Source organism: Pantherophis guttatus, chromosome 4, assembly GCF_059756535.1.
Source record: "Pantherophis guttatus breed Tessera chromosome 4, ASM5975653v1, whole genome shotgun sequence".
NCBI classification, from domain to species: Eukaryota; Metazoa; Chordata; class Lepidosauria; order Squamata; family Colubridae; genus Pantherophis; species Pantherophis guttatus.
In genome coordinates, this window is record NC_142066.1 from 15,512,311 (window position 1) to 15,634,206 (window position 121,896).

Genomic DNA, 121,896 nt, shown 5'->3' on the forward strand with positions numbered 1-121,896 from the left:
AGAAAAGTTAAAAAAAAAAACCAGTTACTGATGAGTAGCATTTAGCTTTTTAGGTGCTACTTCTGGAAATGAATCAGTTGTGATGCATATCACTTGATTTCTCTACTATGAGATCTCAATTGTTTAAGGAATGTTAAGATTACCATATAATGAGGAATAGAAAATGAACAGAGGAAAAAAGTCTACATTAATATACATAAGCATAATTCTATTTTGTTCCTCTAAACCCCAAACTCATGGAATTACACTTCTAACTTTCCTACATTTAGAATGGCAAAAGGATGGGAATTTCTAATCATATGTAAAAAAAAATTCTGGGTTTAGATAGGGCTGGGTTCTTTCCTATCTTCCTGTCTAACCAGGAAGATTATTCTGTATGAATTCTGATTGTTTTCCCCCAAGTAAGTTCTTTCAAACCACTCTACCAAAATAAGACTGCTGAAGTGTAGCAAATAAACACGGGATAACATGCTTAGTGCTTTCAATACTATACAGGTAGTCCTTAGGTCATAACTATTTGTTCAATGACTGTTCAAAAGTGTTTAATAGGGGGGGGGACTGATGACAGATCCTTGGAGTCCCAACCATTTCAGCATCTCTGTGATGACATTATCATGATGTGGCTTCTTGGTGCTCAGCTTGCGATCATAATGTTACAGTGAGTGTTCTGTCCCAGAGCACAGATCCCAAAGAACTTCGGATCCCAAAGAACACAGCACACACAAACTCTATACAAAGCTTATTTTACCCAAATAACTCAGTCTTCAACCAAAGGCTGTTAATAAACTGTCTTAACAGCCTACCAGAATTCTAAGATAAGGTAATCACTGTCTTACTAGAGTTGGCAAAAAGCCCAGAAGCAATTCTGCAGAGAATCCAGACGCGAAGGAGAGTGAACTAAAGTTGTTCCCTACAGTTTGCTGCAAGCGGTGTTCCTCCTTAAATAGGCTAAGGGAGTGGCCAATTAGCCCCAAGCCTTACTCTCGAGGAGACCTCCTCCTGAGGAACCACTCCTGCCTTTGGGCAGCTCGCGCGCCCGTGCATTGAGAAGAGGCTTCTCCTCTTCGTCCTCTTCACTTAAAGGAGCTTCTGGAGGTTCTGACTGAATCCCTGCCTCTGGTACCACATCTTCTCCAGCCTCCTCACTGTCCAACTCGAGCGCCAGCTGCACAGGCTGCTGACGCAGCACCACTCCAGCCTCGTCATTGTCAGAATCAGCTACAATCTGCACAGGCTGCTGACGGGCCACAACAGTGAGTTACAAGGGCATACAAAACCTTTGCCAGACCAATTCTCGAATACAGCTCATCTGCCTGGAATCCATACTGTATATCAGACATTAATACAATTGAGTGGGTCCAGAGGTATTTCATCAGAAAAGTACTCCACTCCTTTACTCACAATAGAATCCATTATGCTACCAGGCTTGAAATTTTGGGCTTGGATAATCTGGAACTGTGCCGCTTGCTGTCTGATCTAAGCATAGTACAGAAAATTGTCTGCTACAACATCTTACTTGTTAACAACTTCTTCAGCTTCAAGCTCAATAATACACAGGCAAACAATCGATACAAACTCAAGGTAAACCGTGCCAAACTCAATTGCAGAAAATACAACTTCAGCAACAGAGTGGTCAACGCCTGGAATGCTTTACCCGACTTGATTGTTACATCCTCAAAACCTCACAGCTTCAACCTTAAACTGTCTACCTTGGACCTCACCCCATTCCTAAGAGGTTTGTAAATAAGGCATGCATAAGCACACCAGCCTGCCTACCATCCTTCTCCTACTGTCCCCATTTATTTGTATTCATTTCTTTTGTTCATGTCCATGTTCATATGCATACCTGCAATCTTGTACATGTTTGACAAACTAAAAATAAATAAATAAATAAATAACATGTGATCATGATTTCTGTCATTCCCTACTGGTTTCCAAGCAAGCAGATCAATGGGGAAGCCAGCAGGAATTTAGAAGTTGCAATCATGCGAGGGCCTGGCTTTACAACATGCTTAGTCTTCATTTTAATGATGGCAACTAGAACTGCCAGAATTGCTGTCGTTGAGCAATAAAATCATGTGATATTTGGTTTATGACAATGTCCCATTGTGGCAAGGCCTTGGTTCATTTGTCAATATAACCTGACAAATAGCTGTAATCTTTGAACAAACTATTGTAATTAACTAAGAAGAGTTGCAATGAGAAATTTGATATTGTACTATTCTATTATATTGATGGAGAGAATTCCAGGCAAATTTCATAAACTTTACCTTCCAGGGGTATATATTCTGGAATGACTCCTTGGCTTCTTCCCGCCTAACTCTGTGCTTCAAACTAGATGTATGAGCAGCATGTAAAGAATGTGCCAAAGCATGAACCGCATTGTAAATGCTGTAGCTGTGGCCAGTTATGCTCATTTCAAAATAAAATGCAGAGAGATCTTCCAGCCTCTCATCCCCAGTGCATGCCTCATCGATGTTTCTCGCTTGGTCAGAATTAGGATCATAGCAGTCAAAAGCTTGCTCCCAGAAATGTTTGATAAAGCCGTTTCCCTTTGCATTAGCAAGCTTGATCTTTTGAAGAAATTTTTGGAAGCCCAAAATCTGTTTGGAGTGAATTGCAAAGGAAAGAGCCCCATGGAACATCTGGATATTAAGTCCTTTGTGCACAGTATGCAATGTGAAATCTATCTGCGCAGTTGTGATCCATAATTTTCCTGTAGAGATTTTCTCTTTATGTTCGGAATCGGTTGGAAAGAGACTTGTGGCTACTGCAATAGATGCTACCCATATAAAGGCTATAGTTTCCCCATATACAATGACTGCATTGGCTTTTTTCTCTGTAAATATGTGAATATGTCTCACTATTTGGTCCACCATTTGGAGAAAGTCACCAAAATGCATAATTTTGTCAAGTCTCTCGGCAAACTCTAAACAGATTTTATTCTGCAAAAGCTTTTGCTCCAGAGACCTTGAGAAATGTTCTCCAGCTTCATCGTCTATGGTGATGAGTCCTACCCATTTCCACCTGAAATGTAGAAGGAGCTGGATTAAACCCTCATACTGAAGGACTTCATTTGGCACCATACGATAGAAGGAAGGGAAATGTGATTCGGTAGTGACTTTAGATTCAAATGACCCATAAGAAATCTAGGGGAAGAAAAGAATGAAACATGAGAATGAGAAAGGAACACAATGGGAATAGTTAGATTTATTTTATATACTTTAAACTTTAAAGGAGAGAGAAGTGGAGGAGCCTCTTCTCAATGTTTGAGCACGCAGGGCTGCCAAAAGGTAGGAGTGGCTACTCAGGAGGAGGAGGTCTCCTCGAGAGTAAGGCTTGAGGATAATTGGCCACTCCCTTAGCCTATTTAAGTCACACGCCTTTAGTAAGTTTCTTGCTGGAAACAACTTGTAATTATCAGAGCATTTTTGGAAAAGTCTTATCGTATCTTGTTTTCTGGACTGGTTGTCAACCTTTGCCGGACTTTGGTTTATTCTTGCTACTTAATAAATTTGATAAGGACCGTTGGTGTGTGTCAATATCCTCGGGAATCTGGAGCTGGGGCAGAACATTAGGTTAGAAAATCAGGAGACTGTGAATTCTAGTTCTGCTTGAGATATAAAGCCAGTTGGGTGATCTCAGGCCCGTCACTCTCTCTCAGCCCTAGGAAGCAGGCAATGGCAAACCATTTTTGAAATCTTGTCAGGGAAACTGTAGGATCTTCTCAAGGAAGTCATCAGAGGTCAAGACTGACTTGAAGGCGCGCGCGCGCACACACACACACACAGCCAAGAACAAAAAAAACAAGAAATCCTTTATTGCAACTTTTTGTATTCCTCTTTATTAAGGAACCATTTTCATTTTATTTGCCCCACTGAAATCAAGTAAAAAAGCAGATCTTTTTCGAATTCTAATTTCCCCTCTTATTATTATATAAGACTGTGTATTCTATTAATTAGAATTTGCATGAAATAAATAATGAAAGATTATAATTCAATATGAATGTGTATGTTTGCTAAATATAATAAATATGATTAAAAATATTTTATTTGTATTAAAATGTATGACAGGTGGAATATGGTGATTGACATAAAAATAACATACTTGAAATAATGAAGGAGTATAAGTTGAACAAGCAAATAATGGAAGATTTTAATTTAACATAAATGTTTGTATTTTTATTAGAATTATATAAGCTTGCTAAATGTAATAAATCTGATTAATAATATTCTATTTGTATTAAAAGATATGACACTTGGAATAGGGTGATTGGCATAAAAATGACACATTGAAATATTGAATAACTAAATAATGAAAGATTATAATTTAATAAAAATATGTATATTATTAATAGAATTATATAAACTTGTTAAATGAAACAAACACAATTAATACTATTTTATTTGTATCAAAATGTATGACATTCAGGCGCCACACTGTTGAGGCATTGATATGTTTGTAAAAAATAAAAAATGAAAAACTTTTTTAAGAAAGCAGATCTTTTTCTTCTACATCTATGTAAAATTTTGATTTAAGAGCATAGACAATGTATTTTTCCCCTCACATATATCAAGAGTAAATTATTTTTTCTATTTAGTTGAAACCCAGATGATTTGTTACTGAAAGTAGTATTCAGATTTAATCATCTATGGATGATGTCCACTGGAACCAAGTTAATTATGACTTCTTACAAAAATAAAAAAGTCTATATTACAACCACATTTTCTGGATATAACTATATCCTTAATACAGTAGTGGCCAAAATTGTGGAAACCGTTTGGGGAAAGTGTATTTTCTAAAACTAGCTAATAACACCACTTTTTTTTGGAGTAGTACCATAAAATTATATATCAATGGAAAGATAATTTAATCAAGAATGTAATGCAATAACTTTTAGGAAGGATTTGCTATTAGAATAGCAGTTGCAGTATAAAGAAGAAAAGTGAAACACATAGAAAAAATTATCACCATAGAAAAAACGAGATAAACAAAAATGATCATCATGTCAGTTAATACTTAGTTGGGTAACCTTTAGCATGAATTATGGCCTTACAATGTCTTCCCATGGAGTGAACCAAGTCTTTTAGTTCTGCAGCTGTTCTAATGTGAAACCATGATGGAATGATTGCTTCTATTAACTGGGTTTTATTGCTGGGTCGCTTCTGACTAACAAGTTTCTTTAGTCGGCTCCATAGATTTTCAATTGGGTTAAAGTCTGGGCTATTCCCAGACCATTCCAGCAGTGGAATATGGTTTTCATGAAACTCCCCAAAAACCCTCAAAAATACACTTTTCCCCAAAGATTTCCACAATTTCCACAATAAGTGAAATAATACTGGAATTCCACATTTTATTCTGGCTTTTGTATTTTTTATTCATTTATGCATCTTATTTTAAATCATTGGGATGATTATAAGAAGCAGCAAACAGAGGGAATGATCTATGATTGATACTTCAACTGATACATTAGATCCTACCTGCGGAATTTTATAAAGGTGAAAAATATCTGCCATGCATGAAGATGTATCAGAACTCAATCCTCCAATGATCCCTACAACTTTTCTTTTAGTTTGACATATGTAATTGGGGACAATCGTATGGAATTTGAAGAGCAGATCCAGGCAACTTTGATAGGTCATCTTTGATTCAGAGTAGCTGTCATAGATGTGGAATCCAAGAGTAACATTTGGCAAGATCTGTTGATTCTCATTGATCTCATTAATGGCAAACACTAAGGCCAAGACGTGTTGGTAGAACTTTGTCACCACGCTGAAAATAAAGCAACCTGCCTTCATAAAATAGTTCTATCACATTTTATCTCTCTGAATGCGATGGGAAAAGCCCAGCCTAACAAAGAAAGTTTTGTGGCATTTTTATTGGACTAAGGGATTTCCCTTTAAGATTACATTTCCCGGAATCCATATAGACTTCTACATTTTAATGAAGTACTAGACATTTTATTCTCCTTTGGTGCTCTTTGAGGTTGGTGCCTTTTTGCAAATGTTTCATTACCCAAACTAAATAATATCATCAGTGCTGGTCCGGGATAAGGGCTACAACTAATGATGTTACTGTCAGGTTTCGATACTATCTCAAAACTATCTCTAGTTTGGGTAATGAAACATCTGTACGAAAACAACCAAGCTCAGAGAGCACCAAAGACCCCTCTTTCAATACTGAGCTGCAAATGTTCTCCTTTGTTGCTATTTTATTTTCCATTCGTCATATGAATTTAATTTTAGATGCTGTCGCTAAAGAAAAAATGTAATTAATTAGGAACAAATGGAGAGCAAGAGAATGAAACTGATCAACTGCATACATTCTATTTAAGAAGCCTGGATAAGCTGGAAAAGAGGAGATGACATCAATCTTTAAAGATGTAAATTTGTCTTGTTAGAAGAGAGCACTTGCCTTCATGCACATGCAAAAAAAGAGATTGCCTCTGTGTTAACATTTTCCCTTAAAAATTGAGATTTTCTGTTCAGTCTCTGGTTCAGTCGCTAAATGTTGTAAATCAATCAGTCAATCTGTCCGTCTACTCATCTATCCATCTATCCATCTCATCTATCCATCCATCCAGGGGTAGTATTCACTTACCTTCCCTACCGGTTTGCAAATGTGAACCAGTCCTAACTGGCTGAATACCAGCTCTGCATCCACCCACCCACCCACCCATCTATCTATCTATCTATCTATCTATCTATCTATCTATCTATCTCTAATCTATCTCTAAATAAAGATAAAATAGAACTGAGGTCTCCTTGGTGCTCTCTGAGTTTAGACTCCGAGATACAAATATTCTCCATTTAGTGGTATGATAGGACTATCTACAACAGGGCTGTCAAACTAATGGCCGGCGGGCCAGATACGCTATGTGTTGGCCACGCCCACACCCAGTTTAGCAAAGGGGGAAAATACATCATGTGACGATGCCATGAGTTTGACACCCTGATGTACAAGAGATACAAATATTCTCATTTAGTTTTATGATAGAACTATCTACACGATACTGTAACTAGAAATTTTAATTAAGAGGAACCATTTGATTAAAACCAAAACTAATAGTATATATTAGGGGAGGAAACAAATACTTACAGTGAAATTTGAATTGACTCCCGAGAAGGGTACTGGGTGAAAGAAAATTTAGGGAACAGATAATGAACATGTGACACCATTCCACCAATGAGGAGCTCCCCTGCCTGGTACCATTCATGCTGAATACGAAGGCCATCAGTTCTAGTGCATTTAATTGTTTGTGCTTTGATTGCTCTTTGGGACAGCAGCATGATTACAATCTTCATCAACCATTGGGCAAAAATTCTACCAAATCTTGTATCTTTCAAACTATGAGGAAGCACCATTTCTGGTATCTCTGGATCTTATATTAAGATAAGCTGGCTTTAAGCTTTAGCAAAGCATTTTCTTTGGCCAAAACGCTTCTTAAAAGACTCACTACATAAAGAGACTGAAAGGATCAAAGTCCCTGACAACTATTCTGCCCAACTGTAACCGTTCTTTATCTCCATTGAAAACTTCATTGCTGGATGTTTTGTTCAGTTAAAAGCCACTAGAGTTTTGATGTGGTAAACTAATTACAGTATTTTTGACAACTGAAGGGAAATTAAGGTGTGATGTCTTTCATGCTTAAGTAAACATGTTGATTGATAGAACATTCAAAGGAACTTATTTTGCTTACAGAATTATTGCAACCATGCCAACATTCCAGAATGAACTATAGTAATATCTTGGATGGGTAGAACGACAGGTTTTTTCTGGATCAGGGTGCCTAAGGGTTGGCTTCTTGGCAAACAAGGTCTTTAACTTATCGAATGCCCGTTGGCACTCTAAAGTCCAGTTTAGGGGTTGGCTAAGCCATGGTTATTGCAGACCCGCTCCCCCCCATCTTCAATAGTTCCATAATGGGCAGGCGATTTCAGTAAAGGGGGGGGGATGAACTGTCGATAGAAGTTTGCAAACCCAAAGAAATTATGATAGCCTGGGGTAGAAATTTTGGTTATCCAATTGAGCTTGAAAAATGGCAACAACTATGGGAAAGGAATTATAAATTAACAATGTCCACAGCATATAAGGAAAATCAATATAAAATGTTTTATAGATGGCATATGCCACCAGAGAAGTTAGCAAAAATGTTTAAAGATAAATCAGATAAGTGCTAGAAATGTCATCAAACACCAAGATCTTATTATCATATGTGGTGGACTTGTCCCGAAGCAAAAAATTACTGGTACAAGATAAAAATCTGGCTGGAAGAAATGATACAACAATGTATTAAATTTAAACCAGAGTTGTTCCTACTGGGTATCTTTCCAGAAAAAATTAGTAAGGAAAATGTATATTTGATTATACATGTAATAACAGCTGCAAATGTTTGTTTGTCTTAAAAAAAAATTACCAAAAAAAGAAGAAGAAGAAGAAGTTTGTGAACCCCAGGAAGCTCTGAAGCTCCTTTCTGGTGCGTGGGGTCTGCCAGTCTAGGACCACTTTGACTTTGGCTGGATCCACCTCCACCCCCTCATTTGACACTCAGTAGCCCAGGTAGTCCAGGCGGGTCTTATGGAATTCACATTTTGACAGCTTTGCATACAGTTAAGCCATGAGGAGTTTTTTCAGGACCTGGTGCACCAGTTTGATGTGATCTTCTAGGGCAGTGATGGTGAACTTTTTAGGCACCGAGTTCCAAAAAGGGAGTGCGCGCATCAGGGCTGCAACCCAGAAGAGGAGCTGCCCAGGGTGCATGCGTGCACCCAAAAATGAACTTCCAGTTTCAGCTACTGAACTTCTGGTTTCAGCCAGCTACTCTTCTAGGTTTCTGACACACATGCACACACGACGATCAGCTGGCCAGCACACATGCTCACACAGGAAAATGGAAGACCAGCTCTTCTAGTTCCCAGCACTGCCGCATGCAAAAAGATCAGCTGATTGTCATGTGCGCATGTCCGTCAGAAACCTGGAAGACACCATGTGTACCAGGCGATATGGCTCCGAGTGCCACTTCAGGAATGTGTGCCATAGGTTCGCCATAATGGTTCTAGGGTTTCGGTGAAGATCAAAATGTTAACCAAGTATATGAGGACTCCTTTGTATAGGTGCTCATGCAGCACCTCATTTATTAATTGCATGAAGACTGTGGGGGGTCCCCTGTAGTCTGAAAGGCATTACCTTGAATTGAAAGTTGCCTAAAGGGCAGTTAAAGGCAGTCTTCCATTCATCACCTTCTTTGATTCACACTCAATAGTATGCCTCCCACAGGTCTAGCTTGGTGAACATCTTTCCTTTTGTCAGGTGGGTGTTGTGGTTCACCAGAAGCCTGTGGAGCTGGCACTGGAGTCAGACAGAGATGCAGCTGAGGAAGTACATGGGCCAGTCCTGGAGGCTGGGGAAGGCCTGGATGAGGGCTCTGCGTCAGAGGCAGAGATGGGGCCAGGACCAACGGGGAGTGATATGTGGACTCTGGAGCCTCCAGAGGCTGACAATGGCAGGGGAATAGGAGGAGCCTGTTCCTAGTGCATGTATGAGAAGTGCTGCCAGAAAGCAAGAGCAGCTATAGCAAAGAGGATGATTCAGGAGTAGGGCCAAGAGATGATTGGCCCCTCCCATAAGGCTTAAAAGACCGCAATGGCTCTTGGGCTCTTTGTAGGAAAACAACGTTGATAGTCTTGCTACACTTATTTCTTGTCGGCATCTTCTGCTTTTGAACTTTTGCCAAGAGAAGCCTTGGGCAGTTTGCCCAATTATACCAAGATTGGTGATTAGACTGAAGAATTTGTGTTATGAAGAGTTTGTTTTAATTTAGTTTGGACTATGCTGAGAATGAGTTAATTCACAGCTGTTCTAATAAAGTCTGTTTGTTTTGGAACTGTTTGCATCGATTACTACTTACTTGGGCCTGGGTCACAATAGTGGGCTAGCATGTCCTTCATGAGGAGCAGGGGATAGCTGTTTTCCACACACACTGCATTAATTCCTCTATAGCAATATCTCAATTCCAAATGTTCCAGAAAAAGACTGAATTTTGTCAAATGGACAAATTACCAGAGGAAAATATGGTAGACTGCCCCAGAAATGAAGAAGTTTGGGAGATCAGGAAGATGTCATGGATACATGCCTATGGTTACCTTATAGGTAATAGCTACCAGACCTTCAGTGTCCCTTTCCAACTCTGTTGTTCTGTCATACTGTTATTAAAAAGTCCATGCAAGCTTTTGGAAACACTATGGAGGTATTTTGTGTTTCAGTACCTACCCTATAATTTTTGGATGTCCAATTAAAGCACCAACTGGATATGACCCCACTTAGCATCGAAGTACAGAAAAGGTCAGCAGGATCTTGTCAGGTTTTTAAAAAGGTTTTTATTGCCTTTTGTTATTCAAGTAATATTACCTGCCAAGGTTTTATATTCCTCCATGTTCCAATGGTCTGTGGTTGACTCTGGTTGAGTACATTGCATGTAAGGTATGAGCCAATGCATAGACAGCATTATAGATACTATGACTAAGCATGCTCATTTCAAAGTATGGTGCAGGAAGATCCTTTAAGGTTTTCTTTCTATTACATGGTAGAAAGGCGAGACTTAACACATTGATTTTGAAAAGGAAACAGTTGAATGCTTGTGACCAGAATTCATGGATAAAACCATCTTTTTCTTCCCAAAAGGGATTGACAGTCTCAAGAAATTGTTGAAAACCTTGAATTTGCATTGCGTGAATGTTGAAAGAAAGAGCTCCATGGAAGATTTGGGGTTTAACATCAATAATCTTTTGAAAGTGAAATAAAGTGAAATCAATTTGGGCTGTAGTAACCCATACCCTTTTTGGACTGTCCTTCTCCTTTTCCCATGGGAATATATATTGCATGGTCTGAGTTGTTTGTATAGCGACTGCCAACCAAATAATGGATGCAGTTTCTCCATGAACAAGGACAACTTTAGCTGTACTTAGCATAAAATTCTTCAAAATGTCCATTCTCTCAAAGATCATTGTACCTATTTCATCAAAAAAATAGATATGTTTTGTCAACCTTTCTGAGAAAGCTGGACAGATTCCTTTCTGTAGAAGCATTTGCTCAACTGTCCATAAGAAATATGTTCCACTCTCATCATCTGTAGCCATGAGTCCAAGCCATCTCCATTGGAAATACAGAAGCAATTGGACAAGTCCTTGGTACTGAAGTAATTCACTGGGAACCATACGGAGAAAAGGAGCAGAATGGATCCAATCATTGGATGCTGGTTGAAATGAGCCATATGAAATCTAAAAAGAAAAAAGAAAAAAAGTGAAAATTTCAGAGTTCAAACAGGGATTCTAGGTCCCCACCACCACCTCAGGTGTCATTGCTTTATTGGTTGATTTAAGCACATATTTTCTTATCCAGAAATGCCAGTACAAGCCTGTCAATGAAGACTCTCAGTTATCTGGACAAAAGTGTCTGAAGGTTGAATCATGACAACTGGACATTTTTATTGAGTAAGGGTAAAGGTAAAGGTTCCCCTCGCACATATGTGCTAGTCGTTCCCGACTCTAGGGTTCGGTGCTCATCTCCGTTTCAAAGCCGAAGAGCCAGCACTGTCCAAAGATGTCTCCATGGTCATGTGGCCGGAATGACTAAATACCAAAGGTGCACGGAATGCTGTTACCTTCCCACCAAAGGTGGTCCCTATTTTTCTACTTGCATTTTTTTACATGTTTTCAAACTGCTAGGTTGGCGGAAGCTGGGACAAGTAACGGGAGCTCACCCCGTTACGCAGCACTAGGGATTTTGAACCACTGAACTGCTGACCTTTCGATCGACAAGCTCAGTGTCTTAGCCACTGAGCCCTTTATTGATTAGCTAGAGTCATTTTGATACTCATCCAGTTGTTTGCCCTTGCTTTCTTTATCCAGAAAATAGATATATTTTGTCAATCTTTCTGAGAAAGTTCGACAGATTCCTTTCTGTTGAAGCATTTGCTCAACTGTCTGTAAAAAATAAGTTCCACTCTCATCATTCTCAACTTTCTTTTTTCAGCAAGCCGGGCTGGCTTAACATATTTTTAAAATATTTTTAATTGGTTTGTTATTTTAAATTAATATATATCCTTTTAATTGTTTTTAATGTTTTTAATGTTTAATTGTATGTTTTTATCTGGCTGTACACCGCCCTGAGTCCCTCGGGAGAAGGTGCGGTATATAAATTTGAAATAAAATAAAAAATAAAATAAAATCATCTATAGCCATGAGTCCTATCCACCTCCATTGGAAATACAGAAGTAATTGGGCAAGTCCTTGGTACTGAAGTAATTCTACTGATAACCATGTGTTGAAAAGGAGAAAAACTGACCTGATCATTGGTTGTTGTTAGTCGCGAAGTCATGTCCGACCCATTGCGTCCCCGTGGACAATGTTCCTCCAGGCCTTCCTGTCCTTTACCATCCCCCATAGTCCATTTAAGCTCACACCGACTGCTTCAATGACTCCATCCAGCCACTTCATTCTCTGTCGTCCCCTTCTTCTTTTGCCCTCAGTCGTTCCCAGCATTAGGCTCTTCTCCAGTGATCATTGGATGCTGGTTTAAATGAGCCATATGAAATCTTCTCAAAAGTTAAAAAAAAAATGAAAATATTGGAGTTCAAAGAAGGATTCTAGTTTGTTATTTCTCATGAATCATTGGTTCATTGATTGATTTAAGCATGTCTTTCCTTATCCAGAAATGTTAATGAAGTGGCATATACAGAAGAGTAAAATGTTATCAAAAAGGATTTAATAATAATAATAATAATAATAATAATAATAATAATAATAATAATAATAATAATAATAATAATAATAATTTTATTTCTATACCGCCCTTCTCCCGAAGGACTCAGGGCGGTGTACAGCCTATTTAAAAACACAGACAAAACAATAATATAAAATTTAAAATAATTAAATAAGTGGCTCAAATTTAAAACCCCAATAAATTTAAATACCCCAATTTAAAACTATTGTGTTGATTGTCCGGCCTGGCGGAACAACAGGGTCTTCAATGCGCAGCGAAACACCTGGAGGTCGGAGATCTTACGAATTTCCGGGGGCAGTTCGTTCCACAGGGCTGGGGCTCCCACAGAGAAGGCCCTCCCCCTGGGCGTCGCCAGCCGACATAACTTGGCTGATGGCACCCTGAGGAGACCCTCTCTGTGGGAACGAACTGGTCGGTGGGAGGCTATTGGTGGCAGAAGACGGTCTCGGAGGTACCCGGGTCCTATGCCATGGAGTGCTTTAAAGGTGGTAACCAACACCTTGAATCGCATCCGGAAGACCACCGGGAGCCAGTGCAGCTCGCGCAGGAGGGGTGTCACATGGGCATAACGGGTTGCGCCCATAACCACCCGCGCGGCCGCATTCTGGACCAGTTGGAGCCTCCGAGTGCTCTTCAAGGGGAGCCCCATGTAGAGAGCATTACAATAGTCCAACCGGGAAGTAACAAGGGCATGAGTGACCGTGCGCAGGGCGTCCCGATCCAGAAAGGGCTGCAACTGGTGAATCAGGCGAACTTGATAAAAGGCCCCCCTGGCCACGGCCGTCATATGCTCTTCTAAAGACAGTCGCGCGTCCAGGAGGACACCCAGATTGCGAGCCCTCTCCGTGGGGGGCAAAGATTCACCCCCAATAGTCAGCGATGGCACCTGCTGACTATATCGGGGCACCAGAAGCCACAGCCACTCGGTCTTGGAGGGGTTGGGTCTGAGCCTGTTCTTCCCCATCCAGACCCGCACGGCCTCCAGGCAGCGGGACATCACATCAAGGGCATCGTTGGGGTGGTCTGGGGTGGAGAAACAAAGAAGATGGGAAGGTGATCTGATTAACTGAACTAAACACTGAATAAACAGATATAGCTGTAATTGGTGACAACAATAACAGTAATTTATTGTAATTTTTATGTTTAATTTTTATCTGAAAAGTTTCCAAATACAAACGTTATTTAAAGAACAGTTCCTTGCCCCTTGGTGAATAATTCCAAAATATATTCACCAAGGGGCAAGGAACTGTTCTTTAAATAACGTTTGTATTTGGAAACTTTTCAGATAAAAATTAAACATAAAAATTAAATTAAACAACAGAAGAACAAAAAAGACATAAAAATGAAGTAGTATATTAAAAGTTTCATATTTTATGTTTTCACATGTAGCAGTTTTAGCAGTTAAAGCAGTAATTTGAAAAGAATAACTTTCTAAAATTGTACACGGATAGTATAAATTTTGACATATCTGCTACATCTGAAACTGAACTGAAGAAAAAACTGAAATGTCAGATTGGCATAAGTATTCAGACCCTTCTCTTAATATTTTGTTCAAGCACCTCTAGCACCAATTACAGCCTCGAGTAGTAATTATCTACAATTATCTATAGACTTTTAGCTATGCAATTTGGGATGAACACCCTTCGAATGGTGTGGGAGTATGAATGGATTTCCAGAAAAATTGCAGACTACAGGAACCATTAGCACTACTCAGGTGACCCTGAGGACACAGATAAACCTCCAAGTGCCTCAATTACTGTCTAAAAGGATGCAAATGATCAGCTGTCTGTAAGGAATATAAATCCTTCCATTCCCCACCATCCAGTCAGAGCTGAAGCAGTTTCTTGGATGAGAAGTGAAATGTCTTCAAAGAAAAAAAACAAGACAGTCCAACTGCCTCTTGAACAAGGATCTTTGGTACAGCCTCGATCTTTTTGTGTATGACACAACAAGCTTTGCACACCTGGATTGGGGCATTTTTCTGCCATTCTTCCTTGCAAATCTTCACAAGCTCAGTCAGGTTGGATGGTGACCATTGGTGGACAGTCATTTTCAGGTCCCTCCAGAAATGTTCAATAAAAGGAACTGAACTGAACACACTCAAAACCATAGAAGTGGTGGTGGATTTAGGAGAAACCCTCCCATACTACCACCTCTTACAATACTAGACAACACAGTATCAACAGTAGAGACCTTCAAATTTCTAGGTTCTGCCATATCTCAAGACTTAAAATGGACACCTAACATCAAAAACATCATCAAAAAAGCACAACAAAGAATGTTCTTCCTACGCCAACTCAGAAAGCTCAAACTGCCCATGGAGCTGCTGATACAGTTCTACAGAGGAATTATTGAGTCTGTCATCTGCACCTCTATAACTGTCTGCATTACTATTAATCTTCTCATCGTCCTATCTCCTCCCACTTATGACTATATGACTGTAACCTTGTTGCTGGTATCCTTACGATTTATATTGACTGTTTTCTAATATGATTTGATTGCTTATTTGTTCCCTATGACTTTCATTAAGTGTTGTACCTTATGATTCTTGATGAATGTATCTTTTCTTTTATGTACACTGAGAGCGTATGCACCAAGACAAATTTCTTGTGTGTCCAAGCACACCTGGCCAATAAAGAATTCTATTCTATTCTATTCTATTCTATTCTATTCTATTCTATTCTATTCTATTCTATTCTATTCTATTCTATTCTATTCTATTGTTCAAATCAAGGCTCTGGCTGGGCTACTCTAGGACAGCGGTGTCAAATTCAAGGCCTGCGGGCCAGATCTGGCTGCAGGGTGCTTAGATCTGACCAGCAGGGCCTCCCTGGTAACAGCAAAGGACTAGCCCATGGTGCCTCTGCCAGTGAAAACAGAGCTCAGGAGAACTGCATGCTCATTTCCTGAGCTCTGTTTTCAGCTGAAACAGCCCCCTGCAGCACTCTGCCAGCAAAAGTGGAGCTTGGGGGAGGGGCATGCACCCCTTGAGTTCCGTTTTTGCTGACAGAGTGCTAAGAAACTACTAGGAAAAGTAGCAGTTGATCACAAGGCAAGGAGGCACTGAGAAATGTTTCCCCGTTTGCATTTAAGCATCCAAGAAGAGACAAAAAAGGAGAAAGGGAAAGAGCAAAAAGAAAGAAAAAGAAGGAAAGATGGGAAGGAGGAAGAAAGAAGGGAGAATGAAGAGGGAGGGAAAAAGAAGACAAAGAAAGGAAGGAAGGGATGGATGGATGGAGGGAGGGAGGAAGGAGAATATAATGAGAGGGAGGGAGGGAGGGTCTGAGGGAAATCTGCATTAGCACTTGGCCATCAGCAGCCCTGCTGTTGTGGCCTGCCAATGGCCTGCACGGATTGTTGCTGATCCCGATGACGAGGAGGTTGGTGTGGTGCTGTGCCAGCAGCCTGTGCAGCCGGCGCTTGAGTCGGACAGCGAGGAGGCTGAAGAAAATGTGGTGCCAGAGGCAGGGATTCAGTCAGGGCCTTCAGAACCTCCAGAGGCTCCTTTAAGTGAAGAGGATGAAGAGGAGGAGCCTCTTCTCAATACACGGGCATGCAGAGCTGCCAAAAGGCAGGAGTGGTTCCTCAGGAGGAGGTCTTCTCGAGGTAAGGCTCTCGAGAAGACCAATTGGGGCTAATTGGCCACGCCCTTTAAGAAAGAACGCAGCTTGTAACAAGCTGCAGGAAACAACTTTAGTTCGCTAATCATTGTATTGGGATTTCTCTGCAACCTTGTTTCTGGGCTTTCTGCCAGCTCCAGTAAAACTCTGATTATCTTATCTGTGGAATTCTGGCAGGCTGTTAAGAACACTTATTAACAGCCGGCATTTGCTAAAACTGTGTTATTTGAGTAAACTAAGTTTTGTTCAGAGTTTGTGTGTGCTGTGTTCTTTGTGATCCATAGCTGGAGCAGAACACCTGCTGCCTTTTTGGCATTCCCTTGTCTCCTCCTCCTGACTTCTCCTGGTGGTCTCTCATCCTATCACTGATGATGCTTTGGTTACAAAGCTGGGTCTCCTTGCATGGAGAGGGAGTGGGCTACACACTTTGCCCTCCCACACACCCCATGTGCAACCTGGCCAAGGAGAGTGAGAATATCAGAAGCAGCCTTGAGGAGAAGGTAAGCACAGCCAGACACCACCTTGGCAAAGTGGGGCTATGCTGGGCTGGGCTATGGGGTGCCAGTGCCCTGGGAGATCAAGGGCTGGACCAGGAGTTTGCCTTTCATTGCCTAGGGTTCTGGACATGCTGCGCCACTATCTGGGAGTCCTCTGCATGGCCTGAGAGGGATGGCAAGGCTCCTCTGGAGGACAAGGGTTTGGCGCTGTGCCTGGTCTCACCTTCCCCTGCTGGAGACAATGGATCACCCCCAGCCCCGCCTGGGCCACCACAGGTGTCCTCGACACAAGTGACATTGAGCTGGCCACACACACCCTGGCCACACACCCCATGCCTTCCCAAGGGTCAAACACAACCCTGCTGTGGCCCTCAATGATATTGAGTTTGACACCCCTGCAATTATCCCTAAACTACTTCTGTGTTGTCTTGGCTTGATCATTATTTTGTTGAAAAGTGAACCTTTGGCCCAGTCTGAGGTCTTGAGTGATGTGGAACAGGTTTTCATTGAGGATATTCCTGAACTTTGCTTCATTCAAATTTCCCTCAATCCTGACCAGTCTCCCAGTCCTTGCTGCTGAAAAATACCCCCACCGCATGACGCTGCCACCACCATATTTCACTATTGGGATGATATTGGGCAGGCGATGAGTGGTGCCTGGTTTCCTCCAGATATAACAGTTAGAATTGAGTCCAAAGAGTTCAATCTTGGTTTCATCAGACCAGAGAATCTTGTTCCTAAACATCTGAGAGTTATTCAGGTGTTTTTTTAAAAACTCCAAGTGGCCTTTCATATGTTTCACGCTGAGGAGAGGCTTCTATCTAGCTACTCTGCCATAATGCCCAGATCAGTGGAGGACTGCAGTGATAGTTATTCTTCTGGAACTCTGTCCCATCTCCACACAGGATCTCTGGAGCTCAGTCAGAGAGACCATTGGATTCTTGATCACACCTCTCTTACTTTCCTGATTACTCAGTTTGACCAGGTAACCAGCTCTTGGAAGAGGCCTGGTTGTGCCAAACTTATTCCATTTGAGAATCATGGAGTCCATTGTACACTTAGGAATCTTCAGTGCAACAGAAATATCATTGTACTGGGCAGGAGGCAGCAGGTGCATGCATTGCTTTGGTCCAGCCCACACCATCCCGGCAGGCACACATGTGCACAGGAGGTCTGACTTTAACACCCCTGGACTAGAATATCTTTCCTTTGTGATAGTCAAAGTACTTTAAATGATTCATTTGGTGATCTTGTTAATTTATTACTACTTGACTTTTTAATTGTACAGTAGTAGATTTTTTCCTATATTTCCTTTTTTCTTGTATGCATGTTGGAATATTAATGCAGCTACCTGAGATTAAAAAAGGAGAAATAAATAGTTTCAGAGAAGAGAAGAGAAGAGAAGAGAAGGGAAGGGAAGGGAAGGGAAGGGAGGAGGGGAGGGGAGAGCAGAGGAGAGGAGAGGAGAGGAGAGGAGAAGAGAAGAGAAGAGAAGAGAAGAGAAGAGAAGAGAAGAGAAGAGAAGAGAAGAGAAGGAATTTGGTAATTTTTGAGGGCCTATCTACATCAGTCTTTACTGCAGCAGGAATAAATACACCATCAAGGAAAAATGTTCTTTAAAACTACTTCTCAAAATCACCCTTTATTCCTGAAGGCATGCCCTCATAATGCCCTCATAATCTAACATTTATGTCTTTTTTCGAATAAGCTGTTCTCGATTATTCAGTTCAGGTCTTACCACAATAATATAGCATTTAGGAAAAAAGATGCAACTGAATAACCCAGCGCTGGAGGCCAAGATGGAGAAGATCTCCACAGCCACCATGTATTTTCCTTTGGTGCATAAATAGGTTGGGATGAATGACAACCAAACACTGCAAAACACCAGCATGCTGAAGGTGATGAACTTGGCTTCATTAAAACTGTCTGGCAACTTTCTGGCTAGAAAGGCCACAGTGAAACAGATAATAGTCAGAAAACCCATGTAGCTCAAAATGCAATAAAACATAATAACTGAGCCTTCATTACATATAAGAATGACTTCCTTAGTCATTGAGTGCACATCCACATCAGGGAATGGGGGGGAAGTTGTCAGCCACAAAACACAGATTCCTGCTTGAAATATGGAGCATGTGAACACAATGGAATAGGCCAGTTTTTTCCCCACCCATTTCCTCATCCTGGATCCTGGTTTGGTAGCCATGAAAGCCAAGACCACTGAAATCGTTTTTGCTAATATGCTAGAAATGGAGACAGAAAAGACGAAACCAAAAGTGGTCTGGCGAAGAAAGCAAGTTGCTTGGTTAGGTCTTCCGATAAACAACAAGGGACAGAGGAAACACAAGAGGAGGGCAATGAGAAGAGTGTAGGTGAGACTCCGATTGTTGGCTTTCACAATGGCCGTATCATGGTGCTTCAGGAAGATGCCTAGTACCAGAAGTGAGATCAGAGATAGTAAAAGTGCTGAGACAGTTGCAGCGATAGCCAAAGGATCTTCAAAAGTGAGAAAGTTTGGAATTTTAGGAAGGCATTGATCCTGGAATTTGTTTGGATAATGATCCTCTGGACAAATGAGGCATATTTCTGCATCTGAAAGCAACAATGATAAATTTACTCAGAAATCTCTGGTGTAACATGCTCACAGAAACCCAGATGTATATTCACACAGAATGTAATGCAGCAAAGTATTCTTATCTTCAATGGCCCTGAATGTTGCCTTATTATATGTAGGTACAGTTTTTATTTACTTCCTGCCTGGAGTATATGGGCAAGATTGTGATTTGTCTTTCATGCCTTTGCTTTTGAACAAGTTACAGATCCATCTTTCTATATCGTGGTTTAGGAACAAATCCTTTAGATTAACCAGAAAGTTTCTTCAAATAGTTTTCTAATAGCTCTTGACAACTACTGCTTTTTAAATGTTCACGTAAAATGCCTTGAAATCAGTGGTGGGATTCAGCCAATTCGCACCATTTCGGGACAACCAGTTGTTAATTTTCTGAGCAGTTTGGCAAACTGGTTGTTGGAAGAAATCATTAGGGCAGAGAACCAGTTGTTAAATTACTTGAATCCCACCACTGCTTGAAATGGACAAATAGTTGACAAATACAATCAACCACATTCTTCCAGGACATATCTGCAACTTTACAGAATGAATCTTCTCTCAAGTCTTCTTTTAGCTGATAAGATTGCATTTATTACTCTCTCTCCTTATTTTTTCATTCTTGATCCTAAACTATTAAATTCAGTTTCTAGATTATTTTGTTCAATTCTTTTCCAGATTAGATGATTAGCTGTTATTAAATGAACTATTATGAAATATTATTTGTGAAGTTCATTTAACCTAAAAAGAGTGATTCTAACAGTCAAATGCCAATGGAGAAATGTTGGAAGATCAACAACTGAGTTCTCTAACTACCGTATTTTTCGAAGTATAAGACACGTTTCCCCCCCCAAAAAGGGTGAAAATTTGGGTGCATCTTATACACCAAATGTAGCCCTGCCCACCCGCTGGATCCCACCCTTTTAAATATTTAGTTACCATATTTTATGGAGTAATAGGCAATGGCAATCCCTGCAGCCTGAAACAGCTAATCAGGCTGTGCTGAAGCTGAAACAGGCTGTTTGCTGCTTGCTGCTAGGAGGTAAATTGCTGGGAGGCAGAGGCAGATTTTTTTCCTTGTTTTCCTCTCCCAAAAAGGTAGGTGCATCTTATAGTCTGGAGCATCTTATACTCCAAAAAATATGGTAACTAAATATTTATAAAGGAAAAGTTGCATTCCAGATCATTTAATTTTTTTAAAAAAATATTTTATATACATACTGAATCTGGAGAACAGTTTCTTACATTTTTTTCCCTGAACCACTTTCTATACCTTTGCATAGTGTATCCTACCCTCTTGGTTTGAGAACATCCCATCTGGACATGGAGCACAATCATAGCAGCAAAATTTCTCTCCCTCCTTCTTTTTCTTACTGTAGCCAGGATGGCACTTTTCATTGCACAGGGAAAGAGGTGGTACCTATCCAAAAATATAGAAATGGTTCTAGTATTAAGGAAATCCCTGGAGGATCCATCTCACATTTGATGCTTCATTCGATGTATTTGGAGGAACCATCTACTATGTGTTTCCAGAATAGGAAACTGTATCTCTTCCATGAAGATTTTCATTCCTACAATGATGGATGTTTCAAGTAAGATAGCACAAAATAAAATAACCCACTGATTTAATAATTTTTTCCAGATTGTTAAGACATACATAGACATCTAATTGTTTCCAGTTACTATTACTTACATATGTTTGATTGAAGCAACCCAGTGTGTTTATCCCAAGGGGTTTTTCCAAAAAGCAACTGGAATTTCCTGGTGTTTTCCTTGAAAATGTTTCTCTTCTCCTCCAAAGAAGTTTCCCCAGGATGGGAAGAGAAATGTTTTCAAGGCAAAAAGAAAGTCCAGCTGTCTTTTGGAAAAGCACCTTTGGGACAACCATGACCTGGGTGATTGAGAATCTCTATGGACATTCAGTGAGTTTACACAATATGATAAATAAAAATCAAAATAAAATTGGGGTTCTGCCTGTTTTAGAACACGGTCATCATATGAGTATTTTTCATGAAATAGGCTATTGCATTAAGTCATTCCATTGCTTCATCTGTTTGGGCATGATGTACCAATGCAGGAATTAAGTTTGTTAACCCCAGTTTGGAATTTACTATCTTCTGTGTAGTCAGAGAATGAATGTTTCCAATTCAACTGATTTTCTAGTTTCTTTGTAGGAGGAACTTTCTGTGTGATCAAAAAGGTCTTCTCTGGACCAGGAATCATTGTCCTGATCTACTAGCATCATTGGAAGTGAACATTGTTCTTTCAAAAACATTATTGTTATTTTCTCACCTGAGTGAAATCTCTCTCCCATTCAATTTTATCTTCATCAATAGTAAATCCTTTGTGAGGATCCAACCTTCCAATATGGACCTTGATATAGGAATTATTAGGAAAAGTGACCAAGTTTGTAATATCAAATCCGCCTGCCAATTCTCCATGTTCATTAAATGTGATTTCATCTCCAGCACTATTGTTGAATGAAATCCTCTGAAGAAATGAATGAAGCTGCATAAGAAAGAAAAATAAGGTAACAGGCTGTAAAGGATTGCAATGTCTTTTCTCCTGGGGGAGAAAAGATGCCCCCTGTTTGAAAGGCAAATCACACAACAAGGCAATGATTAAAATAGTAAATGTTAACTTGGATTCTTTTCTTTTCTTTAAAACACAAAACTGTATCTCACTTACTTTGGGTATGTCCTGAGGGGAAATTCATTGCAGAAAGCAATTGTGTTCAGAACAATTAGCAGTAAAAGTGACACCAGCCAGAGCATAGAAAAACCTCAAAGATGTAGTGCAAGATCAGAAAATGTGGCCCATAGAATCATGGAGAGTCGGACATGATCAGCGATGGTATTCAGCTGGTTCGGACCAGTTCACCCGCACCGGTAGCAGAAATCACAGGTGGGCCTGCCTACCCGCCCACCTGCCCTGGCTCTATGTCATCCTATTTAGGTACTTTTTATGGCCAGGCGCATGCATGGAAGGTGCACGCACCAGCAAAGCAGATGCATGGAAAGCCAGGAGCACGCGTGGATGGGGCACGTGCACTCACATTTGCAAACCGGTAGGGAAAGTAAGTAAATACCACCCGTGGACATGACTGAATGGATAACATCATCAACATCATCATTATTTTCTTTAAATGATTAAGTAATAAATTTTGGGAGTGATTTAGGACTTACTCTAATTAGGAAGGTTCAGATGGGAAGGTACTTGCATGAGATTTTTTCTTAAATTAAATATACATCCACACTCTCCCTTTATATGTGATCATACATTTCTACAAACAAGAGACTCATAGAAAGGAGATGAACCTTATCTAAATGCTGCACTGAGAGGAAGATTTATTCAGACATGGACTGCTGTGATGTAAGCATTCTAGAAATATTCCAATTCTAGGAGTTCCAGAAAGAGATTAAATTTTGTCAAATGGACAAATTACCTGGAGAAAATATGGTAGACTCCCCCAGAAATGAAGAAGAAAAGAGCCTTGGTGGTGCAGCAGACTAAAGTGCTGTTAAGTAGCATCAGTTGCCTGCAATTATTGCAAGTTCAAATCTCACCAGACTCAAGGTTGACTCAGCCTTCCATCCTTTCGAGGTAGGTAAAATAAGGACCCGGATTGTGGGGGCAATAAGCTGACTTTGTATAAAAAAGAACACTGCTTATGGGGGCCCGAAAGCCCTACTAAGCAGGTATATACAAAAGTATGAAGGCTATTGCTTAATGCATTGTAAGCCACCCTGAGTCTCCAGAGAAGGGCGGCATATAAATCGAACCAATAAATAAATAAAATAAATAAACATTGGGAGATCAGGAATATATCATAGATACATCCATATGATTGCCTTATTTGTATGACTTAAGCCCATGATGGTGAACCTATGGCACGTGTGCCACAGGTGGCATACGGAGCCATATTGGTGGGCACACGAGCGTTGCCTGAGCTCAGCTTCAGCACGTGCTGGCCAGCTGATTTTTGGGCCTTCTGGGTCCACCAGAACTTGGCAAACGGTCTGTTTCTGACCTCCGGAGTGGGGAAGGCTGTTTTTGCCCCCCCCAGGCTCCTGCCAAAAGTGGGGGTAGCATGGAGCATGGAGGGGTTGCACAATCATGTGTGGGGGGGGGGCAGGGTGTATAGAATTATGGGTGTGGGCACGTGTGCGAGTGACTACCCCGCACTACCCCAGCTTTTGGCACATGATGGCAAAAAGGTTAGCCATCACTGACTTAAGCCATGGAATGGCCATGGAATATATTCTTCCAATATCAAAGGGATTGTCACAAACAAAATGTGATCAACCTGTTTTCCAAAGCCCCTAAGAACAGGACAGGAAGCAATGGAAACTAATCCTAGAAGTAAGAATAATTTTTCTGATAATTAGAACAATTAATCACTGGCATGACTTGCCTCCAGCAGTTGTGGGTGCTCCAACACTGGAGGTATTTAAGAAGAGATTGGACAACCATTTGGCTCAACCAGAAGGTTTACTGCTTGAACATGAGGTTGGAGAAGACCTCTAAGGCAGTGGTGGGTTTCAATTTTTTTACTGTGTGGCTTGGTGGGTATGGCTTGGTGGACATGGCAAGGGAAGGATACTGTAAAATCTCCATTCTGACCCCAGTCCAGGGGAATGATATTGTAAAATCTCCATTCCCTCCCCACTCTAGGGGCAGGTTACTGCAAAATCCCTATTTCCTCCCAATCAGCTGGGACTCAGGAGGCAGAGAATAGATGGGGGCAGGGCCAGTCAGAGATGGTATTTACCGGTCCTCTGAACTACTCAAAATTTCCGCTACCCGTTCTCCAGAACTGGTCAGAACCTGCTGAAACCCACCTCTGCTCCAAGGTCCTTTCCAACTCTGATATTGTATGCTCAATGTCATTCTGTTATTCACAAATCCATGCAGGCTTCTGATAACACTGTGGAGGTCTTTCGTCTTTCAAAATTCACCTTATAATTTTTGGGACTTCTGGTGATCTCCCAATAAAAGCATGAACTGGATGTGATCCCGCCTAGCATTCAAGAACAAAAAAGGTCAGGTGGATCTTGTCAATATTTTTAAACATTGTGTTTTGCCATTCAAGTGATATTACCATATCTACAGACAAGAATCCTATAGAAAGGAGAGAAATCTTTTCTAAGCTTTGTACTGAGAGACCAATTTATTCACTCATGGACTAATGTGATATAAACATTCTAGAAACATCAATTCCAGATGTTCCAGAAAAAGACTGAATTTTGTCAGATGGACAAAATACCTGAGGAAAATATGGTAGACTGCCCCAGAAATGAAGAAGTTTGGGAGATCAGGAAGATTTTACAGATACATGTCTATGGTTACCTTAGAGGTAATCACTAGCAGACCTTCAATGTCCTTTTCCAACTCTGTTGTTCTGTCATCCTGTTATTAACAAGTCCATGCAAGCTTTTGGAAACACCATGGAGTTATTTCGTGTTTCAGAATCTACCCTATAACTTTTGAATGTCCAATTAAAGCACCAACTGGATATGACTCCACTTAGCATCGAAGAACAGAAAAGGTCAGCTGGATCTTGCCAGTTTTTAAAAAAGGTTTTTATTGCCTTTTGTCATTGAAGTAATATTACCTGCCATGGTTTTATATTCTGAGGTGACAGTCTGCCTCCGTGTTTCAACGGTCTGTGGTTGATTCTGGTTGAGTACATTGCATGTAAGGTATGAGCCAATGCATAGACAGAATTATATATACTATAACTATGACCGAGCATGCTCATTTCAAAGTATGGTGCAGGAAGATCCTTTAAGGTTTTCTTTCTATTACATGGTAGAAAGGCGAGACTTAACACATTGATTTTGAAAAGGAAACAGTTGAATGCTTGTGACCAGAATTCATGGATAAAACCATCTTTTTCTTCCCAAAAGGGATTGACAGTCTCAAGAAATTGTTGAAAACCTTGAATTTGCATTGCGTGAATGTTGAAAGAAAGAGCTCCATGGAAGATTTGGGGTTTAACATCAATAATCTTTTGAAAGTGAAATAAAGTGAAATCAATTTGGGCTGTAGTAACCCATACCCTTTTTGGACTGTACTTCTCCTTTTCCCATGGAAATATATATTGCATGGTCTGAGTTGTTTGTATAGCGACTGCCAACCAAATAATGGATGCAGTTTCTCCATGAACAAGGACAACTTTAGCTGTACTTAGCATAAAATTCTTCAAAATGTCCATTCTCTCAAAGATCATTGTACCTATTTCATCAAAAAAATAGATATGTTTTGTCAACCTTTCTGAGAAAGCTGGACAGATTCCTTTCTGTAGAAGCATTTGCTCAACTGTCCGTAAGAAATATGTTCCACTCTCATCATCTGTAGCCATGAGTCCAAGCCATCTCCATTGGAAATACAGAAGCAATTGGACAAGTCCTTGGTACTGAAGTAATTCACTGGGAACCATGCGGAGAAACCGAGTGGAATGGATCTGATCATTGGATGCTTGTTGAAATGAGCCATATGAAATCTCAAAAAAAAAAAAAAAGTGAAAATTTCAGAGTTCAAACAGGGATTCTAGGTCCCCACCACCACCCCAGGAGTCATTGCTTCATTAATTTATTTAAGCACATATTTTCTTATCCAGAAATGCCATTACAAGCCTGCCAATGAAGACTCTAAGTTATCTGGACAAAAGTGTCTGAAGATTGAATTATGGCAACTAGATAATTTTATTCATTAAAGGTAAAGGTAAAGATTTCCCTCGCACATATGTGCTAGTCGTTCCCGACTCTAGGGGTCGATGCTCATCTCTGTTTCAAAGCCAAAGAGCCAGCCAAAGATGTCTCCATGGTCATGTGGCAGGCATGACTAAATGCCAAAGGTGCACAGAATGTTGTTATCTTCCTACCAAAGGTGATCCCTATTTTCTACTTAATTTTTTTACATGCTTTCGAACTGCTAGGTTGGCAGAAGCTGGGACAAGTAACGGGAGCTCACCCCATTACACAACACTAGGAATTTTGAACCGCTGAACTGCTGACTTTTCGATCGACAAGCTCAGTGTCTTAGCCACTGCGCCCGTTATTGATTAGCTAGAGTCATTTTGGTGCTCATCCAGTTGTTTGCCCTTGCTTTCTTCCTAGGGTTGAGAGTGACTGGCCCAAGGTCATCCAGCTGACTTCATTTCAAGACAGGATCAGAAATCCTGTCACTAGGTTTCCAGCCTGGTGCCTTCACCGTTACAACAAACTGGCTCCTAATATTCAAATTAGTCATGCCTAATTTAAATCATGGTATCTGACTCTAGTGCATGCCTTTATGAATATGATACTGTAAATACTGAAATCAATTCAGCTCTTTCTGTTTATACCTTATCATGTCACTCTAACCCAAAGAACCATTAGACTGTCAGCATCAATGAAGGGGAAGAATTAATAAAAAATGGAGGCATTCTCATTTATTACCTGTGGAATCTTATAAAGATGTAAGATATCTGCCATGCGTGAGGTTGTATCAGAGCCAAATCCCCCAATAACTCCTATTACGTTTTTCTGACTGCCACATTTGTAGTTTGGAATGAACTCTTGTGAAGTGAAGAGCAGGTCCAAAATGGTGTGGTAAGTCATCTTTGAATCAGAGTAGCTGTCAAAGATGTGGAACCCAAGAGTAACATTGGGTAAAATCTTGGGATTGTTATTGATCTCATCAATAGCAAAGACCAAAGCTAGAATATGCTGGTAGAACTTGGTCACCACTCTGGAAATGGAGGACATTTTTGTTAGATGATAGTTTTAAACAGTGCACAAAATCAGTATGTTTAGGGTATACTGATGTAGTTTTGAATGGACAATTGCATGTACGTAGTTTTGAATGGAAAATTATATGTGCCTCAGTATACAAAAGGAGCACAATTTAAGTAAAGTTAATCAAATCAAATGAGCCTGGTGGCTCAGCAGACTGATAGCATTGTGATTAACACCAGCTGTCTGCAATTACTGTAAGTTCGAATCTCACCAGGCTCAAGGTTGACTTAGCCTTCCATCCTTTCTAAGGTAGGTAAATTGAGGACCCAGTTTGTGGGGGCAATAAGCTTTGTATAAATATACAAAAGTATGAAGGCTATTGCTTAACACATTGTAAGCTGCCCTGAGTCTCTGGAGAAGGGCGGCATATAAATCAAATTAAAAAAAAAAATTAGCATCCTCTTTGAAAATGTATTGTGATTATCCTGGAATGAATTCAGGCTTTCATGCCACAACATGAAACATGTTTTGATCAGTTTTTAACCAAAGAAATCTTTGATTTCTCAGAGCTGTTCTCAGTAGCATGGAGTTGTCAAAACAGAATGTTAATTCCACTTTTTTCTTTTTGAAAGCTTGAAAATGGAAAGCAATGGATGAATAAACTTTTAAAAAGTCAGACTACTGATTTTTGTATCTTAGTGTTGATACCCTGAACTGCAGTCATTCAGGGCTTAAACTGGGTTATCCCGATAATTTTGTCAATAATCTTCTCATCGTTCCTATCACCCATCTCCTCCCACTTATGACTGTATGACTGTAACCTTGTTGCTGGTATCCTTAAGATTTATATTGACTGTTTCCCTATGACTATCATTAAGTGTTGTACCTTTTGATTCTTGACGAATGTAACTTCTTTTATGTACTCCGAGAGCGTATGCATCAAGACAAATTCCTTGTGTGTCCAATCACACTTGGCCAATAAAGAATTCTATTCTATTCTATTCTATTCTATTCTATTCTATTCTATTCTATTCTATTCTATTCTATTCTATTCTATTCTATTCTATTCATAACTGGCAGAATGGCTAAATCCATTCCTAAGAAATCATCTACACAGGCTCAAATCCGTTCATGTGTATAGAAACCTAAAACAGTGTCTGTTATATGAATATAAGGACTAATAAAATACACATCGAAAGGATATGAATAGTCACTAATAAGAATCAGCATAGGAAAAAATAGAGCAAACGAAACTTGTATTATTGAGGACAACATTTGAACTTATCTCTGAACTTTAGCGAAAGGCCTAATATGAAGAAATTTAAACCCACAATAGGTGGTCCTGATCATTAAACATCTTATTTTATTATGGTTTTCCAATATACTTTATACCTCTTTTTTTTTCTATTTTCAGATCATGTATTCCTTACAAATTTCAAAATAAGGTGTGTTTTATATCCCTTTATAAATATAATTCTGGCATAATTATGTCTGTTCTTTCATTTTCCCCTTCTATAAATAAAAGACTCAAAATCTGTGCATTAGAACTGGAAGTCAGGAAGGAGACATTAGGGATCTCTGCAGATTTTGTCATTGTGTCCTTTTGGAATAATATTCTCCTATGTACTAAAGTAGACCACAGCTGGATTTCCAAGTATTCTGTTGATCATATGAGAAGATTCTCCTCACAGTGAAAGCTTGAACATTTCACTTTATTCTCACCAAATTACTGCTGTCTATTTAATACTGTCCATCCATCCATCCATCCATCCATCCATCCATCCATCCATCCATCCAAATTCTGTTAATAATATGAGAAGATTCTCCTCACAGTGAAGCTTGAACACTTCACTTTATTCTCAACAAATCACTGCTGTCTATTTGATACTGTCCATCCATCCAGTTTTTGTATTACTGGACTGATTTAACTGGCAAAGACTTGGATTGATTTAAAGACTATGAGATTGTTTTTCACTATAAAGTAAACTTCTGATAAACCAGTTTGCACATCTCTTATTCGTTGCTCTCAGCAACGTTTCTCTGTGCTCTACACTCTGCTGGTTGGTAACACAACAACAATATCCTTAACACATCCATCCATCCATCCATCCATCCATCCATCCATCCATCCATCCATCCTATTATCCATCCTTCCATCCATCCTTCCATCCACCAAAATTCTGTTGATAATATGAGAAGATTCTCTTCACAGAGAAGCTTGAACATTTCACTGTATTCTCAACAAACAACTGTTATCTATATCCACCCACCCACCCACCCACCCACCCATCCATCCATCCATCCATCCATCCAACCATCCATCCATCCATCCATCCATCCATCCATCCATCCATCCATCCATCCATCTATCCTTTTAGAATAAAATACTCTGCAAACAATCAAATAAACATGAAAATAATGTAATTTTTATAGGCTAGTGTTCACACTGGGGGTGATAAAAACCTCTTACATTGGTATGCTAGGTGACTCCTGAGAAGGGTGTTTGTTGAACAAAATATTGAAGAAAATGTAATGGATATGAGACACCATCCCACCAATGAAGAAATTGCCTGGTTCATACCATTCATGTGGGATATAGAGAGGATCTTGTCCACTGCATGAAAAGGCATGTGAGTTGTTCACCCCATTGAGGAGAAAGAAGAGAAAAAACAGAACCAGCATCACTCCCATTCTGAAGACAATGTTCCCTCTGCACATTAAACCTTCCATTTCTCTCTACTACATTATTGCAACTGTTGGCCAGATTTCAATTTGAGTGACTAGATGACTGACAGCTTTATTTCCCAGAGGACCTTGCATTCTCTCTATCAGAATATCTTGCCTTCAGAAGTTGTGGGTGCTCCATCACTGGAGGCTTTTAAGAAGAGACTGAACAGCCTCCTGTCTGAAATGGTATAGGATCTCCTGCTTGAGCAGAGGGTTAGGCCAAAAGACCTCCAAGGTCCCTTCCAACCCTGATGTTGTATGTTCAATGTTCTTCATGTCCCTCAAATTACAAAAGCAGGCTTTGAGAATCACCTGAGAATCAATATTTGAAATCCGATTTATTCATTATGAGAGAGAAGCTGGCCAAAGTAACAGAGCCCTCCTATTCTCTTGTCTATTGACAAAATGCCAGGGTGAATATAAAATATTTGATTTAGTTGATTCCTCTTCTAGAAAGCCTTTGGAGGTTTTAGCACTGAGGAATATTATAGTGATGTTGATAGTTAGAATTAGTTGCATAAATTCTGTTGGGACATGAAAACCTTACAGGCTGTTAAATACACTGATGAGTTCTGGAAGTCCAAAATAAACAACTGAAGTAATAAACAATTCAATTAAAGAATGATGGAAGTCAACTGCTTCCCTTTCGCCTTTCAGCTCCTTCCCATATTGGGGTAGACCAGGTGCTTCGATAGAAAAACACTTAATCTCTCCCCTGGCTCAAGGTGATAAAGGGAAGAGAACTTGTGGCTCAGAGGTTAACACAACTGCCTAATATGCAGGCAGCCCAAGTTCGAATCTGAGTAAGGGTATGGCTAGCTGATGACAGATAAATAGCTTGAAATAGATCTATACTAGTCTCCCTTTATCTCTTTACCAGCAAATATAAATTTGGTATAAATTGGTTTGTCGTGAATGCGATTACTTGAGGGCTCCTGGATTGGAGCTGAAAGGCGAAAGGGAAGCAGTATGCTCCCTCCCATATTGGGGTAGACCAGGTGCTTCGATAGAAAAACACTATATACAGTATGTTGCTCCTAGAAGCACGAAGCTGAAAACACCAGCCTGAAGATGACGAATGAGACTTCGTCGAAACATCGCCAAGACACTTCCAATTTTATGCAGGAGAAAACCCGAATAACCACACACACACACACACACATGCAAGTCTTGGCATATTCGGGTCTTTTCCCATGTAAGATTGAGAGTATCAGTCTCTCGCCATGAGGTCGCCAAGATACTCTCATTCTTACACGAGAAAAGACTCAAATACGCCAAGACTTGCATACCTCTATCCGTGAAAATCTACAAACAAACACACACACACACACACACACACACACACACACACACACGTGGCTTTTATAAAACTATAAACAAACCATAACATTCCTGAATCATCAACTGGTTATCCATTTTATTAAAAAAAAAACAACCCCTTTTGATACAACCTCTTCTTAAAACTAAAGCTATGATAAAGCAGCATTTTGTTGTTCTGTTGTTCCAATACCTGCTTAGCTGTTCCAGCTTAGATTCCAAAAGAAAGTGAAAGAAAGTGAGAGGAATGGCCTAACACACCAAGTACTTCAAAAAGAATGTTAGGGTCATATATCTGAGAGCAGTCTTGAGAATAAAATTGTAGTTTATTTGAAATAGTTACTGATCATTGATTGATTGATTAATATACATATGTGAGGAGAACAACTGATTATATGAATTGATGCCATAATCAGCTCATTGGGGTTTTCAGGAGGATCCATCTCTAGCCTAGTTCTTCAAGTCTTCCTATGGACCCCTGTCACTACTTTAATAGAGTCCATCCATCTTGCTGCTGGTCATCCTCTTCCTCTTTTACAGAACAGAACAGAACAGAACAGAACAGAACAGCTGAGTTGGAAGGGACCTTGGAGCTCTTCTAGTCCAAACTCCTGCTTAATCACATGAAGGCGAACCTATGGCATGCGAGCCACAGGTGGCACACGTAGCCATATCAGTGGGCACACGAGCTCAGCTCTGGCGCGCTTGCGCGCACCAGCCAGCTGATTTTCGGGTCTTCTGGGCCCACCAGAAGTAGGGAAAGAGGCTGTTTTCTGCCTCCAGAGTGCCTGGGGTGGGGGTGAGGGTGGGGAAGGGCCATTTTTTCTTTCTCACCTGGCCCCAGGGCCTCTCTAGGAGTCTGGGGAGGGTGAAAATAGCCTTCCCCACCCCCCTGGAGGTCCTCCAGAGGCCCAAAACAGCCCGTTTGACAACTTCCAGTCCAGAGAGGCCCTGGAGCCAGGTGAGAAAGAAAAATGGGCCTACCGGGCCATCACTTGCCAGGAGCAGGGGGAGGGGGGCATGCGTGCATGCGTGGCACACGATGGCAAAAAGGTTAGCCATCACTGCCCTATACCATTTCAGATAAGTGACTGACCAATCTCTTTTTAAAAACCTCCAGTGTTGGGGGAACTTCTGAAGGCAAGTTGTTCCACTGGTTGATTATTCTTACTGTTGGGAAGTTTCTCCTTAATTCCACGTTGCTCCCTCTCCTTGATTAGTTTCCATTCATTGTTATTTGTCCTGCTTTCTGGTGCTTTGGAAAATAGATGGATGCCCTCTTCTTTGTGGCAGCCCCTCAAATATTAGAACATCATTAGCATGTCATCCCTAAGTCACTTTTTCTCTTGGTTAGTTTCCATCTTCTTGTCTTTAATTTTGGTGCTTTGGAAAATAGTTTGACCACCTCATTAAGTGGTCCTCCTTAAATATTCAGTTTGGAGATTTGATTAGAAAGCTATTAATCTAACTAGGTTCATTAAAATATTTGCAATCAGTGACCCACAACACATAGACACACTTTGAGGATTCAATTCAACTACTCTTAACATTTTGAACGGAGAAATTATTTTAAGTTGGAGCAAAGCAATGCATCAAGTTTCATCAAGAGGTGATTTGCATAGAGGTAGTCCTTGATTGAGCCCAAAATTCCTGTTGCTAAGCGAGACAGAGGTTAAGTGAGTTTTGCCCCATTTTATGACTTTTCTTTCCACAGTTAAGTGAATCACTGTAATTGTTAAGTTAGTAACATGACAGTTAAATGAATCTGACTTCCCCATTGACTTTGCTTGTCAGAAGTTTGCACAAAGTGATCACATGACCCTAGGATAATGCAACTGTCTGGTTCCACTGAGCTGGTAGCAGTGACGATATGATGTCACCGAACCGGTTCTGGGGGCCCCGCCCCCCACCCTCCACCCACTCCCCGCATCATTCTTACCTTTTATTTGACCCCACCCCTAATCTATTGCTGCCTCCTGAGTCCCAGCTGATGGCTAGAGGGAAAAAAACTGTTTAAACTCTTGCTGCAGGGCTTCAAAGGGTTGCCCTACAGCTGATCAGTGTTAAAAGAAAACAAATGAGTAGACCGGTGCCTGCAAAAATACATGAGTAGATCAGTGCCTGCAAAAACAAATGGGTAGACCGGTACAGCTCTGCAAGCAGTTAAAAGCTTGGTAGACCAGTATCTCTGCTAAATCCTAAAGAATTGTCACATGACCATCAAGCCACGCCCACAAAATAAGCCATGCCCACAGAACCGGTAGTAAATAATTTTAGAACTGAACTGTCATAAATATGAACCAGTTGCCAAGTATTCAAATTTTGATCGTGTGACCACAGGGAAGCTGCAATGGTCATAAGTGTGAAAACCAGTTATAAGTCACTTTTTTCCCAGTGCTTTTGTTAATGAATGGTCATTAACAAATGATTGTAAGTTGAGGACTACCTGTATTTCTAGTCTCCCAGGGAATCGCAGACCAACAAACCAACAATCTATGAAAGACTACTTTCTTTCCACGCTACAAGATTTCATCTTCATGTCTGTCTTTTTTTATTTTTATTTTTAAACAAATATATAAAAAAAACAAATAAAAACCATCTTCAATACAAATACAAACAGTGTGTCGGTTGGTTACAAGTCTTTTGTGCATCTTCACTCTATTCATATATATCCATGTATTATTATCCTCATTAATCATATGTTTAACTATGGCTGTTTCTTCTCTCATTTCATACAGAATAGTCTAAGATTTGAGTTAATTTGTATTCATTCTCCTAAATCATTCCAATAACAGTACATCTTTATATTGTATTTTATATAATTCTACATTTCTTGCATTAGAAAAATCTCTACCATATTTCATTTCCGTGTCTTTTTATCTAACCATTGGTAAAATAAATCCCATATCTTATATTGTTTATCTTCTTGTTCTCTAATTTCAAATGTCAATTTACTCATTTCTGCACATTCCATTATTTTCTTAATAACTTCGTCTTGCGTTGACATTTTCTCATTTTTCCAATTTTTAGCAAACACAATTCTAGCTGCTGTTAATACATTCAGAATCAAATATCTCAATTCTCTATTGTATGTTTCTGGCACAATCCCTAATAAAAAAAATCTCTGGTTTAAAGTCTATGTGTTTTTGTGTCATTTTTTCCACCCATGTGTGGATTTTAGTCCAGTATCTTTTAGCTTCTGCACACGTCCACCACATATGGTAATATGAGCCCGGTATCTGATGACATTTCCAACATTTTTCTGATTTATTCTTGAACATTCTAGCAATTCTCGTCAGGGGTAAGTGCCACCTGTAAAACATCTTATACAAATTTTCTTTTTTGCAGTTGAAATTGTCATTTTATAATTTTGTGACCACAATTTTTGCCATTTCTCTAAGTCAATTCCATGTCCAGAATTTCCCCCCCAAACAATCATTGTTTCTTTAACTTGTTCATCCTCCAATTTAACCTCTAATAAATATCGATACAATTTTTAAATTATGTTTTCATCAGTGCCTGTTAAGATTTTATCTAAACTAGTCAAATTGTTATAAAATCCTTCTGTCTTGTAATCTTTATCATGTCTAGACTGTATTTGCAAATAAAACCAATTCATCTTTATACCTTGTACTTCTAATTCTTGCAAAGATTTAAGTTCACTCTTTTCATTCAGTAATTCACTATATATAACAATTTGTTCCTTTCTAAATGTTATTGAATGTGAGAATACTTCAATAGATGATAACCAGACCGGAATTTTTAAATCATGTTGTTTTTTTACCTTCTCCCAGTTTAATAGCAAAGCCTCTTGTATGAATGTCTTCTAAAATACCCCTGTATTTTTGTTTCCTTGTACCGTAAAAAGGCATGCCAACCCAATAACAAATCATGCCTTTCTAAGGTCAATAATCTGGCATTTCTTAGCATTATCCATTCCTTAATCCACATCAAACTTGTCGCTTGATAGTAGAGTTCCCAATTAGGCAAGCCAAAACCTCCTCATATTCTGGCATCTTGCAACAACTTTAATTTTATCCTCACTTTTTTACCCTGCCAAATGTATTTCAGTACTATTTTATTCAAATCTTCAAAATAATTTCCCCAATCTGATTGGAATTGTCTGAAACAATAGGATTCTAGGCAATATATTCATCTTAATCGTTGATATTCTTCCTATCAATGACAGTTGTAAATTTTCCCGCTTTGCCAAATCTATCACTATCTGTTGCTTACATTTATTATAGTTATTCTCTTTGAGTGCACTGCATCTTGCTGTCAGATATATCCCCAAGAATTTAACCTTATTTGTGACCTGCATCTTCGATATTTCCGCCAATTCTTCTTTTTGTTTTATTAACATATTTTTTTGTCAAGTTCTTCATTTTGTCTTTATTTATTTTCAAACCATATTCCATATTCTCCTATTTTGTCTATCAATTTAGTTGTTGATTCTAATGGATCTTCAAGAATAAAAACCAGATCATCAGCAAATGCTTGTAATTTGTATTCTTCCTTTTTTTTTTTGAATTTTTTTTTTGTTTAAAACAAAAAACATAAAATACATCTTTTTAGAGCAAGGATTTGATCCGGTATAAAGTAAATACAATTACTCACATTCCCTCAACCAATTTTGTTCCAAATTTCATCCATTTACATCTTAAAAAAAAAAAGAAAAAAGAAAAAGAAAAATCTTATTCTATACATTTATCATTCTACTATGCCACCCTAAATTCTAGACAATTATTTCCAAATAGACATCATTCCAAATCTTTGTCATTTTAACAATCAATATTTCATATATATTCCTCATTTCTAAGACCCATTACATTGAATCTATATCGTACCTCTCTTAAATGGCAGCTAGTATCCATAATCTTGACAAAGAATATTTTCCTCCTCTCTTAATCGTTTCTAAATCAATCAACATTTCCATCTAAAATTTGTCACTCCCAAAATACTTTATTTTGAAGTCTAATATTTAACTGGTTCATAATTTAAATAGCTATTTCCCAACAGTGTTTCCCGCCACTTCTATCTCTATTTATTTAACTGGTTCACAGTTTGGCTTAACTATTCTCCAGTATTATCTCCTCCACTTCCTCCTAGGTTTATTTTTTAGCTGGTTCACATCTTAATCAGTTGCTTTCCAGCGATGCTTTCCTCCACTTTTAACCTTACTTATTTAGGCTGGTTCACAGTATAATTTTAACTGCATACCAATGATATCTCCTTCACTCCTCCTAAATCTATTATGAAACTGATTCACAACTCAAATAGTTGCTTTCCAGCAGTGCTTCTCTCCACTCCAACCTCTATTTTTAACTAGTTCACAACTGTATTTCAGTTGCTCTCCAGGTATATTTTCCTCCACTCCTAACTTTTTAGTTTTTGGCTAGTTCACAGTTTTGCTTTAACTATTTAACCCAGCGTATGCTTTCCTCCACTCCTAACTCTATTGGCTGGTTCACAGCTTTACTTTAGCTGTTTTCCAGCATGTGCTTTCCTCCACTCCTAACTCTTATTTTTATTTTTAACTCGTTCCCAGTTTTGCTTTAACTGTTCTCCAGTATGATGCTTTCCTCCACTCCTACCTTATTTGTAAGACTAGATCACAGCTTTACTTTCACTGTTCTCCAGAATCATTTCTACATCTCTTATTCAATTATTTAGCTTTACATTAATTCACAATGTATTACTCATACTTATTTTTAAATCCATTCTCCTCCATATCTTTTTTTTTTATAATTTGATTTATATGCCGCCGTTCTCCGGAGACTCAGGGCAGCTTACAATGCGTTAAGCAATAGCCTTCATACTTTTGTATATTTATACAAAGCCATCTTATTGCCCCCACAAACTGGGTCCTCATTTAACCTACCTTAGAAAGGATGGAAGGCTGAGTCAACCTTGAGTCTGGTAAGATTCGAACCTGCAGTAATTGCAGGCAGCTGTGTTAATAACAGGGTGCATTAAACCACTGTACTACCAAGGCTCCTTAACTGATTTAAGATAAAAAAGTATATCAACAAATATCTTAATATTCTCTCCTGGGCTTTCTCCTGTGCCATGCTTATTTCCAATAAGTATCAACATTTTAAATCACTTTAAGATCAATTTTCTATAATTATTAAATCTGTAAATAATTCTTTTTAATATCCAACAACTTGAAAAACATTTTCTTCTAAATTATTAAGTGTGTAAATAGAGCTTAAAAATTCCAAGTTTAAAAGTATTAAAACATCCAAAAACTCGTATTTTTCAATCATTTATACTTTTTTTCTAGTCAAATTGTTTATATATTCATAAAATCAACTTTAATAAAAATAATAATGAAAAAAGAGAGAGAATAGTAACAATATTAATAATACTTAAAATAAAAAAAAGAAAAGAAAAGCAAAAATAAAAAAGGAAAAGTGAATAGAAATATAACAAAAGAAATTGAAAAGAGAATTGGAAAAAATAGAGCGGGGAAAAGAGACAAAAAGGAAAAAGGAAAAAGAAAAAAAATAGAGAAAGAGCAAAGAGAAGAAGGAAAGTATGTCCTAAGATTATTCAGACTTCAAACTCCCAGACACCATTACATCCATTTAATTCAAACTATGGTATTTTGTTATCTTGTTACATGATATATTTCATTTTTTCTTTCTTTCTCCAGTCTGTCTAAATATATTTGTTTTCCATTTCAATGTCCTCAAAGTTATAAGTTCTATAAAGTTAGTTCTGAATTGGCTATTCCATATAGAGTAGCATCATGTCCTTCTTTTGTTGTCACGCCCTTTCTCTCTTGTTGCCACGCTTATTAAATCTTGTGTTCCTCTAGACCAGGGGTCAGCAACCCACGGCTCTGGAGCAGCATGTGGCTCTTTCATCCCTCTGCTGCGGCTCCCTGTCACTGGTCGGTTCCACAATTTTGAGAGGAGCTTCCAGTTAGTGGGGTGGAAGCATGGCGTGCCAGGAGGAGACTCTATGGCAAGGGACGGGTTTTCCGGTCAGCTCCACAATTGATAGGGCTTTTGGTTAGGACAGGTAGAGGAAAAAGGACACTGCATTAGGAGGAGACTCTATGGTGGGGGAACCGGACTTCCGGTCGGCTCCAGAATTGAACGGGGGGCTTCCGGTAGGACCTTTGTGGCTCTTTGAGGTTTTAAGGTTGATGACCCCTGCCCTAGACACTGTACAGAATGCTTTGTGTGTTTTGTCATGAAGAATTATAAGATTATTGGAAGTAAATGGGTGACATTGCATTTTATTGCTTTCTCCTTACCAACTGTTCTCTTCTGTTCAGATCAGGCCTCAACACTATAATGTAGCATTTTGGGGAAAAGATGCAACCCAATAAGCCAACACTGGAAGATAAGATAGAGAAGATCTCTACAACTACCATGTATTTTCCCTTGGTGCTCAGATAGGTGGGTACAAAGGAGAGCCAAACACTGCAAAAAACCAACATGCTGAATGTGATGAACTTGGCTTCGTTAAAACTATCTGGTAATTTCTTGGCTAGGAAAGCTACTGTGAAACTAAGAATGGCCAGAAAACCCATGTAAGACAAGACGGAGTAAAACATGGCAACCGATCCTTCATTACATTCCACAATGATTTTGCCATGTAGTGAATGCATGTCCAAATCTGGGAACGGAGGGGAAGTTAAAATCCAAAGACCACAGATTATCATTTGAACAATGGAGCAGGAACAGACAATAGAATAGGCCAGTTTTTTTCCTACCCATTTTTGCAAAATATTTCCTGGCTTGGATGCCATGAAAACTATAACCACTGTCGTCGTTTTGGCCAAGACAGATGAAACAGCAATAGAGAAGATGATGCTAAAAGCTGTTTGCCGGAGGAGGCAGGTCTCCTTATTGGGCTGACCTATGAATAGCAAAGTACAGAGGAATGAAAGAAAGAGAGAAGTGAGAAGAAGGTAGGTGAGGCTCCGGTTGTTGGCTTTGACAATGGGAGTGTCCCTTTCTTTAATGAAGAGTCCAAGCACAAACAGTGTAATCAAAGAAAAGAAAAGTGCCAAGGAAGCTAATGTGATGCCCAAAGGTTCTTCAAAAGAAATGAAGCTGTGAATTTTTGGGATGCAGTGATCTCTCGCTTCACTTGGGTATTGATCTTCTGGGCAACTGAGGCAATAATCTGTATCTGAAACAGATTGTTAATAGTTATGTTTACTATTGACTTAAAGTATTTGTCAGTCACCTTCCAGAAGCTCTCAAGGCAACTTGCAGAAGAAAATATTGCAACAAATATAAGCCTTAATCAAGTACTTGCCCCAAATACAAAGAAATACACACTCTTACGACCAACTTGCCTTCCATTGAGGACCTGTATATTGCACGAGTCAAAAAGAGGGTTGTGAAAATATTTACAGACCCCTCGCATCCTGGACATAAACTGTTTCAACTCCTACCCTCAAAACGACGTTATAGAGCACTGCACATCAGAACAACTAGACACAAGAACAGTTTTTTTCTCAAACACCATCACTCTGCTAAACAAATAATTCCCTCAACACTGTCAAACTATTTACTAAGTCTGCACTACTATTAATCTTGTCATTGTTTTCCTATCACCCATTTCCTCCCACTTATGACTGTACTATTGTAACCTTGTTGCTGGTATCCTTATGATTTATATTGACTGTTTCCTAATATGATTTGATTGCTTATTTCTACCCTATGACTATCATTAAGTGTTGTACATTAGGATTCTTGACGAATGTAACTTTTCTTTTATGTACACTGAGAGCATATGCACCAAGACAAATTCTTTGTGTGTCCAATCAACTTGGCCAATAAAAAATTCTATTCTATTCTATTCTATTCTATTCTATTCTATTCTATTCTATTCTATTCTATTCTATTCTATTCTATTCTATTCTATTCTATTCTATTCTATTCTACTCTACTCTACTCTACTCTACTCTACTCTACTCTACTCTATTCTCACAAAAGTGCAACCGATGCTATTTCCATCCCTTACTTGTATCTCAACCCTGACCAAAAGGAATCCAGACAATACTTCCAAGATTGTTTGAAACTAGTTCACAACCACCAAAAAGGTGAGTTTAGATATTGGAGGAAAATTGTCCAGTATAGTGGGATCTAGCAATAGGTTCTTGAGGAGAGGCAAACCTTAGGTCTTTTAAGACCTAAAAAAACAATCACTCAAAAAAGAATTAACCACCACCAGAACCCACTCAAATGATTCAAACCTAGGCTGCTTTAATAAGTCAGGAGGGGCATGAATCTAAAGAGTAGTTACAGTTTTTTATACTTTCTTTATTAAAAGGAAAAGGTTTCCCTTGTTCAGTTGTATCTGACTCTAGGGGGTGGTGCTCATCTCCATTTCTTAGCTGTGGGAGTCAGTGTGGTCCAAAGACATTTCCATGGTCAAGTGGTCAGCCAGACTATATGATGAAGCACGTGGAATGCTGCAGTGGTGGGTTTCAAATATTTTTACTACTTCTGTGGTTCTGTGGGTGCGGCTTGGTGGGCATGGCTTGGGCTTGGCAAGATCTCCATTCCCACCCCACTCCAGGGGAATGATACTGCAAAATCCCCATTCCCTCCCAATCAGCTGGGACTTGGGAGGTAGAGAATAGATGGGGGTGGGGCCAGTCAGAATTTTTACTACCGGTTCTCTGAACTACTCAAAATTTCTGCTACCAGTTTTCCAGAACTGGTCAGAACCTGCTGAAACCCACCTCTGGAATGCTGTTACCTTCCCACCAAAGTGGTATGTATTGATCTACTTGCATTTGCATGGATTTGAACGGCTGCATTGGCAGCAGTTGGGTCAAAACTGGGAACTCATCCCATCATGCAGTGCTAGGGTCTTAAACTGAAAACCTCCTGGTTGACAAGACCAGCATTTTAACCACTAGGTATTGTTATACTTTATACCAGAGGTGTCAAACTCAATTTCATTGAGGACTGCATCAGGGTTGTATTTGACCTCGGGGAGGGGAGCAGAGGGGCTTGGTCAGACTGGGCATGGCCAGCTCAATGTCACTCATGTTGGGGGCACCTGTGGTGGCCTGAGTGCTCTGCCAGTGAAAACGGGCTCCCGTGCTCCATTTTTAAGCGCTTCAAGGTGTTGGTGACCACCTTTAAAGCGCTCCATGGCTTAGGGCCGGGGTATCTACGGGACCGCCTTCTGCCGCCAATAGCCTCCCACCGGCCAGTTCGCTTGCACAGAGAAGGCCTCCTCAGGGTGCCGTCGGCCAGACAATGTTGGCTGGCGACCCCCAGGGGGAGAGCCTTCTCTGTGGTGGCACCTGCCCTCTGGAATGACCTACCCCCAGAGATACGCACGATACCAGACCTCCGGACTTTTCGTCGGGCCCTGAAAACACATCTATTCCATCTAGCCGGGCTGGCTTGATCCCATCTTTGCGATTTTAATTTGAAATTGGTTTTAATCTGGGTTGTTTTAAATTGAGGGCCAAAATCATTAATCATCTTTTAAACTGCTTTTAAATTTTATATGTTGTGTTTTTACCGTGGCTGTTCACCGCCCTGAGTCCTGTTGGAGAAAGGCGGTATACAAATTAAATAAATAAATAAATAAATAAATAATAATAATAATAATAATAATAATAATAACAACAACAACAACAACAATATTATTATTATTATTATTATTATTATTATTATTATTATTATTATTATTATTATTTTCAGCTGCGACGGCTTCCTGCAACCCTCTGCCAGTGAAAATGAAGCTCAGGAGGGCTGCATTTTGCTGGCAGAAGCACCACAGGCCAGTACTTTGCTGTTTCCAGGGTGGCCCTGAGGTCCAGATCTAAACACCCTGTGGGCCGGATCTGTCCCCCAGACCTTGTTTGACACCCCTGCTTTATACTGTAGACTTTCTTAAGTAATTATATTAAAATATATAGATGTACTTCCCTACCATCTTTGTATGAGAACATTCCTTCTGAACATGGAGCACAATCATAGCAGCAAAATTTCTCCCCTTCCTTCTTCTCCATCCTATATCCAGGATGACAGTGATCATTACACAAAGAGAGGGGTGGTAACTATTGTTAAAGAAAGGAAGAAATTAGCACAATGATCATTAAAAAAATTATGGTTTACAAATAATCTTCCAGTAATCCTTAGAATAAAGCTAGGGTGCAGTTCCAATTCCACAGAAGAAAATGGCACCTTCAAAACTGAACAGAACAACAGATTAACAGAGTTTGAAAGGACCTTGGAGGCCTTCTGGTCCAACCCCCTGCTCAAACAGGGAACCCTATACCCTAACCCAATACCATTTCAGACAAATGGCTGTCCAATCTCTTCTTAAATACCTCCAGTGATGGAGTACCCACAACTTTTGGAGTCAAGTTGTTCCATTAATGTTTTCATTCATGGAGAGAGGGAGAACTTTGGAAGCTTTAAGAAATGGGGAATATAATCTAACACATTTTGAACTCCAGATAAGATTTCCCAAATGTCCTTGTGTGACAATGAAGATATCATGCTAGGCACACAATATCAATTTTTGCTAACACATCCTTTGCTATAGTTTCAATAATTTAAGATGACATTTAGCTCCTTATCAACAAAACTGGTAAACTCAGTTATTTCAAGGAGCCATTATTAGACGTATGTATCTCATTTCTGGCTTACTACAACTTTGAAAAGACATTTTGTACTTGCAGAGCTTTGAGCAAAGCACTAGTTCAAAGCAACCCTGTGAACTGCAGAATGGAAGAGTCTGCTTCTACTCCACAATGGAGAAACTTCACTTTGCTCAATGTGAAAACTCAAACTTGTGTTTAGGGGGAAAGCCACACCTCAAGGTACACGAGCCTTGAATGCTTAAACCAGATATACTAATTTCTATCCATGCAGCTGTATTATTTACAGGTGAAGGATTAGATGGTGAGGTTATATTCTCACATGAGTCAAATTTCTGTGCCACTCAATTCTCTTCTCATTAATGATGAGCATTGCTTCAGGAGGAACATGTTGGTCCAGTCTTCCAACTTGGACTCTGATATAGGAGTTGTTGGGAAAAGTGACCAAGCTTGTTATATCAAATCCAGCTTCTAGCTCTCCATATTTATTGAACACAATTTCATCCTTGGCGCTGTTGTTGAAGGCAATATTTCTAAGAAGTGAGTGGAGCTTGGAGGAAATAGAGAAATAAGTAAGATTACAACTCAAAGAACCAGACTCTCAACAGTTCCTGCTTTTCCAAACCCATTCATCTTGATCTTTACTGAAAAGTCTCTTTGATCTTTTCCCCATCTATACCTAAATAGAATGTTTAATTGCTTGAGTAACTGAATCCAGAATTGTTGAGAAGGAGGGTTGAGAAGACACCTGCAGACCATTCACATCCTGGACATAAACCATTTCAACTCCTTCCCTTGGGACTGTGTATACGGCTGGGGTCAGCAACCTTAAACACTCAAAGAGCCACAAAGGTCCTAACCAGAAGACCCCCATTCAATTCCAGAGCCGACCAGAAGTCCGGTTCCCCCAGCATAGAGTCTCCTCCTAGCATGGCATCCTTTTTCCTCTACCTGTCCTAACCGAAAGCCCTATCAATTGTGGAGCTGACTGGAAAACCCTTCCCTTGCCATAGTGTCTCCTCCTGGTCCCCCCCCCCAACTAGAAGCTCCTCTCAAAATTGTGGCACCGACTGGCAACAGGGAGCTGCAGCTGAGGGATAAAAGAGACACATGCAGCTCCAGAGTCACGGGTTGCCGATCCCTGATATAGGGCATTGTATGCCAAGACAATTAGACACACGTACAGTTTCTTCCCCCATGCCATCATTCTGTGAACACCTAATTCTTGCAGCTCACAAAATACAGTGTTTCAATGTTTTGTCTGATGTGTATGTATATCAACCTTAGGAGTGGGTTTGGCGTATTATTAATTATTTGTTTTATTATTTTTACTTCCCACTTTTATTGGCTGTACACTTTATGATTATTATTATATTCTATTGGTTTGCATATACCGGAGACAAATTCCTTGTGTATGTAACCACACTTGGCCAAATAAATAAATCACAAGTGTTTTGAAATAATTTTTAAAACCATCTTTCAGTTTAATGGTCTGATGCCTTGTTTTGTGTTTTTTGTGCTTTTGTGCTTTGTATTTTTCCAGTACACCTTAGTTCATGTTTTTGCTTCTGATCACGAAAGGACAAACAAGCTAAAGAGTTTGAGGAACTGCAATTTTTAACCATTTGGGGAGGGGGGTTATAACTATTTTAAAGTTAAAAAGATCTTCCAAGCAACAAGTTTAAAAATAAATTAATTCATGGCTAAAGCATCATCCCTGAATAGAAGAAAAATTACCATCTTAAAGAATGCAAAATAAATGGCAGAAAGCTAAATAAGAATTCAGTTCAGAAATATTGTACATAAGTTAAGGAAGCAGATAAATCATAGAAGGCACTAAATTCCAGATTTGGAGGGGAAGAACCAAAAGAGCAGTGAAATTTATCAAATGACAGACAAAGGTACCGTGTTTCCCTGAAAATAAGACCCTGTCTTATATTTTTTGAACCCTGAAATAAGCGCTTGGCCTTATTGCCATGCACTCAAAAGCCCGATTGGGCTTATTATCAGAGGATGTCTTATTTTGGGGGAAACAGAGCATGACATTTGAGACATTTCAAATTGATAGCAACCTGCAAATAGATTCTTTGAAGAAGACTCTAAAGAATAAAATAATTCTTTAGTGAAAGAGAAAAACATACAGTAGACAAGAACTAATATGGGGGGAAATAAAGAGGTGAAAGATTTGGGAAAAATTACTACACTCACCTTTAGTGAGATGGGTGACTACATAAATAAAATAAATTGTGGATTATAAAACAGAGGGGAGTAAAATTACAGTGTTTCCCCGAAAATAAGACTCTGTCATATATATATATATATGTGTGTGTGTGTGTGTGTGTGTGTGTGTGTGTGTTTTCTTCTAGCCAGGTTTTCCCTACGTAGCCAAGGTTTTTTTGTAGCTCCAGCTCAGTAGAATCACATCTACTCGGTTCTGGGCTTTTTTCCTTTCTAACACCTAGCAAGCTCTAACTGCTAGGTGGGAGACCTAAATAGATCCATTTCTAGCTCGTTAGCTGTCATCAGTAGGCCACACCCATATCCTCCCTGTAAAGGCACAGTATCAATTTTCTTACTTCTTTGTAGGGTTTATGTGTGTTTTTCTTCTAGCCAGGTTTTCCCTATGTAGCCAAGGTTTTTTTGTAGCTCCAGCTCAGTAGAATCACATCTACTCGGTTCTGGGCTTTTTTCCTTTCTAACACCTAGCAAGCTCTAACTGCTAGGTGGGAGACCTAAATAGATCCATTTCTAGCTCGTTAGCTGTCATCAGTAGGCCACACCCATATCCTCCCTGTAAAGGCACAGTATCCATTTTCTTACTTCTTCGTAGGGTTTATGTGTGTTTTTGTTCTAGCCAGGTTTTCCCTACGTTTTCCCTACGTAGCCAAGGTTAGGGAAAACCTGGCTAGAAGAAAAACACACATAAACCCTACGAAGAAGTAAGAAAATGGATACTGTGCCTTTACAGGGAGGATATGGGTGTGGCCTACTGATGACAGCTAACGAGCTAGAAATGGATCTATTTAGGTCTCCCACCTAGCAGTTAGAGCTTGCTAGGTGTTAGAAAGGAAAAAAGCCCAGAACCAAGTAGATGTGATTCTACTGAGCTGGAGCTACAAAAAAACCTTGGCTACATAGGGAAAACCTGGCTAGAAGAAAAACACACATAAACCCTACAAAGAAGTAAGAATATATATATATATATATATATATATATATATATATATATATATATATATATATATATATATATATGTGTGTGTGTGTGTGTGTGTGTGTGTGTGTGTGTGTGTGTGTGTGTGTGTGTGTGTAGTTAATATTTCGGGTTTCTTCCCATGTAATTGTGGATATATCCCTAAAAGGGTAGAAGCGACGTTTCGACAGAATCTCATATGCCATCATCAGGCTTATGTGAGGGGTCTTTGGCAGTAACTGCCGTTACTATTTCAAATCTGGTGCTGGTAGTCTGGGATGGCTCCACCTTTTCATTCTGATTGGCTGGGAGTCCCAGTATGTGTTTATTGGCTTGGCTTCGGGTGTATGGTCAGTTTTTCTCCACTAGGTGGCAGGGCTTCATCTTTGTGGCTGGTTTGAATATGATTTGGTTGGGATTTGTACATGTTTTTTGATTAATGTTTGATCTATGTTTTATATTTGGTGTTAAGATTCGTCTATCTATGAGAGCAGGTTTCCAAAGAGTAGGCAGACGTGAAATGTCATCCCGTTTATTCATGCAATATGGTCTTTTCTCTATTTCAATTGCTTCTCTGATTATTCTGCCATTGAGATGTTCTATTTTTGCAACTGTTTTTGTGTTATTAAAATTAATATTGTGTCCTGTTGTATTTATGTGTTGAACTAATGATGATGTGTGTTCTTGCTTTTGTATTGAGTTTTTGTGTTCCTTGATGCGCACACTCATTCTTCTGCTGGTCTGTCCAATGTATGTTGATGGGCATGAAGCACACGGGATTTCGTATATGCCTTGGTTTTCTAATTCTATTTTGTCCTTAGGGTTTCTCAGAATGGACGATATCTTTCTATCTGTGCAAAATATGGTTTTGATGTTGTGTCTATGTAGTACTTTGCTAATTTTATCTGTTGTTCCCCTTATATAGGGCAAGATGGCTTTCCCATTGTTTTGTTCCTCTTGTTGTTTTTTCTTCTGTCTAGGTGTTGCATGTTGGATCATATTGATGACTTTATTTCTACAGAACCCATTTGATGTCAGTACATTAGTTAGTGTATATAATTCTGTTTATATATAAAACCCTGAAATAAGTGCTTGGCCTTATTACCATGTGCTCAAAAGCCCGATTGGGCTTATTATCAGGGGATGTCTTATTTTGGAGAAAACAGGGTAGTTTGAATGGGGATTCAATCCTATGATAGCAATCAAATAAATTAAAGATTGTCAGAAGCTAAAGAAAGGAATGTAAAGTTGACTTTTAACAGTTATCCCACACACTCACTTTATAATAACACAAGGTAATTGTAAATCAATGTTTTCAACTTCTCATAATTTTGGCAACTTTTTGGTGTAGAGACTTCAGTTCTCAGAACTGTTTTGCAATAACTATATTAACCAGAGAATTCTGAAGTATACACATATCAAAGAAGCAAAGGATTGGGAAATAACGTTGTAGATACCCTGTTTCCCCCAAAATAAGACATCCCCTGATAATAAGCCCAATCGAGCTTTTGAGTTCATGGCAATAAGGCCAAGTGCTTATTTCAGGGTTAAAAAAATATAACAGAGGGTCTTATTTTCAGGGAAACACGGTAACAGTCATACTCAAATGTTCATCCTGCTGAAAGAACATATCTTAATGATGTTAAGGTTGAGAAACACTGACCTAGATAGAATGTTTAATTCTTTGAAAAGCAATGCAGAGTCCAGAATTGACTTTTATACTCTTTCTCAGAAATAATGAATGAAATCAGGGAGCATGATAGATTAGATAGACTGGAAGTCTTGAAAATTGATGGCTGTTTAGAAATATTACCTGCCAGGGCTGAAGACGTCTCCCCTCAGTTTCCAACACTCTATGATGAGGTCTCAATCTATGGAAAGCATTTACGGCATGTGCTAGAACATAGATAGCATTGTAAATACCGTAGCTGTGGCCGGTCATCTCCATTTCAAAAAAAGGTGCAGGGAGGTTTTCTATGGTCTCCATTCCATTACAGACTATGTCAACATTTTTTTGGGTTCCAGACTTTTGTATTAAACAGTCAAATGCCTGTTCCCAGAATTCCTTGAGAAAACCACCCTTTTTTATTCCAGAAAAGTTTATCTCATGGATAAATTCTGAGAAACCTAGAACTTTCTTTGAGTGAATTGTGAAGGAAAGAGCCCCATGGAGCATTTGTATATCCCAGGTCTTTTGAAGCACGGAAAAAATAATATCAATCTGGGCTGTAATAATCCATATTTTTCTGGCTAGATTCTTCTTATATTCTGATTGATTTTGAGCCCCCTTCATAATTATGGTCAACCACATAATAATGGCACTTTCACCGTGTATAATAATTGCATTGGCTTTGCTACTGAATAAGAATGAAATGCTGTCTACGACTTTCTTATTTATCTCTCCTAGTTTTTCCACATGGATATTATTTGGAGCTCTATTTGTAAAGGCTGAACAGATTCCATTCTCAGAAAACATTGGTTCCAAAGTTCTCAAGAAATGTTCTCCACTGTCATCATCAAAAGTCATTAGTCCAATCCATTTCCATCCAAAATGGAGAAGTAAGAGGACAATTCCCTGGTACTGAAGGGCTTCATTGGGGACCATTCGGTAAAAGATATCAGGATTGAGCTGATAATCTACTGCAGGTTCAAATGAACCATATGAAAACTGAGGGGGGGGAGGGAGGGAGGGAGGGATGGAGGGAGGGAGGGAGAGAGAGAGAGAGAGAGAGAGAGGGAGAGGGAGAGAGGAACATTTCAGAAAAATAACTTCAGCAACAGAGTGGTCAACGCCTGGAATGCTCTACCTGACTCCATTGTTACATCTTCAAACTCTCACAGCTTCAACCTTAAACTGTCTACCATGGTCCTCACCCCATTCCTAAGAGGTCCGTAAAGGGGGCATGCATAAGCGCACCAGCGTGCCTACCATCCCTGTCCTACTGTCCCCATTTATTTGTATTCATTTCCCTCATTCATGTCCATGTTCATATTCATACCTGCTATCTTGTACATGTTTGACAAACTAATAAATAACAATAAAATAGAACATTAAGGGCTGCATCAATTGCTGGACTATGTTGCACTGATTTGTTTGAGCTGTGTTGTTGGAGAAGGCATATTCCTTGGACAGCAAAGGTGACTAACAAGCACTGGAGCACATAACACCAGATATATCAGTGGAAGGAAAAATGGCAAAACTGCATCTCCCTTACTTTGGCCATGTCATGTAGTGTTGGATAGTGACGGGAGCAACATGGCGCTCCCATGTAACACTGCTCCTGTGCGAGCTGCACTGGCTCCCGATGGTCTTCCGGGTGTGCTTCAAGGTTTTGGTCATCACCTTTAAAGCGCTCAATGGCATAGGGCCTAGCTATCTTCGAGACCGCCTGCTGCTACCGATGACCTCCCATCGATCCGTGCGCTCCCACAGAGAGGGCCTCCTCAGGGTGCCATCAGCCAAACAATGTAGGCTGGTGACGCCCAGGGGGAGGGCCTTCTCTGTGGGGGCACCAACCCTCTGGATTCAGTTGCCCCCAGAGATAAGGAGAATCCAAGACCTCAGCGCCTTCCGCCGTGCCCTTAAAACCCATTTTTTCCAGCAAGCCGGGCTGGCTTAAGAAGAAATTTTAAATGTTTTAATTGGTTTGTGATTTTTAATTTCTGGGCCAAATTTATATATATTTTAATTGTTTTTTAATATTTGTATTTCATGTTCTTAATTCTGGCTGTACACCGCCCTGAGTCCTGATTGCTTTCTCCATTGAATTTCCTCACATTTTTATTTATTTATTTTGTTTTATTTTATTTCCAATTTATATACCGCCCTGAGTCCTCAGGGAGAAGGGCGGTATATAAATTGGAAATAAAATAAAATAAAATAAAATAAATAAAAATGTGAGGAAATTCAATGGAGAAAGCAATTGAGTTTGGAAGATTTAGCAGTAAAAGGAAACCAGGCTGCCAAAGAACATGGTGCCCGGATACCATCAAAGCTGACATTAGCTAGAGCAAACAACAACTCAAAGCAGCAGTGCAAGATTGGAAGATGTGGAGAATCACCAAGAGTCGGAAACAACTGAATGGATAACATCATCATCATCATCATCATCAATCATGTAGAGCACTAATTGGAGGTTTCTCTCTTGACTTGATTATTCAGTCCATGCATTTTAAAGCGTGCCAAATTTGAAAAAAAAACCCACTGAGTTAACCTACCCCTAGATAGCATTTATTTCTTAAGGTTATATTTTTTATGCTGCTGAAAAGAAAAAAAAAATTCTTCTTCCAGGTTTACTGTTGAACATAAATCTATAGTATGGAATTGCTTAATTAAAGTGTTGGATGGGGCTGCTTAGGCTATTGAATTCAAAATCTTGTTCAGTGCAGGGATCTTTTCCTGACTAATGGCAATCTAATGGTTATTTAATTGCATTATTTTTTCTAGGCCAACCTGTCGCATTTATTTACTCAGAAGATTAATTGGAAATTGGGTGGCGATGTAGACTAGTCTCCATATAGTGCACGATGTGAGTTGGTCATGGCTGAATAGTCTACACATTCCTGTTGCTGGACCTTACAAGAATCTCTCAGCAAGAAGAAACAGCATGAATACCAAAATTAAAAGAACCAACTGGCAAAGGATATAGGAGTTGTCCTGAAAATTGTACAACTTAATATGGGAAGTATGAGCAGGGCTAAAGCTAATTTGCAAATTTAGCAAGTTTAGCAAATTTGTTACCTTACTATATGAAGCAGACAGTGAACTGTAAATACAAAGGAGCATCTAACAAGCTAGAGTTGTTCTTACTGCTGTTCCAATACCAATTTGAATCACCTTTAAAATGTATGCAACGTTTTGAGCAGAATGTATTCTTCCTTCCCACTAGATGTGCTTAGAGATTTTAATGATGATAATCCAAAATCTGATTAATTCAGTTTCTGAATGTCTGTCTGATCATTGGTAAGCACAGGTACAATTTTGTATTCACACTTCATTTGATCTGAGGACCTCATATTTTTTTTTCCTTAATAGGTAGGATAATTAATGGACTCTAGAGTAGCTCCCTCGCTTACACATCATAAAGGTAAAGATAAAGGTTCCCCTCACATATATGTGCTAGTTGTTCCTGATTCTAGGGGGCGGTGCTCATCTCTGTTTCAAAGTCAAAGAGCCAGCACTATCTGAAGATGTCTCCGTGGTCATGTGGCCATCATGACTAAACACCAAAGGCGCATGGAATGCTGTTACTTTCCCACCAAAGGTGGTCCCTATTTTTCTACTTGCATTTTTTACATGCTTTTGAACTGCTAGGTTGGCAGAAGCTGGGACAAATAATGGGAATTCACCCCATTATGCGGCACTAGGGATTCGAACCGCTGAACTGCCGACCTTTCGATCAACAAGCTCAGCTTCTTACATATCATAAACCACCTCTTTTCCTCTCTCTTTAACATGAAATTGCTTTTGGAGCAGACATAGGGGAAATGAGTGGCGTAGTGGGCTAAGTGCTGTTAAAGTAGCACTTAAGTTGCCAGCTGCCTGCAATTATTGCAAGTTCAAATCTCACCAGGCTCAAGGTTGACTCAGCCTTCCATCCTTTCAAGGTAGGTAAAACGAGGACCCAGATTATGGTGGCAATAAATTGACTTTGTATAAAAAAGAACACCGCTTGGGGGAGGGGGGGCCAAAGCCCTACTAAGCAGGTATATACAAAAGTATGAAGGCTATTGCTTAATGCATTGTAAGCCGCCCTGAGCCTCCGAAGAAGGGCAGCATATAAATCTAACTAATAAATAAATAAATAAATGGATTTATTTCCCAGAAAAAGCATGCATGACGAGAATGAATTAGAATTCCAAACATTGAGCCTACCTGTGGAACCTTGTAAATATCCAAGATGTCACCCATTCTTGAGGAGATAGAGTAACTAAGTCCACCAATAACTCCAACTATATTTTCAGACAAGTGACATTTGTAATTGGGGACAAATCTCTGTGATTTGAAGAGCAGATCCAAAGTGTTTCGATAAGCCATCTGGGCTGTATGGTAGCTGTCATAGATGTGGAAACCAACAGTGGTATTGTTCAAGAAATAGGAATTCTTATTTATCTCATGGATAGCATAGACCATGGCTAGCACATGTTGATAAAATTTAGGCACCACACTGCAAAGAAAGAGATTAATAATTTCATGTAATAATTCATTGTTTGAAATATATAATGCCCGCATGAAGGAATGTAATCATAGTTTCTAAGGAGACATAAAGAGAATAAACAAAAAATTCAAGTATGATCTTTTACTTTTCTGAGGTACTGAATCAATGTTCAATATCTCACAGAGTCATATTTATTGTGCACCAAATTATATCTATTAAGGAAAAAAGGGATAAAAGTATCATTAATTCTCAGTTGTTATAATTCCAGTGTTAGCAGAAACTCAGTGTTTTCTCCTTTGAATTTATTTGAATGAATAAAAACAAAATAAGTTACTAAGTATCAAAAAAATATATGCCACATCAAATCATTAATGGCTTTATTTTGTAGAATTATCTTTGCTGTCATTTGCTTCAAAATCTATAGACTTAGAATAATTTAGAATTATACATATGTCATTTAACTCAACTTTCCTCCTGTATTTTAACATTTTTTTGTTTTAAACTGCCTTGACATTTTCCCTGTCTTGAGTACTTCAAAAACCCATCTCATTTCATGAGATCTTACATCTTTTACTAAAACTGAGGGTTTTGAAATTAATTTTGGACAATAAATGCATCCATATGATCATTCATTAAATAAACTTGACTTTGATTACCTATATTGAGAGATATTTTATTGTGACCGTTGATTCTGCAAATATATTGCTATTAGAGAAAGATGGTACAACACAAGAACATTAAAATCCATTAGACTTTTGCTATAGGAACATTAGCAGTTTTTAGAATGAGAGAGCAAATTACATTATTGTGAATAATATAGATCAATATTTCATATTATTATAGCCATTGGGGAAGAGTGAAGGAGACATACACACAAAGTAATTAAGCAATATAACAAAGAAAAACAACTACAGCTACTGGGAAAAAAGAAAACAAGTAATATCATCCTATTGCAATCTCTGGACATATATGGAGTAATCTAGAAAATAATTGATCATATTTGAAGGTATCTTCTTTGAAGAAAGAAAGGAAGGAAGGAAGGAAGAGGAAGGAAGGACATGTTTAAAGTTGGAATTCAGTACAATTAAGAGCTAGAGAAAGCATATATTATTTTCCTTAAAAATGTAAAGGATCATTGTAGTTCTACAAGATGCAGAGCATGAAATCATGCACCCTCAAAAGATTTTATTCACATCATTTAGATCAGCTTCCTAGGCTGGTCCTTTGCTAGTTCTGGAACACATAATACATTATATAAAATAGACCAAGTTTCCAACAGTCACCCATCCACTCTTTCTTAATTTGCATCAACACAATTGGAAGTAATAATTCACATAATATGGCTCACTTCCTTACAGGACGACATTAATCCTCTCTTGAGAAGGGGGTCTCTTAAAGAAAACATGAGGTATGAAAGAATAAATCTGTGACATAACTCCACCAATGAGAATTTCACCCGGTTGGTGCCATTCATGTGGGATATAGACAACTTCATGTTCAAGGCACATAGGATTACATATTTTGCATACTATATGAGGGAGCGCAAGCAGTGCCATCATTAACATTTCCATCTTTTAACAATAATTTTTTGCTTTGGATAAAAAAAAAACTACAGTGGTGAGTTTTCTTGTTGCTGGGAATTTATTTTGTGATGCACATCTACCCTATATTTCCATCTTGTAAGTTTTCCATGGTATGGAATCCTTTCAGCTCCCAGCAAGATATACTTTGGTGAAAAATTGGCTTAAGTATAAAATATGGAAACTATCAATGTTCCACCTGACAGACATCTACCTGTTTTAAGAGTACGGCAGGATTCATATAAATGTTTTTGATGACTTCTGTTTTTCTTTTCTTTCTCTGTTGGTGACTTCTGGAAAACCACAAGAGACTTTACTGTGCAAACAAATGACAACACTCTTGATAATTACAGACAAGATCATTATTACTGAGGGACTCTGCACAGCTGTGGATCCATGAGGCAAATATAATCATAATTTCTATGGGATAGTAGAATTGAAACAGCAGAATTACATATAGGATAGCCAGCCAAAATTATAGAAGTGTAACTGTCATGATAGAACTATGTTTTACTATTTCACATATTCATATACAGCTTCTTGCACCTTCTTGGATAGGTAGCCAAATACTTAACCCAGTTAAAATTAAATAAATGAATCCAAATATCTCCTAAGTAAGCCTGATCAGTTATTAAAAGGCTCTTATTGAAAATTCTAATTTCCAAACATTGTGGGAAAAGAGCTTTGTTAGTCTATGGTCTATAGTCACCATAGTCTATGGTGATGAAAAATCAGAAGAGTATGGTACTTTTATTATTAATTATTATAACTTTTTATTAAAAAGGAAAATTTGCTTCACCAGATGGACAGAGGGGCTATATTGACCTTAATTGGGATGAGACATTGGTAGGATGGGGAAAATAAAGAAGACATGATCTAGAAATGCATAAGAATAGGTAGAAAGTATTTATTTCTCAAATTGTATTGAGCTTTGCTGCACTATACAGGTACAGACTTCAAAAGTTATTTTCCTTTTTGTTGTTTCTTATTAATTGTCCTTTGCTATTAAGATCAGGCCTCAAAATGATGATATGACATTTTGGAGCAAAGATGCAACCCAGTAACCCAGTACTGGAAGCCAGGATGGAAAAGATCTCCACAGCCACCATGTATTTTCCTTTGGTACTTAGATAAGTTGGGACAAAAGACAACCAGACACTGCAAAAGACCAACATGCTGAAGGTGATAAATTTGGCTTCATTGAATGTATCTGGCAATTTCCGAGCAAAGAAAGCTACCATGAAGCTGATGAGAGCCAAAAATCCCATGTAACCCAGAATATAGTAAAACATGTTGCCTGATCCTTCATTGCATTCCACTACAATTTCTTCAGGGAGAGTTGTCATATCTAAATCTAGAAATGGAGGATCAGTACCCAGCCATATCACACAAATACCTGTTTGAATAAGTGAGCCGCATAAAACAATAGCAAATGCAAATCTTTTCCCCACCCATTTCCTTATTCCAGCTCCTGGTTTAGTAGCCATGAAAGCAAGAACCACTATAATTGTTTTGGCCAGAACAGAAGAAATAGCCACTGAGAAGATGATCCCAAATGTAGTTTGTCGGAAAAGGCAAGTCAGTGACTGGGGGCAGCCGATGAATAACAGAGAACAGAGAAAGCAGAGAAGGAGCGAAATAAGGAGGACGTAAGTGAGAGTTTGGTTGTTCGCTTTGACAATAGGAGTTTTCCGGTGCTTAATAAAGATTCCAAGCACCAAGATTGTGGTTGTAGAAAGAGTAAGAGCCATAAATGTCAAACTCGTGCCTAGAGGGTCAACATAACTCAGGTAATTTAGTTCCTTGTAAAGGCATTGATCTTTTCCTTTGTTAGGATATTGATCTTCAGGGCATTTGAAGCAGTCATTCATATCTTGGAGAAATAGAGAGAAACAGAAAAGACAGAAAATATATGAGAAGGGCCGAACAGCCTTGTAGATCTGATCTACAGTATACTGTCTCATATCACAATACAATGTTATTAGTTATAATACAATGCAATTAATAATTAGGGCATTTCTAAAATACTCCTTTAGTTTAGGACAGAACCTTGCAAGTGGAATCCTTCTGATGAACTTTTCCTGAAATTCCCAAACGGGTTTTTAATGGATCATTCGGTTGCACTTGGCAATTAGTTAGTTAGGTAACTAGTTGAAACACAACACAAAACACTAATCCTGTTTTCACTGAAAAACATTTTGAACCCTTTATGCCTTGTGCTATAATTTTAAATATCACCATGGCATAGGAAAAAAGGAATCCTACTAACCAGAATCTGAATTCTAGGGCAGTTGAGATAGGAGCTACTATTAATAAAATGTGAAAACAGTTAACATTTTAGCTACCAGTTTTTTTCATCCTTCCAGTGTTCTATTACAGGGCACACTAAACCACAAAATGAAAGTAGCCTGGTGCATTATGCCAACCCTGCTTAGAGGATGATTCAGTGTATTTGGATAAACTGATGATGTCACATACCAAAGAAGCAAATGATATAATTTGCAACCGTTACATCCGGTCATCATCAGAATAGAATAGAATAGAATAGAATAGAATAGAATAGAATAGAATAGAATAGAATAGAATAGAATAGAATAGAATAGAATAGAATAGAATAGAATTCTTTATTGGCCAACTGTGATTGGACACACAAGGAATTTGTCTTTGGTGCATATGCTCTCAGTGTACATAAAGAAATAATAAAATTATTTGACAGTGTTGAGGGAATTAGTTGTTTAGCAGAGTGATGGCATTCGGGAAAAAACTGTCCTTGTGTCTAGTTGTTCTGGTGTGCAGTGCCCTTTGTTTTGAGGGTAGAAGTTGAAGCAATTTATGTCCAGGATGTGAGGGATCTGTAGATACGTAGATAATGACAGTCAATATGAAATTTGCACCACAATGCAAATGGTTGGCTCCAATCCTACAGGTCTTTAGGAAGGTGGATAAGATGTGTCTTCCCCCCTCCCTCAAGTTTTGGGATCTAGTTGAGTGGAATCCCCAATGTGTGAGTTATAGAAGTTTTCATTTTTCTTTATCATTTTATTGCTTGATACGCTTTAATGTCTTAGGTTATTCTGTTCCAATTATTTCAGGGTTTTTGTCTTTTGTACATTGTTCAGAATTGAATAGTTTGGGTGAGTATGTTATATAGTTTGGGTAAGTGCATAAATAAATTTGGGAGGATGAGATGCAGAGTCATTTAAGTTAAGAACCAATGAAATTATATCATAAGTAAATCTGGAGCCAATATATATCTCTAACTTCTGTCCTTACAACTATTTCCTTAGTGACATATCCTTGGTTACTGCACCTGGGATTCAATCTTATGTTTTCATGAATATTAATCAGTATTCTGATCTAGGCTTCCTTAAAAAGCATGAAGCAGATTCTTGGTCCCAGCAAAACTCCTTTTATTTACTCAACTGTGAATTCCTTTCATTCACAGTCAGCAAGGCTTGGCAAACAGTCTTTCAGAGGAATATTTATCAACACACCTTATCTCGCTTGGAAAGGTGCCAGATAACTAGTTTCCAAATGCAGGACAAGGCAAAACTTGGCACAGGGTCTCTTATAGTCACAAACAGAACTTTCCACTCTTGAAATGACCGAACGAATGAATTGTTTCCTCCAAAAGCCCACTCCCCATTTGCTCCTCTTTTATTTCCTATGAGAGGGGCCATTCACCTCCAAGGTGTGGCTTTACTTCCAAGTCGACCCTGCTTTCTTAGTTGTTCTTGTCTTTTAGCAGCTCTGCACATGCGCACACTGGGAACAGGCTTCAGCTATTCCTCTTCCTCGCTGCTGTCTAACTCCCTCTCTGTCTCTGATGCAGCGCTCTCGTCTGAGCTTTCCCCAGCCCCCAGGGCTGGCCCAAATTCCTCGACAACCTCTTCACTGTCCGACTCTGCTGCCGGCTCTGCTGGCTACTGGCGGGCCAAAACAATGAGCAACAGAAACAAACTTTGTCATGAGCAACAGAAACAAAACTTAGTGTATTCAAACTTATACCACAGTTTAGATCTAAACATGGTGTTGAAAGCTGACCTAAAGTCAATAAATAAAAGGATTGCTCACCTTTTCAGTAGGTGTTGTAGCACTATAGCATGTTCTAACATTGATCTACCTACTCCAAACCCAGCCTGTTCATTCATCAAAATGTCCTCAGATTCAAGCCAGTCACTAAATTTATTTTGTAGATGTTTAGCCTACATTTTGTTTATCAGACTTCATGAACTAATTGGACAACGTTGTATGGATCATGTTTTTTGATCAAATCCCAGTTCTTTGGTATAATGGAACAGCAATCTATTGCTGTGAAAAGTGAAACCCACCATTCCAAATTATCTTTTAATACTTTGCATGTAATAAGATCTGAATTGGGAGCTTTCCCAAGTTTCAGCTCTTTAATTGTATTCCTGAATATGGCGGCCAAATGAGAAAAGAGATCACATCCAGCTCCAAATTCAGCAATCATTTTTCAGGTACGGAAGCAGATTGAACTTTGATTATTTATGAATGATTTTTTTCACCATGCATTCTTATAAAAGGTAAAGGTAAAGGTTCCCCTCGCACATATGTGCTAGCCATTCCTGACTCTAGGGGGCGGTGGTCATCTCCGTTTCAAAGCCAAAGAGCCAGCGCTGTCTGAAGACATCTCCATGGTCATGTGGCCGGCATGACTAAACGCCAAAGGTGCACAGAACGCTGTTACCTTCCCACCAAAGGTGGTGCCTATTTTTCTACTTGCGTTTTTTACCTGCTTTCGAACTGCTAGGTTGGCAGAAGCTGGGACAAGTAATGGGAGTGCACCCCGTTACGCAGCACTAGGGATTCGAACCGCTGAACTGCCAACCTCTCGATCGACAAGCTCAGCATCTTAGCCATTGAGCCACCATGTTCCTTATATGCATTCTTATAACTTATATCAAATGTATAGCATCATGGGAAGTATTGGTATATCTTCCTCTTCCATCCTGCTGTACAACAAAACTAAATTTATGACATATATGTTTTATTTGTCTTTTACAATGGGATGTTCCCTACCTGTCTGGTTGGAAATCTTTCCGGATGGACATTCAGCACAACCATAGCAACAAAATGGTTCCCCTTCTTTGCTTTGTCTGCTATAGCCTGGAAGGCAGCGGTGGTTGCACAGGGACAAGGGCACAACCTGTCCATGGTAAAGAAGAACCCATTTTACTCACATTTGTTGTTTAATTAAGCTTCAACATGGTGTGGTACTCAAACAATGGCATCATGGACATTAAAGTGATTTTGTGCTCAAAATATTATTAACCCACGGAGAACGAGAACCTTAGCTTCCAGATTGTAGATACTGGTTTTGAATTCTCCCAGATGCTATGGATAGAAGCAACACTGGTTGAATACTCAATTCTAGCCTTCTTTACCCTGCCAAGGAAGTTGATAAACAGTATTGGAAGAAATATCCATCTGGTTCAGTTCCAAGCAGGGAGAAAGACACTGGAAACACGGAGGCTGATTGGAAAGGTGGTTTAATGAAGCAGAACCATCAAGCCCATGGTCCTGGTGCAGTTGACCACATGGAGTTGAGAGAGAGGTATTTATACCCTCTCTTGGGATTTGAACTTGAGCTTCCTGTTCCTGTGCAAGCTATTGGCTGTTGTAGGGGTCATAGCTAATTTTGTAGGTTTTCTGAGTCACGTTTGGTTGAAGCTTGCTGGGTGATGCAATATCCCCGGGCGATTTTGTAATGCAGTTAGCCCTGCTGCTAGATAATCCTATTATGTCCTGGAGGGTCATGTCTTAATCCCATCACCCTGTATCTGAAGGTCTTTTGTCTTGTAGATAGGCTGGCCCAGTCCATCTCAATGGACACCAAACATCTGCTGGGGGCAGGGAGCTGAAGCTCTGACCTTCTGTCTCCCTTAAGATTTCTATTTCTCTTTTAGGGGAAATATAATATTCTACCTTTTTAATATTTCCTAAAATATTTCATTCTTCTAGGAGGGGTAGGTGCTAACTATATACAACAGATATCAGCATAAATTCCCAGGGTTTTCAGCAATATCTGAAAAGTTACTTATTGACAAATGTATGGACTTTCATTGTCCCAAAAGTGTTTTTTATTCAAAAAGGAAACAGGACTTCCTTTGGTTGTTTTTTTCTTTGAAAACTTTTGCTTCTCATCCAAGAAGCTTCTTTGGGACAACCATGACCTGGATGATTGAGAACTTCCATAGATGTTATGGACTTTCTGGCTCTCTCTTTTTTTCAACCACCTTTGGTTTTGAGATTTCTACAGCTATTCCTCTGAATATATAATTAACATCTTTTTGACAAATTTCTGTAACCCTGAGGACTAGATGTTTTGAAACACTTTCTGGTATTTCTTACATTTATATTCTGCCTTTGAAGTGGTATACAGAATTATATACAGAAAAATAGTGTCTGTCACCAAGTCACCCACCGCTGAGGGTGGATTTGAATCTGGCTCGCTCAAATTTTAGTTCAAACTCTTCATCCAATATCATACTTTTACACTTTTGCTTGATGCATGGCATTGGACCTGGGTACCTTCGAGACCGTCTTCTGCCACCAATAGCCTCCCACCGCCCAGTCCGCTCCCACAGAGAGGGTGCCATCTGCCAAATTATGTCGGCTGGCGACACCCAGGGGGAGGGCCTTCTCTGTGGGAGCCCCTGCCCTTTGGAATGAACTGCCCCCAGAAATGCGTAAGATCTCCGACCTCCGTGTATTTCGTTGTGCCCTCAAAACCTTGTTGTTCCACCAGGCTGGGCTATCAATGTAAAGATTTTAATTGGTTTTAAATGTGGGATATAAAATTTTGGGGTTTTATAATTGAGCCAATTATTTAATAATTTTATTATTATTATTAAATAATTATTATATTATATTATATTATATTATATTATATTATATTATATTATATTATATTATTATTATTATTATTATTATTATTATTATTATTTATTCACAAGCATTTTGTTCAAAGATAGTGCTATATCCCCTCTTATAGGAAATAGACTCATGAGACAACTAATATAATGGAATGTGCACCTGAAGAAGCAATATGTGTGCGTGGGGGGGAGAGAGTTATGGCAACACAGAGTTTTCTCAGAGAGAGGCCTGGATTAAGTCCTGACTTGGATAGGGAGGCTTCAAGTAAACTCACCCTAGAATGTCTAATGATATATCTAGTACAGGAGTGTCAAACTTGCAGCCCGCGGGCCGAATATGTCACATGCTGGCTCCGTCCCCGCCCAGTTTAGCGAAGTGGGAAAAAAAGCCCCGATACATCACGTGACACCTGTGTGACAATGGGAGTTTGACATTCCTGATCTAGTAGGTTAAAAACAGCTTTAGTTTGGCAATATTCGGTCTATTGCATGTAATCTTTTCATTGTTCCTATCACCCATCTCCTCCCACTTGCTGGTATCCTTACCAGTGGTGGGTTGCCCCCGGTTCACATTGGTTCTATAGAACCAGTAGTAAAACCAGTGGGAGGCTCCGCCCACCGACCCCGATGTCATCAAAATGTTTCTGCGCATGCACCACTGCGAACCAGTAGTAAAGGTAAGTAGAACCCAGCCCTGATCCTTACGATTTATATTGACTGTTTCCTAATATGATTCGATTGCTTATTTGTTCCCTATGACTATCATTAAGTGTTGTACCTTGTGATTCTTGATGAACGTATCTTTTCTTTTATGTACACCGAGAGCGTAAGCACCAAGACAAATTCCTTGTCTGTCCAATCACAGTTGGCCAATAAAGAATTCTATTCTATTCTATTCTATTCTATTCTATTCTATTCTATTCTATTCTATTCTATTCTATTCTATTCTATTCTATTCTATTCTATTCTAAAGCAAATAAAGGATTGAACTTGATTGGCTATTGCTGTGTTGTCTCTAGCCTTGAACCTGAGGCTTTACAGCATGTTTACTCCACATTTACTTTTATCTAAGGTACCTTCTACCAAGATACTTCTTTTGTGCCCCTCCTTGGCTCTTCATTGACCCCATGGTCTCTTCTGTCCATCATTTAGTTCTGTAATGATATTTTGTTATTTGACCTAACTGATCAGAGGAGAACTGCAAGGAATTATGAAATGGGGATATACGTTCCTTACAATTCCCAAAGTTGACCCTTGATGAGGATGAATGGGACCCAAATATGTATGAGGTTTAGAGAAGCTTTAGATCTTGGTGTTTAGTCTTACCTCTCCAAATGTATAGTGCCAGGTAATGATCTTCTCATTAATAGACAGCTGTTTGTCCCACGGAGCTTGAGGATCCATTTTCCCGACTTTCACTTTTAAGAAAGATTGATTTGGAAAAGTTATCCAGTTGATAATATCAAATCCATCTACTAATTCGCCATTCTCATTAAAAAACAAGGTGTCTCCTGCACTGTTGTTAAATGAGATCTTCTTCAGGAAAGGGTGGATCTTAAGGTGAAGAAAGCCAAGCGTAGGTTTCACAAAATTGTCTTTACCTGTTTATTTCTGAACTATCTCTACCACCCACTCTCGAAACATCTCAACAGTTTGCAATATATGCGCCCACTGAAAATCAAGTCACTAAAACGGTTAGATTTAAAATTTAGAAGAACAAAGGAGAAAAGTAGCAATAATAATTAAAATTAGCAACATGAGCAATTAAACACCGGTACACAAGTTTTGGTGCCTTGACAACAGCTCCAAAACCAGTTTTGTGTTCTTTGTCTGAAAACTGTTAAGTAACAAGCTAGTGGTAGAGTGCCTACTTATGTTTCAGGTTCTATACATAAGACTTTCTCCTCCATGATCAAACAGTGGATTCACTCTGTTTTATTTTGCATCAACCAGGCAGTGGTGAAATCCAATTTTTTTTACTACCGGTTCTGCGGGTGTGGCTTGGTGGGCGTGGCAGGGGAAGGATACTGCAAAATCTCCATTCCCACCCCACTCCAGGGGAAAGGATATTGCAAAATCTCCATTCCCACCCCACTCTGGGGCCAGCCAGAGGTGGTATTTATCACTTCTCTGAACTATTCAAAATCACTGCTACCGGATCTCCGAACTGCTCAAAATTTCTGCTACCGGTTCTCCAGAACCTGTCAGAATCTGCTGGATTTCACCCCTGCAACCAGGCCTTATTGAGGAATAAAAGTACAGTATTTTTTGGAGTATAAGACACACTTCCCTGTCCCTAAAAGTGGGTGAAAATTTCATTGTATCTTATAGACTGAATGCAGGTCTGTTTTTGGCCTCCTGAACCCTCCACATGTTGCATTTTTGCCCTCCCCAGAGTCCCCAGAAGCACTCTGCAGTGTTCTACACATCCCATTTTGCCAAAAATATACCTATTTTCACCAAAAATGGCTCTGTTTTTGGGCTCCTGAACCCTCTGCACATCATGTTTTCACTCTCCGCTGCCCCCAGAAATTTTTGGTGAAAACAGGCCCGTTTTTGGCAAAAACGGGACATGCGAAACACTGCAGAGTGCTTCTGGGGGCTGGGGAGGGTGAAAACGTGACGTATGGAGGACAAAACTATTTTTTTCTTGTTTCCTTCCTGTAAATCTAGGTGCATCTTATAGTCCGGTGAGTCTTATTGTCCGAAAAATATGGTAGGTTCTTTGATAGATTGAATTTCTTCTTCAAGATCTAACTGCTGACAAGGCCTCTGAAAAGGGGTAGAATTATTAAATTATTCATCTATGTTCCTTGGTAATGACTTGCTGGCCTATCTGTGCCAAATTATCTATTCCCTGCAATAAATAAAATTTATTTATTTATTTTAAAAATAAAATTTTTTAAAAACACATTTACACTAGAAGCCATGACACAAGTTAAGAAGTATGAGGACATTGAGATCCATACATTGTTATTTTGATGGCATTTGAAGATTGTTGTAGGTGCCTATGCTAGAAATGCAAATGAATTATTTTAGAATTAATTGCTTTTCTTCCCACTACTGTATAAGCTCGATGTCAGCACTTCAACCTGCATTTACTCTAGTGCTGACATAAGAAGGAGAAGAGGGGGAAGTTTGCAAGAGGACCCTTGACTTCTCACCTACTTACTTTCTCTGAAGATAATATCCCCTAGGAGATGAGATGGGAGGGGGGACATTCCTGGGAGCTTAAGTAGTAGATATGGGGAGAGTGATTTGGAAGAAGGCCAATGAGACACAGAGAATTGGGGAATGGAAAGCGAAGGTTTGGGGTCAGGAAGTCAGAGTTGGCTACGCCACGATCGGGGACAGGTTGTCGTGCTTAATAAAATGAAAGATTTCTTCAAAGACTATCTGTTTGGAAATGCAATTTATTTTATTTGAGACGACATCGAAACCTGACACTCATAAAGGAAACTAGCTTTGAAAGAAAAGATGTTGCAGTAGACAGGGAATCACTGTTTTTCAGTCTCTTTCAGCTTGGCTAGTTTGTCCACACTCAAATGAATAGGTGTATGTATATTCAACTGCTTTTTGTATAATGACTTGGGTAACCAAACTATCCAGAGTTTAATGACTGAATCATAGTCCTGCTTTGTTAGGAATAGCAATAGCAATAACACTTAGACTTATATATCGCTTCACAGTGCTTTACAGCCCTCTCTAAGCAGTTTACAGAGTCAGCCTCTTGCCCCCAACAATTTGGATCCTCATTTTACCCACTTTGGAAGGATGTAAGGCTGAGTCAACCTTGAACCTGGTGAGATTCAATCTGCCAAACTGCTGGCAGAAGTAGCCTGCAGTACTGCACTCTAATCGCTGCGATACCGTGGCTCATTTAGAATAGCACATATTCTACATCCTAGATTGCTATCTACTAATAAAAAAGATAGGCTTGCTTAATATGAAGGACATTACCTGAAAATGTTGTAGTTTTGAAGACTCAACATAGTGTTCATCAATCCCCAACCTGTGTTTAGTTCTGGACGAATACATAGCATGGAAAGCATGAGCCACAGCATAGATTGCATTGTAGATGCTGTAGCTTTGACTTGTCATCTGTATTTCAAAAAGAGGTCCAGGAATGTTCTCCAATTGCTCATCTCCAGTGCAGGATGTTAATTGATTCTCCCCTCCACCTGCATCTTCAAATATACAGTCAAACGCCTGTTCCCAGAAAAGCTTGATAAAGCTATCAGCTTCAGAATGTGGATTCAAATTGTGAAGAAAATTTTGGAAATTCTTCACCTCCTTGGAATGAATTGCAAATGATAAGGCTCCATGGAAGATCTGTATACTTATCTGTCTGTGAAATGCTTCAGATGAGAAATCCCAAGGAGCAGTCACAACCCACACTTTGTCAACAGAATGTAATTCAAAATTGTCAACCATAAACACCAGCCAATGAATACCCAGCATGGCTTGCGTATCTGCCTTCGCGACAACTACACTGGCATTTGTTCGATGGAGAGTCAGAACTATATTCTTTAATTGGTTGACTAATTTATCCAGCTGAAAAAAATACTCATGTTTAGGTGTTCTCTCTGTGAAGGCAATACAGATTTCTCTCTCGAAAAGCAGGTGTGTTAAGGTCTGCACAAATATTTCCCCTTTCTCATCTCCCAGGGCAATGATCCCAACCCATTTCCACTGAAAATATAACAGAAGCTGGACAACTCCATTCAACTGATAAGTTTCACTAGGAGTCATCTGGTATAAGAAAGCAAGTTGATTTTTTTCTCTTACTGCTGGTGAAAAGAAGCTATAGGTGACCTAGAAAAGATTGAAGAGATATTCATCGGGTTAGCAGATTTCATGCATTTGTTTGACACCTACATATGAAACCCACCTCGGTATGGTATGGTATGGTATGGTATGGTATGGTATGGTATGGTATGGTATGGAAGGAAGGAAGGAAGGAAGGAAGGAAGGAAGGAAGGAAGGAAGGAAGGAAGGAAGAGTTTGATAGGTAGATAGATACTGTGATAGAGAAAAAAAGAGATAGAGAAATGGGTGGGTAGCCTACAGCCCTTGCATAATTTGACAATTTCTCACCCAGATATTGACAAGGTCCAACTCTGTTTAGCCTTTGCGGGCTAACAAAATTCTCTGAATGCTTCCAGGAGTGAGTGACTACATTTTTAATTGACCACTTCAAATTGGATTGTTTCAATAATCAAGATTCTTTTGCAATTCTTTGAAGCAAAGTGGGTTAACATCTTCCTTGCATCAACATCAGTTTAAAAGGGCTTATTCTTCAGTCAAACACCTAGACTTTTTCTGTTTTTCAATCTATCTTGAAATCACCCCATTAAGTGAACAAACAAGTAAAATGAAATTGCAATAATAACAGGGATGAAATGCTCCCGGTTCGGACTGGATTGCCCGATCCGGTAGCAATGGCAACGGGTGGTTTGGAGAACCGGTAGCAAAAATCCCTGCACACACCCCCCACCATGCCCAGCTGAGCCAGAGGATCATCAGAGGCTTTTTTTTTTACTTTTAAAAGCATTTTTTCTACAACCTCTTCCGACGAAAAAATGCTTTAAAAAAAAAAAAGCCTCTGATGATCGTGCGGCTCAGCTGGGATAGTCAGAGGCTTTTCAAAGCATTTTTTTCTGCAACCTCTTGGCCGAAGAGGTGGTAAAAAAATGCTTTGAAAAATCTCTGACGATCCCAGCTGAGTTTCCTGATCGGCAGAGGCTTTTCAAAGCATTAGAAAAAATGCTTTGAAAAGTTAAAAAAAAAAATTGGCCATGCCCACCCAGTCACATTACACCCCCCCCCCACCAAGCCATGCCCTCAGAACTGGTAGTAACAAATTTTACATTTCACCCCTGAGTAATAATATTATTTCAACTGATTACACTCTGCTTTCTTTCAAGTGGACTCATATTACCTGAGAAATTTTGTAGAGAGTTAAGATGGAGGCCATGTGTAGAGTGATTTCAGAATCCAGGCCCCCAATGGCTGCTATCAGATTCTTTTCAACATCACACTTGTAATTGGGGACAGTCTTGTTATAGCGAGATACAAGGTTCAGCGTATTTTGATTAGCCATGCGTGCACTGAAGTAACTTTCATAGATCTGGAACCCCAAGGTGATGTTGGGTAAAATTTTACGGTTCTCATTGATCTCATTCACAGCAAACACCATTGATAGGACATGCTGATAATTCTTGGGCACTGTGCTAGAACAAGAAGAACATTGTATGTATGTACACAAAATCTTGTACACTTGCTGGAATCATGCTCCTGTTTAACACCCATAATGGGACACCCCATAGAACAAAATTGTTGCAGCTAGAGGTTGTCTGGAGTTGCGGTGGTTAGAGTACAGTATCACAGGCTAATTCTGCTCACATTGCCAAGAGTACGATTCTTTTGATCTTGACTGGTTTGAGATTGACTTAGTCTTCCACCTTTCGGAGATCAGTAAAATAAGGATGCATATTGTTGGGGGCAATATGTTGACTCTGCAAACTGCTTAGAGAGTGCTGTAAAGCACTGTGAAGCAGTATATAAGTCTAAGTGCTAGTGCTAGTGCTATTTTTTCATTTTAAAATAGTGTGTACTTTTGAAACATATCTTCAGAGTTCTGATGAATGAAGGGAGTAAGTAAGGAAGAAGAGGGAGGGAGGGAGGGAGGGAGGGAGGGAGGAAGGAAGGAAGGAAGGAGAGAAAGTAGGTGCGTTAAGGATCAAACGAGTTCCCTTACTATATTGTATTCTATTTTTCCTTAAATGTTGTTCAACTAAATGAAGGAATGTTATCCAATTAGCTAGGATATGTTTGAAGATATATAACAAGATATGGTGAAAAATGGTTAATTCGTGATAAAGAACTATATGAAAGAGATATGGAAAAAATGGGAAGATTGGAATAGATTAAAAAGATTAATATATATATATATATATATAATGTATAAGATGTGACCCAGTCAACACTCTGTTCATAAAATATGTATGATGAAAGAAAAATTTTAATAAAACTTGCTTACAAAAAAAAAAAAAGAAAGAAAGAAAAGAAAATACTGTATAGCAGCAAGATTTAATCTAAAGGATATTTCTTTATACTATAATATGAACATACAGTATAGATTTTGTATGATTAATTTATATAAAAGGCAAAATGTGGAACTATGGATAGAAATAAAAGTCACTTTGAAAACTGAAGTGGTAAAAAAACATTTCCAAAATTTCAAAGAAACTTTCAGGACAAGCTGTCACAGAAGGAGGAGATGATGGGGGACGAAAGCTTTGGACAAGGTCGACGAGGTTGAAAAGGGAAAAGAGTGAAACAACGATGTACATTGTCCCTTAACTGTTTAACTTATGTTTGAGATTGTTATAAAAGTAGCATGATGGGGCATGATGACAACAGGGATCAGACTTGGAAGTTGACCTTATTAAAATTCCTGCTTGAGCATAGGATTCGACTAGAAGACCTCCAAGGTCTATAATTTGATATAAATCAAATTAAAAAAAAAAAAAGGTCTGTTCGAACTCTGTTATTATGTTAAATGGAAGTAGCAAGCAGTCTATCAACAGAAAAAGTGCACCACATGCCGAAGTCGAAACTGATGGCAAAACATAGAGTGAGTTTTTCTGAAGTATTTGTACTAATTTTTAAGCAAAACTTCCTTCCTCCCTTTTTCCTTCTCCCTCTTCTCCTTCTTCCCTCTTTCACTTCTTATCCTATTCTTTGATTTTCTTCTCCATTCCTTCCCCCTCCCCTTCCTTCCTTCCTTCCTTCCTTCCTTCCTTCCTTCCTTCCTTCCTTCCATTTAGGTCAGGCTTCTTTCATTGATGGCTTTGTTTATCTGAACAAGATGAGCTCCGTCTTTCATTAAAAAGCATAACTCCACATTCCTTTGTTTTTCATACATATTTAGGGTGATCATTCAAACTTTAATCCTTTTTATCAGAGAGGACAAAAAAAAATTGGTTTCCTTACGTATACATGTCTTTAACCATTGTCAGGGGATTCCCAATGAAGGATAATGGATCGAAGTTAGGCATGAAGAACTGAGAAAAGATTGCACCAATGATGAAGTCTCCAGGCTGATAATATTCATGTTGAATAGGAAGGGAATAATTCACACTACATGAATTAGGAAGAGCTTTCCCCTCAATTTGTGGAAGGACTAAGAGTAGCCGAAAAAGGAAGAGCTTTGACATCTGTAAGGATGAAGAAGTTGCTTCTCTTAACACCAAATCCTTTACCTCAGTCTAGTGCTCAGCATCATACTAAGTGTCACACTTAGTGCTTTCCAGACTTCTGAATGATGTCTTCAAAGAAGAGTAAAAGAAACAGACTGAAATGGGGTTACTATTGCAGGTATCTACAGTCTCAAAAAGGGATGTGGTGGCTCAGTGGCTAAGATGTCGGCAGTTCAGCAGTTCAAATCCCTAGTGCCGCGTAACGGGGTGAGCTCCCGTTACTTGTCCCAGCTTCTGCCAACCTAGCAGTTCGAAAGCACATAAAAAATGCAAGTAGAAAAATAGGGACCACCTTTGGTGGGAAGGTAACAGCGTTCCGGATGCCTTTGGCATTTAGTCATGCTGGCCACATGACCATGGAGAGTCTTTGAACAGCGCTGGCTCTTCAGCTTTGAAATGGAGATGAGCGCTGCCCCCAAGAGTCGGGAACAACTAGCACATGTGCGAGGGGAACCATTACCTTTACCTTTTACAGTCTCAAAAAGCTTAGTCAATCTTTCCAGAATAGAAGATAAATCACAGCACTTTCTGATAATGACAGGAATTACCATCTCAAGAGGACTGTAACTTCCAGGGCATCAGGTGCATCAAAAATGATGAGGAAAACATGTTTATCATATTTTTTTATAGTGTCTTAGAGTTGGAAATGGTATCTGGGTTTAATATGATGGGTGGGGGAATGACATGGACTAACTGTAGGATATAGCTACTGTATGAAATAATTAATGCTATTCCCATATGCTAAAGGACACATAGCTTCATAATAAATTTATGTGTATGTATGTATGTATGTATGTATGTATGTATGCATGTATGTATGTATGTATGTATGTGTATATCTATATCTATATCTATATCTATATCTATATCTATATCTATATCTATATCTATATCTATATCTATATCTATATCTATATCTATATCTATCTATCTATCTATCTATCTATCTATCTATCTATCTATCTATCTATCTATCTATCTATCAAACCATGGTGGCGCAGTGGTTATAATGCAGCATTGCAGGTTAACCCAAAGTTGACGCAGCCTTCCATCCTTCCAAAGTCAATAAAATGAGGATCCAGATTGCTGGGGGCAATAGGCTGACACTGTAAACTGCTTAGAGAGGGCTGTAAAAACATTGTGAAGTAGTATATAAATCTAAATTCTCTTGCTATTCCTACATGGCCAAGAAATTCTTTGGCACCAATATTTAAACAAACTGTAGTAACAAGGTCTGTTTGAGAGAATCCTGCCTAAGGAATAGAGTATTGCTAAACAATTCACATATTCAGCTACAGAATCTGCTTCTATATGAACATCTGGGTGACTGGTACCTCAGAAAGTCATGCAGAGCAATGAAGATCAGTGGCTACTAGGCATAAGGCTGGTATCATACATCCAGAACTAGAGACAGATTGGTTCTTAAGGGCATGGACATAATCAATCTTTAAGCTTCCTGTACACATTCCTTCGATCAGTTGAGGAAATAATATGATTGAGTGCATAGTCCTTTGACTTTATCTATTAAATATCTTGTAATGCATTCTTCAGTATTTAACATTGTTTGTAGAATGACCCAAAAGAATCATAAAATTATTTTTAAAGTATCTAAAAATACTCAAATTGAAAAGGAGACATGGGTTTGTTGTTGCAAATAGTTTCCATTTTAGTTGTAAATAAATCAGCCATTTTGATGTCATAATTTTTTTTTTGGATACACCCTCACTTTGTGAAGCAGATTGGCCAAGAATTCAGGCAGGTTGAAATGGATAAGCTTGCTAAGGCTTCACATAAAGTAGGCTAGTCTGAAAATTTTGAGTCCAGTGTTTCTCAACCTCAGCAATTTTAAGATGTATGGCCTTCAACTCTCAGAATTCCCCAGCTGGCAGGCTCTAGCCAGCCCATCAGTTATTCTCACCTGAAAGCGTCACCTGGAAACTTCCCCAAACCCTGAGAAGGATTGTTCTTTGCCCATTATACATTATATTCTCACTATATGAATTACAACAAAAGGTATTTGATTTTCCACATATTATTTTAACTTTACACCATGGTTAACAGCATGCTTTCCACTGTACCAGTCATAATATACAGCTGTCATAATTGTATCCTGTTTTAATTACAGGATACATAGAATGAAATGGAGGATAAAAGTGAATCTAGAGTTAGAGAAAGTACATTATTTTTTTTTTTAATGTGAAGGATCAGTATATATTCTACAAGATGCAGAGAATGAAATCATACATGCTCAGTAGGTTTTATTCACAGCATTAGGACAAGGTTTGTATTTATTTCTCAGATTGCATTGAGCTTTGCCTCACAATTCTATCCAAGTACAGACTTTTCAATAGTTATTTTCCTTCTTGTTGTTTCTTATTAATTGTCCTTTGCTATTAAGATCAGGCCTCAAAATGATGATATAACACTTTGGAACAAAGATGCAACCCAGTAACCCAGTGCTGGAAGCCAAGATGGAAAAAATCTCCACGGCCACCATGTATTTCCCTTTGGTACTTAGATAAGTTGGGACAAAAGACAACCAGACACTGCAAAAGACCAACATGCTGAAGGTGATAAATTTGGCTTCGTTGAATGTGTCTGGCAGTTTCCGAGCAAAGAAAGCTACCATGAAGCTGATGAGAGCCAAAAATCCCATGTAACCCAGAATATAGTAAAACATGTTGCCTGATCCTTCATTGCATTCCACTACAATTTCTTCAGGGAGAGTTGTCATATCTAAATCTAGAAATGGAGGATCAGTACCCAGCCATATCACACAAATACCTGTTTGAATAAGAGAGCCACATAAAACAATAGCAAATGCAAATCTTTTCCCCACCCATTTCCTTATTCCAGCTCCTGGTTTAGTAGCCATGAAAGCAAGAACCACTATAATTGTTTTGGCCAGGACAGAAGAAACAGCTACTGAGAAGATGATCCCAAATGTAGTTTGTCGGAAAAGGCAAGTCAGTGACTGGGGGTAGCCGATGAATAACAGAGAACAGAGAAAGCAGAGAAGGAGCGAAATAAGGAGGACGTAAGTGAGAGTTTGGTTGTTCGCTTTGACAATAGGAGTTTTCCGGTGCTTAATAAAGATTCCAAGCACCAAGACTGTGGTTGTAGAAAGAGCAAGAGCCATAACAGACAAACCCCTGCCTAAAGGATCAACATAACTCAGGTAATTTAGTTCCTTGGAAAGGCATTGAATTTTTTCTTTGTTCGGATATTGATCTTCAGGGCATTTGAAGCAGTCATTCATATCTTGGAGAAAGAGAGGGAAACAGAGAAGACATAAAATACATAAGAAGGAGTTGACAGCCTTGTAGATTTGATCTAGATTTTCTCATACTATGATACAATATTATTAATTATAATACAGTGTAATTCATAATTATGGCACTTCCAAAATATTTCTTTCTTTAAATTTGAGGCCCAGGGGCCAGATTCGGTCCATGTGTTGCTTAGATCTGGTCGCCATGGAAACAGCAAGCAACTGGCCCATGCTGCCTCTGCCAGTGAAAACACCCAAGCTCAGTTTTCACTGGCAAAGGGTTGCAGGAGGCCATTGTAGCTGAAAACAGAGCTTGGGAGTTCATTTTCTCTGGCAGAGTTCTGCACAGATGCCCCTGACAGAAGTGACATTGAGCTGGCCACGCCCATCGTAGCCATGCCCATCCCCTCCCTGAGGTCAAACACAACCCTGAAGTGGCCCTCAATGAAATCAAGTTTGACACCCTTGCTTTAGAACAAATCCCAGGATCCTTGCAAGTGGAATCCTTCTCATGAGCTTTCCCTGAAATTGCCAAACTTTTTTCTAGTGGATCATTTGGTTGCAGTTCAGAAGTGGGTTTCAGCAGGTTCTGACCAGTTCTGGAGAACCGGTAGCGGAAATTTTGAGTAGTTCGGAGAACTGTTAGTAAAAATTCTGACTGGCCCTGCCCCCATCTATTCTCTGCCTCCCAAGTCCCAGCTGATTGGGAGGAAATGGGGATTTTGCAGTAACCTTTCCCTGGATTGGGGAGGGAATAGAGATTTTACAATATTCTTCCCATGCCACGCCCACCAAGCCACGCCCACCAAGCCATGCCACGCCCACCAAGCCACACCCACAGAACTGGTAGTAAAAAAATTTGAAACCCACCACTGTTGCAGTTGGTGTTAGTTAGGTAACTAGTTGATACATTAAAAAAGCAAAACACAAACACAATGATCCAGTTTTCATTGAAAAACAATCCCCACCATTTATGCCTTCTGTTATAATTTTAAACATCTCCATGGCATAGGAAAAATGAATTCTAGTAACCGGAATCTGAATTATAGGGTAATTGAGATAGAAGCTATATTAATAAAAGAAAAGACTCCCTTTTTACAATTCTGTAGTCCCTATTACAGGTCGAGGCAGGGTGACTGGTGAAAACATTTATCATTCAAGCTACCAATTGTTTCTTCCTTGCAGTGTTCTATTGCTCTAGTTACATGGCACATTCAACCACAAAATGAAAATAGCCTGGTGCATTATGCCTACCCTACTTACCTGAAACCATAATGATGTCACACACCAAGAAGGCAAATTATAGAATTTGCAACAGTTACATCAAGTCATCATAATGACAGTCAATATGAAATTGACACCACAATGATGAACTACCTTGGTAGTACAGTGGTTTAATGCACCCTGTTATTAACACAGCTGTCTGCAATTTCTGCAGGTTCGAATCTTACCAGGCTCAAGGTCGACTCAGTCTTCCATCCTTTCTAAGGTAGGTTAAATGAGGACCCAGTTTGTGGGGGGGCAATAAGCTGACTTTGTATAAATATACAAAAGTATGAAGGCTATTGCTTAACGGATTGTAAGCCGCCCTGTGTCTCCGGAGAAGGGCGGCATATAAATCAAATTAAAAACAAACAAACAAACAAAAAAAAAACAGCTAGTTCCAACCCTATAGGTCCGTGATGGTGAACCTATGACAGGCGTGCCAGAGGTGGCACACAGTGCCCTCTCTGTTGGCATGCAAGCCATTGCCCCAGTTCAGCTCTGCCGCGCATGCATGCATGCCTCCGACTGGCCAACTGGTCTTCAGGTCTCTGCCGCACATGCACACAGAGTGTGCAGAGGGCGGGGCAAGTGTGGGGGGTGCGTGCACATGCATGGAGGTGGGGTGTGTGAACAGGAGCCATGTACACATGAGCGGTGTGGGATGCATGCATGGGGGCAACACACACACATTGCATTTGGGGGGGATTCGGGCACGCATGTGTGCAATTGCACACATGGCGCGCTTTGGCTACTTGGTCTGGAAAAGGTTAGCCATCACTGCTATAGGTCTTTAGGTGGTTAAGATATGGCTTTTTCTCAAGTTCTGGGACAGGGGTGGGTTCCTCCCAGTTTGGCCCAGTTCCGCCGAGCCGGTAGCGGTAGCGGTGATGATATTCTTACCTTTTATTTGGCCCCACCCCCAATCTATTGCTGCCTCCTGAGTCCCAGCTGATCTGCTAGAAGAAAAAACCTGTTTAAACTCTTGCTGCGGGGCTTCAAAGGGCTGCTCTACAGCTGATCAGTGTTAAAAGGCAGTGTGGTGGTAGACCAGTGCCTCCAAAAACAAATGAGTAGGCCGGTGCCTCCAAAAACAAATGAGTAGGCCGGTGCCTCCAAAAACAAATGAGTAGACCGGTACAGCTCTGCAAGCAGTTAAAAGCCTGGTAGACCAGTACCTCTGCTAAATCCTAAAAAATTGTCACATGACCATCAAGCCATGGCCACAAAATAAGCCACGCCCACAGAACCGGTAGTAAAAAAATTTAGAACCCACCCCTGTTCTGGGATCAACTTGAGTGGAATCCCCAATGTAAGTGGTAGAAGTTTTCATTTTTGTTCATCATTTTATTGCTTCATATATTTTAATATGTTATGATATCCCTGTTCCAATTATTTCAGATATTTTTGTCTTTTATACACTGTCCAGAGTTACATAGCTTGGGTAAGTGCATACCCATGTAAATAAATTTAGCATGAAAAATAGAGACACTTAAGCAAGAACCAATGAGATTATATAATCTATGTATAGGACAATATACATCCCTGTCTAACTCCTCTCTTTACTACTATTTCCTTAGTGACCTATCTTTGGTTATTGCACATGAAGTTCAATTTTACATTTTCATGAATATTAATAAGTGAGAAGTGTTGGCATATCTTCCTCTTTCCATTCTGCTGTACAATAAAACCAAATTACCATATTTTTCAGAGTATAAGACACACTTTTTTCCCTCCTAAAAGAGGCTGAAAATTTGGGTGCATCTTATACTCAGAATGTAACCCCATGCAGTGCCCAAAATGGCTACCTGCTGCCTTCTCTTACCCCTTCCGCGCTTTGCCTGCTTTAGTCATTGGAGCTCCCTCCGAGGATCTGCTGTGCTTTTGAAGCTGTTTTTCAGCCCCAACACGAGTGAAGCGATCGTCTGTGCTTTGCCTGCTTTTCTAATTACTGTTCCCTCTGACAATCAGCTGTGCTTTAGAAGCACAGCCCCAACCAGCCCAAACCTCAAAACCAGCGACAGAACTAATGTGCCTAGCCAGATGAATACCTGGTAGGCAGAATTTTTCCCCACCTATTTTCCTCCCCAAAAACTAAAGTGCGTCTTATACTCCAGTGCGTCTTATACTCCGAAAAATACGGTAGATGTTTCATTTGTTTCATTTGTAGTTTATAGTATGGTATTCCCTACCTGTCTGGTTGGAAATCTTTCCTGATGGACATTCAGCACAATCATAGCAACAAAATTGTTCCCCTTCTTTGCTTTGTCTGATATAGCCCGGAACGCAGCGGTGGTTGCACAGCGACAAAGGCACGACCTGTCCATGGGAAAGAAGAACCCATTTTAGTCACATTTGTTGTTTAGTTAAGCCTCAATGGGGTGTTGTCAGTGGTGGGCTGCAAACTTTTTAACAACCAGTTCTATGCTCTAATGGCTGGCTGGGTGGACGTGGCTGGTTGGGTGTGGGAAGGGGTTTGGCCAGGGTGTATGACAGCACTCAGTCTCCTGCAGCCCGTGGTGGGATTTGCCGGTTCACCGAACTGAGCAGAATCTTAAAATCCAGTTCACCCAAACCGGTGTGGACTGGATGCAGCTCACCACTGGGTGTTGTACTCAAATCAGGGCATCATGGACTTCAGGATGGTTTTTGTTTCCAGAATGTTGCTAAGGAAGAAGATATCCTTAGCTCCTAGATTGTAGATATTGATTTTGAATTCTATCAGATGCCATGGACGGAAGCAAACATTGGTTGAATGGCCCAAAGGTGCTTTTTCAAAAGACAACTGGACTGAAGAAGCTGCTTGGATGAGAAGTAAACTGTCTTCAAAGAAAAACAGGCAGTCTAGTTGCCTTTTGAAGAAGTACCTTTGGGACAACCATAATCTGGATGATTGAGAATCCAAGCCTGACACTCCATAGACTCCATTCTAGCCTTCTTTACCTTGGTAAGGAATTTGGTATTATGTTGATACATAGGTATCAATGTGTGTACAGTTAATATTTCGGGTTTCTTCCCATGTAATTGTAAACATATCCTTAAAAGGGTAGTAGCGACGTTTCGACGAAATCACATTCGTCATCTTCTGGCTGAAGTTCTTGGTTTGGTGCTTATGGGCAAACTGTGTGATCGTAACTGATGTTTTTCTATGAAAAGAGGCAAAGGTGTATTCTGATTGGTCGACAGTGTTGCTGTATTCTGATTGGCTGATGACGTAGCTGTATTTTGATTGGGTGGAAGCGCTGTTGCTTGGTTGTGGGTTAATGGATAAATTATGCTGGAAATGGTGGCAACACAGGCATTATGATGAATTTTTGATCTATGGTTTATATTTTGTGTTAAGATTCGTCTGTCTATGAGAGCAGGTTTCCAAATAGTAGGCAGACGGGAAGTGTCATCACTTTTATTCATACAATATGGTCTTTTCTCTATTTCAATGGCCTCTCTGATTATTCTGCCATTGAGATGTTCTATTTTTGCAACTGTTTTTGTGTTATTAAAATTAATATTATGTCCTTTACATCATACATTTGCATCAATGTAAATTCCCAGAATTTTCAGCAATATCTGTTCATCGCTTTGTGAAATCATGAATAGGGCTAGACACAAAAAATTCTCCATGGGCTTTTTGAAATTCCAGCTGTCATTTAACAAAAAGAAAGTTGCTTTAGAATGCATTTCAAGGGGAAGAAAATAGCAAATAAATGCTTGTGAATGAAATGTGATCTCCTTGATCTTTTGTTATGATAAGCTGTGAAGGGCTCCTCTTTCATTGTATCTTCCACTGTAGGCAGGGGTGGGCTGTTGGGGGGTTCTCAGGGGTTTGGGAAAACCTCTAGCTAAGATTCTGTGCAGTTCAGAGAACCCCCAAATCCCACTCCTGGCTGGCCCTGCCCACCCAGCCCCGCCCTGCCCCTCCCAGGAGTCCCCACATGGCCCCACATGCAGGTAAGTGCAGGGTGCGAGGAGGCTTGGGAAGGGTGAAAAATGAGCCTACCGGATGTTTGGGAAGGCTGGAAACTTTTCTGGCCTCCAGAGGTCCTCTGGAATCTGGGGAGGCCATTTTTGCCCTCCCGAAGGCTCGAGGAAAGCCTTTGAAGCCCAGGGAGGGCAACCCCCCCCGCCATGGTGCAGGAGACCAACTAAGCCATACCCACCATGGCCACCCAACCCAGCAACCGGGCAGAGAACCCCTCCACAGCAGGCCATGGTGATGGACAAAACAATGACACCTGTGTGGTTATGTCACAGCACAACCTTACCCTTCTACACCGGTGTCCCGACACATCACACAAACATGTAAGTCAAAAGGTTTATGTTACGAAAACGTAACACAGCTTTTGTCCTTTGTACCTTTTCCCACCCCTCCTGTGTCTCCAACAATCTACCACTGCCTTCCTTTCTCACATTTTAATTGAATCACACAGGAAAATACCTTCATATTCCATCCACTGGACTTTGCAAATAGTATTGCTACTGATGGTGCCTTTACAAAAAAGATGCCTGCTTTTGAAACATTGTCAGTAAATAACAATAGCACTTAGACTTTATATACCACTTCACAGTGCTTTTACAACTCTCTTTAAGTGGTTTACAGAGTCAGCATATTGCCCCCAACAATCTGGGTCCTCATTTTATCCACCTCAGAAAGATGGACGGCTGAGTCAACCTTGAGCCTGATGAGATTCAATCTGCCAAACTGCTGGCAGCTGGTGATCAGCAGAAGTAGCCTGCAGTACTGCACTCTAGCCACTGCACCTCTGCGGAATCTCTCATTCCCATTTTTTTCTAAATCTGGAATATTTAGAAAAGCCATGTGCACTCGTTATACAGCTAGTCCTCGACTTACAACCATAACCAAGCCCCAAAATTTCTTCTAAGTAAGGCAGTTGTAAAGTGAGTTTTGCTCCATTTTATAAACTTTTATGCTACAGATAAGTGAATCTCTACAGTTGTTAAGTGAATCATGTGGACACTAAGCCAACCTGGCTTTCCCTATTGATTGTGCTTGTCTCAAGGTAGCTGGAAGGTTACAAATGATGATCACTTGACTTTGAGGCAGGGCAACTGTTATAACATGCCAGTGACATACATGCCAGTGTCTGTTGTGGTCCGCTAGCAGCCTGTGGACCTGGCAGTGGAGTTGGACAGTGAGGAGGCTGGGGAGGACAATGGGCCAGTCCTGGAGTCAGGGAAGGCCGGACAAGGGCTCTGTGTCAGAGGCAGAGATGGGACCAGAGCCATCTGGGAGCAATGCATGGACTCTGGAGCCTCCAGAGGTGGACAGCAGAGAGGCAGAGGAACAGGGGGAGCCTGTTCCTAGTGCATGCATGTGAAGAGCTGCCAGAAGGCAAGAGCAGCTGAGTGAAAAGGACGACTCAGGAGTAAGGCCAGGAGATCATTGGCCATTCCCATAAGGCTTAAAAGACCAGCAACGAGCCGTTAGGTTCTTTGTAGAAAAGCAACATTGATTCCAGTGCTTCTTGTCCACGTCTCTTGAACTTTGTGGGGGTTTTGCCAAGAAAAGCCTTTGGCAGGTTGCCAAAGACATCAAAGGTTGGTGATAAGGCCGTAGGACTGGTTATGAAGAATTTGTTTTGGACTAAGCTGAGAATGAATTAATTCTCAGCTCTTTTAATAAAATAAGTTTATTCAGGACTGAATTGTGTTTGGTTATCACTATTTGGGCCTCGGTCACAACAGTGTCCAAGTGCCAGAATTTTGATCACATAACTATGGGAATGCTGCAAGGTCATAAGTGTGAACAATTGTCATAAGTCATTTTCTTTCAGTATCATTGTACAGTACCAACAGTCATTAAACAATTGATTTTAAGTCCATGACTATCTGTAATTGGACAGCTTCTCAAACCAGAAGACTGCTGGACCTTTGGCTTTCCAGCTTACATATACATTGCTTGAGGAAGTTTTAAATTACATATCATTTTACCCACTCCTTGTTTAGTGACTATCCTGGTTAGTGACCATTTGCAAATATGACAGTAATAAAAAATTCATTTTCTAAGCAATGAACACATTTATGACCAAATTTTGTGCACCTATATAAACTTTAGATCTCGGTGTTTAGTCCTACCTCTCCAAATGTATAATGCCAGGTAATGATCTTCTCATTAATAGACAGCTGTTTGTCCCATGGAGCTTGAGGATCCATTTTCCCGATTTTTACTTTTAAGAAAGATTGATTTGGAAAAGTTATCCAGTTGATAATATCAAATCCATCTACTAATTCGCCATTCTCATTAAAAAACAAAGTGTCTCCTGCACTGTTGTTAAACGAGATCTTCTTCAAAAAAGGGTGGATCTTTAGGTGAAGAAAGCCAAGCGTAGGTTTTACAAAATTGTATTTACCTGTATGTTTCTGAACTATATCTACCACCCACTCTCAAAACATCTCAACAGTTTGCAATATATGCGCCCACTGAAAATCAAGACACTAAAACGGTTAGATTTACAATTTAGAAGAAGAAAGGAGAAAAGTAGCAATAATAATTAAAATTTGCAACATGAGCAATTAAACACTGGTACACAAGTTTGCTGCTTGTTTGGTGCCGAAAAGATTCACCATCACTGTCCTAACTTTTGACCTTGATTAATTAATTATTACCCTTTGCCTGCTTGCACTGCTGTCTGAAATTGACATGATCCTAACCAATTTCACTTCCTTTGGTCTCCTAAACAGTTGTACCAAGTCATTCCATTCAAGTTGGAAATTTTATGGTTAGAAAAGAGATATAGATAAAGATTGTGATACTGTAATTAAATAAGGAGAATGTTATATTAAATGTATTGTAATTTGGGGGAAATATTGCAACAGGGAAATGGAAATTATCAAGGAAGAAATGAAGATAGGAGGAGTAATAAAAAGAAGAAGAAGTCACAGAAGAAACACCGAGAAAACACACGGAAGGATTGATGTGTTTGTTTGTTTGTTTGTTTGTTTTAAAAAAGTTGCAGTCCCCACTGTGTGTTTGCTGGTTGTTAAGCCACTAAGTTGTGATCAACTTTTCATGACCCTATGGATGATAGTCTGCCAGATCCCGCTCTCCTCCACTGTCTCCTGGAATTTGCCCAAATTCATGTTCATTGCATCAATGACACTATCTAATCATCTCATCCTTTGCCATCTTCTTCTCCCTTTTCCTTCCATCTTTCCCAATATCAGAGTCTTTTCTAATGAGCCCTCTCTTCTCATTTGATGGCCGAACTATTTGAGCTTCAGCTTCAGTATCTGTCCTTCCAAGGAAGAGGTAGTGTTGATTACCTTTTGGATGGACTGATTTGATCTCCTTGCAGTCCAGGGGATTCTAAACAGCCCTGTCTTTCAACCATGAAACTGATCTAGCCGAAGCCATCTTAGAGCTTCAGTGCTGCCACACTGGAGTGAGGGATAGAGAGGAGGAATTAGAGATAGCTGGGGTTGCGTAGTCAAAATAAAATACTTTCTCTTGGGAACCAAGGACGTTCTCAAACCAAGGACGTTCTCAAACCTGGCCTGAAAAAGGAGGAGTGATGTCCCCAGACCAGCAGATGCTGCCATGATTGGACCATGTTTGAGGCTGAGGGGAAAACTTTTACTTTTAATTAGGTGAAAACCAAGGGGCCCCTCAGAGTTGGTTTTCACCAGATATGTGCCAATATGATATTTCCAATAAAGCTATTCTTTGAGGAATCCAGCTGCCTTGGAGTTTTGCTTGCAATGGATCTATTACTTGGAACCCTGACACTGTCCCTACTACTTTGGTACGAATAGCTACATCCTACAGCCCTAGATCACTATCTATTCATTTTAAAAAAACCCATAGTTTGCTTAATGTGAAGGACATTACCTGAAAATGTTGTAGCTTTGAAGACTCAACAGGGTATTCAACAATTCCCAATCTGTGTTTAGTTCTGGACGACAACATAGCATGGAAAGCATGAGCCACAGCATAGATTGCATTGTAGATGCTGTAGCTTTGACCCGTCATCTGCATTTCAAAAAGAGGTCCAGGGATGTTCTCCAGCTGCTCATCTCCAGTGCAGGATGTCAATTGATTCTCTCCTCCACCTGCATCTTCAAATACACAGTTAAACGCTTGTTCCCAGAAAAGCTTGACAAAGCTGTCAGCTTCAGAATGTGGATTCAGTTTATGAAGGAAATTTTGGAAATCCCTCATCTCCTTGGCATGAATTGCAAATGATAAAGCTCCATGGAAGATCTGTATATTTATCTGTCTGTGAAATGTTTCAGATGAGAAATCCCAAGGAGCAGTCACAACCCACACTTTGTCAACAGGCTGTAATTCAAAATTGTTCACCACAAGCTCCAACCAATGAATATCCAACATGGCGTGCGTATCTGCCTTTGCGACAACTACACTTGCATTGGACTTATGGAGAGATACAACTATACTCTTTAACTGACTGATCAGTTCATCCAGCTGAAAAAAATACTCATGACTAGGTGTTCTTTCTGTGAAGGCTATACAGATTTCCTTCTCGAAAAGCAGATGTGTTAAGGTCTGCACAAATATTTCCCCTTTCTCGTCTCCTAAGGCAATTATCCCAACCCATTTCCATTGAAAATATAACAGAAGCTGGACAAGTCCATTCAACTGATAAGTTTCACTAGGAGTCATCTGGTATAAGAAAGCAAATTGATTTTTTTCTCTTACTGCTGGAGAAAAGAAACTATAGGTGACCTAGAAAAGATTAGAGAGATGTTCATCCTCGAGTTAGCAGATTTCATGCATTTGTTTGACATCTATTTTTTTTTCTTATTTTCAAGTATTTCAGATTTTTGAAGAAAGTCAATGAAGGCAATATAATGTGGTCACTAAAATGTTGGCTGGCACTGAGAAGGTTTAGGTTCTAAAAAGCTACAGGTGACCTAGAGGAGATTAAAGAGCTGTTCATCCTTCGGTTGGTGAATTTCATGCATTTGTTTGGTAGCTAAAGATTCTTTTCCTTATTTTCAAGAATTTTAGGCATTTTTAAAAGAAATGCAGTGAAGGAAATCTGATGTAAGACGTTGAAATTGCACCGAAGAGATCTAGGTTCTAATTCTTCCTCAGTCCACTAGTATTCATTGGTAACTTTGGGCCAATTTTTCTTTTCCGGTAAATCTTCTTCACAGGGTTGAGACTTGGGGGTGGGAAAGGTAGAAATTTGAAATTCTATAAAAGGTAGAATATACAATCAACAAAAATACACACAAAATATCATCCCATTTCAGTTTTTTATTTCCACTTCAATTAAATATCTTAGAAGGTCTTTTAGCCAAATACTCAGTTAAAATGGGAAGTACCTTTCATATCTAATTCCAAAATGGAGTGAGGGGTGAGAACAATAGAAGTTGCTTTATTTTGAGGGATCTCAGACTTTTTTTTCTAAGAGATTTCACCAGGGTTTAACTTTTTACTTTTCTTTTTAAAGTCATTTTAATCTCCAGAATTATGAAATCCTCTAGTCTCCTTTCAGGGGGATTCCACATTATATTATTAGTAGAAGATCAATGCTGGATCTTGTTAAGTACTTTGGATATGGTAACCGGTCTCTTAATACTTTCTGAACTCAAATGTGTTTATTTGAGCCCATGCAGGTACTGTTCAAGTCAAGGTCCAACTCAAGGGTGAAATCCAGCAGGTTCTGACAGGTTCTGGAGAACCGGTAGCAGAAATTTTGAGCAGTTTGGAGAACCGGTAGCGGAAATTTTGAGTAGTTTGGAGAACCAGCAAATACCACCTCTGGCTGGCCCCAGAGTGGGATGGGAATGGAGATTTTGCAATATCCTTTCCCCGGAGTGAGGTGGGAATGGAGATTTTGCAGTATCTTTCCCCTGTCACGCACACCAAGCCACGCACACCAAGCCATACCATGCCCACTAAGCCACACCCACAGAAGTAAGTAAAAAAAATGGATTTCACCACTGGTCCAACTCTGTTTGGCTTTTGTGAGGTAACAAATTCACTGAGGGTGATTGACTTTATTTTTTTAGTTGACACACTACTTCTAATTGGATTGTTGCAACAATCAGGATTCTTTTGCAATTCTATGAAGCAAAGTGATTTAACATCTTCCCTGCACCAACATTAGTTTAAAAGGGCTTATTCTTCAGCTAAATACTCAGACCTTTTGTATTTGTCAATCTCTTTCGAATCTCCGTGAAATAAACAAATAAATAAAATGGAATTACCATAATAATATTATTTCAACTTATTACACTCTGGTTTCTTTCAAGTGGACTTTTTTATTTTCACACTGGTTATTTTCTTTTACTGATAGAACCCTTAAATCTCTCTCCTCATTTTACCTGGGAAATTTTGTAGAGAGTTAAGATGGAGGCCATGTGTAGAGTGATTTCAGAATCCAGGCCCCCAATGGCTGCTATCAGATTCTTTTCAACATCACACTTGTAATTGGGAACAGTCTTGTTATGGCGAGATACCAGGTTCAGCGTATTTTGATTAGCCATGCGTGCACTGAAGTAACTTTCATAGATCTGGAACCCCAAGGTGACGTTGGGTAAAAGTTTAAGGTTCTCATTGATCTCATTCACAGCAAACACCATTGATAGGACATGCTGATAATTCTTGGGCACTGTGCTAGAACAAGAAGAACATTGTATATATGGACACAAAATCTTGTACATTTGCTGGAATCATGCTCCTGTTTAACACCCATAATGGGACACACCATAGAACAAAATTGTTGCAGCTAGAGGTTGTGTAGGAAAGAAGAAAGGAAGGAAAGAAGGAAAGAAGGAAAGAAGGAAGGAAAGATGTGCTAAGGATCAAATGAGTTCCTTTACTGCACTGTATTCTATTCTTCTTTAAATGTTTAACTAAATGAAGGAATGTTATCCACTCAACTAGGATATGTTAGAAAATACTGTGTAGCAGAAGATTTAACCTAGAGGATGTAACTTTAGGATATGAGATGAACACACAGAACTGATTTCATAAGTTTAATTTATATAAAAGGCGAAGTGAGGAACTATGGATAGAAATAATGATTATGAAAACAGAAGTGATATGAATACATTTTCAAATTTTCAAGGAACGTTTCAAGATAAGCATCATGGAAGTAGGAGAAGATGGGAGATGAAAGCCTTGGATAACAGGAAAGATATATGATAATTGAATGCAGATTTCAGAAATATATCTACAATTTGAATGTCTATGATTAGATATTAGGCATATAACAGGAAAAGGGAAAATGAGAGATTTTATTAAGGGGATCAGGAAAATTATAGGATAAATTACAGGTAATTAAAAATACAAAGAAATATACATGGAAGAGATTTGATTGATGTAAATGAGTTTTAAAATTTCAGAAGAACCTATACCAACCTCACTGAAAATGGGATTATAAAATGATAGAAACAGTTCAAGGCAGAGAATACATTCAAGAACAAAAAGTCAGCTACTATATATCTGTCAAATAGGAAGATACCAGGTAACAGATTAAAAGGGTGGAAGTGCCAAAACCTGTGTTGACAAACAATAAATCAGACTATATGGGATTGAGGTTAGAAAAACATTAGCGACATATTGGAAAAAAAAAATGAAAGAAAAAGGGCAAATTATCAAATCACTGCACCAATTCTTCATTAAGTTTTGCTTAGTAGCTGATAGAGACCAACAGAATCATACTGTATATATAGAGAGAAATGCCAAATAAATTAGCCTTGATATGTTCCACATTCTGGCAAAATCTCCATCGCCTGGAAGGAACATATTTAAAATGGGTGTCCCTGAACATGTGATTATTCTTCTGGGAAAAAAATAAATAAATGAAGAGTTTAGTTTAAGAGCAGATTTTTGAGAAACTGGGAGGTTTTTGTTTTTGAAAGTGTTAAAAGAGTGGCAGGATTGGGCATGATGGCAGTAGAGATCAGACTTGGAAACTGATTTCAGTGAAATGGAAGCAGCAAGCAGTCCACCAACAGAAAAACTGCACCGATTTTTTTTTTTTCTGAAACAAATTTCTTATATTTGTAGTGGGATAATGGGCATAATCCATTGGATGGGATCGGACTTTTTCCTTTATAAACTGTAAAGAACCACAATCTTAGTCTTTCAAATATAATTTGATGATAACTGTCAGAGTATTATCTGTGTCAACCTATTCAAAATTGCCTTACAGTGAAGAATTCTTTGGTAGCTTAAGGAGTAACAACCTTATTATAAAATAAATTTTCCCATGGTTAGTAGCATTTCCTCAGGGGCAATGGACAACCAGACAATGCCAAATTCCAAAATGAGAGCAAAACTCAGAACAAGCTTTTCTGAAACATTTGCACTAATTTTTAAACAAAACTTCCTTCCTTCCTTCCTTCCTTCCTTCCTTCCTTCCTTCCTTCCTTCCTTCCTTCCTGCCTGCCTGCCTGCCTGCCTTCCTGCCTGCCTTCCTGCCTGCCTTCCCTCTCTCCCTCCCTCCCTCATTTTTTAAAACTTCCTTTAGGCCATTCATTGGTAGCTTTGTTGATACGAATAAGATGAGCTCTATCTTTCATTAAGATGCATAACTCCACATCCCTTTGTTGTCATATCTACTTAGGGTGATTATTTAAACTTTTTGTCAGAGAGGACCAAAAAAAAAATGGTTTCCTTACGTATACATGTCTTCAATCATTGTCAAGGGATTCTCAGTGAAGGATAATGGATTGAAGGCAGGCATGAAGAGCTGAGAAAAGATTGCACCAATGATGAAGTCTCCGGGCTGATAATACTCATGTTGAATAGGAAGGGAATAATTCACACTACATGAATTAGGAAGAGCTTTCCCCTCAATTTTTGGAAACACTAAGAGTAGCAGCAAAAAGAAGAGCTTTGACATCTGCAGGGATGAAGAAGTACCTTCTCTTAACCTCAAATCCTTTACCTCAGTCTAGTGCCCATCATCATACTGTCACACTTAGTGCTTTCCAGACTTCTGAATGATGTCTTCAAAGAAGCCTAAAAGAAACAGACTGAAATGGGGCTGCTTTTGCAGGTACCTAAAATGTTATAAAGCTTAGTCAGTCTTTCCAGAATAGAAGATAAATCATAGCACTTTGTGATAATGAGAGGAACTAACATCTCAAGAGGACTGTAACCCCCAGGGCATCCGATGGCATCAGAAATGATGAAGGAAACATGTTTATCATATTGTTAGAATAGAATAACAGAGTTGGAAGGGACCTTGGAGGTCTTCTAGTCCAACCCCCTGCTTAGGTAGGAAACCCTACACCACTTCAGACAAACGGTTATCCAACATCATCTTAAAAACCTCCAGTGTTGGAGCATTCACAACTTCTGGAGGCAAGTTGTTCCACTGATTAATTGTTCTAACTGTCAGGAAATTTCTCCTTAGTTCTAGGTTGCTTCTCTCCTTGATTAGTTTTCTCCCATTGCTTCTTGTCCTGCCCTCAGGTGCTTTGGAGAATAGCTTGACTCCCTCTTCCCTGAGATATTAGAACACTGCTATCATGTCTCCCCAATCCTTCTTTTCGTTAAACTAGACATACCCAATTCCTGCAACCGTTCTTCATGTGTTTTAGCCTCCAGTCCCCTAATCATCTTTGTTGCTCTTCTCTGCACTTTTTCTAGAGTCTCAATATCTTTTTTACATCATGATGACCAAAACTGAATTCAGTATTCCAAGTGTGGCCTTACCAAGGCATTATAAAGTGGTATTAACACTTCACGTGATCTTGATTCTATCCCTCTGTTTATGCAGCCCAGAACTGTGTTGGCTTTTTTGGCAGCTGCTGCACACTGCTGGCTCATATCTAAATGGTTGTCCACTAGGACTCCAAGATCCCTCTGACAGTTACTACTGTTGAGCAAGGTACCACATATATGGTACCTGTGCATTTTGTTTTTCTTGCCTAAATATAGAACCTTACTTTTTTCACCATTGAATTTCATTTTGTTAGATAGTGCCCAATGTTCAAGTCTGTCAATATTGTTATCGTATAAGAGAATAATAGGATAGCAGAGATGGAAGACTTGGTCTTCTAGTACACCCCCTATTCAAGTAGGAGACTATATCATTCTGGACAAATGGCTGTTCTTTAAAACCTCCAGTAACGGAGCACCCACAACTTCTGAAAGAAGCCCTTCCATTGATTAATTGTTCTGTCAGGATTTTTTTTCCTTAGTTCTAGGCTCGTTCTCTCCTTGATTCATTTCTATCCATTCCTTCTTTTCCTGCCTTCAGGTGCTTTGGAGAATAGGTTGACCCCCTTTTGTTTGTGACTGTCCCCTTGATATTGGAAGATTGCTATCACGTCACTCCTAGTCCTTCTCTTCAATAAACTAGACATACCCAATTCCTCTAACTGTTCTTCATATGGTTTAGCCCAGGGGTGTGCTTCAAAAATTTTAGCAAGGGGTTCTCTGCCTGGTTGCTGGGTGGGCATGGCCATGGTGGGTGTGGCCGAGTCGGCCTCCTGCACCATGGTGGGGGGGCATTTTTGCCGTCCGTGGGTTCTGGAGGTTTTTCTTGAGCCTCTGGGAGGGTGAAAACGGCCTCCCCAGGCTCTGAAGGCCCTCTGGAGGCCAAAAATGGGCCCATTTCCAGCCTTCCCAAACTTCCAGTAGGCCCGTTTTTCACCCTTCCCGAGCATCCGTGCGTGCCCTGCACTTACCTGCATCCAAAATAGGCCATGTGGGGACTCCTGGGAGGGACGGGGCAGGGTGGGCGGGGCCAGCCAGGAGTGGGATTTGGGGGTTCTGCGAACTGCACAGAATCTTAGCTAGAGGTTCTCCTGAACCCTTGCAAACCTCCAGCAGCCCACCCTTTGTTTAGCCTCCAGTCCCCAGTTATCTTTTTTTTTTTTAAATTTAATTTTATTTTATTGAAAAGACAGTGCCATGTCAGGATAACAATGCAAATAAAGCAAAGCCAGAGAGAGATCATGGTAAATCTTAACATACATGCTAGTAACTATAACTGTAATAATATTAATAATAATAATAATAATAATAATAATAATAATAATAATAATAATAATAATAATAATAATAATTTTATTTCTATACTGCCCTTCTCCCAAAGGACTCAGGGCAGTGTACAGCCTGATTAAAAGCACAAAGACAGAAAAATTTAAAAATTATTAAAATTATTAAATAATTGGCTCAATTATAAAACCCCCAAATTTAAAATCCCACATTTAAAACCAATTAAAATCTTTACATTGATAGTCTGGCCTGGCAGAACAACAAGGTTTTGAGGACACAGCGAAATACACGGAGGTCGGAGATCTTACGCATTTCTGGGGGCAGTTCATTCCAAAGGGCAGGGGCTCCCACAGAGAAGGCCCTCCCCCTGGGTGTCGCCAGCCAACATAATTTGGCTGATGGCACCCTGTGGAGACTCTCTCTGTGGGAGCGGACTGGACGGTGGGAGGCTACTGGTGGCAGAAGATGGTCTTGAAGGTACCCAGGTCCAATGCCATGGAGCGCTTTAAAGGTGGTAACCAACACCTTGAATCGCACCCGGAAGACCACTGGGAGCCAGTGCAGCTCACGCAGGAGGGTGTCATGTGGGCACAACGAGTTGCGCCCATAACCACCTGCGCGGCTGCATTCTGGACCAGTTGGAGCCTCCGGGTACTATGTACTATGTTAACAGTAAACAGTAAACAGATGCTTATAAACGAAAACTTCAACTAAATTTCTACTTACATTAGCTTATTTACAGATTTTTCCATATTATATTCATAGTTTATATGTTTTATTTGTTGTACTGACATTCATAAACTTCCCTCTCATTTCTACTTCTTGTCTCTATCCATTCATAAAATTTATTCCATGTCCTGTAATATTTCGAGTCTTCTTTATCTTTAATTTTTCAAGTTAATCTGTCCATTTCAGCTCAATCCTAAATTTTTCTAATTATGCCATCATCCGGTGCGGGGTTCATATTTTTCCAATATTTAGCATATGTAATTCTAGCTGACGTCAATATATGTAACACTAAATAAATGGTTGCTTTGTCATAACTTTCTGACAATATACCTAAGAGGCACATTTCTGGTTTGAACTCAATATGTTGCTCAGTTATCATTTCTAGCCATTTATGAATTTTGTCCCAGTAATTCCTTACTTTCTTACATGTCCACCACATGTGGTAGTATGTTCCTGGAGTCTGGTTGCATTTCCAACAATTGGCAGAGGAGTTCTTATACATTTTGGCCAATCTTACTGGCGGCAAGTGCCACCTGTAAAACATTTTGTAAAGGTTTTCTTTATATGCCATGGCCATCGTCAGTTTGTAGTTTCTCTCCCAAATTTTTAACCATTTTTTCTAATTCTATGTTGTATCCGAAATTCTTTGCCCAGGCAATCATTGTTTCTTTAACTATCTCTTCCTCCATTTTATAGTTCAGTAAATAATTATATATTTTTAATCAATTTTTCATCCATCCCCATTAAAATTTTGTCCAATGCTGTTTGTTCTTTGTTTACACCCCATAATTTAACATCTTTTTCATGCCTTGCTTGGATCTGCAAATATGGCCACCAAGATAAATCCAATCCCTGCTTCTGCAATTGTTATCTGGATTTAAGATCACCCCTTTCATCTAAAATATCCTTGTAACATACAATTTTTCCCCAATTCATAAGATTTGGATATATTATTGCCTCCATTGGGGAGAGCCAGGCTGGTACTTCCCTATAGTGTTGTAGTTTATTTTTTTCCCAAATGTTAAGTAACACGTTCCTCACATAATGCCTCTGGAAATATTTGTGTGCCATATTTCTACCATACCAGAGAAAGGCATGCCAGCCTAATTGTAAGTCATGCCCTTCTAGTAATAATAGTCTTCTGTTATTCAAGTTTACCCAATGTTTTAGCTAGGTGAGAGCTGCAGCCTGGTGATATAATTCCCAGTCTGGGAGCGCAAAACTACCATTATTCCTAGAATCCTGTAAAACTTTCAATTTTATTCTTGATTTTTTTCCTTGCCAAATATATTGCAGAGTCATTTTATTTAGTTCATCAACAATTTCTTTTCTAATTTTACTGGCATGGTTTGAAATAGAAAGAATAGTTTTGGTAGTACGTTCATTTTCACCACTGTAATTCTCCCTATCATCGATAACTGTACATTCTTCCATCTTTCCAAATCTATTTTAATTTGTTGTATCAGCTTTGTATAGTTGTCCTCTTTGATTGTCCCACACCTAGCTGTTAAGAAAATACCAAGGTATTTAACTTTTTTTTTCTATCTGTAGGTCAATTTTCTCTGTCAATTCCTTTTTTCTGTTTGTTGGTGCAATTTTTGACTAATATCCTGGTTTTATCTTTATTTATTTTCATTCCTGCCACCTCTCCATATTCCTCAATTTTCTTTATCAATTTAGGGCCAGTTTCTATGGGTTCTTCTAATATAATGACTAGCTAAGTCATCAGTGAAAGCTTGGAGTTTGTACTTTTCATTTCTAATTTCCATTCCTTTTATCTCTGTATCTTGTCTTATGTTCCTCATCAATATCTCTAATGTTAAAATAAATAATAATGGGGAAAGGTGACAACCTAGCCTTGTTACTTTTTGTATACTAAAACTTTCTGTTACATGTCCATTAACCAATACTCTTGTGTTCTGTTGAGTGTAAATTGCTTTAATCATATTTATTTATTTATTTATTTATTTATTTATTTATTTATTTATTTATTTATTTATTTATTATTTAAATTTCTATACCGCCCTTCTCCAAAATAGGACTCAGGGCGGTGAACAGCCAAAGTAAAAAACAATACATACAAAATTTAAAAGCAGTTTAAAATAATTAAATATTTTGGCCGTAAATTAAAACAACCCAATTTAAAATCAATTTAAAATTAACTCAAGCCAGCCCAGCTAGTTGAAATAAATGGGTTTTCAGGGCCCGACGAAAAATCCGGAGGTCTGTTATTGTACGTATCTCTGGGGGGAGGTTGTTCCAGAGGGTGGGCGCCAAGGGTGGGCACAGAGAAGGCTCTCCCCCTGGGAGTCGTCAGCCAACATTGTCTGGCGGACGGCACCCTGAGGAGGCCCACTCTGTGCGAGCGTACTGGCCGGTGGGAAGCTATTGGTGGCAGAAGGCGGTCTCGTAAGTACCCCGGCCCTAAGCCATGGAGCGCTTTAAAGGTGGTCACCAACACCTTGAAGCGCACCCGGAAGACCACCAGGAGCCAGTGCAGCTCGCGCAGGAGGGGTGTTACATGGGAGCGCCTCGTCGCCCCCATAATCACGCGGCCACGTTCTGGACCAGCTGGAGCCTCCGGGTGCACCCCAGGGGGAGCCCCATGTAGAGAGCGTTGCAGTAGTCCAGGCGGGAAGTGACGAGTGCCTGAGTGACTGTGCGTAGGGAGTCCTGATCTAGAAAGGGGTGTAACTGGCGTATCAGGCGGACCTGATTAAAAGCCCCCCTGGCCACGGCCGTCAAATGATCTTCTAATGACAGCCGTGCGTCCAGGAGGACGCCCAAGTTACGAGCCCTCTCCGTGGGGGCGAGTGATTCGCCCCCAATAGCCAGTGATGGCATCAGCTGGCTATATCGGGACGCCGGAAGCCACAGCCACTCGGTCTTGGAGGGGTTGAGTCGGAGCCTGTTTCTCCCCATCCAGGCCCGCACGGCCTCCAGGCACTGGGACATCACTTCAAGGGCATCGTTGGGGTGGCCTGGGGTGGAGATATACAGCTGGGTGTCATCAGCGTACTGATGGAACTCCACCCCAAAGCCACGGATGATCTCACCCAGCGGCTTTACATAAATGTTGAACAGAAGGGGCGAGAGGACCGACCCTTGTGGCACCCCACAAGCAAGGTGCCTCGGGGTCGACCGCTGCTCCCCTGTCAACACAGATTGCGACCGGTCAGAGAGGTAGGAGGAGAACCACTGCAGAACGGTGCCCCCCACCCCCAACCCCGCCAACCGGTGCAACATTATACCATGGTCGATGGTATCAAAAGCCACTGAGAGGTCTAATAGGACCAGGATAGAGGTGCAAACCCTATCCCGAGCCCTCCAGAGATCATCCACCAACACGACCAATGCCGTTTCCGTGCTGTGCCCAGGCCGGAAGCCGGACTGGAGCGGGTCTAGATAGACAGCTTCATCCAGGTACCGGGGAAGCTGTTGCGCCACCACACTCTCAACAACCTTCGCAACAAAGCGAAGGTTGGAGACTGGACGATAGTTAGCCAAAACAGCCGGATCCAGAGAGGGCTTCTTGAGGAGGGGCCTCACAACTGCTTCTTTCAAAGCGGTCGGCAGGACCCCCTCACTCAAAGAAGCGTTAACAATCTTCTGGAGCCAGCCTCGTGTCACCTCCCGGGAAGCCAGTACCAACCAGGAGGGGCACGGGTCCAATAAACATGTGGTTGCGTTCAGCCGTCCCAGGACCCTGTCCATGTCCTCGGGAGCCACAGGATCGAACTCCCCCCAGGTAACACTTTCCTAAATTTTCCACCAAATTCCATAAAATTTAATTGTAGCAACATAAATTGCCAATTTATATTGTCGAACGCTTTCTGCGTGTCCAGGAATATTAACGCTAGTTGTTTTTCATAATGTATTTCTTAACATTCTAGTACATCCATGATTATTCTAACATTATTTTTGATTTGTCTTTTTTGGTAAAAATCCATTTTGATCTGGATGAATGAATTCATTTAAAAAGTTTTTTAATCTTTCCACAATTATTGATGAGAAGATTTTATAGTCTGCGTTTAGTAACGAAATCGGTCTATAGTTTTTAATTTGAGTTATATCCGAATCTTCTTTGGGGATGAAGGTAATATAGGCATCTTTCCATATGTTCGGAATTTTAGCTTCCGTTAACACTGCATTGTATACTTCTAGCATTGACAGACTCAAGGTGTCTCCTAATTCTTTATATATTTCTACTGGTAGACCATCTGGTCCCAGGGTTTTATTGGTTTTTTTGCTTTTTAATTGCGTTCATTAACTCTGCCATTGTTATTCTTTCCTCCAGCCTATTCTTAACCATTTCTGAGATTTTAGGTAAATTGGCTTTCTCCAGATATTGTATTAATCTCTCCTCTTCTATTTTATCAGCTTCATATAATTTCTCATAAAATCATGGACTATATCTCTTTTCTTTTCAAGTTGTAGAGAGTGTTACAATAGTCCAGGCGGGAAGTGACGAGGGCATGAGTGACCATGTGTAAGGAGTCCCAATCTAGAAAGGGACGCAACTGGCGGATCAGGCGAACCTGATGAGAAGTCCTCCTGGTCACGGCCATCAAATGCTCTTCTAAAGATAGCCATGAGTCCAGGAGGACACCCAAGTTGCGAGCCCTCTCCGTGGGGACCAATGACTCGCCCCCAATAGTCAGTGATGGCACCAACTGACTATATCGGGACGCTGGAAACCATAGCCACTCGGTCTTGGATGGGTTGAGCCTGAGCCTGTTTCTCCCCATCCAGATCCGCACAGCCTCCAGGCACCAAGACATCACTTCAAGGGTATCATTGGGGTGGTCGGGGGGGGCAGAAATGTACAGCTGAGTGTCATCAGCGTACTGATGGTACTTCACCCCGAAACCACGGATGATCTCACCCAGCGGCTTTACATAAATGTTGAACAGAAGGGGTGAGAGGACCGACCCCTGTGGCACCCCACATATGAGGCGCCTCGGGGTCGACCTCTGCCTCCCTGCCAACACAGACTGCAACCGGTCGGAGAGAAAGGAGGAGAACCACCGCAGCACAGTGCCCTCCACCCCCAGCTCTTCCAACCGATGCAGCATGATACCATGGTCGATGGTCTCAAAAGCCGCTGAGAGATCTAACAGGACCAGGAAAGAAGAGCAACCCCTGTCTCGAGCCCTCCAGAGATCATCAACCAACACGACCAATGCCGTTTCCGTGCTGTACCCAGGCCTGAAACCCAACTGGAACGGATCCAGATAAAGGTTGAGAAGAGTTAGCTTACTATGGCTTCACATGAAGGAGTTGACTCTGAAAATTTTGAGCCCAGTGTTTCTCAACCTCAGCAATTCTGGGAGTTGAAGTGGCCTTCAACTCGCAGAATTCCCCAGTCAAAGGGCTCTAGCTAGCCAATCAATTTTCTCCTTACCTAGAAACCTCCACATACTCTGAGAAGGAGTGTTCTTTGCCCATTATATATTATATTTTCACATATTGAGAGTTTTAACTTTAAAAACCTTTCTGGATCGGGACTCCCTACGCATGGTCACTCAAGCACTCGTCACTTCCCGCCTGGACTACTGCAATGCTCTCTACATGGGGCTCCCCTTGGGGTGAACCCGGAGGCTGCAGTTTGTCCAGAATGCGGCCACGCGGGGGATTATGGGAGCGACGGGGCGCTCACATATGACACCTCTCCTGCATGAGCTGCACTGGCTTCCTGTGGTCTTCCGGGTGCGCTTCAAGGTGTTGGTGACCACCTTTAAAGCGCTCCATGGCTTAGGGCCGGGTTATCTGCGAGACTGCCTTCTGCCACCAATAGCCTCCCACCGACTGGTTTGCTCGCACAAAGAGGGCCTCCTCAGGGTGCCGTCGGCCAGACAGTGTCGGCTGGCAACCCCCAGGGGGAGAGCCTTCTCTGTGGCAGCACCCGCCCTCTGGAATGACCTACCCCCTGAGATATGCACGATATCAGACCTCCGGACTTTTCGTCGGACCCTGAAAACACACCTATTCCATCTAGCTGGGCTGGCTTGATCCCATCCTCTCAGTTTTAATTGAATTTGGTTTTAATTGGGTTGTTTTTAATATCTTGGGCCAAAATTATTTAATTATTTTTTAAATTGTTTTTAAATTTTATATGCAATGTTTTATCTTGGCTGTACACCGCCCTGAGTCCCGCAGGAGAAGGGCGGTATAGAAATAAAATAATAATAATAATAAGATAAGCAGCAAGAAAAAATCACAAAGTACCGGGACTTACAAATTGAAGTTGAGTGACTGTGGAAAAAGAAATCGTGTGTTGTCCCGATTGTAATTGGAGCCCTCGGAGCAATACCCAAAGGGCTACCCCGCTATTTAGAAATTCTAAATTTGCTGGACTTGAACATTTGACTCTACAAAAAAACACCTTACTCGGAACAGCTTACATTCTCCGACGATACCTTAACAGTTCCTAGGTCCTTGGTTAGGACTCGAGCTGCTGAGCTATTAACCAGCCTCAAAGGCTGTGAATCTCACTAAAGATTAACCAATAAATAATAATAATAATAATAATAATAATAATAATAATAATAATAATAATAAACAATGGTTAACAATCTGCCTTTCACTGTACCAGTCATACAGCAGTCATAATTGAAATATTTTAATGACAGGATACATGATATGAAATAAATATGAAATGGAGGATAAAAGTGAACCTAAATATACAGTTTATACAGTGAGATAAATACAATGTCTTGTCTTTGTTTAGCTGACAAGAGGCATTGGTTTAAGATCTGAAAAAGAAATATTATAATCAAATATGCTTACTTCCAAATAACATATCAATGTTTTCAAGTAGGCCAGGCCACAAAACTGATGCTGCAGGGTTTATTGTTTTATTGTTATATTTACAGACATTTGATAGCTACACCAAAACATTTACTTTCCTCATTTTAAGAGCAGTGAGGTCAAGCTGGGGCTACTCTTTTTCTTATACTCTCTTCCTTCTCATATGTGAGCAACAGTTTATCTCTCTTTCTTCTCAAAGCCAGTGCTAAATTATTCAAATCAATCGATAGTGGTAATTGTTAATTCTTCATTTTTAGGTGCTCCTTTGTGTTGAGTTCTGGTCTCAGTACAATTATGTAGCATTTAGGAAAAAAGATAGATCCCAATATTCCTATACCGGAAGCCAAGATGGAGAAGATCTCCACAGCTACCATGTATTTTCCTTTGGTGCTCAAATAAGTTGGGACAAAAGTCACCCATACACTACAAAACACCAGCATGCTAAAAGCAATAAATTTGGCTTCATTAAAAGAGTCTGGCAGTTTTCGAGCAAAGAAAGCTACAACGTAGCTGATGAGAGCAAGAAATCCCATATATCCTAAAATATAATAGAACATGTTCCCTGATCCTTCATTGCATTCAACTACAATCTCTTCTGGAAGAGAATGCATGTCCAAATTTGGGAAAGGAGGGCCAGTGCACAGCCACAATATGCAAATACTTGCTTGAATGCAGGAACAACAGAGAATCAGAGAGTATGAAAATCTTTGTCCCACCCATTTTCTCATTTTTGATCCTGGCTTAGTAGCCATAAAAGCTAAAACCACTGTGATGGTTTTGGCCAAAACTGAAGAAACTGCAACTGAGAAGATGATCCCAAAAGCAATTTGACGAAGAAGACAGGTCAACAATTGGGGCTGACCAATGAACAGCAAGGAACAGAGGAAGCAGAGGAAGAGGGAGACAAGGAGAAGATAAGTGAGATTCCGGTTGTTAGCTTTGACAATGGGAGTATTCTGATGTTTTATGAAAATTCCAAGTATCACTACTGTGGTCACAGAAAATGATAGACCCAGAACTGTCGAAGTGATGCCCAAAGTTTCATTATAAGACAAGAAATTTAGATCCTTGGGAATGCACGTATTTTTTTCCTTGTTTGGATATTGTTCTTCTGGACAGTCTAAGCAGTCATCCATATCTGTGAAAATATGTATTTCAGAATTCATAGCAGTATTTCAAATTTGCATACTTTTGTTTACTGAGAAGTATTTATTAATCGAAAACATTGTATGTCATAAAACATCAGTGGACTACTATGGTTTGTGGAATTGAAATGTGCAATAATTCTCATCATTCATTGCCTTAAGTCCTCCAAGGTAGACATGCTGGCAGATATAACCCAGCAACATTAACACTTATTCACATCTCTGTTAAATATACCTTTGTTAAATCTTGCTTTTGGAGAACTGAACTAGAATGGAACTCTCATGAATAATGAGGATGACCTGATGAGTCCTGGTGGTGCAGTGGTTAGAATGCAGTGCTGCAGACTACTTCTGTTGACTGCCGGCTACCTTCAATTTGGCAGTTCGAATCTCACCAGGCTCATCCTTCCATCCTTCTGAGGTTGGTAAAATGAGGATCCAGATTGATGGGGGGCAATAGGCTGATTCTGTAAAACACTTAGAGAAGGCTGCAAAGCACTGTGAAGTGGTATATAAGTTTAAATGCTATTGCTATGTGTGTGATATCTCTGTGTGCCTTTATGGATACATACAGTTACACATACATAAATATAACAATATTTCCTACCTCTTTTATTTGAAAATTTTCTTGATGGACAAGTATTACAATCATAGCAACAAAATGGCTTTCCTTCCTTCCTTTTCTTTCTGGAACCTGGTGGGCAATGATCATTGCACAGAGCAAGAGGTATAGTCTATTCATTAATGAGAGAGAGAATTACATTTTATTTCCTTGAATCCAACCATTTTCAGAAATCAGTACATGCATTATATACTTCTGAAAAATATTAGTTTTGTGTGTGTGTGGGTTTGTGCAGATATGTACACATATAAGAATCAACTGATCCAAAATAGTATGTTTATCCTCAGTATCCTCAGTCCCGGAGGATAAGGCCGCCGCCTTATCCTCAGGGATAGGGCAACAATGACTGACGATTCCCACCTCCGGTGACCCCAATGGACTCAGGAACCCGCTGTGGTGAGAGGACGTTGAGGATTAACATCTCCTATCATTCCTGAGTGTCGTGGGAGGACGCACAGGAATGGAGCTTCCTGTCTCCAGGGATGGACCAGCTTGATATACCCCAATCACCATGGATGGTCCCCTGGGCCTCAATGTTCAGGGATGGTGTTACGAACATATGCAAGAATGGATTTGGTTGCTCTGAGGGATGCCCCCCTATCCTGGGAGTGGCCTGCCGGCCTGGCAAAGATCTACCTTAATGACAGGTCCTGGGATCCCAAGAGGTGGCATAAGGATTTTAAGGGTTTTAGTAAGGGGGCGTTACATTGGTTTTTAACTAGATTTTTAAGGGGATTGGGGAGGGGGGTGAGTTTTGATATCCGGCAGGTGGTTGGGGGGGCGCCATGCAAATGGCAGTCCAGGTTATGGGGACCGGGCAGTGGTTTTGGTGCGGTGTCGGGACATCCAGGCACCCCAAAGGTGAGGGTGGGATCTCTGATTCCGGTTGCAATTGGGAAGGGCTGCAGGTGGAGGAACGGAGGGCCGTATTGGATTTCGGGAGCCCGCCCCTGCTACCTTCGAGCGGTGGCGTGCTCCAATCCTCCTGGTTCTCTCTGACCTCCTGGGGGTTTGAGAGACAGGATTACTGGGCTCAGGCTGGTTTATTTTAATGCCAGTTCTGTGGTCAACAAAGCTCTCCTCATTTGTGATTTGATTGAGGAGGAAAACACAGACCTGGCTTGCATTACGGAAACCTGGTTGGGCTCAGAGGAGGGGGGGTGTTCCTCTGACTGAACTTTGCCCACCAGGGTTCCAGGTGCAGCAACAGCCAAGGGCCCAGGGTAGGATGGGGGGGGTGGCGGTGGTTATTAGGGAGGTCCTTAGTCCGCGGTAGGTCACTGCTCCTAAAATAGATGGGTGTGAGGCCCTCCTCATGAGGTGGGGCCCGTATGGCAGTTGGGCTTGTTGATTGCATACCTGTCTCCCAGCTGTGTATCAACAGTCCTGCCCAGGCTACTGGACACCCTATCGAGGCTCCACCCTATCGGTGGAGTTTCCCAGACTTATTGTTCTGGGGGACTTCAATCTGCAGTCCCTGGGTGGGGCGTTGGGGGTGGCTCGGGAGTTCATGGCTTCCAAGGCAGCTATGGACCTGACTCAGATTATTCAGGGCCCGACACATGAGGGGGGGCCACACGCCCGATCTTGTTTTTGTCTTGGAGCAGTGGCAGGTGGAGTTCGGTGGGGGATTGTCCTCCATTTATCCCCTGACATAGACCGACCACTATCTCCTTCGGCTAGGCTTCCATTATGCCACCCCTCCTTGCTGGGATGCAGAACTGACCACCTGGTTCTGCCCCAGGCGCCTGATGGACCCGGAGAGGTTCCAGACAGAGCTTGGGATGATCCCTCTCTCTCTCTCCCACACCCCGGCCACGACCCTGGTGGATACCTGGGATTAGGCTCTTTACCAGGTTGTTCCTTTGCGGCCTCTGACACATCGCAGACCCCGGTTGGCACCTTGGTTTACCGAGGAGCTCTGGGGGATGAAGCGACGTAGGCGAGGCCTAGAGAGCCGTTGGAGAGCCAGTCGTTCCAAATCTGACCAGTCCCAACTAAGGTTGGCCACACGTGCCTACCTTGTGGAGTTGGCGGTGGCAAAGCATCGCTACTTCACCAATGTCATCGCGTCCACAGAGAATTGCCCATGGTGCGTCAGCTCCCACTGGCCCTGGATGAAGCAGATTACCTTGACCCGTACCAATCGGCTTTCAAGCCTGGGTACAGCATGGAGACGGCATTGGTTGCGCTGGTGGATGATCTCTGGAGGGCTCGGGACAGAGGTTACTCCTCTGTTCTGGTCCTATTGGATCTTTTGGCGGCTTTCGATACTGTCGACCATGGTATCTTGCTGCGTCGCCTTGAGGGGCTGGGAGTGGGAGGCACCGTTTTATGGTGGTTCTCCTCCTACCTCTTGGGTCGAACGCAAGCGGTGTTGGCAGGGGGGCAGAGATCGAGCTTGAGGCCCCTAAGTTGTGGGGTGGCCCAGGGGTCGGTTCTCTTGCCCCTTCTGTTCAACATTTATATGAAACCGCTGGTTTTGGGGTGAGGTACCATCAATACGCTGATTATACTCAGCTTTTTATATCCACCCTGAACCAACCCAGTGATGCCCTCAACATGATGGCCTGGTGCCTGGAAGCGGTACAGGTCTGGATGGGAAGGAACAGACTTCAACTCAACCCTGCCAAGACCGAGTGGCTGTGGGTACCGGCATCTCGGTTCATAGGAGAGGTTCCATCGTTGGCTATAGGGGGTGAAGTTTTACCCCCTGTAGACAGGGCATGCAACTTGAGTGTCCTCCTGGATTCACGGTTGAGTCTAGAAGATCATATAATGACCGTGACCTGGGGGGCATATGCCCAGATTCGTCTGGTGCACCACTTGTGTCCCTACTTGGACCGAGATGTCCTACGCACAGTTACTCATGCACTAGTCACCTCCCATATTGACTACTATAACGCTCTCTACATGGGGCTGCCCTTGAGGACCACTCAGAGGCTTCAGCTGGTGCAAAATGCAGCCACGCGGGTTGTGATGGGGGAATCCCGATACTCCCATGTTACACCTCTCCTGCGCAACTTGCATTGGTTGCCGGTTGCCCTCTGGGTGAGATTCAAGGTGCTGGTGATGACCTATAAAGCCCTACATGGCTTAGGCCCAGGATATTTGGCGGACCACCTGCAGCCAGCAATGACATCCCATCGCCTGGTTCGTGCCCATAGAGAGGGCCTAACACAGAGCCTTAGGGTACTCCACTGCATATTTCCCTCCATGTAGATGCAGTTCCATTGAGGACTACACATTGAGTGTGGTTGGTCAGCAAAGTTACGAATTCATCTTGTTGTGATGCTATCTAACCCACATTTTTCAACTTTATCTAGTAGTAGGTTATGGTTTAATTTATTAAATGCCTTACTGAAGTCCAAGTAAATTATATCGATAGTATTCCTCTGGTCCACTAATTTAATGAATAACAACAACAACAACAACAACAACAACAACAACAACAACAACAATGATTAATGTCTTGTGGTTATTCTGAGTTGTTTGTATTTGACTTCAGGGCTGCTCAATGGATAGAATCAATATATACATTATATTATTACTGAAAGTCAGGGATCACTTCAGTTATAGGGACCTATATGAAATCTAAATCCCTCCACAACAATTAGTGTTTATTGGTCGGATGCTCTTTCTGATGCCACATGGTGTTTGCAGCAGATATTTTTTTCTTTGCGCCCTGAAAGAAATATATTTGCTGCTACCTGGGATTGCACTCTCAACCTTGTAGGAAATCTACAATAATCCCCCAAAAACGAATTATATAAAGGGGATGGAGAAAACAACTATCATCCTGTACCCTGGGGCTAATGTGACTTGAAAGTTTAGCATGGGTGAGGTGATAAATGCTAGACAGACAATACTCAATAATAAAAAGGCATCTCCTCAATCAAAGGTATTAAAGATAACCAGTAGAACCTTCTTGGAGGACCTGAGCATTTTCTCACTTGAAACTTCTCCATTTCTTTATGGAAAAAGAGAATGGAAGCCATCAATTTCTTTCACTCCTCCTTCCCCTTGCAAACTAGCTTTGCAAACAATTTCACAAACAGGATCGAAAATGTCAAGTTTGTTCTCTTCCTGACAATTATCATAACAATACTGGCAATCGTTAATTGCTGAAAAGAAGGCCATCTATTTTGATTTTCAAACTGGAAACTTCATTTTAGTCCTACCTGGTTAAAATGGGCTGGCCATGTGATTTTTCTTTCATTGATGGAGAACCTTCTGCCTGATAGGGCTTGAGGATCCATTTGTCCCACTTTCACTTTCACGAAGGATTTGTTAGGGAAAGTAACCCAGTTGATAATGTCAAATCCATCTAGCAATTCACCCTTCTTGTCAAAAGACACCTTGTCTCCGGCACTGTTGTTAAAGGAGACTTGACTTAGGAAATGATAAAGCTGGAATAAATGACGTTTTCGCAAGTGTTACCAAAGTGGTGGAAAAAGTGAAAAACGTTTGACTTGGAAAAAAGTTTTGATATTCTCTGAAGCTATTTAATTATTTTATCATTCCGTTATTGGGAGTCCCATTATTTCTTTCCCCAATCAAATATTTCACTTTAGCTCAGTTTGAAAAGGATACGAAGAACTAGCAGGCAATGTATTTCAAATAAACAGACTAAATTTTCTTTTAGCATAGAAATATATACCTATGTCACTGATGGGAATCCAAGTTTTTCAGAGCCAAGGTTTACTATTTGCCAGGGGAATAGTACTATTGATACTATCCACGGATGGGTTCTAAATTTTTTTACTACCGGTTCTGTGGGCGTGGCTTATTTTGTGGGTGTGGCTTGATGGTCATGTGACAATTCTTTAGGATTTAGCAGCGGTACTGGTCTACCAGGCTTTTAACTGCTTGCAGAGCTGTACTGGTCTATCCATTTATTTTTGGAGGCACTGGTCTACCCATTTATTTTTGCATGGACTGGTCTACTCATTTGTTTTTGGAGGCACCGGTCTACCACCACACTGCCTTTTAACACTGATCAGCTGTAGGGCGGCCCTTTGAAGCCCAGCGGCAAGAGTTTAAACAGTTTTTTTCCTTCTAGCCGATCAGCTGGGACCCAAGAGGCAACAATAGATTGGTGGTGGGGCCAAATAAAAGGTAAGAATAGTGCGGGGGGGGCAGAGTGGGGGGGTGAATCGGTTCGGTGACATCATATTGTCACTGCTACCGGCTCGGTGGAACCTGCCCGAACCGGGAGGAACCCACCACTGATACTATCTTTACTACCACTATTTGTATTGAATTAAATTTATATGTTGTCTAATTTCCAATGACTCTGGGCAGTTTCAAAATGGTTATTAAGTACTGTAATTATGTATTTTTTCTGCTATAACTTATTGTGCATTTTTTATTATTTGCTTAAATTAGAATGTTCTGCAAAAGTTTGGATAAAATCCTAAATTCTGGATTTGGTAGCATCCTGCATCTGTAAGAATACATCTCTCATTTCTTTCAAAACTTACAAAAATGATAGTCTCAGAAAAACTTTAGACCTTTTATTGCCATTATGGAGTCTATTTACACGTACTTATCTCCATGGTTTGCAGGTAGACTTACAACCATTCATTTAGTGATCTTTAAAAGTTACATTGGCACTGAAAGAATAACTTACAACTAGACCTTGCACTTATAGCTATTGCTGCATCCTTACAGTCATGTGATCAAATTTGATTGGTATGTAGTTACAATACCATGTTTCCCTGAAAATAAGACCCTGTGTTATATTTTTTAGAACCCTGAAATAAGTGCTTGGCCTTATTGCCATGCGCTCAAAAGCCTGATTGGGCTTATTATCAGGGGAGGTCTTATTTTGGGGGAAACAGGTTAGTTGCAGTGTCCTGGGCTCTTGTGATCACCATTTGTGAACTTCCCATCCAGCTTTTGATAGCAAAGTCAATGGGAGAAGCTGGATTCACTTAATCACCATGTAATTCGCTCAACAACTACAATGACTCACTTAACAATCATGACAAAAAATGGGCAGGTCTCACTTAACAACTGATTTGCTTAGGCATGGAAATGTTGGTCCCAATTGTAATCATAAGTCAAAGACTACTCATATACTCACTGTCTTTCCTTCTGTGCATCTTCTCTGGGAATTCTTAGTAAGGCAGTATATACAGAATGAGAATCCTTCTTATATAAGTGAAGGCACTAATATTAACGATAACAATGATGCATTTTAAAAATCTGCCTTTTAGATGCAACATTACCTGAAAATACTGTGATTTAGAAGTCCTTGGGTGATCTCTATCCAAAACTACTCTGTATTTCCTTCTGGATGAGTAAAAGGCATGCAAAGCATGTGCCACAGCATAGACAGCATTATAAACACTGTAGCTTTGACTGGTCATGCTCGTTTCAAAAAAAGAATGCGGAAGGCTTTCCAGTCTCTCATTGCCAGTACAGCTTCCTTTGTCTGTTGCAGAATCTGGAAACGAGCATTTAAATGCTTGTTCCCAGAAGACTCTGATAAAATGATCGGTCAGAGAATGGGGGTCCTGAAATAGAAGGAAATTCTGAAATGTTGACATCTCCGAGGTACGACTTGCAAAGGACAAGGCGCCTTGGAAGATCTGCATGTTTAAATTGTTTAAAAAGGGTTCTACTGAAAAATCCCAATGGGCTGTCATCACCCATACTTTCTGCACAGATAGCTTCATGTCTGATTCAGCAACGTTGAGCACTAGTTGCAAATCTAACATCATGTGAGCATCAGCACTTACAACACAGACATTGACTTTTGCGTTACTCAGCAACAGGGCCATTTCCCTGAACATGTCAATGAAATTACCAACCATGTGTAAAATATTGCTTTGAACTGGCATTCGTTCAGAGAAGGCAGGGCAGATTCCATTATCATTAAAGCTTTTCTCCAAGGTTTGCACAAACTTTTCTCCTTTATCATCATCCATGGCTATGATCCCAATCCATTTCCATTGAAAATGCAGTAATAGCTTGACTATTCCTGTATATTGATGCGCTTCATTAGGTACCATGCGGTATAAGAAAGAGGAGTGACTTATATCATTCACTGGTGGACTATATAAACAATAGGAGACCTAAAGGCCAACATAATTACATTCATAATCGGGAAATATAAAAATATCTGCAGGGTCAAACACAAAAACACAGTAGTTTTTATTTTATTTTCTAAAAAAAAAATATTTAGTTAGTTTACAGCATACCCAAGGACTGCTCCAATCACAAACTGACTCTATGTAGCATTTAATTTTCTCCATCCTTAACATGAGATGAACCAAACCAAAATAAATAAATGAATAAATAAATAATAAAACACACTATTTGTTCCGTATTACAGATTCCATATCATCCTGACTTCTTTTATCTGCATTTATACATATTATTTCTTTTGTCATCCATTTTCCCATCTCTATTTATTATTATTTATTTATTAATTCAATTTGTATGCCGCCCCTCTCCGAAGACTCAGGGCAGCTCACAATGCATTTAAAATCATTATAAAAAACATTTAAAAATTAAAAAAATTAAAATCATTAAAACTCATTCACATTCATGGCCGGAACTCGCCGGATCACAAGAGCGAGATCAACAGCGCCAGGCTTGCTGGAAAAGCCAGGTCTTCACTGCTTTTTGGAAGGCCAACAGGGTGGGGATGGTCCAGACCACAGGAGGTAACTGGTTCCAGAGAGCTGGGGAAGCCACAGAGAAGGCCCTCCCCCGCGGGCCCACCATCTGGCATTTAGATGACGGGACCCGGAGGAGACCACCTCTGTGGGATCTTACCGGTCATTGGGAGTTATGTGGTAGAAGGTGGTCTCGAAGGTACCCTGGCCCTGAGCCATGTAGGGCTTTAAAGATAATAACCAACACCTTGAATTGTGACCGGAGACCAATAGGGAGCCAGTGCAGTGGAGAATTGGTGTAATGTGGGTGCACCTAGGTGCACCCACGACAGCTCGCACGGCTGCTTTCTGGACCAACTGTAGTCTCCAAACACTTTTCCCCATGTAGAGCGCGTTGCAATAATCTGACCGTGAGGTGACAAGGGCATGAGTGACCGTGAGGAAAGCCTCCCGATCCAAGTAGGGTCGCAATTGGTGCACCAGGTGAACGTGTGCAAAGGTTCCCCCTAGCCACAGCTGTCAGATGTTGCCCTAATCTTAGCTGTGAGTCTAGGAGGACACCCAAATTGCGAACCCATTCTGAGGGGGACAATTTCTCCCCCCCCAGAACCAAGGATGGACAATCAACATAGACTTTAGGAGGCAATACCCACAGCCACTCGGTCTTATCTGGGTTAAGTCTGAGCCTGTTGACTATCATCCAGACCCTCACAGCCTCCAGGCACATCACATCCACCGCATCACTGAATTGACGCAGGGTAGAGATATACAGCTGGGTATCATCAGCATATTGCTGATATCTCACCCCGTATCGTCAGATGATCTCACCCAGAGGCTCTAGTTAACAATGCATGAAGTACAAATATTCCTCTACTTGTTCTAATTTTTCATGATTTATTTTTGATTCATTATTATTCCTTTTATTTCCCTGATTACAATCTAAGAGCAGTCAGTACCAACTAAATACTAACCAGAGGTGGGATTCAGCTGGTTCGCACAGGTTCACCTGAACTGATATCCAACTATTTCTGCAGTTCGGCGAATTGAGGAACACTGTAATAGATAATAAGTTCCTAAACAAATAGAGCTGTAATCCACCTTACCTGAGGAATCTTGTAGGTCCCTAAGATAGTAGCTATGTGGAGGGAAGTTTCTGAGTCAGTACCCCCAATGACAGCTGCTGGTATCTTCTTGCTGCACTTGTAGTTCAGAATAGTTGGCTTCTGATTAAAGAGCAAGTTCAGCGTGTTCTGATAAGTTATCTGGGCATCAAAGTGGCTATCATAGATATGAAATCCTAGCGTCTGATTGGGTAAAATCATGCTGTTTCCATTGATTTCATTCACTGCAAACGCCAAGGCTAGGGTGTGCTGATATTTTTTCAGCATTACACTAAAGTAAAAGACACATCTTGAGTAAACCATGATGTTCAGTGTTGTGAACATTTGCATACTACTCCTGTAAGTGGTACCCTATATTTACTGGTGGGGAACTACTGGAGAATGAGAAACCTGACATTAGAATGAAGTTACCTTTAACTAGAGAACAGCTTGTTTGCTTGTAATGGATCTACCCTTCTCCAATATTTCAACTGTCCTAGTGTGTCCTTGGAAACAAATGCAATGTTTTACATTGCAACAGATATTGCACTAAATATCGCTTCATTAATTTTATAGTGAAACTATCCAATGATGTATTGTTTTTCTTCTGGACCAGACCAAATCACACGTAACCCAACATGCTAGTCACAAGACAATCACTTGCTTCTGGCCTCTCAAAAGGTCAGAGAAATATGAAGAAACTTTTCTCCAATGATTTTTGAGTCTCTGGATACAAATCTAGATACAAATAATGCTGTGCATATAATACCAAGGAATTAAGTAAAAGAAGATTGATCCAAGACTGAGGCAGGTTTTCCCACTTCACACAATCAAATGTAGCATGTCTTATTGACTGATTTGATCCTATCAGATGTTAAAGATCAGAATAAACTCAGAGCATACAAGGAAATCTGGCAAATATCATAGAATCATAGAGCTAGAAGAGAAGTTTAGATCATAATATCCAACTGCTTGCTCAGTGCTGCAGCTGTAAGTTTGAGCCAAATAGTTGGGTTAAACCTAAGAGATGTGAGATAGAAGTTGCAGAGATGAAAAATAACATGTTTGCCACATGTGTGTGTTTGGGTCTGATCACCATTTCAAAATCTCCTATTTTCTATTACCAGAAGACCAGAATGAATGGATGAAGGACTACTAATTATCTGATTTCTAGAATCTATGTCAAGTTGCTGAAAGCATATCAGTAGCACTGCCAGGAAATAGCCAAGTATTACAGAAATCAGTGAGGTTTTTCTTACATAGGTTCAAAATCACACTTGGATCTAGGGTGTGAGGTGAAATCTGATCCTTCAGACAAGGAGAAAAACTGTGAAAGTATCCCACCAATTATCACATCACCTGGCTGAAAATATTGATATTGCACTTTCAGAGACTCATAAATGGTACAAACTGCAGGAGATATCGCACAATCTGTTGGTTGCAGCAGCAGCAGCAAATATACAAGAAGTCTCAGGGACAAGAAGGACCCTCTCATGCAGCAGGCAAAATGATTGTCCCTTAATTTAAGATCTCCTACTCCTACTTTGATCATCATCATCCAGCTATTTAGTATGCCATGGTCTTCATGGTTCTGGATCCTACCACTAAATGCATACACACTGATCTGCTGAATCCATTGCTGGCTGGCTGGATAGATAGATACATGTATACGTACGTACATAGATACATAGATACATAGATACATACTGTAGATACATACATAAATACATACATACATACACTAACCCTCCCTTTGATCAGTTCAGGAGTTACAGTATATACCTGTATGCAATTAGAGTGGAAAAATATTTTTGTGCCTTGTGAGTAATGCTGAGTTCATAATTATCACCTTAGATAATCATCAGGTATGCATTTTCTAAAACACTGCAAAATTCCCAGTGGTTAAATCTCCTCCTTCTCTTCCTCCTCTGTCTCCATTGTTGGTTTGGGCCTAATAATGATTGTTTTGTACAGCATAAAGTACTGGAACTGCTGAACAAAAGGAGAGCTACATATTTGATTTATTACGCATATAATCTAATAAATATATATTAAATGTATTAATTAATTATATTTATTGGGAATATTTATTTAGGATACACGTTATAAATTATCCTTAGATCTAATTATTAGATTTGATTTACTAGGGAATGGATTTATTAAGGAGATGATTTAATAAATTGTTACATCTATTTTTTAAATTAGATTTCTTAGATTGGAGGAGGGGCTGAAGAACCAGTTCAGTGACGTCATATCGTCATTGCTACCGGCTCGGCAGAACGGAGCTGAACCGGGAGGAACCCACGACTGCTTTACTCTCAGAGAAAGGAATGTTATTATAACTATATATCTCCCCTGCTCCATACAATCCCCACTTCCAGTTTCCCACAGTACTAAATGTGACAGGCCTGAGGATCCAATGCAAAAGATGGCTTCCAGGCCTGACATATGCTTTAAGTATTCTCTACATATTTTCCTCTTCCTTACATGAAAACTTTGTAAATACATAAAAATATATTTGCTGCAAATGTGAGTAAATGATAGGACTGATTTTGTAGCAACTGTTCATATTATTAAATAACTAAACTAAGAATAATTGCTAGAAACATCAATCCAACAAAATAGTACAATATTTGATTTAGAGAAAGTGCACAATAAACTAAATCAGCCTGAATTGTGGAAGATTCTGCTTGAATATGACATTGTAACTTGGCTGCTGAATGAAACTTGGCTGCAGATATGCTAAAACGTATCTCAGAATTTATTGGACAGTTTGAGAACAGTTCAAAACTTAGTAAGTAGTAACACACCTTTGGTTGCTTAATGTATTTATCAATAAATGTTACTAGCTTGCTGATGTAACTCACACGATCTACAAAGTCTTACATGGCATGGGAGCAGGATATTTGTAGGTCCAACTTCCTCCAATTGTCTCTGTCTGCTCCATCAGCTCCAGCAGGAGTAGCATACTCTAGGTACTGTTTATTAAGGAGTGCTATCTAATAGTACCCTAGTAGTATGCCTTTTATGTAACTGAACCTTTATGTAATTGCATCAAACTTTTCAAGTGAGCCAGGTCACAAATCTGATGGTGCAGGAATTCCAGGAATACTACTTTATTGTGATATGCTATAGAAACAGACAGTTGGAATCTAGTCCAAATGATCGACTTTCCCCATTTTAAGAGCATTGAGGTCAAGTTGGAGCTATTCTACATCTTTTCCTCACACATTCCACTTCCTCATGATTGATCAACATTTTATCTCTTCAACCTTCTTTTCAAGACCATGCTAAATTCTTCAAAATCAATGAATATTAGTAATGTTTAGTTTTTTGTTTTTAGATGGTCCTTTGTGTTGAGTTCTGGTCTCATTACAATGATGTAGCATTTAGGGAAAAAGATAGATCCCAATATTCCTATACCGGAAGCCAAGATGGAGAAGATCTCCACAGCTACCATGTATTTTCCTTTGGTGCTCAGATACGTTGGGACAAAAGTCATCCATACACTACAAAATACCAGCATGCTAAAAGCAATAAATTTGGCTTCATTAAAAGAGTCTGGCAGTTTTCGAGCAAAGAAAGCCACAACGTAGCTGATGAGAGCAAGAAATCCCATATATCCTAAAATATAATAGAACATGTTCCCTGATCCTTCATTGCATTCAACTACAATCTCTTCTGGAAGAGAATGCATGTCCAAATTTGGGAAAGGAGGGCCAGTGCACAGCCACAATATGCAAATACTTGCTTGAATGCAGGAACAACAGACAATCAGAGAGTATGAAAATCTTTGTCCCACCCATTTTCTCATTTTTGATCCTGGCTTAGTAGCCATAAAAGCTAAAACCACTGTGATGGTTTTGGCCAAAACTGAAGAAACTGCAACTGAGAAGATGATCCCAAAAGCAATTTGGCGAAGAAGACAGGTCAGCAATTGGGGCTGACCAATGAACAGCAAGGAACAGAGGAAGCAGAGGAAGAGGGAGACAAGGAGAAGATAAGTGAGATTCCGGTTGTTAGCTTTGACAATGGGAGTATTCCGATGTTTTATGAAAATTCCAAGTACCACCACTGTGGTCACAGAAAATGATAGACCCAGAACTGTCAAAGTGATGCCCAAAGTTTCATTATAAGACAAGAAATTTAGATCCTTGGGAATGCACATATTTTTTTCCTTGTTTGGATATTGTTCTTCTGGACAGTCTAAGCAGTCATCCATATCTGTGAAAATATGTATTTCAGAATTCATAGCAGTATTTCAGATTTGCATACTTTTGTTTACTGAGAAGTATTTATTAATCGAAAACATTCTATGTCATAAAACATCAGTGGACTACTATGGTTCTTGGAACTGAAATGTGCAATAATTCTCATCATTCATTGCCTTCTGTCCTTCAAGGTAGACATGCTTGCAGATATACTCTAGCTACAGAGCCTGGTGGCGCAGCAGACTAATAGCCTGTTATTAACATTCAGCTGCCTGCAATTACTGCAAGTTCGAATCTCCCCAGGCTCAAGGTTGACTCAGCCTTCCATCCTTTCTAAGGTAGCTAAATTGAGGACTCAGTTTGTGGGGGCAATAAGCTGACTTTGTATAAATATACAAAAGTATGAAGGCTATTGCTTAACGCATTGTAAGCCGCCCTGAGTCTCTGGAGAAGGGCGGCATATAAATCAAATTAAAAAAAAAAACATTAACACCTTTTCACATCTCTGTTAAATATATCTTTGTTCAATCTTGCTTTTGGAGGGCTCAACTAAAATGGAACTCTCATGAATAATCAGGATGACCCGAAGAGCCACGGTGGTGCAGTGGTTAGAATGCAGTGCTGCAGGCTACTTCTGCTGACTGCTGGCTACCTTCAATTTGGCAGTTCGAATCTCACCAGGGTCAAGGTTGATTCAGCCTTCCATCCTTCCAAGGTTGGTAAAATGAGGATCCAGATTGTTGGGGGGCAATAAGCTGATTCTGTAAAACACTTAGAGAGGGCTGTAAAGCACTGTGAAGTGGTATATAAGTCTAAATGTACTGCTATGTGTGTGATATCTCTGTGTGCCTTTATGGATATGCACAGTTGCACATACATAAATATAAAAATATTTCCTACCTCTTTCATTTGAAAATTTTCTTGATGGACAAGTATTACAACCATAGCAACAAAATGGCTTCCCTTCCTTCGTTTTCTTTCTGGAACCTGGTGGGCAATGATCATTGCACAGAGCAAGAGGTATAGTCTATTCATTAATGAGAGAGAGAATTACATTTTATTTCCTCGAATCCAACCATTTTCAGAAATCAGTATATATTTCTGAAAAATATTCATTAGTTTTGTGTGTGTATGTGTGTGTGTGTGTGTGTGTGTTCATGCAGATATGAACACAGATAAGAAAGAACCGATCCAAAATAGCATGTATTATTGATGAAACTTACCCTTACTCAGAATAGGCTTTCTTCATATAGTAGGTTGAAATAACCTACTATATATGATTAATCTCTTGTGGTTATTCTGAGTTGTTTGTATTTGATTTCAGGGCTAGCAACATGTATAGCATCATATAGTATCATAAGTCAATATATACATTATATTATTACTGAAAGCAGGGACCACGCCAGTTATGGGGATCTATGTGGAATCTAAATTCCTCCACAAGAATTAGTGTTTTCTAGTTGGATGCTCTTCCTGATGCCACATGGTGTTCGTAGCAGATATTTTTTTCTTTGTGCCCTGAAAGAGAGATAACTGCTGCTACTTAGGATTGAACTCTCAACCTTTCAAATAGGAGGTGATAGTTTTCACCACAAGGCCATCATGCTGCTCTTGTAGGAAATCTAAAATAATCCCCCCAAACCAGTGGTGAAATCCAAAAATTTTCCCTATTGGTTCTGTGTGCGTGGCTTGGTGGGCGTGGCTTGATGTGTGTGTGTGTGTCATGTGAGTTGGTGGGCATGGATAAGTCTTTTTTTACTTTTTTAAAGCATTTTTTTAAAATTTTAATTTAATTTAATATAATTTGTATCTTTGTTGGACTCAGGGCGGCTCACAACTAATAAAACAAACCCAATAAAACATAAAATACATAAATATGCATACATAAAATACATAAATGTATAAATATATAATTTAAACATATATTAAAACCCATTAAAATAATCAAAAAACCCCTCAGTCCAGGTTGGGTGATGTGAACAGCCATGTTTTTAATTCGTGGCGGAAGGTGCGAAGGTCAGGAGCCAACCGACCTTTTACTAACTATTCATCTGAACCGGTGGTAAAAAAAAATGCTTTAAAAAAGTAAAAAAAAGTGTGACAATCAACTGTGCCACGCAATCATCAGAACCTTTTTAAAAAACTTTTTAAAGCCTTTTTTTACTATCGTTTCAGGGAAATGGTAGCATTTTTTACTACCGGTCCAGGCGAACCGGCCCGAACTGGTAGCATTTCACCTCTCCCCAAAAATAATTATATAAAGGGCGTGGAGAAAATAACTATCATCCTGTAGCCTGGGGCTAAAGTGACTTTGAAGTTTAGCATGGGTGAGGTGATAAGGATGGTCTAAATGCTAGACAGACAATACTCAATAATAAAAATGCACCTCCTCAATCAGAGATATTAAAAGATAACCAGTAGAAGCTTCTCGGGGTACCGGAGCATTTTCTTATTTGAAAGTTCACCATTTCCTTGTGGAAAAAGAGAATGGAAGCCATCAATTTCTTTCAGTCCTCCTTCCCCTTGCAAACTAGCTTTGTGAAAAATTTCATAAACAGGATCTAAAATGTCAAGTTTGTCCTCTTCCAGACACTTATCATAACAATACAGGCAATCATTAATTGCTGAATAGAAGGCCATCTATTTTGATTTTCAAACTGGAAACTTCATTTTGGTCCTACCTGGTTAAAATGGGCCTGCCATGTGATTTTTCTTTCATTGATGGAGAACCTTCTGCCTGATGGGGCTTGAGGATCCATTTGTCCCACTTTTACTTTCATGAAGGATTTGTTAGGGAAAGTAACCCAGTTGATGATGTCAAATCCATCTAGCAATTCACCCTTCTTGTCAAAAGACACCTTGTATCCGGCACTGTTGTTAAAGGAGACTTGACTTAGGAAATGGTAAAGCTGAAATAAATGAAATTTTGGCAAGTATTATTACCAAAGTGGTGGAAACAGTGAAAATTGTTTGGCTTGGAATAGAGTTTTGCTATACTCAGAAGCTCTTCAACTGTTTTATCGTTCCATTATTGGGAGTCCCATTATTTCCTTCCCCAATCAAATATTTCAGTTCAGCTCAGTTTTAAAAGCATAATAAGCACTAGCAAGCAATGTATTTCAAATAAACAGACTAAATTTTCTTTTGGCATAGAAATATCTTGATATACCTGTTTCTCTCCCCCCCCCCAATATACCTGTTTCCCACTGATTATAAGCCAAATCGGGCATTTGAATGTATGGCAATAAGGCCAAGCGCTTATTTCAGGGTTCAAAAAATATAAGACAAAGTCTTATTTTCGGGGAAACATGGTATGTCACTGATGGGAATCCAAGTATTTCAAAGCTCAGGCTTATTACTTGCCTGGGGTAAGGTAGTATTACTACTAGTATTATCTCAACTTCCACTACTACTGTGTTTTCCTGAAAATAAGGTATAACATGAAAATAAGCCATACTCACAGAATAAGCCCTAATTAAGACCGCACCCATTCTGGGGGCTGAGGGGGGGCATGAGGCACACAGGTAAAAATTAAGATATGGTGGGGATCAGGTTCGAGGTGCCGTACTACTTATTTTGGACAGTTGCAGCCAGGCCTCGCACACCCTAACACCTTCCTTGCCTTGCCAGCTGCAGAAGAAGTGGGCCGGTAAGGCTGGCAAGCTTTTGCTGAAGGGTTCTGCAGCCAATAATACAGCTCTGGAACCCTGTTATCAGCTGCAGTGGCCTTCAGGAAACCCTTGCTCACCTCAGAAGAAGTTCCTGAAGGCCTCTGATAGTGAAAAGGAGGCCAGGGGCGACGCATGCAAGTGAGGAGAGTCAGTGAAAGACATCCCCCCAAAATAAGACCTGGTGCCTTTTTTTTGGTGGCAAAAACTATATAAGTCTGGGTCTTATTTTCTGGAAAACATGGCACTTCTACTGAATTAAATTGATATGTTGTCTACCTTCCAGTGACTCTGGGAAGTTTCCAAGTGTTTATTAAGCAGTAATGTATTTTTTTTTCTGCTACAACTTATTGTGCAATTTTTATTATTTACTTTAACTAGAATGTTCTGGAAAAGGATGGATTTGATGTATTCTGGATTTTGTGGCATCCTGCATCTGCAAGAACACACCTCCCATTCCTTTCAAAACTTACAACAATGATAATCTCGGAAAACCTTTAGTCCTTTTATTGCCATTATGAAGTCTATTTACACATATTTATTTCCATTGTTTGCAGGTAGACTTACAACCATTCATTTAGTGATTATTAAAACTGAAAGAATAAGTTACAACTAGACCTTACACTTATAGCTGTTGCTGCATCCTTACAGTCATGTGATCAAATCTGAGCACTTGGCAACTGGTATGCAATTACAATAGTTGCAGTGTCCTGGGTTCTTGTGATCCATTTGTGACTTTCCCATCCAGCTTTTTATATAAATGAAGGCACTAATATTAACAATAACATTGATGCATCAAAAAAATCTGCCTTCTAGATGTGGCACTACCTGAAAATACTGTGATTTAGAAGTCCTTGGGTGATCTCTATCCAACACTGCTCCATATTTCCTTCTGGATGAATAAAAGGCATGCAAAGCATGTGCCACAGCATAGACAGCATTATAAACGCTGTAGCTTTGACTGGTCATGCTCGTTTCAAAAAAAGAATGTGGAAGGCTTTCCAGTCTCTCATCGCCAGTACAGCTTCCTTTGTCTGTTGCAGAAGCTGGAAATGAGCATTTAAATGCGTGTTCCCAGAAGACTCTGATAAAATGATCGGCCAGAGAATGGGGGTCCTGGAATAGAAGGAAATTCTGAAATGTTGACATCTCCGAGGTGTGACTTGCAAAGGACAAGGCGCCGTGGAAGATCTGCATATTTAAATTGTTTAAAAAGGGCTCCACTGAAAAATCCCAATGGGCTGTCATCACCCATACTTTCTGCACAGGCAGCCTCATGTCTGATTCAGCAAGATTGAGCACTAGTTGCAAATCTAACATCAAGTGAGCATCAGCACTTACAACACAGACATTGACGTTTGTTTTACTCAGCAACAGGGCCATTTCCCTAAACATGTCAGTGAAATTATCAACCATGTTTAAAATATTGCTTTGGACTGGCATTCGTTCAGAGAAGGCAGTGCAGATTCCATTATCATTAAAGCTTTTCTCCAAGGTCTGCACAAACTTTTCTCCTTTATCGTCATCCATGGCTATGATCCCAATCCATTTCCATTGAAAATGCAGGAACATTTTGACTATTCCTGTATACTGATGCGCTTCATTAGGTACCATGCGGTATAAGAAAGACGGGTGGCTTATATCATTCACTGGTGGACTATATAAACAATAGGAGACCTAAAGGTCAACATAATTACATTCATAATAGGGAAATATAAAAATATCCACAGGATCGAGCACAAAAACACAGTAGTTTTACTTTCTTTTCTAAAAAAAAAAAAAAAGTTAGTTTACAACACCCACAGCAGTGGTGAAATGTAAAATTTGTTACTACCGGTTCTGTGGGCGTGGCTTGGTGGGGGGGTAATGTGACTGGGTGGGCGTGGCCAACTTTTTTTTTTTACTTTAAAAAGGATTTTTTCTACAACATTTTCGGCCGAAGAGATTGCAGAAAAAAATGCTTTTAAAAGCCTCTGATGATCAGGCAACTCAGCTTGGATCGCCAGAGGCTTTTAAAAGCATTTTTTTCTATAGCCTCTTTGGCCGAAGAGGTTACAGAAAAAAATGCTTTTAAAAGCCTCTGGCGATCAGGCAACTCAGCTGAGATCGTCAGAGACTTTTAAAAGCATTTGTTTACAACCTCTTCAGCTGAAGAGGCTGTAGAAAAAAATGCTTTTAAAAGCCTTGATGATCCCAACTTAGCCGCACGATCATCAGAGGCTTTTTTTTAACTTTTCAAAACATTTTTTCCGCAAAAATGCTTTTAAAAGTAAAAGAAAAAGCCTCTGATGATCGCTCAGCTCAGCTGTGCATTGGGGTGGGGTGGCACATGGATTTTTGCTACTGGTTCTCCAAGCCACCCGACACCATTGCTACTGGATCGAGCGATCTGGTCCGAACCGGGAACATTTCACCCGACCCACAGGCTGCTCCAATCACAAACTGATTTTATGTAGCATTTAGTTTTCTCATCCTTAACATGAGCTAAACCGAACGAAACCCCAATAATAAATAAATAAATAAATAAATAAATAAATAAATAATAAAACACACTATTTGTTTCGCATAACAGATTCCATATCATCCTGACTTCTTTTATCTGCATTTATGCATATTATTTCTTTTGTCATCCATTTTCCCATCTCCAGTTAAACAATGCATGAAGTACAAATGTTCCTCAACTTGCTCTAATATTTCATTATTTATTTTTGATTCATTATTATTCCTTTTATTTCCCTGGTTACAATCTAAGAGCAGTCAGTACCAACTAAATAGTACCACCTAATCAGAGGTGGGATTCAGGTGGTTCGCACCAGTTCAGCTGAACCAGTAGCTAACTTTTTCTACAAGTCGGAGAACTGCCTGAATCCCACCACTGATTGCCATCCCCAGCCGCTCACCCTCCCCTCCCAGCTACTCCTTGCTTGGCCTCCCAGCCGCCTGTCCTGAGAAGGTAAGGCTGATGGCGGAGGAAGGAGAACCACTCTGGGCCCACCATGCTTGGCCAAAGGGGCACCTCGGGGGGAAATGATGAGGCTTGGCCACCTTTTCGGTTCGGCTCTCGGCGTCCACAGAGCTTCCAGACTGAAGGCCTGAGAGAAAGTGCCTAGTCCAAGAACACAGTCCTCTGTGACAAAGCCCTTCCCTGGGAGCAAAGTCTTGGATGACCATCCCAAAGGCCTTGAGGGGCTACAGAGTTTCCATGAGCCTCTGCCAGCCTGAGCACCCTGCCCTTCAGATCCCAATAGGGCCAGTGCCTGGTGGTGGCACTCCAGGTGGGCAGGAGGTTGTCCCAGGGCTGCACGTGTACACCTCGCCACACCTCAGTGGAACAACTGCCTTGGCCCCAGCACGGTGCTCTCTCCTGAGACTGCCCATTTACCCACTTGCCCACCACCTGGAAATGGTGTGTCTCCCTGTCACGGGCTGCATGGGGAGCTGGAGGCAAAAAGGAGGGTGAGTGGGTGGCAGCCCCCTGGAGGGCCTGTGGAAGCCAAGAACTGGGCCCGAAAGGTAGTCAAACCTCGCCATGTTACCCCAAGGAGAGCCTTCAACCAAGTCTGTCTTCCTTTCCTGCCTTACCTTCTCAGGTATGCTATTTTCCACATTTCACTTTGGAGCCCCCCAGGTGAGGGCAGTCCGCCGCATCCAGGCTCAGTGGCATACCCTGAGCTGCTGCCTTCACCACCTCATGAGACAGACAGACAGCCTATCCTGCCGGGCACTCCTGGCCAGTCCCCCAAGGAATGTGCATGAAGAGATGATTGCCCCCAGCTCCTTGTTGCCCAGATAGGTTAGCGGGCAAGGCTGGTTGGGTGGATGGGGTCCTTCATCCCCTCCCTCTTTTGGACAATTTCCCCTCACCCTCTGGAACTGGGCCTGGCAGTGGCATGGAACATGGGATCACTAGTAGAGAGAGGAGAGTGTGAGGTTGTTGCTTCTGGGACAAGGGAAGCTGGGAAGCATCTGGGGCCAGCTCACCTGGCCTCTCTTCCTCTTGCAGCTGCATTTCCTCCATCTGTCATGGATGTCAAGTACAGATTCAACATGTGTCATAAGTGCTTCTGCCAGTACACCAAGGCTTCATTAAGGTGAGGGGAAGAAAGCTGTGTAGGCCCCAGCCATGCACTTTTGGTTGCCCACTACTGCCGCCAGCTGATATCCTTTCATTGCCCAGAGTTCCCTGGCAATGCCCTTGACATCTCCTGACTCTAATGGTCATGTGCAGACTAGGGAAGTAAATCTGAAAGCATGTGTAATGTTCTAATGTACAGAACTTATAGTTTAATGTGTGGCAGAAAGTGGACTTTGGGTATGTTTTTCCAAATTCAATAAGTGAGGTTGACTGTGTATAGTTTTAGACAAGCTCTGTGTGTGTTTGTGTGTGTATGTGTGTGTTCTAAGTAAACTTAGAAGAGTGCTCAAATCTTCTGCTCAAAATAAAACTCCCTATACAACCAGGCTTGAAATTTGAGGTCTGGATAGCCTCAAACTATGCCGTCTACATTCCAACCTATACTTAGTTCATAAGATTATTTACCAAAACATCCAACCTGTAAATGAGTACTTTAATTTCAACCATAATAACACAAGGGCTATCAATACATTCAAACTCAATGTAATTTGCTCTAATCTTGATTGTAGGAAATATGACTTCTGCAATAGAGTAGTTAATGTCTGGAACACTCTACCTGATCCTGTTGTTAGTCTCACTAATCCCCATACCTTTTACCTAAAACTGTCTACCATGGACCTTTCATGTTTCTCAAGCATTTCCCAAGGGGGTGTGTATAAGCACCCCAGTGTGCCTACCATCCCTGTCCTACTGTCCCCATTTATATGTAATAATTCTATGTGTTTATGGCTATGTTTTGCCTATTTATATTCTTTTAGTTGTGCCAATTTTTTTCATGTGTCCATGTCTATGCCTATACTGTTACTTGTTTCCTTGCACTTGTTGACAAACAAACAAATAAATAAATACACATACAGTATATATAGTGCATAATGTATCTTTTTGTCTGTACACTCTCTATATTATGTAATATGTATGTACACATATGTTTTAGTTTAGTTTTTAGTTTTTATTGAATTTGTATACCGCCCTACTCTTGAAGGACTCAGGGCGGTGAACAGCCATAGAATAAAACATATAAATACAAAATTTAAAATAAAGTAAAACGAATTAAATAATTTTGCTGAAAATTTAAAACCCCAATAATTTAAAACCAAATTTAAAATTTCCATTTAAAAAGGGGAAAAACTTAGGTCAGGCCAGCTTGATGAAATAAGAACGTCTTGAGCGTGCGATGGAAGGTACACAGATCCGGGATCCTCCGTATCTCCGGGGGGAGCTTGTTCCAGATAGTAGGTGCCCCCACAAAGAAGGCTCTCCCCCTGGGGGCCGCCAGTTGACATTGTTTGGCCGATGGCACCCGGAGGAGCCCCTCTCTATGGGAGCGTACTGGTCGGTGGGAGGCTATTGGTGGTAGCAGGCGGTACCGTAAGTAACCAGGTCCTAAGCCATGGAGCGCTCTAAAGGTGATAACCAAGACCTTGAAGAGCACTCAGAAGACCACTGGGAGCCAGTGCAGCTCGCGCAGGAGAAGTGTCACATGGGAGCACCACGTCGCTCCTATTACCACCTGCGTGGCCGCACTCTGCGCCAGTTGGAGCCTCCGAGTGCTCCTCAAGGGGAGCCCCATGTAGAGAGCGTTACAATAGTTCAGATGGGAGGTGATGAGGGCATGAGTGACCGTGCGTAGGGAGTCCCGATCTAGAAAGGGACGCAACTGGCGGATCAGGCGAACCTGATGAAAAATCCTCACGGGCACGGCCGTCAAGTGCTCTTCTAAAGACAGCCATGAATCCAGGAGGACACCCAAGTTGCGAGCCCTTTCTGTGGGGGCCAATGATTTGCCCCAATAGTCAGCGATGGCACCAGCTGACTATATCGGGACCTCGGAAACCACAGCCACTCAGTCTTGGATGGGTTGAGCCTGAGCCTGTTTCTCCCCATCCAGATCCGTACGGCCTCCAGGCACCGGGACATCACTTCAAGGGCACCGTTAGGGTGGTCTGGGTTGGAGATGTACAGTTGGGTGTCGTCAGCGTACTGGTGGTACTCCACCCCGAAACCACGGATGATCTCGCCCAGCGGCTTTACATAAATGTTGAACAAAAGGGGCAAAAGGACTGATCCTTGCGGCACCCCACATATAAGGGGCCTCGGGGTCGACCTCTGCCCCCTGTCAACACAGACTGCGACCGGTCGGAGAGAAAGGAGGAGAACCACCGTAGTACGGTGCCTCCCACCCCCAACTCTTCCAACCAGTGTAGCATGATACCATGGTCGATGGTATCAAAAGTAATATATACATAAGATTAAATAGTGCATTTTGGATGTTCTCTAGTAGTAAATAAGTAGAGAGGGATATTGTATCTTGTTGAGGCTTTTAAGGTGAATGGCCAGGAGGCAGGGCCGGGCATGGTGAGTGATGTCGAGTTGGCCATGCCCACCTAGTCATATGCCCACCCAGCCATGCCTACCCAGGTGGTCATTAGGACAGAGAACCAGTTGTTAAGTTATTTGAATTACTAACATAACAATTAATATGAAACTTTCCTATTATCATGTTTATCTCTTATGTAAGTTTAAAAGAATTTTTAAAAGCATCACTGATCATTCATGTACCCTAGCTAGATTACTTTTGATCCCCTTCTGTAATATAATGATAAGGAATGAAGAGCACAAAAGGAATTTTGAGAGAGGGGGCAGGGGTGGAATCGTTAAGGCCCAGATAAATAGACAAAAGGGAAAGAAGATAGTTACCATATTAAAGATAAACACCAGTTGGCATTGTGAAATGTAAAACATGAATCCTGTTGAGAAGGACAAAGTTTTGTCCTTCCAACAAGCAACCCCTGTTATTCATATTATCCATTCATAATTTGTATAATTAAATTGAGTTTTAAATGGTTCACTAACACTTTTATAAACAAATTTACACAGAGCAAATGAGAAAGAAATAATGCAATATCTGTCATCCTTCCTAAAATATCATATTACCAGCAAAGAAGAATGAAATTGTATCACATTAATACAAGAAGAAAAAAACAGAAGAAGGTTACACATATTTTGTGGTGCTGACAATGAGATCTCAAAACTCTTTGTATTCTCACACTAAATTTAGAAGAAGTCATATTATTTCTGCTCAGATCAACCTTCTTTTGGTACATTACTATAGAGAAAATGTAAACAAGATGCAGATAATAAGTTCCTCCACAAATGAAAATACTTTCTTAATAAATGTGGATAATAAATGTCTTAATAACTTTTTGCAGTACATCAACTAGAAGTTAAAGTCCAGCCATCTTAAAATTGTCAAGATTGAGAAACACTGTAATAGACAGCAATAGCAATAGCACTTAGTCTTATATACTGCTTCACACTGCTTTACAGCTCTCTCTAATCAGTTTAAAGAGTCAGCCTATTGCCCCCAACCATCTGGGTCCTCGTTTTACCCACCTCAGAAGGATGGAAGG

General features: G+C 40.2%; 8 protein-coding genes across 8 annotated transcripts in view; all 8 read right to left on the reverse strand.

Moving 5' to 3' along the window:
- Nucleotides 1–3,086, reverse strand: part of LOC117659731 (vomeronasal type-2 receptor 26-like) — an 8,456-nt gene extending 5,370 nt beyond the window's left edge. Inside the window, exon 1 of the mRNA XM_034407772.3 lies at nt 2,271–3,086. Coding sequence (XP_034263663.3) covers nt 2,271–3,086 — 816 coding nt within the window. The remainder of the gene's footprint in view (nt 1–2,270) is intronic.
- A 2,310-nt stretch (nt 3,087–5,396) lies between these two features.
- On the reverse strand, nt 5,397–7,304 carry LOC148113767 (vomeronasal type-2 receptor 26-like). Its single transcript, XM_087893356.1, has 2 exons — nt 7,099–7,304; nt 5,397–5,772 (listed from the first exon to the last, which is right to left on the reverse strand). The coding sequence occupies exons 1-2, from the start codon at nt 7,302–7,304 to the stop codon at nt 5,397–5,399; spliced, it is 582 nt and encodes a 193-aa protein (XP_087749482.1).
- Nucleotides 7,305–18,507: 11,203 nt separating this feature from the next.
- On the reverse strand, nt 18,508–30,166 carry LOC132709193 (vomeronasal type-2 receptor 26-like). Its single transcript, XM_060682170.2, has 5 exons — nt 29,691–30,166; nt 26,942–27,233; nt 21,792–22,007; nt 20,793–20,919; nt 18,508–19,486 (listed from the first exon to the last, which is right to left on the reverse strand). The coding sequence occupies exons 1-5, from the start codon at nt 29,948–29,950 to the stop codon at nt 18,585–18,587; spliced, it is 1,797 nt and encodes a 598-aa protein (XP_060538153.2). The 5' UTR covers nt 29,951–30,166; the 3' UTR covers nt 18,508–18,584.
- An 8,347-nt stretch (nt 30,167–38,513) lies between these two features.
- On the reverse strand, nt 38,514–48,661 carry LOC148113768 (vomeronasal type-2 receptor 26-like). Its single transcript, XM_087894442.1, has 4 exons — nt 47,870–48,661; nt 43,186–43,413; nt 42,191–42,317; nt 38,514–39,415 (listed from the first exon to the last, which is right to left on the reverse strand). Exons 1-4 carry the CDS (start codon nt 48,659–48,661, stop codon nt 38,514–38,516), a joined length of 2,049 nt encoding a protein of 682 aa, XP_087750568.1.
- A 6,024-nt stretch (nt 48,662–54,685) lies between these two features.
- On the reverse strand, nt 54,686–66,892 carry LOC117659095 (vomeronasal type-2 receptor 26-like). The gene is made up of 5 exons (XM_034407209.3): nt 66,635–66,892; nt 64,654–65,508; nt 62,020–62,247; nt 58,838–58,964; nt 54,686–55,667 (listed from the first exon to the last, which is right to left on the reverse strand). The coding sequence occupies exons 1-5, from the start codon at nt 66,890–66,892 to the stop codon at nt 54,751–54,753; spliced, it is 2,385 nt and encodes a 794-aa protein (XP_034263100.3). The 3' UTR covers nt 54,686–54,750.
- Nucleotides 66,893–71,125: 4,233 nt separating this feature from the next.
- Nucleotides 71,126–84,060, reverse strand: LOC117659590 (vomeronasal type-2 receptor 26-like). Its single transcript, XM_060682199.2, has 5 exons — nt 83,803–84,060; nt 81,338–82,192; nt 79,585–79,812; nt 75,684–75,810; nt 71,126–72,218 (listed from the first exon to the last, which is right to left on the reverse strand). The coding sequence occupies exons 1-5, from the start codon at nt 84,058–84,060 to the stop codon at nt 71,302–71,304; spliced, it is 2,385 nt and encodes a 794-aa protein (XP_060538182.2). The 3' UTR covers nt 71,126–71,301.
- Nucleotides 84,061–95,940: 11,880 nt separating this feature from the next.
- Nucleotides 95,941–106,760, reverse strand: LOC117656657 (vomeronasal type-2 receptor 26-like). The gene is made up of 5 exons (XM_087893357.1): nt 106,476–106,760; nt 103,978–104,826; nt 101,926–102,153; nt 97,730–97,856; nt 95,941–97,115 (listed from the first exon to the last, which is right to left on the reverse strand). The coding sequence occupies exons 1-5, from the start codon at nt 106,758–106,760 to the stop codon at nt 96,217–96,219; spliced, it is 2,388 nt and encodes a 795-aa protein (XP_087749483.1). The 3' UTR covers nt 95,941–96,216.
- A 2,606-nt stretch (nt 106,761–109,366) lies between these two features.
- Nucleotides 109,367–118,369, reverse strand: LOC117660037 (vomeronasal type-2 receptor 26-like). Its single transcript, XM_087893358.1, has 6 exons — nt 118,333–118,369; nt 117,734–117,789; nt 115,180–116,028; nt 113,365–113,592; nt 111,584–111,710; nt 109,367–110,696 (listed from the first exon to the last, which is right to left on the reverse strand). The coding sequence occupies exons 1-6, from the start codon at nt 118,367–118,369 to the stop codon at nt 109,798–109,800; spliced, it is 2,196 nt and encodes a 731-aa protein (XP_087749484.1). The 3' UTR covers nt 109,367–109,797.
- Nucleotides 118,370–121,896: the final 3,527 nt, after the last annotated feature.

Bases quoted from the DNA above. Each gene is read 5' to 3' on its own strand.
- LOC148113768 (XM_087894442.1), bottom strand. From the start codon at position 48,661: ATGGTCCCCAATGAAGCCCTTCAGTACCAGGGAATTGTCCTCTTACTT. The intron at 43,414-47,869 runs GTAATATTTCTA...ATTTCCTCCAAG, and splicing joins GACGTCTTCAGCCCTGGCAG to CTCCACTCACTTCTTAGAAA. The intron at 39,416-42,190 runs GTAGGGAAGTAC...AATCTGTTTCAG, and splicing joins AATGTTCTCATACAAAGATG to ATACAGATTATTGCCTCAGT.
- LOC117659590 (XM_060682199.2), bottom strand. From the start codon at position 84,060: ATGGTGTTTGCTGTGAATGAGATCAATGAGAACCTTAAACTTTTACCC. The intron at 79,813-81,337 runs GTAATGTCCTTC...CTTCACCTAAAG, and splicing joins CAAAGCTACAACATTTTCAG to ATCCACCCTTTTTTGAAGAA. The intron at 72,219-75,683 runs GTAGGGAATACC...TCTTTCTCCAAG, and splicing joins AAAGATTTCCAACCAGACAG to ATATGAATGACTGCTTCAAA.
- LOC132709193 (XM_060682170.2), bottom strand. From the start codon at position 29,950: ATGGAAGGTTTAATGTGCAGAGGGAACATTGTCTTCAGAATGGGAGTG. The intron at 22,008-26,941 runs GTAATAAATGAG...TTTCTTATGCAG, and splicing joins ATCTTTATAAGATTCCACAG to CTTCATTCATTTCTTCAGAG. The intron at 19,487-20,792 runs GTAGGATACACT...TGTTGCTTTCAG, and splicing joins GATGTTCTCAAACCAAGAGG to ATGCAGAAATATGCCTCATT.
- LOC148113767 (XM_087893356.1), bottom strand. From the start codon at position 7,304: ATGAAGATTGTAATCATGCTGCTGTCCCAAAGAGCAATCAAAGCACAA. The intron at 5,773-7,098 runs GTAAGTATTTGT...CTTTATTTTCAG, and splicing joins GAGTCAATTCAAATTTCACT to CGTGGTGACAAAGTTCTACC.
- LOC117660037 (XM_087893358.1), bottom strand. From the start codon at position 118,369: ATGGAGGAAATGCAGCTGCAAGAGGAAGAGAGGCCAG. The intron at 116,029-117,733 runs GTAAATGGGCAG...GTTGACCTTTAG, and splicing joins TCCAGGTGGTGGGCAAGTGG to GTCTCCTATTGTTTATATAG. The intron at 111,711-113,364 runs GTAGGACCAAAA...ATTAATGAATAG, and splicing joins GGCAGGCCCATTTTAACCAG to ACTATACCTCTTGCTCTGTG.
- LOC117659095 (XM_034407209.3), bottom strand. From the start codon at position 66,892: ATGGTGTTTGCTGTGAATGAGATCAATGAGAACCGTAAAATTTTACCC. The intron at 65,509-66,634 runs GTAATATGAGTC...AATCTTTTCTAG, and splicing joins CTCTCTACAAAATTTCTCAG to GTCACCTATAGCTTCTTTTC. The intron at 58,965-62,019 runs GTAAGACTAAAC...TACCATGGACAG, and splicing joins GGCACTATACATTTGGAGAG to GTTGTGCCCTTGTCCCTGTG.
- LOC117656657 (XM_087893357.1), bottom strand. From the start codon at position 106,760: ATGCTGAAAAAATATCAGCACACCCTAGCCTTGGCGTTTGCAGTGAAT. The intron at 104,827-106,475 runs GTAAGGTGGATT...GTTGGCCTTTAG, and splicing joins GGACCTACAAGATTCCTCAG to GTCTCCTATTGTTTATATAG. The intron at 102,154-103,977 runs GTAATGTTGCAT...CATTTATTCCAG, and splicing joins CTAAATCACAGTATTTTCAG to CTTTATCATTTCCTAAGTCA.